Source organism: Dermacentor albipictus, chromosome 4, assembly GCF_038994185.2.
Source record: "Dermacentor albipictus isolate Rhodes 1998 colony chromosome 4, USDA_Dalb.pri_finalv2, whole genome shotgun sequence".
In the NCBI taxonomy this organism is placed as follows: Eukaryota; Metazoa; Arthropoda; class Arachnida; order Ixodida; family Ixodidae; genus Dermacentor; species Dermacentor albipictus.
Genome location: NC_091824.1, coordinates 42861522 through 42984516, shown reverse-complemented (window position 1 = coordinate 42984516; position 122995 = coordinate 42861522). Strand labels below are relative to the sequence as shown.

At 46.9% G+C, this 122995-nt stretch overlaps 2 protein-coding genes, 1 long non-coding RNA gene and 1 other non-coding gene across 5 annotated transcripts; 2 read left to right on the top strand and 2 right to left on the bottom strand.

Moving 5' to 3' along the window:
- The first annotated feature begins 7364 nt into the window (after positions 1-7364).
- LOC135907164 (uncharacterized) lies at positions 7365-31223 on the top strand. Of its 2 annotated transcripts, XM_065438831.1 has the most exons (9): positions 7365-7569; positions 11095-11278; positions 14327-14412; positions 17098-17245; positions 20843-21218; positions 23413-23705; positions 25849-26139; positions 29217-29482; positions 31005-31223. In XM_065438831.1, the coding sequence occupies exons 1-9, from the start codon at positions 7418-7420 to the stop codon at positions 31126-31128; spliced, it is 1920 nt and encodes a 639-aa protein (XP_065294903.1). In that variant the 5' UTR covers positions 7365-7417; the 3' UTR covers positions 31129-31223. The 2 variants fall into 2 exon arrangements, with proteins under 2 accessions (XP_065294903.1, XP_065294905.1); XM_065438833.1 differs by lacking the exon at positions 25849-26139.
- A 4316-nt stretch (positions 31224-35539) lies between these two features.
- On the bottom strand, positions 35540-35612 carry TRNAT-UGU (transfer RNA threonine (anticodon UGU)). The gene has a single exon. It is a non-coding gene; the product is annotated as a tRNA-Thr (tRNA).
- A 7464-nt stretch (positions 35613-43076) lies between these two features.
- LOC135907139 (uncharacterized) lies at positions 43077-47339 on the bottom strand. The gene is made up of 2 exons (XR_010565905.2): positions 46916-47339; positions 43077-45091 (listed from the first exon to the last, which is right to left on the bottom strand). It is a non-coding gene; the product is annotated as an uncharacterized lncRNA (long non-coding RNA).
- A 15398-nt stretch (positions 47340-62737) lies between these two features.
- On the top strand, positions 62738-117027 carry Cdc16 (cell division cycle protein 16). The gene is made up of 17 exons (XM_065438790.2): positions 62738-62896; positions 63461-63515; positions 63618-63715; positions 63799-63837; positions 63993-64097; positions 67540-67699; positions 71546-71640; positions 73091-73224; positions 83391-83470; positions 87617-87666; positions 99690-99760; positions 101129-101254; positions 103686-103838; positions 108372-108497; positions 114414-114549; positions 115281-115371; positions 116859-117027. The coding sequence occupies exons 1-17, from the start codon at positions 62777-62779 to the stop codon at positions 116978-116980; spliced, it is 1761 nt and encodes a 586-aa protein (XP_065294862.1). The 5' UTR covers positions 62738-62776; the 3' UTR covers positions 116981-117027.
- Positions 117028-122995: the final 5968 nt, after the last annotated feature.

Below are 122995 nucleotides of genomic sequence, written 5' to 3'. Positions count from 1 at the left end.
GGGGGGGGGTAGTGCGTAAAGAAGTGGTTGCGATAGCAATTATTAATCAACCGCACGAACGCTCATAGCTTTGTTGGTCGCAAGAATCGTAGTAAATGTTCGCTTACTGATTAAACCAACGAAAACATCGTGTCATGCGCGCAACAGCCAATATGAAAAGATCTTACTACATAACTGCGACCACTCGCTGCCACAGCGCTGGCGTAATGAAAAGCGCCGGGGACGGAAAGCGAACTCTCCGTTCTACCGCTCACTACAATGAGTCTGCGGAACTTGGAATTGCACGACGTCAGAGCACTAGTTACATCTTTGACGTAGAGTCGAAGCTTCCGTGACTCCTTACCAGCAGAGGGTATGCCAGAACGCACGCTATAGGCGCGCGGGAGGACAGGCACATGAAGCCATCAGCCATCTCGGCTCGCCCAAGCTAAGCACACGCCCCAGACGACCTCCAGGCTAGTCGCGCGGGCTGCGTATCCACTCGGCCGCGCCGTGCGCACCCACGGCTAGGGTGCAGGAGGCGAACTCGACATTATAGGAGAGTTTGACGATGTCCAGAATACAGGCGCTTGGTACCGTATTCAAGAAATAATGCCGTTTCGACCGCCGTTGCGTGGCGCTCAAAACGTATCCTGGCTAGAGAACACCGCGCACCGGGCCCGCTGCAGTGGTTGACTCCCCCCCCCCCTCTCCTCCCTCCACTAATCCGTGCCACCTGCCGAGAGAGGCGTAAACCACGACCAGGAAGGTCGTCGGCACGGCAGCATCATTCAGACGCGTGTGTCTGTTCTTATACGGTGTCGCCGACTGCATTCGTTGCTATCGTTGTGCTCGAGTGCTGCGCGTTTTACTGGGCACAAGTGGGCCCAATAAAGCGTCAAATTTGTAACTCACAGTTTTGTCGCTGCATCGTTCTTCACAGTCACTGCAACCTGACACTACTATAGGCAATGTCCTCGACGCGTTCAGAAGTAACGAGTTTTCGCCGAGATTATGGATGCTATTTGGCTTGAACAGGTAGAAATCGTGTGCCACGCGGCCCTCTTGGAAGGTCCTCCTGCAGTGTCCCTTGAAGGACATTCCACTAAAAGACAGCGCCACAACAGCAAATGAAAACATGTTCCACTGTATCTGATTTCTTGCATAAAAGACAGTTTTCTCCCCACGGCATTAACATATCTCGTCATTCGGGCCACATTCTGAATGGCAGAGTTTCCGTGTGAAATTAAAGAAACAAAAAACTTTTTAACCCCTGCAGGCACTAACACGCTTTAGACACATTTCAGAACATCGTTTCTTAATTTTGTCTGATAAATCAATCTGTAAACAGAGACTGGAAAGACTGTGTCTGCCAGATACCTTAAGAAGCGCTTCCTGGGCGCATTGCTTAAGTACTGAATAAGAACCTGCTGATTAGAAACTTATAGGAGGACACAATGGGGCCATAGGTAACGGGATATACTATACCAAACCATCTTCTAAGGTGTAGACTACAAATTATGGTACGGCTCCCATCAGCATTACTTGAATGTGTGAACGGATAAAAGGATCTTGCTGACCTCTTAAGAACAAAAAGCTGCTCGTTACCGGTTTTAAGAAGAAGCGACTGAATCCCAAATCCTCTTCCCTGACCTTACAGAAAGGTTATGCCACCAAGCTCGCTCTTACCTGGCATTCGAGACAAATGCTGCAAGAACGCTATGGAATCACTGGATATTGGTTCTTGTGCAGTGTAGCACTTGGAGGACGCACCATATTTTAGCTATCAAGAAAACGTTACATATGGTGGCGCGCGAACGTACTGATAAGTCCTGCCCCGTCCAGCCTAAAGTTTTCCTTCGCATTTCATCCGTTCTCTACGTCTAAAACTGCGCTCAACTGCATGTTCTCGGGTACCTTTGACGACTCATGCCATGCATCATGATGTCATAAACCGAAAATCTTGTCCCTGCTTAACCGGCTACCAATTTGGTCACAGAAACTTTGCGTGATCTGCAGTGCCGTGGTCCTAATTTTCCTGTCAGTGTATATGATTGCAGCAGCATCCGCGTACGCCAGGGCTTGTATGTCACAGGACTGCAGCCGAAACATTCTAATCTATCACTGGTAATTATATTATTTACATATATGGGGTTTATATAAGCAAAGCGAGCCACAATGATTATATGTAGGACAGCCGTAAGCACCACGGACGCATGCATCGACAAGCGGCCCAGACCACCCTACTGAATTTTTCGCGGCCAAACTAGCGCGTTGAGGCCCTTGGCGCGTTCAGATTTAGCCTTACTGAGGCGAAGCTAGAACGCAGGCGAGAGCTTTCGCGGGAAAGGTACGTGCGACAAACGCAAGCATTGAGAGTGTGCAACAACAGAGAGAAGCTTCAGATCTTTTTAACAAACATGTATGGACTGAAGGAGGTCAAATCCCACAGGCATGGAAGCATGCAGAGATAATTCTAATACCGAAACCAGGGAAACCGAGGGACATAAAAAACCTCCGACCCATATCCCTTACCTCATGTCTTGGTAAGCTTTTCGAAAAGGTTATACAGATGAGACTCACTTGGTACATAGAAAACAGCAACCTTTTTCCGGAAACTATGTTCGGCTTTAGACAGCATATGTCGGTACAGGACGTGTTTCTCCTACTGAAAGAAGAAGTATTAAACACAGAGAGAGGAAATGCAGACAGATTCATAGTGGCATTAGATATCAAAAAAGCTTTCGATACCATCTCAGACGAAAACATTTTAACAGAACTATCGAGCATGCACTGCGGACAGCGCACTTATGAACACATAAAATCCTTTCTAGACAACCGCACAGCCACGATAGGGCTAGGATCCACCCGCTGAGATGTTCTACAGATCCCCAAAAGAGGAACGCCTCAAGGTTCAATTCTTTCACCGCTACTCTTCAATATAGGGATGAAAGGACTAGCGGTGAAACTAGAAGGGATCCCAAACTTAGGACATGCGATTTACGCAGACGACGTAACTCTCTGGACCGCAAAGGGATCTTTAGGGGAACGTCAGGAAACCCTCCAGAAGGCAATTAGCGTTGTTGAGGATCATGTAACAAAAGCTGGCATGAATTGCGCCCCGGAGAAGTCCGAACAAATCCGAGTAAGAGCATCTTATACACGAAAGGACGATAGACTTCCGATAAAGCTTGCTCTGGGAGGTCAAACAATACAGGAGGTATCTAAAGCTCGGATACTCGGACTATGGATACAGGAAAATGGAGCAGTAGGGCACACGATCGCAAATCTCCGGAAAACGGTTAACAGCGTGTCTAGGATGATAAACAGAGTGGCAAGAAACAGAAAAGGCTTCAAGGAGGCAGAGACGATCAGGCTCGTACAGGCATTTATCATAAGCCGTGTAACCTTTGGCCTTCCTTTCCAAAAAGTATCAAACTCAGATGAAACTAAAATAAACGCCCTTATACGCACAGCTTATAAGGCGGCGCTTGGTCTACCGATTTGCACTAGCACGACCCTTTTTAATGCAATGGGTATTAGCAACACATTTGAAGAACTCGTGGCTGCAACACTGATTGCACAACGAGAAAGGCTCAATTCCAAGGAGCAAGGTCGAACACTTCTCCGTCGATTAGGGTATCCACTCAGACCGGCACATTGTAACGACCAAACAGAACTCCTTCCACCGAACATACGAGCTCAGATCTTTGTGTCCCCAATCCCTAAATACATGAGCGAGAAATACCACAGACAACGGCGCCTTGCACGGGCCAGGACACTCGAACACAGGTTCGGTAGCAATCCGGAGGTTTATTACACGGACGCGTGCAAACAGGATAGCAAAACTTTCACTGGTAGCCACAAACGCACAAACTACTATTTCCGCAGCAGTCAGAACAGAGTCGGTGGCCACAGCAGAGGCTACTGCGGTGGCTCTGGCTATACGTGACGCTGAAAATAGAGCACGTTCTGCGTTGATACTAACCGACTCGCAGTCGGCATGTCACCTTTTCATGGCAGGCACCCTGCCCAAATTGACCATGAAAATCCTAGGAAGAACTCTCACGGAACACCACGCTATTACGTGGTGTCCGGCGCAAGCCGGAGTGACGGGTAACAAGAGGGCGGACCGCCTCGCTCGAGAATATAGCATCCGAGCGACGGAACGCACTCTCGTAGAATCTCCGATCACTGCAGACGATATCTTGGAGGCACAGAGACGAGGAAGGCAACGGTATAGCTTTCCGGACACATCCTTGGACTCAGCGCAAATGCGGGACTGGCGCCGACTACAAACCCGTGCATACCCACACCTACTCCTACTACACCACATACACCCCACCCGGTATCCCAACACTTGCCCTTGGTGCGGAGGGCGGCCATCTCTTGACCATATCACATGGTCGTGCCAGAGTCGGCCACAAGAAATCCAATCACCTCTTATGGGGCAAAACTCCAACAGTAGGCAGTGGGAGGTGTGGCTCGCCAGCACGGTGCTGGAGGACGAATTGGCCCTTCTCGACCAAGCCCGGCGTGCCGCGATCGCCAGTGGGGCCCTGGACTGAGGGACCCACCCACTGGACCTGAATGTGATTTTTTTTTCTAATAAAAGTTTATACCACTACTTCTGGACGGGACGCGTTGGAACGCATGTGAGGGCGTCGGCGGGCAAATTATGCGAGAAGAAAGCGCAGCATTTCATTCATTTTGCAAAGACAAGATTGGTGGTCAATATGAGCTCACTTAGGGGTTCGTGATAATGTGCGTGGTATTCTGCGGAATCGCCTTATCTCTTAAAATACGACAGTCTTGGTTTCAAGTTCTTGGATTGCAGCACGAAGGGACGCGGACACAGACTAACAGACAGCCTTCTAGTCTGTGCCCATGTCCCTTCGCACTGAAACCCAAGATCATGTTAGCGTACCAACTCGCCCAACTTTCTATCCTTTTGGTTTCAAGTCTAGAGTATAAGCTTCATAGTTCACGATACTAAAGAATGCTACGCACTATATTACAATTACCCAGGGGGGAGTTACTGCTCGAATCTTCCCCATAAGCAAACTCACGGCTGGTGTGGTGTATACGCGCGCGTTTCCGTCGTTATGGCATGATCACGGTGAAGTGTTGCTGCCCGCCGCCCAGGGGCGCTGTGAGCCTTCCCTGCAGAAAGACAGAGCATTAAACAATAGGTTTATAACGCGGAAGGCAAAAATTGGATAAATTTATGGAAAAGAAGCATAGTGTTGAACTGTATCGATACTGGAAACAGCAGATCAGGAAGGAAGCGTTTTATGATGACTCAAGAGGCAGTGCCCTACTCTTCGAAGCTGGATCGGGATGTCTTAGAACGCGCAGCTACAGAAAGAAATTTAACGAAGAAGACACATGTACTGTGTGTGGTAAATCTGTAGAAACAATAGAACACCTCATACTAAAATGTGATGGTATCCATCCCGATGTCGATGCGGGCACAGTCACGCTTCCTGAGGCCCTATAGGGTTTAGAGATAACAACAGACGTGTAAATAAATATGCGCTGGAAATTAGCAAAAAGCGATTGGAAGATGGGTGGCTGAGAGGTGACATAAAGTTAAAAGTGTAGGACGACGCATTTAAAGAAAATGGTGAATTTTAATAACTTACAACACAGTTAAACAAAAATAGAAAGCTGAACATGGTAGCAACTGCCATCACCCCGTTTCAAAACGACGCTCCGTCCGTCCGTCCGTCCGTCCATCCATCCATCCATCCATCCATCCATCCATCCATCCATCCATCCTCTAAGCACCTTGAGGCCACAACATACGATGTGCTGCTTGGAATCTGGAAAGGAAGAATGGTGCTAGCGCTAGCTTTTGTAAATGCCATTCTGTGCGTAAAATTGGCTATATTTTCGGGGCTCGAAGTTAACAAAGATGTGTGTGGTTGGCTTTTGGGAGCCCGTGTTAAAACCGCAAATGAGGCAGTGCAAGGTGACATGGGTTGGGTCTCTTTTGAAGTCAGAGAAGTGCAGAGAAAAAATTAGTTTAAAGAAAGGCTCAGGAACATGGATAAAAATCAATGGACGGATAAAGTACACAAGAATCTCCACCTGAAAAGCATGGGCACAGCATGGCCGAAGAAGACATAACTACACCCTTCGGGGTGTATCTCTGCCACACGACAATAATCGTCATCTGCCTTGCTTGCGCTTCCTTTCTTGAAAATGCCGCGCCGGCTACTTTCCTGTCGGGAATGCTCTGTCAGGCTGATAATGCGCATGCCGTTCGTTGCTGGAAAGTACCGGACTCGCCGCGTTAAAGAAAGGAAATGCGGACAAGACAGATGACGATTATCGTTGTGTGGCAAAAGGATGTAATTTTGCTTAAGAGTGCAAGAATGTGCAGTCTTACACTCTAAAAAATGTTTACAACCTTTGGGGTGTATATTTGCCACGCAACGATAATCTTCGTCTGTCTTGCCCGCATTTCGTTTCTTGAAAACGCTGCGCTGGCTACTTTCCTGTCGACAGAGCATTCTCGACAGGAAAGTAATGAGCGCAGCGTTTTCAAGAAAGGAAACGCAAATAAGACAGATGACGATATCACTGTGTGGCAAATATACAGCCCAAAGGGTGCACATTTGTTTAAGAGAGTCTGGCGTCGTAGCAATGATCGAAAAGAAGCGGGAACAGCAAAAGGTGTCCTCTCAACGCCACCCTCCACGTGCGCGCGCTTAATCATCATGTGACAATCACCGCGCTGCCGCCTCAAAGATGTTGAAATGCGTGTGCATTTTCACAACCTTGCCATTCCACTTCGCAGACCCACCCAGACATGAAAAAAAAAATAATGCTGGCGTGAGTGATGCTCATCGTGGCCGTGGAGTGTTTCGTTTCTCAACGCACAATGCTGCCCACCTTTACGCCACCGACGGCATTATTAATTGCTTAATTAATTTGTTCATGCCTGAAATCTACCTAGAAACGGGACATTACATGATAGGTAGGCACAAGGAAATATGGCTGGTCACTTTAGGCAGTGGGACTTGAGAAATCTTCTTTCAATGTCAGTGTTGAAACGACAAACAGCGATAGTGAGGGTGATGTTAGAAAGTCGAGTAATTCATTCGCTTGTTGTGTGCGCAAAGAGGAACGATGATATGTAGTTGAACGGACAAGTGGTTGTTAAACAGCGTTAGGAAGCGTTAGGCGGGAGAAACGACGCGCTGGATGGACGACCTGGTCACCTGGAGGCAGTGAACGAAAGGACGAAACAACCCGAAAAATAATAAAGAAAAGTAAAAAAACATAAAGTAAAAGGCGCTCTCCCGACCGTTTGTCTTTCGCCCACAGTGGGTATAGGCCACGGTTACTGAGGTCACAGTCATCATCATCGTTTTCAGCGTTGTAAATCGGCACTGGACCTCTCTGATCCACACGACTGTTCTTTTAAGCCATGGATTCTGCGAAGAAACCTGGTGGCGAAACTTCGATGCCGGCGCAGGCGGAGGAGCACACGGAGACCAAAAGCCGGAAAAGCCCCAGGAGACACAAGCCGCGGGACGGCAAGCGTCGGGGCACGTCGTCCAGCGACGATGGAACGGGAAAGTGAGTCGCGATAGTCCTAAGCGGTTGTCCTGCCGAGCTAACATAACAGGTCACCATCGCACTCGCGCTCACAGACCCGACCACCACCCACGTATGCAGCGATTCACGCTCGGCCGTCAAAGCCTTCCAGAAAGGAGCAGTTGCAAGCCAAGCATTACAAATAATCAATAGATCCGCACCGCTGCAGCATCACACCATCTGCTGGTTCCCGGCACACCTCGGAGAGATCGAGGACGCCCCTCGCAATCTCAGTGAGATGGGTCACAGGGGCCCACGAGACCTAACCCTCCTACGCGGCCATGGAGGGAGTTACAGCTCCCGGTCCCAACGTGGCAGTAGCCCGCTCTATGGGACCTTGCGCCCTGTAGCTCGCAGGACCTATAATTAAAGTTATTCCATCCATCCATCCTGCTGAGCGCTCCGCTAGTTATTCATCCCGAGCGAACGAGCGACAGATTCGGAAGGTAAACATACGCAGGCACAGCCTGCATGTTCAATATGTCTCTTATTTTTCCTTTCGGGTGTATTTTGCGAAAATGGGGCCCTGTAACGCAATACTATTCCAATCTCTTTTTATGCCAATCTGCTGATGTGGAACTTCTGACGTCAAGCGTTATTTGAACCCCCCTATCAAACGCTCTCCTCGTTTATAGGCCCTTTTTTGTTTCATTTCAAAGTGAATAGCACTGCCTACGTTGACAAAATTTTTTCCTATCTAATTGGCTGACTAGAGGCTAGGAGAACGCAGAAGTGTAAAAGGTTTTGTTAGGGACGAGCTAGCGTAGTGAAAGTACACGTAACCGAGATGAGGAGGATAGACGGCGTCTGCGATTGCTCCCGAGTGCTCAGCTTGCAGTGGCTGGTCGAAAATCGCGGTGGCGTGGAATGGAAGCTTAAATAATGCCACTAAAACAGATCCTTGGCAAAGAAAAGTTGGCGGAGCAATGTCGTATACATGTTTAAAACACCTTAATAGCGTTATGCGGCCACGCAAAAAAAACGAAAAAAAAAACCGGGAACGAATTCTTTCTCTCCACCCGCTCGAGTAACCAGTGTCAGAGCAATCAATGGATAGACATCTATTCCTTTGGGAACGGAGTAGTCTCGGGCTATTCTGTGAAAAAAATTGGTTTGTTCTGCATATTATGCGTGTTCAAGGCCTAAACGTCACTTTGGCGTGGCGACTTCTTGAAGTTTGTGACGTCGCGTGACAGAAAGACGAAGTGGGGCAGCCCGAAATATTTTGACCAATAGCGGTGGTCTGATGGCGAAAAAGGTGTGCAATAGGAAATAATATTTTTCTTTTGTTCGGTCTAATTATACGTAATCAGTATGTACTCGTGATATACGGTTTTCGTGACGTCGCGTGAGAGATAGGTGAAGTTGGGATAGGCCGAACCATTTTTGACCAATCGTGGAGGACTAGCTGATTGCAGAAACGGAATGAAAAAAGTTTGGAATAGCTTTACTTTATAGCGCGCATGACATAGAAAGACACAATGTCCGTTCTGATTCTGTAGAGGATCAGGCGGAACAATTGCCGGCTATGTATGCCAGGCTAACCGCGCCTGCTTCAACATCACTACCACCACCACCACCACCTAGAATTGGTTAGCTGCGTCTTATGGGGATTCGGGAGGGAGAGAGGGAGGAGGGAATGGGGTCTCTTTTGACTATTTAATGATGCTTCAAAATGCGGGCTCTTCATCCTACTCCTTAGGGAAACAATTATACATCACCACATTGGATCTACTTAAAACAGACGAGGGACTATAACGATGCCCTCTGCAAAATTTGTAAGCAAAAAGGTACGCTAGACCATATAATAAGGGAGTGTGCTGGCTCCCCAGGGGCCAAGGAAAACGTTGACAGTAGAGAAGCCTGGGAGGCCTTGCTCCAGAGCGAGGCTGAAGACGACCAGCGTCGAGCAATCCGCCTGGCCGTTGAGACCGTGAAGAGTCACCGTCCTCAACGCGCGGGAACTGCTTCGTCCTACCCCCCCCCCCCCCCCCCCACCTACGAGTAGGTTAAGAGGCGGGCACCCCAGCTCGGTGGAACAATAAAGTTTTCAACCAATCAATCAATGAGTTGGTATGATAATTATGGGCAGAATACGCTTTTGTCGAAGCTTCGCGCTTCACTTGAAGCGTTCGTGCTGATTACATTATTGCGCGCTAAATTTATAAATTTCCACGCAATCATATATTCATAAACAGATGAATGATTCTCTGAGTGCATGCATAAACCGTGCAAACTGCTGCATTTGTAACGCAGTTTCCTGTTGCAAATATTCAACTTGCAATGTCACAAATTAGTTTTTACAAAGAATAAAATGCTTTAGCCGACTCCACGTAGCGGCCCTCATTTAAGTACTGGCAGAACGGGCGTGTTTGCGGCTTCCATTGAAGTGGCACCAGACTGCCCTTTGAAAATTTGTCGGTTGAAAATTTTCCGCACTCAACATTTCAAATGTTCGGAGTGAGCACTACTGGCGTCTGTATACTCTTGCCCAAACACATTGATACGATCGATAGGAAGACTATGGGCTGTATTTCATGGAGTCTATAGATATTCCAATGACAGCCTGCAGAATTGTGGGCGTACACTTTCCTCCACAGATGTCTATAGGCCGTTTGTAAACAAGGTGTTCGGGACACTGTATGAAACACATCAACAAAAAAAGCAGAAAAATGTTAAAGATGTCATCTATAGCTAACGTGCGGAGCTTTGTCTAATAAGTAGTGTATTAACAAACTAAAACTGTTTAACGTCTACTGACGATCAATACATTGTGCATACTTGCATTTCTAAAGTTATACAGCAAGACAAGTAAATCTTTACGCAGGGATCGAACCAAGGCATAACTGCGCCTGTTTTCTGCAAAGATTAAATGGCAGCGCTTGACGGACGTCACTTTCTCGATCCAGCCCGCCATTTTTGTACGTGGTATCCTCCGAGCTAACACGGAATCTTTTTGTTCACAAACGTTCCGGTATGTATGACTATGAGACTACTACAGTATGCGAGCCTGAATTCCGATCTGCGCATATATCGTGTTTCCTGTACAATTAGGGACAGTTCATTCATTAAGATTTGAAATATTCCTTTGTTTTGTCTAATACTTCGCGGAAAAAGTTATTTAAATTGGGATTGAAAATGCTGTCATGGAATTTGTATCTTGCATCGTAGGCAGGTGGTAGTGCGGTGCAAGCAATTCAATACGTTGCTTTCTATAAAAACATGGCAAGTTTCTCGCATAATCTCGTCAAAACAATTATTTTTCAAAGGTTACATAGTTAATCCTAACTAATCATAACTTTACAACAATACAAAATTTTGATAGTCGAAATAGCAAAAGCGAACTGTTAGCAACATGGCAACAGGCTTCTCCCTCTTCCTACATTGCATTCGTCTCTATACTATACGGTTTTGAAAAATTCGCTCTATGTATTCTAGCATACTATCTGTAGCGTTCGTTGCAAGCGATGCATTCTGACAGATGCCGCTTGCGTTTGCTTTTCCCAGGAGCGTCGACTCTGCCGCGTCGCAGACGCCGAGCTCCAGCAAGACTGGGACGCACTCGAGCAAAAGCTCAGACAAGGGGGCGCCAGAATCTCAAAAGCCTCCAGAAGCGGCCCCTGCTTCCACCGCGGCGCTGCCGTCCCACACCTCTACCACACAGGATGCACCGAAGCCTCCCGAGGCTAAAGTGAGCACCGTTTGCTGAGGTCTCGTATTGCGGTAGCAAATATATGGGCAATCCAGGCGCATTTTTGCCGTCGCCGTCACCGTCGTGTTCCGCATAAAGCTCAGGGGCGACAACATCGTCGCCGCGTACCGCATGCTGCATGTGCGAGTGAAAGCGTGCGAGGAAGCGCGCCGTCTTCCCTTGAGTGCAAGGAACCGGGGGGTGGGGAGGTAGGAGGAGGGATCGTTGTACTTCAACAGCAACGCATGGCCGTGCGTGGTCGCGCTGTCCTTATATGGAAAGATATATGCTTTGGAGACAGAGTCTGGGTGGGCCGACGGCTCGTAGATTTGCGTGCGCTGTGTTCTCGCCACTCAGTTTGCTCTGAAGCGATAGGCAGCACGAAGGTCACTTCGCTCACTGCTGCTGTGCGCGCTTCCTCACGCTATCGTTTCAGTGACAGCGCCTGTCCGCGCTCATCGAGGGTGACGTGTGCATGCTTGCATGTGCGTCCTGACGTTATGCTTGTTGATTTAGTTAGTAAGCGAGTGTTCACAATTTTACACTGCCGACAAAACTACTATCGTTACTTCGTGTGGCTGTCTACTAATTTGCCATCGCAGTCGATGCTTCGCCTCTTGGGCGAAACTGCGACTTTTCTTGTTTTTTTCGAAGTGTGCGAGCCTTCATAGAATTACCCGAGCCATTGGTAAAATTGTGCGGACGCAAATTCAAATTTGTGTCCGCTTCGTTATTTCTTACCTCATTCTACACTCCTGTGCAGCCTAATTGCAAATGAAGTGTTGACAACTTGTCTTTCTGCAGTAATTGTTGTTTTCTGTATAAGTCCTTTTTATGCCTGTAATTCATTCTCACAGGGTACTCTCTTTTCGCTTCCTCGTAATAGCTAAAATTATGTGCCCTGACTGTCCCATACCTGCAATGTGCATTATTGGGGATGTCGCAGTTACAAGCTCTGGATCAGTCTGAAGGCCTGCTGTTCTTTAACCTAATGCATCATAAGACAAGTTGTTTTCGCAACCAGTCTTATCCGGAATGCTGGTCTACGTGGTGGAAATCGAACTCACTGTGTCGCTTTCTGGATCAGAAAGCCAAAACTATACTGAACCACCACAGTGATTCTCATGGAGATTGGATATTATTCACCGCGGAGAACAAAACTGTATGGAAATATTCGAAAAAGCATTTCTCCAAAGGAGATAATTGCCACTATAGGTGTTCAGATGGCGTAGCGCTCAAAACTGTGGGCACGTGAAGTCGTGGCCGTCCGAGAGAAGTGGCTCAAAGTGCGACGACCTGCAGAAACTCTATAAATTACAGGTTGCATTATGTGGCGAGTGGTTACTGATCTTGATGACAACTGAGAAGGGTTACTTACGTCGCCATGCTTTGTGCTTACTGAAACAAAAATGATAGAGATGTGGTCAACTAAAAAGAATTGCGGTCATTGACTAAGTCAGAGGTTAAGAGATAGATGTTACTACACATGCGACTCCAGAGATTACATTCTTATTTACCGCGGCATCTATCATTTCGTTGTTATGATCAAGATGCGACATGCAACGCGTGCAGTAATGAGCGTGAATACATTAAGCCCCTCATATCGCACCTTGCACGGGCCTATTTCCGATTTATAGTACATTACGGTCTAGAATGTCGCAGGGATTCCGGAAGCATCATATGACTGATGATTTTTTCGGTGTTCGGTATTGCAGTGTTTTAACAGGCATGTAATTTAGTACATCCCATCTAAATAATTATTGATAATAACTATATGTGCAAGTAATTCTTCTCAGGTGTTAAGTTGCTGAATGATGGTGCTATTCTTAGCCTTGGATAGCTGAAACAAAGAATGGCTCGGCACTCACCATTTTCCCCAATAAGTTATTCGTGATGACTGTAAGTGGCGTTCTCTTATTTATTATATTCATCTATAAGAACACAGCTTACGGAAGGATAGCACGTTGCAGGCATACTTGATTCCAAATAAGTTTATTTGAGCCGTTTTTCCTACGTAGAACTTTGGCGTACCGTGACTGGTAACGCTCCTCAATTAAGCAAATCACACAAATTTTGGGCGACGAAATTTGATTACTGATTACTCCAAGCGTGTTTGCGACAAGTACATGATAAGCGCTGACACAACGCCTGCTCGCATTCTCTGTACACAATGTACAGTGCACTTTCCACAAAAAATGCATGGTGTGCAAGCAACATAAGTAATGCAATATCACGCTCGTTTTGCCAACTTTGAGTGGTCGTCTTTTGCCCGAAACACTGCAACACGCACTGTGCGGCTGCCCAGCATACATGCTGGAGCGAAGGACGTTAGACAGTTTCCTAGCCAGCGTTGGCAGACAACTACTGTCGGAGGAAGCTGTCCTCGGCCCATGGCCTGACACTGCAATTTCAATGCGTGCAACAAAAGTATTATTGAAGTTCCTACAGGACACCAAGCTCGACGAGCGGCTCTAGCGAGGCAACTGTCTCATGTACATAAGCACTCACCACTTCTCTTATCATCATCATCCATCCCAATACTTTGACTTCCCTTCCCTCTTCCCCAGTGCAGAGTAGCAGACTAGAGTGCACTAGCTCAGGTCGACCTCTCTGTCTTTCCTATCAATAAATTCTATTCATTCATTTCGCGAACAGAACTCGGTACGAGATTACATCTGGAAGTGAGTTACGGTTCGGATGTCGGTGACCCGGAAGCACGAAGCATATGTACTGAATGTCACGAGATAATACCAAATGGCGTAATTAGGTATTAGAAAGCGGTATGTTTGATGGCCGGGAGTCGGTAATAATGATCATAGCGAAGCCACGAGCGAATCGACGCGACGCCGAATCAGAGCGTCCCGCAAATTAACATACCTAAAACGAAGTTTGGGCAGACTTACTAATAACAAGAAAGTGAACGCTGAAATCTGTAGGTGAAGCTGCTCATGACTCCATAGTTCTGAACGCTGCGAAAGGCTTGAATATGTGTCACATTCGTTTACTGCTTCGACAATGCGTCTTATGCCTCGCACCCTTTTTTTTAAGATGCAGCGTCCTCCTCCAGCGAGAACTGGGCCATCGGCGACAAAAGTTCACGTTGCCCCGCCAACCGGCGAAAGAAAACACGATAGGTGAGTCGACCAGGAGAGGCACTCCAAGTCCAATCAGGGCCGGTCCGGAGCGTTGACAGACGCTGGACGCGCGCTACAGACAAGACGTGGTCCAATCATGCGATCAACCAGCACAGGTGTAAACGTGTGCTATTTCAGGATGACTGCAGCACGAATAGAATCTTAATGAAAATACTGGCTTCGCACAATAACGAAACTGCGGTATAACTAAGACGTGCATCGATCAGTACAGCATGCAAAAGAAACACAATACCAAGCTCAAAACACTAACGCGACCGACCTGTGCGTTCTCTCGGCAAGATGTATGCTCAAAGACCTCTAAAAAGCACTATGGTATGGTATGAAGAACTTTATTTAGGTCCTGAGGGATCAGTCTGGGACTGATGCGGGCCGCTCCCACGTCGGTAGAGAGAGGCCGAGCCCCTCTGCCGTCACATGGGCCCTCTGGACAGCCCTGAGTTGGTCCGCCAACACTTCACTGTGCAGCATCCGCTGCCACCACTGTTCACCTCGAGAACTATCACCGGCCAACGCCAAGCAGCGCCAAAGCATATGTTCTAAATCGAGCAAACCCCCACACTTACTACAATGTACTGAAACCCCGCAATCCGGATTAATTTTATTCATGATGACCCGGTTAGGGTACGTTCGTGTCTGCAGAAGCCTTAATGTAACCGCCTGTGGCATACTTAATTTAGAATGTGGCAGGGGGAATGCCCTGCGTCCTAAGTAATAGTACTTGGTGATTTCATTGCAGGTTAACAGTTGGTCCCTGTACTCAGGAGCAGGAGATCCAGCCCCTTCAGAGAGTACACGGCACACTAATCCCCGTGCCTCCTTGTGCGCCACCTCGTTGAGGTTCCGCGGGGTTCCCTCCACTGTCCCCATATGCGCCGGAAACTAAGTAACTGTGTGCGAATTGATATCCCTACCCTGCAGCAGTCTGTTAGCCGGTTCCGCAACAGGTCCTCTCGAGAAGGCTTTAATCGCAGATCGCGAGTCCCTAAACACCAAAACTCTTCTTGAATCAATTAGTGTTAGAGGAATAGCCACCTGTTCGGCAACCCCCGGATCTTTGGTATAAATTGAAGCGGCATTTTATGCGAAGCATATTACGAGAGCTCAACCCAGCTCCTCAGGCGCGGCGGTGTCGCCATGAAACCACGTGACACCGTGACGTCACGACAGAGGAGAAGTGGCTTTGGCTCAACTCTTGCAAGACGGGCTGGGTGGGAATCGAACCAGGGTCTCCGGAGTGTGGGACGGAGACGCTACCACTGAGCCACGAGTACGATGCTTCAAAGCGGTACAAAAGCGCCTCTAGTGAATGCGGTGTTGCCTTAGAAACGAGCTGTTTCTAAGGCGTGCGTCTCTTGCTCAGGCGCACATTTCGTTGCCGCGCCGAACGCTGCTTTGCTCGACGCTCACCGCGTCCAATGCGGGGCGCGTAGTAGCTGCCCTGTAGCCCATTGCCTTACACCCCTTGGCGGGTCGACGGGAACGCTGTCGCGTTCCACTCTTGAAGGCGAGGCAGTAATGCATGAGTTGTTTCTTCGTCTAGCCGAACCAAATATAGCCAAGCAACAGCAGTTCACCAGGCTAAACAGTGGTTCAACAACTAAAATAAAGGCTAGTATGCTTCGCATCCTGGGCTTAACCTTACCTAAGCCACAGCCATTTTTTTAACGCTCCCTTTGCCATCTACCACCACCACCGAATAAGCATTTTTACCATTAATCCATGCGGCGTCAACAAACGCAGACTCCTCCTCCTGATCCTTTGCCTCTCGCAACAAAGCCCTCGCTCTCGCCACACGCCTCCCTACATTATGCACGGGGTGCACATTTCGCGGAAACGGACGAACCATGATATTCGCTCTAAGGTTCACGTTCAACTAGTGTAGGGGAGTCCTGTCGTGCGACATAGCCACCGATTCTTCAATTCACTCTAAAATATACCTACTCGCTGGTGTGCCTAGCAACCGCTCCCTCTGTGCAGTACGCTGAGCCTCGGCAATTTAATCTAAAAGCAGTGTACTTTTCGATTTTCTTTTAGAGAGGAAAACACAAGCAAAGCAAGTAATGATTTATTTCAAAGAAATCGTTAAGTACCAGCCAAAACAGTGGCAGCTGGCTAGACAAAGTACGACGACAGTTGCCCGGATACTACGATCGTATACGTGACAAACATAACGAGTTCGGTACGAGGTCCTTAACTGGCACGAAGGCTCAGTGGTTATGGCATTCCGCTTCGGAGCAGGAGGTGGTAGGTTCGACCACAGACCGCGAATTGAGCATTTCTATAGGGTTCAACCTTATTCAAAAGCGGTAAAATTGCTTTTTATTTCTGAAAATTTGAAAGCCGTTTGGTCACTGCCCGGAAAACATCGTTTTTTTCTTTCGTTTGTCAATGCTATGCATGTACACGTATGTCATAGTTTTGCACCGAATGGTGACCAATGAGCTAAATATGCGGCTTTTATTTTTTTTTCGAATCTTGTCTGCACCACAGACATTTCGCGTACCCGACTGCAGCTCTGTCCCGAATATAGCCTATCCCATCCTTTTTTTTTTTTTTTGATAGATCGACTGCATTGTTTCTAGCGAAAATATGGTTGCTCAATGCTTGGAGTCACATTTCGTTGTCATTCATTCGCCGTGTGAATAATGTTCACTTCGGGTGCAGGGCATTCCTGGCGACTGTGGTGACCACCGCCTTGATCATGATTGGTGTCGCACTGGCGCTGGTGGGTATCATGCTCGGGGCGACACCGCCGGACGTCCAACACGTTTGCCCGCCACCCGACAAGCCTCTCGCTGAGGACACCGTTCTGGTGCGTTAAACTAGCCTCGAATGATGAAGCCTTCGCCTAATCAAGATTTCAGAGCGTAGGAAGATGGCACCAGACAGATGAACTTCATTTTTGACAAACAACAATGACAGTGTCCAAGTCAAGAAACGAAACTAAATGAAATGGAAGACCCCGCCATGTCTCTTGTTCAACGTTGCAGACGCTGTTGTTATTGAGGATGCAATTAAAGCGACAATCCAGGTGGACTATGCTCTAGGCGCATTCGCTTCGTCGCAGTCGTGCAATCGTTGGTGCATATGCGTCTAGCTCGTGGAAGGTTGGCAGGCTTCATGCGCCGTGCACTGGATTTTGCTTCAAAAACGACGAATCCAAATGAATGCACCGTCACGCTCTTATCAGTTAGCCCTGCCGAAGCCAGCGCAGGGTTTTGGCTGCGGCTGCTGGCGTCAATGTTGGGCGCACACCGCTCTAAGGACGTTAGCGTTTCTCTTGAGCTGCACTGTGCATGCACTGCTCCGGACGGAACGGGCAGTGAAACGTCAAGCTCACGTCATCCAACGGGCAGTCTTAGCAGAGTGTTGCTGGCGTTCGTCTACGCTCACATTTCAGGTGCACCGGTGGCTGCATGAAGTGCGTTGGTTTTGCATCTTTAAAGGACCCCTTGCCAGGCCTGGCCATATTGAGCCGACAAGTGCAGTGTATACAATGTACGCCAACGATCGTGTCTGCTAAGTATTACATGCCTGCGCGCCGCGAAACGAGCTTATATTACCAAACGCCGTTTGCTCTTCTCGTGGGCGCCGCGCTCCCAGTCGGAGAGTCGACGTCAGTCGTACAAAAGCGCCTACGTACATGGCAATGCTTTGACGTCACTCGCAGTGACACGTGATTTCGAGAATTATTCAAGGCAACCTAAGTTATTTAATATGTTGCTTACGTAGACCAATTGAAGTTTAGAGAAATAATAAAACATAGACACCGAACTTCTAAGTGTTCTTGTTTTGCTTTGCAGCGTAGCGAGATGTACTTCTGTTTCGTCTGCTTGCTCCCACGCTTGCGCGCAGAGAACGAAACTATGTAATTTCTTACCGGGTTGCAGCGCTGCGTTTATGCGGTTTCATCCTGTCTCGTCTGCCTGAGTGCCCATGACACTGGCATTGACTTATACCGCTCATCAGGTGTTCTCAGGCAGAGCCCGTGTTCCCGTGTTGTTTACGCGATGAGGAGTCCTGCATTGCGACAGTGGCTTGACGGCTGCCATCGACCCATATGCCGACGCACCATTGCGCAGATGCGCAAACGCGCAATGCGGGGATGCCGCTTTAGTGGTCCCAAATTTGTTCAGTGTTATAAATTCAATAACACGCTATAATGAAGTTCTTGTTCATGGCTGGTTGGCACATGCGCTGAACGTGCCCATGTGGCACGTGCTCTTCCCGCCGCCGACGACCCTGCCTGTGACTGTGCGCAGAATACACGCTGTGAACGACAAGCCTTAATTGCGCGCGCCCCTGCTACACGAGCCAATCAGTGACGACAAAAACTGGCTCTTCGACATTACAGACTCTGCATCCGCTACTGTGATCCCGTTTGGACGGAAGTTTACGCGGCCGTCGAAGTAAAGCGCGTCCTCCTCTTTAGTACCTTGGCAAAGGCACGTTTTGAGGCGCAAGAGAGGCCAGAATAGCCAGCAAAAAAGTTTTCACATTTTCTCCTAGGGAATTTTCGGGTTGGGCGAACGCTAGAAAAAAGGTCTTGTTCGCAGCGGCCAGCTTAGGATAAATTCCACGCCTGAATTTCAATAGCAACCTACCGATATGTACACCGATATTTTAACGCGACAGCGTTAAGGAGCTCGTGTCGCTGAACAGCCGGTGTCGTCGGTGTCGGCGGCGTTGGCCATGAGCGAAAAATCCCGGAGGGCAATTCATAAATAAAAACAACTTGCATGATGGGCTGGGTGGGAATCGAACCAGAGTCGCCGGAATGCGAGACGGAAACGCTACCACTCTGGTAGGGGTTCGATGGTTCAAAGCGAGACAAAAGCGCCTCTAGTGAATGCGGTGTTGCCTTAGAAACGTGCCGTAGAAAGTTATACTGCGATGTATATCGGTAATTATGAGCATATAAATTACAGAGGTCGCAGTTAAACGAGTAGCGGAGTACGTTTCCGCTACATTTCTTCTGCGCTTGGCGCACACGCAGAGCCATCTTGCGGGGAACACAGAAGACCGCCTCCTCACAATGTACGGCGCTGCCGCGACAGGTGGTGCGCCGCTCGCCTGCTTCTCCCCTTCGTCTCGTTTGAGCGCATTGGGACCGTGCGGGGACCGGTGCGAGGATGCCACAATAACATTGCGCTTAATAAGTTTTCTCGCTCTCTCCGCTTCCAACTTCCAGCATGCGTCACTCGAACCCTCGTGTTTAGGCGACGCGGCTCCTCTTTCCGCTCACAGCGCGATTCTTAGGTGCAGCGTCCGATGCGGGACGCCTCTGACGTGATCGCTGCGCCGTAGCGCGTCTGGTGGGAAAACGTCCCCTGCGATGTGTGCCGTGCTGCTGGCGAGGAGTCATGCGTCTGCGTGGTGCTCCTAAGCAAGATAGAGGACGATTCCATCGAGGCGTCAGCCCCATGATCGCGTCCGCCTTCATGGCGCGTCGCGAATGAGTAGGTGGTGCGAACGGGGTACGATAACGCTATCGCGTTCCACTCTTGAAGGAGAAGCTTAAGCGTCCTCCAATTTTTCATAAACATGCTTGGATTTACTTTATCGGCATGTATTACCTAAAAAAATTCGATCATCTTTCTGTCAATAAAATTGACAGCACGCTGACAACTTTTTTTTGTTTATTGCAATAAACCCGGGTTTATTGCATCGCTCTCGAAAACAAAGCGAGTATCGGCTGATTGTGGAGGGTGCCGAGTCACAATGTAACACAACCATGTAATAAAAAAGTATGGAAGCCAGTCGCGCTCGTGGCGACGATCCATTAAATGTCCATCCGCACCTTTCACCCCCTTAGTAGCCCGGCTCTCTCCCAGGAATTCACTGAGGCAGCCCTCTATTTGCCCATGGTTGGCGCACGTTTAAGAAAATAATTGCATTTTCTTGAGCCTACGCGCATGTGATCTTGTCTAACTACACGCAGTGATGCTATTCTGGTGTGTCGACACGTGGTCCATAATTCGTGGTCGCTCAACTCCATAATTTTCCCCAAAGTTTTTTTTTTTCATATGTACGCTTCTTTGCTCTTTTTACACTTTTGACGATGTAATAACTGAGTTCATATTTAACGTCAGCCTGCGTTCCAATAAATTTAGTTGAAAGTTAGCACTTCTGTCTGTCCCGTCTTTCTCTCGTCTTGTATTCCTCTTTGCGGTAGTCCCAACTATGGAATAATACCAACTAGCCAGTTTGCATTGCATGCTTTTGTTTCAATGGAATCTCCAAGACAGTGTGGCGAATGTGGTAGAGCTGCCTTTTTGACGATGCTAGATATTTAGTATCACTACTCATATACATTCCTTTCTCTAACTATCGTCTCAGGCTCATGCAAGCACCTAAACGAAGGTCGGTCCCTAATCACATCCGTGCAACGGCATCATCTTGCGTGCAGCTGGCTACGAAGGGAGGTCGTCTAGTCGGCCGCACGGTGACCGTGGACGGCGTGGCCCTTACGCGCTTCTTGGGCGTCCCGTTCGCCCACGGCACGGCGGGCCTTCGCCGATTCTTGGTGCCGCTGCCTATGGGTCCCCCTCAGGACCCGTGCGCGGTTCACGAACACCTCGAGCCGCGGCCTCCTTGCGTCCAGTGGAGCAACGGCAGCGTGATCGGCTCCGAGGACTGCCTGCACGTGAACGTATGGATGCCCGCGGCCACGACCGGAGGCAACGGCACTGGCGGAGGACGGGCCTTGGTGGTGGCGGTCTCCGGAAGCTGGTTCGAGACGGGCTCCAACGACGACCCCGATTGGCCACAACTGGCTGCCAAGGGTGAGCGTTCCGCGACGGCGCATCGTTGAGTACTGTGTGTAATGCGTTGTCACCATGTTCTTTTCATGTCCCTGTAAGGAAGTGGAAAACTCAGGATATAGACACTTTTCTAACCTTATGGGGACCGTTTCCTGGCAAGTTTTTGAACACTTTTGTGCCAAATGATGCCTCTACAAAAAGGGGAAAAATGTAGGAAGGCTACAAAAACAAATAAACACAACTATCTCGCGCTACGCTATCACGTTAGCAAGGAAGACAACATTCTGATACTTTGATACTTAATGTCCACCGAAACACGGGTTTAAGGAAGTGTTCATTGTAGTATATGACGCGTTTTCGTACGTCACCAACCGGCCCTGACTACCTGTTTGGCGCGGGTAAAAGCAAACCAGCCATATGACACCGAAACAGTAAGCTTATCCGCGCTGTACTGCTGAGCCTAAAACTAATTGTCCCGTTGTGCTGACGGTGAAGAACAACAAGGGAGTGTCATAATTGGGCGTCACAAATGTATTTGTTGGGCGAACGCAGTGAGTACGGAATGTCATTTACCGAGATGGCCCAAATGAAGGAACTAGTCAAGGAGGGCAGCTTACTTTTAGGATGGAAACTCATAAGAACATCACATGTAGGCCTCGTTCCGAGCGTGAGCCCACTGGTTCATCGCATTTGGGACGTGGCGGTAGGGGCCTTCCTGTAAACAGTGTTGTTGCGAAACAGAATTTTGTTCAAGCTTAACGTCGACGTAACCGATTAAAAAGTATTACTCATCTATTTGGAGTGAGTGACGTTTAAAGCTAGGCCCGGAACTTTCATTCCAATTTCGTCAGTGACTGTTTAGGAAACTGAGCTTCTAGCAGTAGAGCTGGTTTTAGGGGTAGTTATTTCATTGATTTACAATCACGGCACCCTCACACGTAATGCTTCACGTTCTCACTGTGACTTCCGCTGAGTAGTATATATACGGTTCTGAGGGCCGATGATTTAGTTTCGCTTGATTATGGCACGGTGGATAGGTCTCCGCCAACCAAGACATTTGGGACTACACGGAGGAGCTGTTTTGTACCTCCAGCTCTGCCAGACAATTCCTTGCTTTCAGTAGCTAGCTCATGCCCGTAGCCAGTCGGTAAAATTGTAATGCGCAGTATGCATAACAGGCATATATCTGTCGTTGTTACCTGGCTAAACGTAAACTTGCGGCAGCCTGCATTGTATCGCAGACATTGGTGTGGTCGGGTGTGGCAGTGTGGCACGTTTCTCTGCCGTGCTGGCTGATTTCTGCGCCATGTGCTTGCCGTCAAGTCCGCTGCGCGTCTCTTATCGGGATGTGTCATTGCGCCTTGCCTGTCCATCAAAGCTTCACTTGAACTAATTCCGCCAGTGCACTGAATCTGCATATTTTTTATGCGAAGCATACTAGCCTCACAACCACGCTCTTCCTTGCTGCGCCGCGCGCGGCCGCGTAGCTACCATATGACGTCATAACAGCTGCACAAGCGGAGGCTCAACTCGTGCGCTCGCTTGCGGCCGCGTAGCTACATAGCCGGGTCTCAGCTCGTGCGCTCGCCTGCATGAGTTGTTTCTTCGTCTAGCAGAACCAAATATAGCCAAGCAACAGCAGTGCACCAGGCTAAACAGTGGTTCAACAACTAAAATAAAGGCTAGTATGCTTCGCATCCTGGGCTTAACCTTAGCTGAGCAAGAGCCATTTTTTTACTGGCATCACCGACGATGTTTAAAGTTCATTGATGGCTGGACAACGTTATCGTAAATCGCTTTCGTCATTTTCATTCGGATTCCTTCGCTTCCTCTCCGAGCTGTATATAAGCTGTGGGTCCTGTACGACAAGACTCACCGTTTCTTATTTGATTACTCGATCAGTTCTTTTCAATGGCATTTGCGCCACCCTCGATGGCGAAGGAGCCGCAACCAAGTGACTTTCTTATGCCTTGTCATAATGCTATAGGCATTTATTTCTATATGGCACACTATATATGATTTCTATATGGCACATATAGGATTTCTATATGGCTGTCGCAAGCACAGTCATGTGCCCGTGTAGACTCATCATGACTCAAGAAAGAACGCGAACACAGAGCAACGATTCCCCTGTTGTTATGCTGTTCGTCCGTCTCTGCGTTGTTTAGATGCCGTGGTAATCCATAATAAACACGATGGGGGACATCGCGTGCAGGAAACGTGGTCGTCATGGCGCCCAACCATCGGCAAGGCGTGTTGGGATTTCTGCACCCGTCTCCGGTTGCCGGCGTGGTTCAAGACCCGGCCGTCGATGACGTCGTGTATGCCGTGCAGTGGGCGCTCGACAACGCCAAGTTCTTCGGCGCCGACTCAAAGCAACTGGTGCTGGTAGGGCGTGGGTCTGGTGCCTACCTGCTGTCGATGGCCTCCAGCTGCATGCCCAATGGTACGGCTCTCCGGGCATTCTACCATGGCATGGTCTATGGATCACCGCTCCCACTCAATCCGGTGAGTGGTGCACATTGTCATAGCGTTGGCGTACCTGACCATGATGTAGTATAGTCTTCGTTGTGAAAATCCTTGAAAAAAATTATACAGCTATGTAACACTTCGTGTGATACTCAGATTCAGATTACCGACTCAAGGGATCATTGATGATGCACTGGTACTTAAGTAAATGAATGAAGGTATGAACTGCTGAGCTGATATGTGCGCGAAATACCCAACAACTACCTCAAAATTGAAAAAAAAAATCTTGGCAACTTGAACTGGTCTAAGGATTGGCCAGATTAGCAACTATAGACTGACAACAAACAATCTGGTTAGCGGAGCGCTGTAATGTCGCATTAAACCCGCGGTCCTTTCACTGGCGTGTGGGGCTTTAAGTGCCGCACTTACCGTTGTAGTAAAAATAATTTTGCCGCCTTCAAGACTTTCCTGGCAGCTTTCTAACTTGCCAAGTCAGTAGCCTGCGTTCGGAATCGTCGCACCAGATGGCAATTCTCTCGCCGAAGTTTGCTCTCACTGTTCTCAGTTTTCCTTAGCGGTTACCATCTGCACAGATGAACCGCGATGCATCGGCCCAGTGCGTCTTGATGAGCTTTCCACCGTGAGAGTTGCCCAACGAGTATGAACGAGCCACTCGTGTCTGAACGATGCACTTCGCATCGCAGAAGTTTCGGGACGACGTAAGCACCCATCATCGCTGCCGGACGAGGGCATGACATGAGGCGTTCAAGCGCAAGAAATACGCTTGATTGTTTAAGCGCTAGAAACAGGCTTGATTTAAAAGATATTGGAATACTTTTACGTTATAGAGCCCCCTATAACGTAAAACTATTCCAATACGTGTTTATTCCAATCTCCTGACGTCAAATTTGCCTAACCGCCGACGTAAGCATCGAGCGGTTACCCGCAGGGTTGTCTGAACAGACCAATCAAACGCTCTCCACGTTCATAGCAGGTCACTTTTGTTTGCTTGCAAAACGAATAACATAGCCTACACTGCGTGGCTTGTCTTATATAATTGGCTGACAAGAGGCGAGGAATGCGCTCAAGTGGAGAGGGATTCGATGGGGCCGAGCCACTGCACTGAAACTTGATAAGCGGATGAAGAGGGTGGTGCCGGTGTCTGTGATTGGTCCGCTTCCCTTGCATAGCATGCGGTGGCTGGTCGAAAATCATGGCTGCATGCAAAGGAAGCTTAAGAATGATGCTAAAATGTATCCTCAGCAAAGAATAGTTGGCAGAACGAGGTCGTAAACGTGCCGAAAGTGCTCGAAAACCTTACACGGCCATGCAAGAAGCTTTCTTATACGCAAATAAACCCGTGCTCTCCGGCAGGTGGGAGTAGCCAGCGCCTGAGCGATCGGCGGCAGCCATCTTTCATTCCTTTCGGAACGGTGCAGCCTGCGGCTATTCAGAAGAAAATTCAGTTTCGTTCGGAATATTAATGCATCTTTAACGCGTACACGTCACTTTTACGAGGTGAGTTTTTGCGGTTTTGTGACGTCGCGTTACACGCAGGTGAAGTGGGCTCAGCCCGAAAACTTTTTACCAATAGCCGAGGGCTAATGGCGAAAAGGGGTCGAATCAGAAATAACTGTTTTTCTTTTTTCTTTCAAATCATGCGTAATCAGCGTGTACACATCATATCAGATGGGGAGGTATCACGGTTTTCGTGACATCGCGTGACAGGCAGGTGAAGTGGATGTGGTCGAAAAAGTTTTTGACCAATCGTGGAGGGCTGATAGCAGAATTGGAATAAACAAATTAGGAATAGTTTTACATTATAGAGCCGCATGTCTAGTATAGACTGGTCAAGCCGCCTGGGCACATTTGTAGCATAAAGGACACCAGTTTAAACACAATGTATTTCATGGGGTCGTAAATTCAGTTTTCATGCTCAATACAGTAAAAATATAAAGGGAGGGTGTTCAAGTATTTGTGTTTATGAGCCTTAATAAAGAATTCTGGTATATCCGAGTGAAAATACGGACCACGTGAAGGAGGCACGAACACGTCTGCCATGTCTATCTGCAGAGGAAAGCGATGACACAGCGGCTTTGACGCGGACGCGTCCCACTGTCCGCAGCTTTGACGCGACGGTTTAGAGCGACACCGCGTTCTGCCCACATGTATGCGCACGCAGTCGGACAAGAACGAGCCGTACCGCAGCCTGGCTTCGGCGCTTGGCTGCAACGGCACTGCGGACAAAGGCGCGAACGTGTCGGCGTGGCTGCCCTGCTTCCGCGCCGCGACCGCCGACCGCCTGGTGAGCGCTGCGCGAAGCTTTTCCGAATGGCCGCTGCGGTTCGCGCCACGCGTCGACGTCCGGTTGCTGCGGACGAAACCCGCTGCCCGGACACGCACGGTCATCGCGGGACTGGACGTGGCCTACCTGCGGGACTTCTTCGCGAAGCGCATCGTACCGCTCGCGGAGGTACTGCGTAGCTTTTTGTGGTAGTGGATGGAAGGGCGTGCTCATTCAAGCGTCGCTGGTGTCTTGGCCCCGGCCGCGAGAGCTGCGAAGCCGGCGGCTAAAGATGAACCAGGGGCCGAATTCACGAAAGCGTTTCTTTCGTTAACTGCCCGTTGCCATTGGTCAGCGGCTATCGCTAATAATATCACCAACATAAAATTGGCTGCAATTTTCTCTTGCGGACGATTCTAGCGTAGGATCCTTTTGCGAAGACGGGTCTAAAGCTTATTACGTGCTTTTGAGAAAGAAAACAACATCCATCATCTGGGCAAAACTATTCTAAAACATGTGACATGCACAGGGACAAGCGGATATTGAAGATCTGCTCTGAATGCTTAGAAGCCGTCGCGCGTCTTGAGCCAATAGTATAATCTGTTCAAGAATCGAGCATTGCGGAGAAATACCGGCTCCGATCCCCGGATAGCTCTTTCGGTGAACACTTGTGCCGGTCTACCGACGCTTCTTTCTTGCGATAAGAACGCATCGCTCGCGAATGGAGTGACAACAGTTCTCACAAGATATGACAAGAATTTTCGCCGATTTCTCCACAATTTTACGCTGATCTGCGACGGTAATTGGTCACGTCGTAACAGTTTTCGCAGGCGCAACCTGAAAGCCTGCTTCTTTGCAGAACTACTGATTATGGGGAGAAGCGATCTTATAAACACAATAGACCAGCCGGTGTATTAAAAACTTGCCTTTTTGCCCATGTGACTGGGAAAGTTATCATGGTCGATTAGAGGCGTGCACCAGCAGGTATCGAATCTAATTCCTCTTCATTCTGTAGTTTCAGCTCAGCCCATTGCATGAAGAGGACATTTCTAAACCTGCATGCGCTAATGATGGTATCGACATCTTAATACTGTACCATACAGCGTGTAATACGTTGATGACTCGCTCCAGCGCCATGACGATTATCCCAAAGCTGATATGAGAGCTGATATAGGTTATAGGAGTTGTTCCAGTGCTATGATGATTATCATTTGTTTGTGTGTAGTGGAATTGTCGCAGTGAACGTTAGTAAATTGTTAACACTAGTAAACTTATTAGAATGATAACAAGTAGAAGAAGCAGACTATGGCAGAAATGAGCAATCAGTAAAGCAATGTGGGAATAAATGTTTTGTGCCAGGAGAACCACATTAAACACAACTATTGGCTGCGTGATCGAGTGATAGGTGGCAGCACCGTAACCGCATTAGTGTGGATAGGCGGTCCTCAAAGCGCAGTGAAATGCACACGAGGGCGCTTCGTTGTGAGCGCTTTGAGCCGATTGTCTGCTAATGAAATGCGCTGACTGTAGTGAACTGATAGCGTATTTATTGACCTCCAGTGCCGCATTTCCGCACAAAACAGGCAGAACTTTCCCATTACACGCGATAGAAGCAGGAGCTGTTATTCAGCAGTATACGGCTGCTCAGCCACAAAGTTCCTTTTCCGGCGCCTCCTTGTTGAGTTTAACCCGTGTTCGGCTTGCATTTCGCCTACTCTTTTTGAGTTTATGCTGCATTGTCTAACTCATGCCCTATTTTCTGCTAATCTTGCACTAGCTACAAAAACACCGCTACATCTGCACAATAAAACTAAAGCGGCATTTAATAGAGACTCTACTTTGCTGCTGCCGAAATGTTTTAAATATCCGCTTTTTGTGGTTGTTTTTTAATTCTTTGTGAAACGCGAAATAGTTATTAGGTTATGGTATCATGTACTCATGAAGCTGTCTTCGAACGCTTGACTGCACAATACTATTTTGAGAGCAAATGTTGGTATGTTGCGTTCTTTATTCAGGCTATACGTAGGCTATAAATGACCGCTATTTGTTGTCAAAGTATGATAGCCGCCGGCAACCAATGTCATTAAGTCCTGCATCTAGCGATTGATATGCCACATTATCCTCATGTTATACTCTATTTCTGGCTTTCCTTATGTATCATAGAAGCAAAGCACAAATGTGACACAATTACTTGCGAGGCAGGATGATTTTCACGTATTGGGATCATAACAACGTAATAAAGGTCAACCTCAGGCTCAGCTAAGGGTGATCGCGTAACTGCTAAGCGATAGTCTCGCAACTATACGCCTACGATTAAATGTGGCTCCCGATATGATGGGGACAGATTCTTTTCAGCTGCTGAGTGATCATCATACCATCGCATTCACATTCCGCAGTATCACCAAGATTGCGGAACGATCAGCACACCACGACGAGGAGTCCCGAAAGCTCCGCATTCAAGTTACGCCGTGACCAGTTCATTTCTTTTATATTGACGCCAAATAATTTTGTGGTGTGCAGCAACGAAGTTGAAATGATTGCTGTAAACGGAGGGTGCGACGATCACACGTTTGCTGCTCGACACTTGCAGCCACGGATTATTGCAGCGCGAGGACAGTACCGCAAGGCCAAGTGTTTCTGTACGTTATCAAAGATGCCAGTATTTAAGACTAAGCCAATACCACGGAGTAAGTTTTCCTTCGAGAATGCGCACACCGTACACGCAGATGTAAACACGTTGTGGCTAGCCAATGACGCGACGCGCCATCCGCTCGTCGCGTCTTTTATATAAAAACGTGCGCCGTAATGTTTGTAACTAAGAAGTTAGGTAATTCATTTATTCAGGTATTGGATTGCTTTGGCTTTTCGAGCAAATATAGTTCGGTTTATAGTTAATCGTTAGTGACGTGATCCGTCTAACCTTTCAGGGCACTCAAAAAGTGTTTAAAGTAGCAAATTAAAAAAAAGAAAGAAACTGTATATGGCAAGTTTTCTCCCCCCCCCCCCCCCACTTTCTTTTACCAACAGCTATACTAATGGGAGACGTCGTGGCAACAGAGTTCCACCTCTATCGAAGTTCTGCAATCATACTGTCAGTCGAACCTCCAAGTTCATGGGCATCACGAATGAATTTCACGCTTACAACTGCTTCGGTAGGGGGACAAAGAGCACCTAACAATATGTTATCTGCGGTCATCCTTGCTTTATTTACGTTCGAAGAGACAAGGACAATGATTCTCCGTCTGTTTCCTTTTTCGAATGCCTAGCGCCACGGAAATGCTTCCACGTCGGAGGCACTTCTCGACTTCACGCTGAACGTGTTCAACGTGCCGAGCTTGGTGCAGTCGTTTCTCAAGAGCCAGTTCAACATTGCCAGCATGGAAAATTTCGTGCTCCTACTTCCGTGCTGGACGCTGCGCGCAGCCACAGCTGCGGTCGAGGGCTACCACTACCTCTTCGACTCGGCCACGGCCAGCGGGCTCCTGCATCCGCCCGTGGGTATCCCACAGTTGGCGCAGTTCGTCAGCCTCGGGTAAGCAGTGTGATTTCAGTGAAAAATATGTTTATGCACACTGATACGACGAAACACGCGGGAAAGCACTACACGTGGAGTACGACTTGTCGCATCGACAAGGTTGTCCAACGAGCTTCCCTGAAGTTACCAACAGCGGAGGTCTTTTCCGGAGCGCGCACTCTCCGGGATACGACCACTTTTGCGAGTTTGTAGCATGACTCACGGAGGACACGTGAAGGTTTACACTGGGGCGCTCACGCACTGTGCAAAGACGGCGAACTCGGCGCATCACCAGGAACGCTGTCGACCGTAAAAGCCGACGCATCCTACCGAGTCATGCGAAATCTCGCGGAAGTGATCGTAGCCCGGACAGTGATCTCTCGAAAATTAGGGCTGAGCGCCATATATTCTGCTATATACGTAGTCTCTTTCTACAAAATAAAACACTGCTTTAAGTCTGCACTCGTGTGTGTCAGCCTCTTCTTCGCCCTCGCCTTGTGCGCAAAAAGCTGAATTCATGTCCTACCAACATGCCCAAACAAACCGTCACCATATCGAAATTACCGTTTTGGGGGTCACTCCCTCCACTACGCCTAGTCACTTACCCTATAGTCTAAGAAGAAAAAAAAACCCGCAAAAACCGCAAGAAACGCAGAAATATCCCGAAAAACGAGCTGATGCATCATACCGCTACCGCAGTATAGAAGAGTCGCAGTTTCACCCGAAAGGCGAAGTGCTGATAGCGATAGCCAATTATTCGACAACTGCTCGAAATGACGTTCGTATTTGCATCGAGCGTAGAAATTGCAGTAAACATTCGCTCACTAATGCACTTGACAGACGTGATGGCACGCGTACACAGGCGAACATGGACACTCGATGATCACGGACTCTCGCTATCACAAGCTGGGGTGATGAGAGCGCAGCCAGAAGGGAGTGAACGCTTCGTGCTACCTCTCGCTTCAACGTGTTTGCGAAACCTAAATTACACGACCTTCAGCCATAGGCGTGCGGGAAGACAACGCCCATGAAGCCACTAGTAATCTCGGTTTGCCCAACATTTGGGTCTAGCGCCGACTGCTTCCAAGATAGGGTGCGCGGGTTGCGTAGCCGCTCTACGGCATGCGCGGCAAGGCTAGACGAGGAGACGCGCGCTCACCTGCTCCCCCACCTCCTTGCGTGTGCTTCGCAGCGTTGCCGCGCCCTCACCTTCCTTCCGTGAGTGCGCTTCCTTGCGCACTCACGATCACGTGACTTCCAACTAAGGCATGTTATAACGCAGGAATCAATGCGCATTTCTGTAAAAAAAAGTGTGACACCCGAGACCGTCGTACGTTAGCCGATTTCCAGGCCGAAGAACGTGTCACTGCTATTGACGTCTTCACGTCGCATTGAAACGGCCCAGCGTCTATTCAAATACATTGGGCAGTCATACCACGGTTTTCGGCGATGGGAATTATTTCGACAAATGATTGCAGTGTAAGTGGACTTGATGTGCCATTGACAGCGAATGCCATTGTTTTTCTCGGTGTGCATCAAGCACTGCGCCCCCGCTGGCCGACAACAGTCCATGGCTACCTCTGAGCGAGCTCCGCAAGACGCGCTTCATCGGCAAGGACGGTCACGAGAACTTGACCAACTTGGACAACGATTGCAAGATTTAATATATTAATGTTTGCGGTCTATGCCGCCGTCGCACTGACGAGCCTGTTTTGTGGATCTTCCTGTTCCTTTAATAAATGTTGAAAAAGTTCATAAAGATCCAGCACGGTATGCATTGCTGAGCACTTTTCGGGCAAAAATGTGTGTTAAAGCTTGAAAAACACGTCCAACCTGATCTGTCACCCACTGCGCGGGAATAAATCAAAACAAAATTATACTGATAATCAGGTTACTGAGCAGAAGACACATTGGTTCTTTTTATGGTTGATCATTCTATGTTGTTATTTCACTTATCGTAATGCAGTTTCTAGTACAATGTCTCACTGGATTAACGAGTGTGCTGTCAATGTGTTCGACAAACATTGCGACGTACACGTATTGGGAAAAGGAGGAGGGTGGGTGTCTAGTCTAATAGTATTCACGAAGGAAGTCAATAAGATTTGTAGCCACCCCTTACGTAACTTCTCTTGATTTCCTGATGAATCAGATGGGAAACAACAACTTCAAGCGTATCCACACTTATTGTGTTTCCTGCGCTAACAGTCCCGTAGAAAGGCCGGTGACATCAAAATGTTCTCAATTTTGTATTTTTGGCTATATCTTGACCAGTTTTGCTAAATAATTTGAATATCTGCAACCTCTACGAACAGCTTCAATTCGTAAATGTTAGGACTAAATTATAGAGAGTTACTTCGCGTGCGATACTAGGATCACTGTGTTTACGACTTGGTATGACATGATCTGCATCTTGCATTAACATGCATATTATTTACATGCAAGTTCAATTATAACATTCAAATATCAACTGAAGTTTCACTGGTGCTGCTGCCGCCGAAAAAAAAGTAGAAGCACTTCAGGCGAAGAATTTTAGGCACTTTAGTCTCATAAATGACTTCCTTTCTTCAGCCTCGTCGTACATAATTAGTGTGTACACGTCATATCAGATCAGAATTTTTCGCGCGTTTCGTTACGTCGCGTGACCGACAAATGAAGTGGGGGTGCTCCGAAAAATCTTTTACCAGTCGTGAATAGGGCTAGTGGCAACGATGGAGTACATACAGATTGAAATAGCAACAACTTACAAAAACAATGCGGCGACAATGAGCTGGAAGCTCACGCTGCGATGCCCGCTTCAGCGGAGTCAGTCGATTAAACAGAAATGCAACACGGAGCTTCGCGGAAGTTTTCGCTAGTTTTTTACAGCGAATGTGAATACGGCTAGCCGATCCGTCCATCCGTCTGTCGCCTGTACGCCAAAAACTCCTCCAGCGCTACTCCATGCCTATGCGCGAAAAAAAGAAGGAGGCGCGCTATTGGCTGCGCCAGTAGTGAAGTGGTTGCTCTGCGTGGCAGCCGAGCTTGCGCGCAGCAGTTTCTGCCCGGCTGCAAAACGGCTAGGCCACGCGTCATACGCACACCTGAGGAGCAGGCAGCTTTCGATCAGCAACGTCGCGAGCAGAACCGGGACCAAGCTCATCTACGCCGTGCCGATGCTGCAGACCGGGTACATGAACAGGCTCGTGCAGCCGAGCTGAATTAGCGACTGCGTGCTGAGGATCCGGCAGCGTATACTAATCCGTCGTTCAATGAACGATCGGGATTAATCCCCATCCAAATCGAAGTTTTTGCAATTATACACTGCCGCAAATATCTTGTTTCACAGTGGGAATGAAAGGTAATTAAATAAGTTGACGACATCCTAGCACGAAAGATTATACGACCTTCATCCAGTTCCTGGGCTTATCCTTCCATTAAATTAGTTATTATGGTTCCGTTCGCTTTCGCCTTGATTATTGAGCGCCTAATAAGACTACACGCAAGGATGTGTATCCTATTCCTCGAATTGGCGGCACCTTAGATCCACTAGAAGGAGTGGAATATATTTTCCAGCCTTGATCTGCGATAAAGATATTGGCAGACTCCCATGAACGAGGCTGACAAAGAGAAAATCACTTTCGCCATGCCGGACGGACTTTATGAATTTAATCTAATGCCACTTGGTCTCTACAACGCTCCAGCCACGTTTGAGCGTACGATTGATACTGTTTTCGGTGGCCTAAAATGGGAGACCTGCATCTGTTATCTGGATGACATTGTTGTTTTATTTCTTTTCCAGCTTCAGCCAACATCTACAAAGATTAGATGAAGTCCTCCAATGCCTTTCAAATGCAGGCCTCCGGATTAATACTAAAACGTGCACATTCGCCAGCAGAAGCATCAAAGTCCTGGGTCACGTAGTTTCAAAAGACGGCATCTAACCAGAACCTGAGAAGATTGCTGCTGTGCTTGAATTCCCTTGCCGATCGAATCTGAAAACATTGCGCAGCTTTCTCGGCCTGGCATCTTTCCTTTGCCGTTTTATACGCAATTTTGCTACAATAGCAGCTCCTCTACATAAGCTACTGGTCACCGGTGCCTATTTCACATGGTCTGAAGACTGTGAGTCGGCATTTCAAGCCCTTAATAAGCACGTCACCTCAGGACCGGTGCTTCGCCACTTTGATGAGAGAGCGCTCGCAGTACTGCGCACTGACGCAAGTGGACAAGGCGTCGGAGCAATGCTCCTGCAACGGGGTCCCGCATCTCAAGAACAGGTTGTGGCGTACGTCAGCCGGACCCTCTCGAAAACTGAGCGGAACTGCACCATGACACAGCATCAATGCCTGCCTATTGTTTGGTCCATTCAGAAGATTCGGCCGTAACTCTACGATCGCCACTTGACTATCGTCACCGACCATCATGCTGTGTTTTGGCTGTCATCTATGAAGAACATGTCAGGACACCTCGGACCATGGATACTAGCTGTGCTTACAAGAATATGAATTCACAGTAAGGTACAGGTGTGGCAAATGTAAACATAATGCAGAAGCACTGTCTCGATGCCAACTTTCGCCCTCCCTTGATCATGCCTGCTCCGCGTCTCCACCGCCCCGCTCTGACGCAACGCCTGCCTCACACCAGCTGTCGCTAACGTCACTGGATCAAGCTCAGCTTTCTTCCCGCTCCGATTTCACTTCCCTTCAGCGTGCAGACTCCTACTGCCGAACTCTCATTGATCGACTTCGCGGCTTAACTAAACCACCTAACAGCCGCTTGCGACGCCAGCTTCGCCAATTGCGCCTTCAAAATGGGGTGCTTCGCGGTTATGTTATCATCCAACGGGTAACAAGTGGGTCCAGTCCTACCTCGCTGCCTTCATCTTCGAGTTTTAGAAGCTTTTCAAGATGATGTTGCCACCGGCCACTTAAGCTTCCACAAGACCTACGACCGCATCAAGACCCGTTGCTTCTGGCCTGGATTTTCCGCAACGGCAGCCAAATACGTTGCCTCGTGAGCCTCGTGTCAGTATCGTAAACTCTCCACATCCCCTCCTGCCGAGTTTCTCCAGCCACTCCCATGTCTGACCGAGCCTTTCGAATTCGTTGGTATTGACTTATATGGTCCTTTGCCGATGACGCCCTCCGGTCACCTTTGAATCATTACTGCGCTAGACCAAATGACAAGATACGCCGAGACTGCGCCTCTTCCATTTGGTGCTGCTTCTGAGGTTCCTGATTTTTTCTTGCAATCCAGAGTTTTTCGCCATGGTGCCCCTCGCGTTCTTTTGACTGACCGTGGCAAGCCTTCATATCCCATGTTCTGGAGGAAGTCTTTCAGTCGACGAATTTGAAACAAAGCCAATTCTACATATCACCCGCAAACGAACGGCCTTACTGAGCACTTCCACCATGCGCTCTCTGACGTCATTTCTGTATACTTACGTCCTGACCACACAAACTGAGACACCATTCTTCCTTTTGTTAGATTTGCCTACAATACGGCGACACAACGGACTACCGGCTACAGTCCTTTCTTCCTGGTGCATCCTGGAGACCAAGTCCACCTATGGACGCCTATTCGAACCTCTGAACTTTGCGAGAAATTCCTCACCGGTACATTGGGCCTTACACCGTCCTACAACAAACTTTCGCAGTGAATATCCAGTCACTCCGCTTCGCGCGGTCGCAGACTGCCCTCGTCGTAGTGCAGAAATTGTTCACGTCTCCCGCATAAAGCACTTTATTCCCCGTTCAACAGATCTTTAGATTGCGGTCAGACTGGCCGCTTCCGTGATGAGGAGGGAGGAGTTAGTGTAAGCTCATTTAACGTACTTCATCGTTCTCATTTGTGTTCCCTTTCTCATTCCCTTTTCTTTTTCTTCGGGATGGAGCCTGGGCAGTGTCTGTGGTGTAAACGGGTGTGCTAGCGCTGCCTGTCCTGGTCGTCTTCCGTCTTGCAATATATAGGTAGCAAGGTCCTAAGAGGCCAACAAATAATGACACGAAGGACAACATAAAGGGAATTATCTGTATGTTTTAAATGCATTGATGAAATGATAAATTAATCGATGTGAAAGCGGAAGAAAAAAGAACAGGCCGCAGGTGGGATACGAGCCCACGTTTTCGCATTACACGTGCGATACTCTTACCAACTGAGCTACTGCGGCGCCATTTTCCCATTCGCTTCTTAAGCTGCTTATGCCTGTCTGCAAATTGATGTGAAAGCGGCAGAAAAAAGAACAGGCCACAGGTGGGATACGAACCCACGTTTTCGCATTACGCGTGCGATACTCTTACTGAATGAGTTACTGCGGCGCAATTTTCACATACACGTTGTGAACTACTTATGCCTATCTACTAAAAGTAACCCGGAGAGCGTTATCCAGCGCCAACTCTCACGGCAATAGCAGTGGTTGTGGAACAACCTGTCTAACCCAGGCGGCATGTAGTAGGTGAACTTTTTCGGTGAAGACCACTACTCAATAAACTCACACATGCTACCTATAGGAATCCAGCCTGCCAGATTCGAGACCGTTGCTATCTATTGAACGAGAAGACAGGGAACTGAGAACCCTTATTTTTATCAGTGAGATCATAAGCAGCCAAGAATCAATGACACAACAACATAGGGGAAGCTATTTATTCATCCGAATTGAAATAAAGAAATGTATATACATACAATGCAAATGAAGGTGACTTGCGCCGGACCACAGCCAGTTTCATTTCACTCCACGAAGTGCTGAACGCAGTTATACTCATGGATCCGGGGCCTGAAAGAGGTGCGACGTAATGCTAACGCATATCTCGCACATTTACCACTTATTCACCACTACATTCTTTTGTTGAGCGACTGCTGTGGTCTCACGCTCAGCTGCAACAGCAGTTAATGCCGCCAGCGCAGAGGGAGAGACGCTAGCAGCAGAGTAAGAGCACTGTACGGGACACTCAACGGTGGGGTGACCATCCTTGCCACGTCGAGAGGGGCGCTGGCATACTTCTTTTTCTTCATTATGAGTGTCACAGTGACCCTAGAACAGTGCGTTGCACTTTGTACGATAATGACCACTGGAGCCACACCGACCACACGCACGTTGTAAACCGCGGTAGACGAACGTCACTGGATGACCCGATATGCGCAGGTAATTGGGGTTGGGATTCGGGGCGCTAATGATTACCTTGCTAACAAAACATGTGCCCGTGAGAACCCCAAGCCATGCGGTCATAAGACCACTGTTAAAGAGGCAACAACTTGCCACTCATGACCAGGCAGGCAGCATCTTCGTTTATAGTCTAGGAAACCATGCTCTTGACGGTATCGTAGAATTTCAGGCCTCCCTTGTGCTGGACGCAGTAGACATCCAAGAGGACAACTATTGAGGCAATCGCGTCGACGACAGTCGCTGGACAACTCCCCACAGGGACGACAATATCGAAGGCTTCAGTTTTCGTTTCAAGCAGATGCTGGAGGCTCCAATGCGTGATGCGGCGGACGTCAACAGGAGCTCACTGTCGTCGGGCGCAGAGGAGAGACATGAGGTGACTTGCACCAACATTTAATAACGACAAAATAACGAAAAAAAACAACGATTTATATGACGTGTTAATAAACTTTCCCTATTATGCTCGAACTTCGTACCTAGGTCACATGGGCATGATCCCCCAACTTCACGCAGCTGTCTGAGCTCGGTGGCGCTTGGTAGACCAGTGGTGCGACGTATAACCAAAACCTCCTTTGCGGCATCTCTGCGAAAGTACAGGGTGAACGCGAGATACGCCAGCCTCCTCGGATTAAACCGGTGGCTTGCTCGCATTCATATTTCATAATGGGCACGTTTTAATACGGTGGTCGAGTGTATTACTTGCCTGCAGACGACCGCTTACTGCAGCGCCTTAGCAGAACGCGTAGAATCTGCTCGAAGAAACAGTGGCGCCGCCTGACATATTGGTGGTGATGACAAACTTTATTGAAAGGGGGAAGGGAAAGGGGGAGGTGGCTGGGGGATCTGGCTCAAGTAAGGCCCTGGGCCTGCTTGGCCTTCTCCGCTCAGTCCACCAGTTCCAACTGTCTGTCGACGTCCCCGGAACTGGGCCAGGCTGTCCAATCGGTCTCGCTGCTGACGGGGGGATGAGAAAACGGGAGCGAGGTGCATTCCAACATTATGTGTGTGAGTGTCCTTGTTTGTGAACAGAGCCTACATCGGTCGCTTTCCTTGCCCCGTGTGATTTTGTTAACGTACTTTGGGTGTGGGTATGTGTTTGTCTGGAGTCGTCTAAACGCGGCCGCTTGCGTTTTACCGAGTTGCTTGGCCGGTGGTGGGAGCGCACGATGCCTCAAGCGATGCCTATGGGCTATTTCGTGATAAGTCTCACAGGGCTCCTCGTCTCTCTCCTCCTCGTTCACGCCGTCTGCATCCGCGGACGTGGCTCGGTGCGCGAGATCTCGAGCCAAACTGTGAGCCGATGCGTTGCGGGCACAGCCGCGTGAGCGGGGGTCCACACGAGGGTTTTCAAGTCGCTCGGGGGGGGCCCGTGAGGACATGGTACACCTGTTTGGAAATTATACCGCAGACGAAATTGCCGATGGCCTGCTTGCTATCGCTGATGACGGTATTCGCTTCCGCATGCATGGCCATGACAATCGTGGTTTCCTCCGCTTCCACACTGTGAAGGTGAAACCATATATGCTCTGGGGGATACAAGGCATGCGCCATGATCTCCTGATATAAGAACATACGCCACTGTGATTCCGTTCCCGCAGTTTATACACTTTTCACTTTGCTAAGAAGTAGGCCACGTGTATGTAATCTGAACGAGACAAGCAATAGTGCATCCAAATGGGGCATGCAAATGCATGCTGCAAGATTTGCTTCGTTTGTTTGAAATTTGACCGCGAACGCATGAGCAGCTAAGCAGAAAGAGTGATATATACGAGGTACTCATTTAAACAACATAATGTGTGATCTTCACTATACTACCTTCATTTCGCAGCAAAAGACACAGGTAAGGATGTGGTGAATAAAGTTTTTTTTTATGTGGTAGTACGTGTAGGTATGGTTACGGCTAGGCAATTTTCTTAAGCGAACTTTACACACGTAAACAAAAAGTGTGTGAACGTGTAAGAAAGCTTTCAGACATCCAACACCTATGCAATACACCAGGCGGACATACTGATATGCGCCATGCTTACGCGAAAGTGATAGTTTCAGCAAGACGAGTTTCCGAGATTGAGCGGCAGTATATCAGCGATTAGCACATCCCAATGTGCGGTAGTCAATAATTCCTGAATTACCTTCGCTTGTACGGGCAGACTGCGTAGAAGGCATGCTGCTGGGTAAACATGTATGCTAGGTTAACCTACGACGATACCCACACACAGTGAACTCCGTCACATGAAATCTACACAGCCGCCACCGACGCTTTCAAGCAGCTGGCTGATTTAAGCACAAGTAGGCCTACCACTACCACCGAAACACTGGGACGTTTCGTCAAGCGCTTTTGAACTCAAACACTCAACACGTCACCGTCAGAGCAGTGCGACAAACGCATGCACATGGCACTGCAATTTCGAATTTCCGTACCGACAGGTCACAACACAACGGCACAATTACCACGTAGCGTGGTTGGAGCCGCAGACAGATATGCCGCATCTAGCGCACGTCCGCTGTGTTTACATTCGGCGATCCGACGACTGTGCTGCATGGAAAAGCTCCTTCGTTCCTAAATATCTCGTGTGACGCATTAGGTGGCGTACGAAATCGTTCCAGCGTCTTTGGTCATCAAAAGAAAGCCTTCCAGTTCGTGTGAGTGTGGCGAAAGGAAACTGATGCACAGAACAGATTGCGGCGATTGTAGGCGCCGTTAAAAGGGTCAACTGTTCCCTTTTCGAAAAGAACCCTACTGCTTGATTAGTAGAAAGAATGTCACACAGATGCATAACAGCATAAAGAAAAACATTTGTTTAATCACACAACTAGAGCACGCGCTGTGTCGTTGCTGTGTCGCTCCTGCTGCTTAGAAAAATTTGAATTTAGGCCACCCCCAGATTTAAGTTTGCTATATGTATTCTGTCTCTATCAGTATTCTTATTTTTTGTTTTCCATTGTTCATTATCGCTTATAAAGCTACCAATCATCTGCACTTGCACTATTATAATGATTAAATGTCTTAACTTGGCTAATTAGGCATTTTCTGCAGATACACTTCTCGCGCAATGGGGCGAGGTACTCGCGAAAGAATGCTTACGCCTTAAAAGATAACCATAGTTTTGCCAAAATGTTTTTTTTCTCGTGCAGGAAGACATGCTTTGCTTCTAAATTACCCCACGGCGATGTCACCAGTTTGCGCTAAGAAGCTTGACCCCTGAGTTCCTCAGTATTCTGCATTAAGAGATGACCCTACGAATATTAATGCGACAGCGTCAAGGGCCCCATGTCACCGAAAATACGGTGTCGGCGTCCCGCGCCAGGCGTACTGTGAGCAAAAATTGCCACATAAATTTAGGTATATGTATATCCAATGCCTTGCTATATGACGCGCGGTATATGCTGGTTATATTGCACACCATTCTATCACTAAAGTTGCTCATACCTTGGCTTACGTTCTTGACAAAGTTATTCCTCGGAATTTTGAGAATGACAGCCCACCAACAAATTTCAGAAACTACCAAAGCACATGCTTTTTTATGTTAAACATTCTTAGGATGAAACACCAAGAGTGCAGAACGATAACAGGAACCTCAAAACGAAGTAACAATTTGGCGCGGCTGTGCACAATCTCCAGGATCGGCCCACGCAAGAGGCCGCGAATCTACCAGAAAGCTTGGATCCGTGTAAGGCCTTCGCCGCAATCGTTTCTCCGTAAACATTATGGTCACATAAGCTTCAGTTGCCAGAAAACACGAGAAACATGTCACGCATATTTGAATGCTGTCGCGTTCCATTCCTCAAGACGAAGCTTGGTGGTGGTGGTAAAACTAATTCCCAAAGTAAGGGTCCCGAAGGACACTCGGCTCGGAGTGGAGCTGTTCTAGGTCTGGCCGTCGCCGTCCGTTTTCCGGTGTCACGCAGGGGGGCAGAGCGCGGGCCGGGATACGGGGGAGGAGAGGGGTATAGGAGCAGGTGTTTCGCCGGCGCGTGCGCTTTCATCCCATGGAAGGAAGGAAATCAACTTTATTCGAGGTCCTGCAGGCCACGAGAGCTTTGGGCTCTCACGGAGTGTGCGTCTTCCACGACGGAACCGGGGGGTTGAGTTTCCTGGCGGCGTCGTGGACATGCTGGACGGCCCAGTGTTGGGGAGATATAGTTCTTCGCTCCGGATTGCTTCCTCAAACTTGCGCTTGTCCTGTTCGCAGTTTATGTGAGCTTGCGAGCACGGCCAGAGACGTTAAGGGATGTAGTGCAATAAGACTTGTCGTAGAGCTCAGGCATGTAATGCTGTAGTCTGTTTTGCGTGGGGTATGTATCTGTTTGTAGCATTCTGAGCGTAACCACTTGAGCTCGAGTGAGCGTGTGGTGTGGCGTGCTATACTCTCTACGTTATAGGTAGTAGTGTTTCGTGATTTCATTGTATGTAGTGGGGGCGTCCTTGTTCCCATGCATTCCGCTCGGAGCGAGCGGCAGCGCCGACGTCGCGCAAATCCCGAGATTTGAGAGCGAGAAGCGCAAGCAAAGCGCCAGTGGAGGGAAGCCGCTACCGCCGAGGATCGAGAACGGGAAGCACAAGCCAAGCGGCGGTGGAGGCAAGCCAAACCACCCTTCCAAGAGAAGCCAACCAAGTTAAGCGCCAGCAGTGACAAGCTAACCCTCAACTTCGATAATAGGAGGCCGAGCACAGAAATCGACGCAGAGAGATTCCTCCCACGGAGGATGCCGATGGACGATTTAAGAGAGAATTCCTAGACCGTGAGTGCGGCCACAGCTGCAAGGTGTCTGATAGACTTTAGTTTGATCACAACTTCACGCAACTGAAGAGTGCGCGCAATCCGGAATCGAAGCTCGAATATAGCAAAACAACGACAACGAGACAAAAGACTCATGAAAATCGCGCTAAAAACGAGTTCAGACGTGACTAGCTTCGCTGTTTTGACAGGTTTCACTGCGCGGAACTGGCTTTACTTTTTTTTAGTGCGATAGAAATTATATGGACATTCCACGCGGATTTCTGCCGTCGCCGTCCACGCCACCGTGAGGTTCCGTATGAGTGAAAGCGTGTGAGCCGGCAAAACGCGGTTCAATATCGCGCGTGCGAGCGTGGAATGCGGCCCGGATGCATATTTCCACTTGCTAGTAGGCACAGCGGGGCGTGGCACTTGCGAAGACGACGGACGTCTGCGCGCATGCGTGAGTAAGTGTGGGGGTAAGAGGATATGTGGAGACTTTTGCTCCTTGAGTATACGACTCTGCTCAGGCACTACGGAGGAGTTTCTTAGCGCGTGTTGTATGCGCTTCTCCCTAGGCGTGCCGGCAGAAGTCGCGGGGTGCGGTAGTGCTGAACTGAGCATTTAAAGTTGACGGCTGGACGCAATTATATTTATTCAATCGTGTTTTACTAATTAAAACAACTTGTCCTTATTGCGCATTATTGGCGGTGCCTCCAGGACACCAAAGCGGCAACGGGGACATCAAAGTTAGAACCCGGACAGGTCCGTAGGTTGGGGCTCGCAGAGGCTTGGCGGCCCCAACCAACGGGCCACCCTGCTTCCAGCTTTGATCCCCCGCTACCCCTTGGTTGCCCCGGAGATCCTGCGCCGCCTGCTTTATTATAACCTCAAGCGCTCTCCTGAGGCCTCCGTTCGCCGGTTACATGTGCCCTCCTGGAGCAGTGCCTGTAAAAAATGGTATCTGTTGTCGCGACTGAAAAAGTCGCGGGTTTCTTTTTCAGTCGCGACAACAGATACCATTTTTTACAGGCACTGCTCCAGGAGGGCACATGTAACCGGCGAACGGAGGCCTCAGGAGAGCGCTTGAGGTTATAATAAAGCAGGCGGCGCAGGATCTCCGGGGCAACCAAGGGGTAGCGGGGGGATCAAAGCTGGAAGCAGGGTGGCCCGTTGGTTGGGGCCGCCAAGCCTCTGCGAGCCCCAACCTACGGACCTGTCCGGGTTCTAACTTTGATGTCCCCGTTGCCGCTTTGGTGTCCTGGAGGCACCGCCAATAATGCGCAATAAGGACAAGTTGTTTTAATTAGTAAAAACACGATTGAATAAATATAATTGCGTCCAGCCGTCAACTTTAAATGCTCCGTTCAGCACTACCGCACCCCGCGACTTCTGCCGGCACGCCTAGGGAGAAGCGCATACAACACGCGCTAAGAAACTCCTCCGTAGTGCCTGAGCAGAGTCGTATACTCAAGGAGCAAAAGTCTCCACATATCCTCTTACCCCCACACTTACTCACGCATGCGCGCAGACGTCCGTCGTCTTCGCAAGTGCCACGCCCCGCTGTGCCTACTAGCAAGTGGAAATATGCATCCGGGCCGCATTCCACGCTCGCACGCGCGATATTGAACCGCGTTTTGCCGGCTCACACGCTTTCACTCATACGGAACCTCACGGTGGCGTGGACGGCGACGGCAGAGCCGTATAATATGTGGTGTCTGGCTCAGACCAGACGCATGACACGGGACCACGCAAGCGCAGTCTGCAACTCTTTTTATTCGTCACAGTAAAGCAACTTATATAGGAAATCATATTGAATGACGATGACGATATGTACACTGAAGGAAATGAAACTGAAACAAGAAAGAAGGATACAACATCACCTCCCGCTTGAAATACAACATAGTAATTTGCAACAACCAAAATAACACGAACTAAACACTTATTGTTCAGGTAAAGAAAACCCAAATCTTTCGACAGGTCGGCGTACCCTAGTGCTGCGACGCAAAGGTTGCTCCGCCGAATCCTCTAAAGGAGCGACCACTTCTTCATTAACTTCAGCCCTTGTTTCCGGCGATCGCAACAGTTCACCATGTTCAGCGTCTGCGCGGCTTTCAGCCCCAGCGGTACCCGAGTAGTCGTGAGGCAATTCCCATGCCCATTGTTCTGTTGTCTGCGATTGATTGCAGGGAACCCGAACTAGTTTAGACGCGTTCCAGCAACGACCGTCGCTCATCAAAAAGCTATTTTTGCCTTTTCTGCCGACAATCTTGAAAGGGCCCATGTAGTTTACCGACGCTTTTTCACCGCCTGCTGGCTTGCGTACACGAACGAAGTCCCCTACACAAAAGGCTGGTCTTTTCGCACCTCGCCTCCTGTCCGTATACTGCTTTGCATACGTCTGCTTCGCCTTAACCCTAGCAGGAACATTCTTATTCGAACTGGCATGGACGCCCTCTCTTGTCGGCAAACCCACTGTATTGAGTCTTGTCCTTGGCTGGCGCCCGTGAAGCAACTTGGCTGGCGACACACCCGTTGTCGCATGCGGCGTCGACCTATATATGCCGAGATAGTCAACCACAGCAGCCTGGAGGGGCCGTTGTTCCAGTCGGGCAACCTGCATGAAATCTTTCAGCACGCGATTAAAGCGTTCAATCGCGCCGTTTCCTTGTGGATAGTACAGAGAAGAACAACGATGCACAATACCCCTCTCTCTCAAGAATGTTTCGAACATTTGCGATCTAAACTGAGGCCCATTATCTGTGACAATTTCTTCCGGATAGCCTTCTCGGCTGAACACAGTCTGCAAAAAATCGACCACGCTCTGTGACGTCACTGTAGATGAAAAGGCAACCTCAGGCCACTTGGAATGATAATCGATCAGCGATATCATGTACCTACAGTTTGAAGGGGCCCAGTCAATCGGTCCCACTATATCCATTGCTAACTTCTGCCATGGTAGCGCTGTAAACGTCACCGGCTGCAGCGGTGCAAACGACGGTTTAGCGGACTTGTCCGCGGCCTGGCAGATATGACAAAAATGGATTGCTTCTTCTACTTGTTTATTCAAACGCGGCCACCAGTAAAGATCACGTAGTCTCTGCTTCGTCCTCACAATTCCTGGGTGACCTTCGTGCGCAAAACCAACAAGGAGCGAGGTTAATTCACTCGGAACTACCTGCTCGCCGCGCATCAAAAGGCCATCAACGAAAGAAAGCTCTTCCCGCACGTTAAAGTACGGCATTATTTCTGCTGGCAAAGCTTTTCTAGGCGCCCAACCATGTACCACGTGTACAACAACCTGTTGCAGTGTGCTGTCTGCAGCAGTGGCCACCTGCAGCCGTTCCTTTGTTAGGCACTCTGATACAACGGACACAATTTCTTCCTGCATCGTCTGCAGCGAATCACAGTCAAGAGGTAGGCGTGAAAGCGCATCTGCCACGATATTTTGCGATCCCTTATGGTACTCTATGTCGAAGTTATAATACAAAAGTCGAGCTGACCATCTGGATATACGCAAAGGTCGGCGTCCTGTACCGGCAGCTGAAAGTAACGTCACTAGTGCCTGATGGTCCGTACGCAACAAAAATTTTCTACCCCACAAGTAGACGTGCCAGCGCTCGCACGCGAAGAGACAAGCAAGGGCCTCACGTTCCCCAGCGGAGTACTTCCGCTCAGCAGGAGTCAGGGCACGCGATGCGAAGGCCACCGTGCGTACGCTGTCACCATCGCGTTGCTGAAGAACGGCTCCCAGTCCCTTATCAGAAGCATCTGTCGTAACAATTACATCAAGGTCTGGGTTAAACATTTGTATGACTGGGCTTGAAGACAAAGCTGTCTTAACAAGCTGGAAGCTACGCTCAGCCTCATCATCCCACGTGAACTGCTGACCAGACCGCAGGAGCCTTCTAAGTGGCTCGACAAGATCAGCAAATTGCGGCACAAACCGAGCATAGTAATCAGCGAGACCCAAAAATGACCTCAAAGTGGCAACATCGTGAGGAGCAGGCACTTTGACAATAGCGTCAACCTTAGACTGCAATGGTGTAAGCCCTTTTGAGCTCACCGTATGCCCTAAAAAGGATAGTTCTGAAACAGCAAATGTGCATTTCTGGTTGAGCTTTAAACCTGAATCACTGATGCGTTTTAGCACCTGGTGTAGATTCTTGTGGTGCTCCTCACGTGTCTTGCCCCACACAATCACATCATCAATGTAACAAAGTACGCCTTTGCAATTTTTCAAAATATGCTGCATCATTCTCTGAAAGGCTGAAGGGGCAGATGCAAGGCCAAAACACACTCTCTTAAAACGAAACAATCCTTCGTGTGTGATAAAGGTGGTTAGTCCCCGACTTTCCGGAGTCAGTTCTAGCTGGTGGTATGCCGACGCTAAGTCGAGCTTTGAGAAGCACGTTCCTCCAGCTAGTTCATGAAGTAGTTCCTCTGTATGCGGAAGAGGAAAAGCATCGGCAATTACTGCCTTGTTCACTTCACGTAGGTCCACACACAACCTAATTGAACCGTCCTTCTTCCTAACGACGACGATCGGTGAAATCCACTCCGATACGTCGACAGGTTCAATTATATCTTCGGCCAGCAGTCGTATCTCTACCGATACCTGTTGCCGTAGCGTGAGTGGCAGGCGTAGGAGCTTCGCGACGACTGGTTTCACAGATGAACGGCATTTAACATGGTGAACAAAGCCTTTCACATGCCCTAACTGTTCCGTGAACAAGTGCGCAAACTCTTGCGTGAATTCTGAAGGCAGTGAATCAGGGCATGTCACCTGGCAGCAATTCAAGGTTGAGCCGTTGATAGTGATTCCCAGGCTCCGAACGGCATCAAGCCCCAGCAGCGAAGTGCCCTTGGTTGTGACATGAAAGAGCACACTGGCTCTGTTTCCCTTGTAAGATACGTCAGCAAGAAAGCAACCGCTTAACTTGATTTGTTCTCCGGAATAGTTACACAAATTGGCAGTCGGCGGTCGCAATGAGTAGGTGTTGGCTAGATATTTGTGGTAGTGCTCTTCACTGAGCAATGAAACCGTAGCGCCCGTGTCGACAATCAACGACAATCTTATCTTCCCGATAGAAATGTTGGCTCGAATATCTTTCGCCGACGCATTACGGTCACCGATCTGAAGTACCGTGACGGCGTTGGCTTTCCCGGGCTTTCGAACGGCATATTTCTTTTTCTTCGATTTGCACATGCTTGAAAAGTGACCAATTTTTCCACAAGAGTGGCAACGCTTGTTCCTCGCCGGACATGCAGTCGAGTTAGCCATATATGATGACGAGCCGCACCTGTAGCAACTTCCTTGCTCAGAGTCTGACCTTTTTCGCACATCTTGAATCTTGTTCACAGTGCTATGCGCGAATTCCCCGAGCTCTTGTTGCGTTTGCTCAATTTGCTTCCCGATGTCAACAGCACGCTGCAGTGTAAGCGAAGACCCTTCATAAAGCATGCGTTCACGGGTTGTTCGTGACGAAGTGCCTTCCAGTAATTGGTCTCGAATCATGCTATCGGTAGCACTGCCAAAATTGCAAGTAGACGCAAGGTCCCGAAGACTGTTTGTAAATGCTTGAAAGGTCTCACCAGGCAGTTGTCTTCTTTGGCGAAACCGGCGCCGCTCCACCAAATCATTCGTAGCGCTTGCGAAATGCGTATCCAGTGTAGCAAGCGCGTCCTTGAACTGGTCCGCCTTGTCCTCGGCCTTGGCGTCCGCGGTCACGTCTGCTCCTTGTGCAAGGATGCTGTAGAATATTCGCTGGCCTTCAACCCCGAGCGAGTTGAGCAGAATTGCCTTGCGACGCTTCGGCTGCAGTTCATCGCCGCCAATGGCCTCCAGGAAATTCAGGAATACGAGTTTCCACTGCTGCCAAGGTACAGCCGGGTCACCGGGTGCAGGCAAGAAAGGGGGCGGTGCTGGGAAACACCCGAGCGGCATGGCTCCGATACTGACCTTCGTCGCCAATATGTGGTGTCTGACTCAGACCAGACGCATGACACGGGACCACGCAAGCGCAGTCTGCAACTCTTTTTATTCGTCACAGTAAAGCAACTTATATAGGAAATCATATTGAATGACGATGACGATATGTACACTGAAAGAAATGAAACTGAAACAAGAAAGAAGGATACAACACAGTTTGCAGCGACCATGGTTAGTGGAATAACCGCAGTTAGGCTTTCCGTCTAACTGGGTGTAACTTCGGTTAGCCGGAACTGAGGTGCGTATTAACTGTGGTTAGCACGCCCGTGTAACTAGGGTATAAGACGCGCAGCCCCCCGCAACGCACAACTGCATGAGCCAAAGCGAGCGCGCATTCAAAACTCAGAGAAAACTTTTCGATAGTTATGATCACCAAGTCTGTCAAGTAATGCGCGGCGCTTACGAAGGAACGCAGTTTTATTGCAGGAGCCTCGGTGGAGCTCGTCAAGGCCAGATGTTCGAGACGGGGACTGGGGAAGCGTCTGAAATATTCCACCAGGAGCGATCCGTGCTGGCACTGCAGGCACGTAATGTCCATAGACAGCAACTTGAGACTGCGACACGCCTTCAGAGCCCTGAATAGCACTGCGGAATTCCTGAGCGGCTTCATGAAGCGCGATAGTCTGAGCTCCGTCAGTTCAGTGCACCGCTGCATGAAATTGTCGAACTCTTTTCCCGACAAATCTACGTGGCTCAGTTCTAACGTACGGAGCCAACAAGCGTGCCAAACTTACTTTAAGGGCCACTCTCCAGCACAGGGATGAGCTATCGGCAGTTTAACTCTGAGAATCCACGGGGTCTTTTCTTTGCTTAGGGACTCGAGCCAAAGCCCGGCGAACTCGCGGTACTTCCGACATTTGCTGTCATCCAAGTTCAGCTCGATGATGCACCGGTGCCTGAGCATCAACCAGCGCACCACGACCGCGGCGCGCTTCACCGCGGCTTCCTTTGCAGGCTGCGTGAAAAGCGTGTCCACTGAGCTAAGATCCAAGTGCCCGGACCAGTTTTTTCTTAGGCACATGCTCACGGCCAACAGGCAGGTGTTCACGTTGTCGACCATGTCCTCGAGGTAACAAGATCCCGTGTCGCTCTTTTCACACTGGCGACTCATGTCGACTCCCGGCTTGGCAAGGTGCACTTCCGCCTGGCGCAGCACATGGAACGCTTCGTCCACTGACAGGCCTTCAGGACTCATCAAGCTAAGAGCAAGTGCACGCACTCACACTGCTTCTTTCCGGGATGCAAACTGCAGCTGCAAAAAAGAGAGAGAGAAAGAATGATCATCAGATATGGCCAAAAACCCACAATCTAAGAGACATTCGAAAAGAAAAAAGGAATTATGGGAAGCGAGGTTGTTGTTGTTGTTGTTAAATGTAGCCAGCCAGGTTTTGCGATGTGCAAAGCGTAACACCACGCAGAGAAGCACCTTCGATCGAGCTATGTTAAATAAATCGATCCATTTTCTGGCCCACTTGTGCATAATGTCTTCATTTTCATATGGGTCTAGGTACCATCGTCATCATCATCATCAGCCTGGTTACGCCCACTGCAGGGCAAAGACCTCTCCCAAACTTCTCCAACAACCCCGGTCATGTACTAATTGTGGCCATGCCGTCCCTGCAAACTTCTTAATCTCATCCGTCCACCTAACTTTCTGCCACCCCCTGCTACGCTTCCCTTCCCTTGGGATCCAGTCCCTAACCCTTAATGACCATCGGTTATCTTCCCTCCTCATTACATGTCCTGCCCATGCCCATTTATTTTTCTTGATTTCAACTAAGATGTCATTAACTCGCGTTTGTTCCCTCACCCAATCTGCTCTTTTCTTATCCCTTAACGTTACACCTATCATTCTTCTTTCCATAGCTCGTTGTGTCGTCCTCAATTTGAGTAGAACCCTTTTCGTAAGCCACCAGGTTTCTCCAGGGTCTAGGTATGAAGGGAACTAAATTTATTAGTACAGTACACGGAATCTCGCTTGGCTTAAATTATTTTTCATCATCATTAGCAGCAGCGGTGGCGGTTTCACTAGAGGCCCTTTTCTCCCGCTTTGAACCATCGAACTCATGGCTGAGTGGTAGCGTCTCCCTCTCACACTCCGGAGACCCTGATTCGATTCCCACCCAGCCTATCTTGCAAGTTGTTTCTATTTATGAATTCCCTTCCGGGATTTTTCACTCATGGCCAACGTTGCCAACGACGACACCGGCTTTTCTGCGACACGAGCTCCTTAACGCAGTCGCGTTAAATATTTGGTTGATTACGGGTCTCCGGCTGCGTACTTAGCAAAATCGTAGCCTTTGAGATCTGTTTCTGTCGCCTTGAGAGAGTCGTCGCCGGGACGCGGATTTGGACAGTATGCACCTATATAAGGTTGCCAGTTGTCTATAGCTTTATACTGTGTAGCCATTACGTTACCGGCTTAGCTTAAGAGCTACGCACGATTGGTTTGTGACCTATATTGACGTCTTCCTTTCTGTTAGCGCTACGCCTGTCATAAGCTAGCACTGGCTTAGTGGTCCTTAGTGTCCTCTCAAGATTTCACGACGAACCTGCACATAGTATAACTGGAAATGCTCAAAAACGTTATATCCGCGTTAACACGGGGTCCGGTGGCAAGGTCAAATCCACCGAATTTACATTTAAAGAAGGGATGGGTGCGGGAAAGTATGTTAGGGGTGACGTGCAGGCAATTTCTGAACATTGACAATTGTTTTGTTTTTGTCTTGTCGCTTTTATCGCCGTTACATGAAACGGTTACAAACTTTCCATGGTGGAATGTAACCAAAATTGGAAGCTCTCTTATATTTAGATAGAATGGGGGCCGCGCTATGAGTAATTGTGTATCAAAATTTTGTAGCGGGCAGGTTGGGAGCTTCTAGAACAATCATTGTACACCCATTCTTCCCTATGTTTATGCGTTACACGAAGCGCATAATTTTTTTTTATTTTACTGTGTCCTCTGTGAAGCATGTTGTTTATGTTTGGTTGATATAGGAAGAGGGTTGTGGGTGATGTACGACAAAGCCCTCAACTCTATAAGTTAACCGTTGCGTTCGTAGTACATTACTTTAAAAGTGTTCCGGAACATTAAACGTGTGTTTTATGAACGGCGTGTAATATTCTACCTGTTCTGTGAGAACTGTAATTGCAGTCTGCCACAAAGACCAAATCTAGTGAAAAAAAAATGTGGAAAACCACAGCTGATGTGCAGGCGAATTATGTGCGACAAAGTACAGCGTTTGTAATAAAAAAAAAGAGAGATGTGGGAGTTTTGCCCGATGGGCAAAACATTGACAGCGAGACTAAAGCGTTGCTCTTGAACCCCTCGGACGGTGTTCTAAATGTGCGTGGGTGCGACACGTCAGCGCGATGCCGCACGCAAATCAACTTCTGCTGTGCAGAAAAAACAGCACCCCGGCAGCCACCAGGCATCTCACAACGCTCACGCGATGAGGAGCAAGCCAATGGCCTCGTAGGCATCGCACCGCAACGGTGTACCAGATGAGACCAAAGAGGTTTAAAAAAAAAAGAAAAAGACAATGCGCTACGGCACAGCAATCACTTACGATGCGCCCCGCATCGGACTTAGCGCCCACCTATCACGCGGTGAACGTCGAGCAACGCAGCGTTCGGCGCGACAACGAAACGTGCGCCTGAGCGAACGAAACGAACCAAAGAACTCGGTGTCTCGGAGGGGAAACGATCTACGCCAGCCAAACGTCGTGATCGGCAGGGGCAGAGAGATAGATAGTAATCTAAACCGGGAGCCCGGCGAAGCGTCGTCAGGGGAGAGGGAGTCCCGCGACGCGCCTGGCAGCGGTCCCAATGCGCGCGCGGCGCGCCTCCTGTCGGGGCAGCGCCGTACATTGAGAGGAGGGGGTCTTCTGTGTTTGCCGCAAGATGGCTCTGCGTGTGCGGAAAGCGCAAAAGAAATGCAGCGGAAACGCACTTCGCAACTCGTGTAATTGTGACTTCTGTACGTTACATGTTCATAATTACCGATATACACCGCAGTATAACTTTCCACGGCTGGTTTCGAAGGCAACACCGCATTCACTAGAGGCGCGTTTGCACCGCTTGGAAGCATCGAACTCGTGGCTGAGTGGTAGCGTCTCCGTCTCACACTCCGGAGACCTGGGTTCGATTCCCGCCGGGCCAATCTTGGAAGTTGCTTTTTATTTATGAAGCGCCTGCCGTGATTTATCGCTCACGGTCAACGCCGCCGACGCCGACACCCGACGCCGACGACACCGGCTTTTCTGCGACACGAGCTCCTTAACGCTATCGCGTTAAAATGCTGGAGCGACAGCCCCTGCAGTTTCTTAGCAGCACAGGTGAAAGCAACAACTTCTGGGGGTTTTACAGGCCACAGACGCGATATGATTGTGAGGCCCAGGAGGTCAAAATTAATCCTAATGGGAGACTCCCGGGTAATTTTGACCAGCTGGGGTTGTTTCAAGTGCACCCAATGCATGGTACAGGGGCGTTTTCTTTTTTTCTTTTAAGTTGCATTTCGCCCCTATGGAAAAGCGGCCTCCGTGGACGGGATTTCATGCTGCAACCGCGGGTTTAGCAGCGTAACTCCAAAGCCGCTAAGAAACCATGGCAGGTCCAGGCTTGCGCATGCGTCTGCTTACCCTGGAAGAGGGCCGCGACAGCTGAGATCTTCTCGCAGCTCACTTTCTATTTGTCAGCTATTGTAAATGCTAGGCTAAGTGGAAAATGAGTGCTCGTGGTTTCTGGCTGAAGCGTTGCCTTTGGCATTGTTGATACCACGATATGCCATAAAATTTGAGAGGACGTTTAAGCTTCCTTCTCAAATGAGGGACAGAAGGAAAGACTTTGAACAATATCTGTGCGGCAAAATTAACTATCTTAAATAGCACGGAGCGGAAATAAATCGATTTGTATGTTCCCGCTACTTGCTAACATTTTTTTCTTTTTTTCTTCGTGCCAATGATAAGATGGCGGTAGTCCGGCTCTAGCTTCGATGTGACATCCCCACTCAAGCGATTTTTTTCTCCCTCCTTCGATGACACAGATGGGGAAAACTTCGGCGCCCAGTGAATTTTTAAGTAAAATGAGCTTGACATTTACTGTCCGTTCATCTAAGACGCAAAACAGCTCATGATAAACAGGCACACAGCGCTCGTGCCAACAGTGGAAGCGTAAACGCTGCCCTACGGCTCCACCTAATGTCTAATGGACATTACGCGAAAAAAAAAATATAGTGCTGCTGGGCAGGCCATGTGATGCGTAAGATGGATAACCGGTGGACTATTAGAGTTACAGAGTGGGTGCCAAGAGAAGGGAAGCACAGTCGAGGACGGCAGAAAATAAGGAAGGGTGATGAAATTGGGAAATTTGCAGGCGCAAGTCGGAATCAGTTGGCGCAGACAGTGGTAATTGGAGATCGCAGGGAGAGGCCTTCGTCTTACACTGGCCATAAAAAAAAGGCTGATGATAATAGCTCCACCCCCGAGCTCATAAATCGTAGCGCTGACAATGCGTCCACCGCGCTTCGTCAGCAGCCAAGCACACTCTGCCTCTCTGCAGAGACCGACCCCCCAGCACTTGTTGCGTACGCCAGGGTAGCGTATCGTACTGCTGCCGAGTTGTAGCGACGCCTGTTTATCGACGCTCGACCGACGTTACTATTAGGTAGCCTGGCGTTGTCGGCGGGCTGCAGGCATCCAGTAGACCATGGCGACCAGGCAAGGACGAGACGATTTCTAGTGCGAAGCATGCACGGTTTATTCAAAGGTTGGTGAAAGATGATGAGACCAGAATGAACTGATCTAAATGTACATTTCGGAGCCCCTTATATAGGCTCTGTAAAATCGTGGAAGGGATTTTGCTCCCGTCGACGTCACATGAACGGCACAGACTCTGGTTTATGGATGGGCGTCCGTCCTCCGTACATACCAAGCCGCAGATCCGTAGACGTTTTTCCTTTCTTCTAGGCGACGTTGGCTCGCGGAAAGGGCGTCCCGCCTCCGTAGTTACCAAGCCTGCAGCAAGGAATGAGCGTCCCGCCTCCGGATATACCAAGCCGCAGGTCTGGGAACGTTGACGCTTTTTCGTTTTTTCTAGATGACGTCGGTTCGCGAAAAAGGCGTGTTGCTGAAGGGCGACCGATCCATTCTCCCAGTTGACGTATTCGTGAGCGCGCCTCTGCAGGCGGCAGTGTGCGGTTCTGGGAATAGTACACAGCTGAACCCTTCTCTTCCGCGCGTTGCTGGTACGCGGAAGTTTTCCTCCAGAGCTTGACAGTTCGAGGAAAGGGTCCCTCTAAAGTCGCACACACACAAAAGGGGCCTGTAAACACTGCGGAGCTTACGGCAGACCGGCATACACTCGAGACAACCATGGCGAATTAGGAAGTCATACTTCGTTTCCATGAGGCATGGTGGGCGAGAATCCTTTTTGCACAGGGTGATAGACGCCAACCGAACAGCATCTCCGGTGGGGGAGGAAGATCCCGACGCGTAGGGGCCAGCAGACGCTTTGCGAGGGATCGGTGTTTGAGTAGCAGAATTACCCTCAGAGGAGACGAAGCCTTGGTTCCTAGCTGGTAGATTCCTGGGCGTTGTTCATCAGTCCTCGTGGCGCTCTTGTGACTTTTCTCCCTGGTCTGGTCTGGTGAAACTGGACTTGCAAACACGTCTCGCAACTTTTCGTCTCCTGTTTGGGCAAGCAATCATCCAAGAACAGTGCCGGAACAGCAACCACAAAGCAGTGAGCACAAGGCCAGCCTCCTCCAAGACACACCAGGCTTTAAAGAAAAAAAAAAGAAAACCCGCCTCTCCTTTCCCATTCCTTTCACGCGTCCTCCCTCCTTGAACACTAAAAACAGCCATTTCTTGTGAGCGTTAAGCCATGGTTATTAAAATCAGCTAAATATCGACTACAACTTTGACAAAAGAAACGTATGAACAAAGGTAAGAATGCCACGGTAATCCTGGTGAGCATGAGGCTTTCGTTACTAGGGGCAGCGACTCAGACCGTCGGCATTGCCGTTAAGCTTACTCTTCTTGTAGCGAATATCAAAGGTGTACTGTTAAAGAGACAAGCTCCAGCGCAAAAGACGACTGTTTTTCGTAGACATGGGCTGCATCCATGTGAGGGGACAGTGATCAGTCTCTATGGTGAACCTTGAACCAGCGATATAGCAAGCTAGCTTCTGCACCGCCCATAATACGTAGGCGCATTCTTTTTCCCATGCACTGTAGGCTTCCTCACGAACTGAAACCTTTCTTCTGGCGTACAGTACAGGGTGTTCGTTCACGTCATCTCTCTTTTGACAAAGCACGTCCCCCATATCCCTATCGCTGGCATCAAACTGACGAATGGATGGCTTAGAGTAGTCGGGCGCGTTGAACACTGGCTGACGCGGTAGTGCTTTCTTCAGGGTATTATCAGAGAGTTATTAAAATCAGCTAAATATCGACTACAACTTCGACAAAAGAAATGTTTGAACAAAGGTAAGAATGCCACGGTAATCCTGGTGAGCATGAGGCTTTCGTTACTAGGGGCAGCGACTCTTCACTTCTTCACTTCTTCAGAGTACTAAAAGACTTTTCTTTTGCGTCATCCCACTTTACCGTTTGTGGTTCTGTTTTTCTGAGAGCATCCGTTAAAGAACTCGCAATCTCGGAACAGCCTCCGTCACTGCTGTTAACTCCGGAAAGTCGACAGGCATCTCCTCAGGTTGGTTAAGGGACATGTTCACAATGGCCTCCCTCTGCCGGTAGGGTTTAAGTAGATTGCTATGGTACACTTCTGGTGTCCTTCGTTTTCCCGGTACCGTGATTACGTAATTTGTTTCAGATAATTTCTGAATTATGCCAACTGGTCCTTCCCATTGAATCTCTAGTTTGTTTTTTGTGTGTGACTGACATTGGCACATACATTGAGACATTTACACAATGGTCCACTGTCGGAGGACCTCTTGCTAGGCGCGTGGCCACAGAGTTGGCAGACGACAGTGACAATGCGTGCACTTTCACGTTTCCTAGGTGACACGGGCCTGGACTCACGCCTGTGATACCAGTTGTGTAATGTGTCATTCACCTCGTTCTTCCCATTATCATCCCCCATTGTGACCCTTTTTCTTCCCCTCTTCCCCTTCCCTTACGTAGAGTAGCAGGCCAGATGCTCCATTATCCGGCCGACCTCTCTACATTTTCCATTCAATAAAATACTTCTTCTTCTTCTTCTTCTTCTTCTTCTTCTTCTTCTTCTTCTTCAGAGTACTAAAAGACTTTTCTTTTGCGTCATCCCACTTTACCGTTTGTGGTTCTGTTTTTCTGAGAGCATCCGTTAAAGAACTCGCAATCTCGGAATAACGCGGGATATATCTTTGGTAAAAACTCGCCAAGCCAAGGAATGACCTGGTGTTCCGCTCGGTGCGTGGTTGCGGGAAGTCGCCTATTGCGGTCAGTTTAACCTCGGAAGGCCGACGATGGCCTTGCCTTATTACATGACCCAGATAAGCTACCTCCGCGCGCCCCAATTGACATTTGGGAGTCTTGACAGTTAGGTTCGCCTTTTGTAGACGGCCCAAACATGTTGGTGCGTGAGGACTCGGACACTACTTACGTTGACAACGCGCTGTGTTTCGTTTCTTACATGTTATCGTCCGGGTGGAATTGTGCCGTGATTATGACTCAGTGTTCGTATCGTCTTTTGTCGAAATAAACTTTTTCTAAACACAACACGGTTCGCAGGTGTTAGATATGGTCCGCCCATGATGAAGGAAATATTGCTATGTCATCGAGATACGGAAGTGCAAAGTCGTCTATTTCTCGTAGCACCTGGTCCATAACGCTAGAGAAGCAACATGGCGCATTCTTCAATCCAAAGCTCAGAACTTTAGGCCGAAAGGTTCCCATCGGAGAAATAAACGCCGCAAGCATGCTTGCCCTCTCGGTTAACGGAACCTGCCAGCTTGCCCTCTGACTAAATCGAGCGTAGAGATGAAATTAGCACGGCTCACTTTCTCAAGCCTTTCCTTGATACGCGGTATTGGATAAGTCTGGTCCTTCGTGATTAAATTGAGCCTGCGGTAGTCGGCACATGGTCGCGGCTCCTTTCCTGGGACCTCAACCAAAATAAGAGGCGATGTATAATCCCTCTCTCCTGGCTCGATTACACCTAGCTCTAACATCTTGTTTATTTCAACGGCCATGTCTTGACGTTGACGAGGTGAAAGTCGATAAGCTTTCGAACGAACTGGCTCCGACGATGTCGTGAATGATCGCAGTGGTCCTGCCGGGTGTGTCCAAAAATATGTCTTTAAATTCAAACACGAGTTCCCTCAGTCCGGCCCTTTGATTGGGATTCAACTCCGCCTGCTCTACTAGCTTGTCAATGGTCTCGTGAATGTATTTTGCCTCCGTCACTGCTGGTAACTCCGGAAAGTCGACAGGCATCTCCTCAGGTTGGTTAAGGGACATGTTCACAATGGCCTCCCTCTGCCGGTAGGGTTTAAGTAGATTGCTATGGTACACTTCTGGTGTCCTTCGTTTTCCCGGTACCGTGATTACGTAATTTGTTTCAGATAATTTCTGAATTATGTCAACTGGCCCTTCCCATTGAATCTCAAGTTTTTTTTTTTTTCAATGAGGGTTTCAGGATCATTACCTTTTCCCCAACTTCAAAGTGTCGCGTCCGAGCCGTCCTGTCATAGTAATGCTTAGCATTGCTCTGTGCCTTACGCACTTCCTGCTCTTCTAATTCTTGAGAAGTGTGCAGTCGGTCCAACAGCGCTAGCACGTATGCCACAACCGAAGGATCGCCTTCCCGGCCTTCCCAGGCTTTTCGAACAATGCGAAGAGAGGAGCGAAGGCAGCGTCCGTGAACTAGCTCTGAAGTGAAAAACCTGTTGACTCGTGCGGTGCAGTTCCAAGCGCGAATATTTCTGCAGGCAGTCAACTCTCCCAATCGACTTTGTGCTCATAACAAAGAGCTCCCAAAGGTTGTTTCATGAATGAGTGGACTTCCTCTACCGCGTTTGACTGCGGGTGGTACACTGAGCTATGAATGATTTTATTACCGCACCTTTTCAGAAATGTCGAGGTCAGTGGGCTCGTAAAGACGGATCCTTGGTCTGACAGAATTTCTGCGGGAAACCCTACTCACGCGATGATAGACAAAAACGCATTAACGATCTCCACCGAGCTTAGTTCTTTGAGAGGCACTGCCTCTGGAAATTACGTTGCGGGGCATAGTACAGTAAGAATATGTCGATAGCCAGACTGCGTTGCAGGAAGTGGTCCCACTGTGTCTAGTATGAGCCTGTGAAATGGTTCCGTGATAATGGAAACAAGTCTCATTGGCGCTTTAGCCTTATCTCCGGGCTTGCCTATGCCTTGAAATGTGTCGCGGCTTCATACAAATGCTTCTACTTCTCGAAAGCAGCCGGGCCAGTAAAATTTCTGCAGTAAGCGGTCCTTTGTTTTACGACTGCCAAGATGCCCTGTCCAAAAGCCCCCGTGGACCAGGTGCAGGAACTGCTCTCAATAGGATGATGAAGCAACATTTACTGGGCCCGAAATAAATCAGTGGTGCACGCAGGCACCAGACGGGGTGGTTCCCTAGTTACGGGATCCATATGTTCCCAGCAGCTCCTGGCCCCTGTTCGTCAGTGCGAGCTGAATCGGTAGGACGGGGCTGGATAACAAGGTCTCCCATCGCTCAAGGGGTTGGGGGTTGGGGGTGTCGGTGGGAAGAGGAGGAGGGAGGGTCTTGAGTTCTTTGCACTCTGCCAAGACGTGCGGCAGTGTGCCCTTTTCTCTTCTACAAAAGGGACAGAGCAAATCGTATACCGCAGGGTACATGCGGTTGATCAGTACGGGATGCGCAAGCGATCCCGCCTGCGCTCGAAGCAGGATCGTCTGTCGTTGTCTGATGAGTTTGGGGTGCGATTCTGGCAATCTGCACCTTTCCTCTCAGTACATTCGGGTAATGTCCTGAAAGCTGGTAACCGGGTGCGGTAGCTCTTCCGGCTCGTGCTCGGCCCGGAGTGACATTTCTAGGGCATGGTAGTCGGCCATGGTGTTGCCTGCTACCTGCGAGTGAGCCGGGACCCACACGAGCTCTATGGCTCTTCCCGGAGGCTTGCGCTTGGATAGAATGGCTCGGGCCGTGGAGGAGATTATCCCCCTGCGGAAACTTCTGTAGGCTGCCTTTGAGTCGATGACTACGGAGTCCACGCTCGGCTGTGTGAGTGCGAGGGCCACGGCCGCTTCTTCGGCAACTGTGGGGTCTGTTGTCTTCTGCGACACGCTCACGATCAGCCTGTGTTTTAACGTAACCACAACCGCTGCACGGTCACTGTGTTTTCGGAGCGAGGCGTCCGCGTAGAGGGCCCTGGGGTTCTCTTCCAGCTTCCGGGCTATGGCTTTGGCACGCGCAGTACGCCTCTCGCTGTCTTTGCCCGGCATCATGTTCCGGGGAAGGGGTTTGGTCTGAATGGTCGTCTTCCAGTCTATCGGAAAGGCCGTCTTGATGGGTACTGGCTCGATCTGCCATTATATCTTGCGTAGGACGGCTCGCCCGTGTTCCGTGCGACTGAGCCGGATTCTCTAATTAGAGAGGTGGGCTTCGATGAGCTCCTCCGCCGTGTTGAGGGCGCCCATGTGTAGCAATCTTTGCGTGGACGAGTATATGGGCATGCCCACGAGTTGGTCGAATTGCACTCCCTTTCGACTGGTGTACTTCCTATAGAGGATGCCTGCCCTATTGAGGAACTTTACGTTTTGTTTGGCCACACCTTCTTTAGCGTCCGGCGTTAGGTTACGCAGGGTGAAATCTTTTTCATGCTCAGCAATCAATGTGCTAGGGCTTACATTCAAGAACTTTTGTCTGCATTCTGCCTCGCGAGACATATAAGGCTCCGCTACTTTCCTGACCCCTTCATTAGCTGGTGTACTTTCCGCATTATCCCTTATAGGGCTGTCCTGTTTGGTGCTGGTTGACGAATCCTCCGTCAAACCTGTTTCCTCCACCACAGGACATTCGTACACTGCCTTGGCCGCGAGCTCCCTTGCCTTGGAACGAGTTAAGGATTGCACTATTCCTTCACTAAACCCGATTCCCTTGCGTCGCAGCAAATCCTCAGATTTGTAGATTTGTTAGAAAAGAAATATGAATACTGTGGCGGGAGATGTGCCGACACGGCGGCTTCAGTGTCCAGTAGTCTAAAAGGACATTCGAAACGAATCTTGGCCACAGGGAGACAAACACTGGAGGATTCCAGAGCTTGCCTTATCCAAGCACATTCTCCGGTGAATTGGCCTTCCTCTACGTACGACGGATCCACCACGTCCATTTTGGCTGCCGAGTCGCGCAAGCACTCTGCACGGTTTGCCGTTTACCACGAGGTGTCGCATATATGGTTCTATCAATTTGATTTTCCTCGTTATACTAGTTAGTGAGATCAACACAAGTTTGGTATTTTTGCATCCCACGGAGATATGCCCTGTTTGCTGCTGCCGTGGTAGCTCCTGACGCCGAGAAAAAGGCAGGAGAGACAACTGACGGGCCACCTCCTCACGCACAAATTATTTCATTTGTGCGAGAAGGTATGACTGGTTAGGCATGATGTCCAGTGCAGCGAGTGGTTGGTTGTACGTCTGAGATGAACGTCGGGTGAGAGCCCTCTGCCTTTTGAATTCGTCATAGCTGTGGCACAGGGATACCACTTCAGACACAGTGCCAGGAGACTTCGCAAGAAGCATTTGGAAGACATCGTCGTTGACATCCTTCATAATATGCTGTATTTTGGCACTTCCGCTCATTGGGGCATCGGCGCGCCTGCAGAGATCGATCATGTCCTCAATAGAGGCGATAAAAGTTCCATTTTGTTCCTGTGCCCGTGTGCGCAGCCGTTGTTCGGCGCGTAACTTCCGCAAGGCAGGGCCACCGAAAACGGCATACATTGCCTCCTTGAAAGCGGACCAGTTATCAAATTCAGATTCGTGGTTCGTATAGCACAGCTTCGCCACGCCAGCCAGGTAAAAGTTCGCGGTACTCAACTTAGCAGCGTCATCCCACTTGTTGGGTCCACTAACTTTTTTGTAGGACGACAGCCAGTCCTCGACGGCCTGGTCTTCCGTACCCGAATATACCGGGGGGTCTCGCTGGCGAACCGGGCCGGGGCAAACGGCGGCCGGGAGAGGTGGCGGCTGTTGGGCAGCGTCAGCTTCTATGGCCGAGTGCAACGTTCCGTATCGGAGTTTCAGGGTGCCGGCGATGTGCGTACCCCACACGATTGACCAAATGTAAAGAGGTTTATTGGACGAGTCCAACAAACAGGTGGTAGCTCGGAACAGTACGCAGGGAGAACAAGATGGTGGTGTTCGAGCGCTGACCTCGTGCCCTCCGCTCTTGATGATGATCGTTGAGCCCGGGATGTCATTCTCTTCCTTTCTTCATTAGATTAATATGAAAATACAGCTTTGGCAGAACCCTTGTACACAACGCAACAAATACACGTAAGATATAGATTGACATATCGAATTTGTCCGCTTTGAATTATCTATATGGATGCCGTTTACAGAACCGCGATATCTGTTTTTGATGCAGAGCTTTTAATTTATAAACTTCGTGCGTGTATTTTTTTCGATCTTGCGAATTCTTTAAAATACTTTTAGCAAACTTCAGGCCCTAAATCGGAATTCCGCTTTCCAACAGTCACCAGAATTTGACTTTATCTCTCAAATGCAACAAATTTCATTAAAATCGGTCAAGGGGTTATATCAGAAAAGCGTTGTGCTCATCCCTTACTGCATCTCGTGATTCTCGCACAATGAGGGCATTTCGTTCATTGGTACCTTAATTGGTACTTGAGAAGCTTGCGTTTGATTTAGGTGCCTGGCCATTAAGGAATAATTATAAATGAAATTGCAGTTTCTCTAGCCAAGGCATCGATAAGTGGCCCGATTCTCCCTTATTGCGCTTTGACTTCTCATATCACTGCTGTTATATTTCGCACAAGTGTCATTATGCAGGCAATATCAAGCTCCGCAATTACCAACTCTGTGAATTACCGACATCTTCTATACTCTTGGCATAGAGGTTTTTGCCAAACACGAAAAACTGAAGTGTCCATCACGAGGCTGCGCCTGCCGCATACCTACGTTGAACTTCTATCTACACAGGTCTGGTCTGGTCCCCTCACCATTATGCTCATTCTGTGGCGAAGTGGAGACAACAGACCATTTCATGTTGTCTTGCGGGCGTTTTTCTGTTATAAGAAAACGACTACTCGAAATCCCGTTTCGCAGTATTGGCCTAAATTTATCACTGCCTGTGATCCCATAGCCTCCATTTTTTAGTTCAGCTACAGAAATGTTTGCTTGGCAATCCAAAATGACCTAATTTAAACCAGTCGATTATCATGTTAGGCTGATCGTCCTCCCTCCCCACCACAGCTTTCTTTTATTTATTTATGTATTTATTTATTATTAGATTTTGTTATGCACGGTTTCCTTCTGATTATTTTTTGCCGGCATACAATAATTTTACTTTTTAAGCTCCAATGTTCAAATCATTAACTCCCTTGTTTTTATACACCTAATTTAACCACCCGATTCATGGCGAATCCCCCACTGCGGGCATGCGCCAGAACGACTCAGGAGAACAACAACCCATATGTCAAACAAATTTAGACAGAGCCCAAATTCACTCATAATAATTAAATTCTGGGTCATTACGTGCCAAAATCACGATCTGATTATGGGGTACGCACTTGTATTACGAAACACAGATAGTTGAATTGCGAACTGAGAAATTGGCATGTAGTCTCTCGTGCAATGGGGGCATGTTAATGATCCTTACGTGGTCAGAATTAATCCAGAGTCCCCACTACACTAAGGCGTGCCTCATAATGAAATCGTGGTTTTGGTGCGTGAAACCCCATCAATCAATTCAATTCAACGCGAGATCCATGTGTTCGTCCAGGAACTGGATCGTCTGCGCAATAACCGCGGTTCTCCTGCACCGGAATGATTTAGAATAGTATGAAGAAACATGTTTTGTGTTATGTTCAAATTATAACCCAGAACTATCACATCTGAAGCGCATGCACACACCTAGAGCTTGTGATTTTCTTATAAGATTCACTCTAAAACTTGACTTATTTTCATATCCCGCTTGCATCAGGTGGAAGATCCAAAAGAAAGTAATAGTGCACAGTACAATCGTCGTCCGTATTCGAAGTATCGAAAACTCGCGCACCCCTAATGAATATTGAGAGCGGATGAAAACCGAAACTCAATAGCGCTCTATACTGCCCCTCAGTAACAAAAAAATTTGAATTTTAGTTCAGAAAAAAACAATAAAGTTTGGATTATATCTTCTTAAAGAAAACATTTTTTTTCTTGTGCTTATTTCGCGTCACCATCGCAGAACATCTACGAAGCTACCGTTGCGTATCGGTGACGCTGTGTTTAGAAATGGCGGACGAGGGCCATTTGAAATACGATTCATGTGGGGATAGCCCCATTATTCGTTCCTGCAACGAGCAAATCGATTTCGAAAGGTACAGAAAAATGGTCCAGTGGTACATCGACAAGGTAAGAATGGTTGTTTTGCGGCTAGCATTCTTCTGTACGCGCTGTTTGCATGTTTCATACCATTGCAATACATACTGTACGTTTCTTTTCACGTGGAATCTCTCGCATGAAACCAAGGCAGGTGTAATGTAGCGATTTCTTTCGCTAGATCCTATTCCTTTCATATGATCCACTGCTCAGGACCGACCGATCCTGCTGATGACGTATTGGGAGCACCCTTTGGACCGCTGACATAAATGGAAAGGAATTGGAGCAGAATCATATCATCCAAGCCCCCCCCCCCCCCCCCCCCCAGAAAAGTACAGGGACCAGGGATTCCGCGATAAAGCCGGTTTTCTTCTCCGCCTATGAATGCATAAATGTACTAGCCTTAAATTGAGGACTGCAGCCCAAACTCGGCAGTTCCAACTTTCCAGAGCAACCGTCAGTTTCAGTTTGTGTGCCTGATTTAAGAATACTTCCCTCGGCGTGCCTGTGCTCCGTACACTTTTGCTCACGGATTTCACGTCACTAACGACATCACACTCATACTGACAAAATTGATCGCAATGGCTTCTCTCGCAGCACCAGTACACGACCGCATTGTTCTGGGCTGACAAGCTCGCATCGCTGTCAAGAGGTTCGTTTCGTCTGTTACTGCAAATTTCGCACTCTTCTCTCTCTTTTCTCGCGCTGCTTCGATTTCATTGCGATCGCCGCTCATTTTTGCTTGCTTCCCCAGAAAACGCGGATGATATTTATACGATGGCCCATTGTCTATACCTGACGAAGCAGTACCACAGAGCAGCTCACTGCATCGAAAGTAGAAACCTGCACAAGGCGAGTATTATCACAGTTGCTCATGCGCGTGTTGCAAAACGCAGCGAGTTGAAGCAGTGGTGCGCTTCTTTTTCTTTCGACAGGCAAATCTCAATTTCAAGATATTAGCGGTGTCCAGCAGGGTGAGTTTTCACGTCTCTATGGCGTGGAATGGCGTGCGCTGTGCTCGTTTGCTGCGTGTGTGTGCATGTGTATTATAACACATGTCTTTATGAGAAGTTGTTTCTTAGACGGTGTCTGCTTGTTCTGCCCGCTGAGGTCAGTAATGCCTGTTCAGCTTGCAGGCAAGGAGTACAAAGAGGCAATTGAAATCTCGGAAGCACCACTCTTGGATGCCTGCCACGCAGAGAGTAGCGGTGCGGACTCCATCTCTCAACATCGGGTAAGTTAGCTTAATGCATTAGCTGCCTTTTTTTTTCTTCTCTCCGGCGCTTGGTGCATGGAGAACTGTATATGTAGTTGCACGCATGTTTTTCTCGTACTTGTGTACAAGCTGTATAAACCCTCTTAATGCGGGCAAGCCTCATGTTGGTACAGTTTCAATTTGTCAGAGAGAGGCCTTCCCATTCAAACTATGAGCGAGACTGAACAGCAAGTTAATGCACTGTTACATTTTTGTAATGACGTCGCACAGCTCAGAATGTTCCAATGTTTATGTACTCTGCTATGCTGATGGACGTCTTGCAGCAGGAGCATTGCGCTGCACTACATGCGGAAAAAGCGGAGCCATATCTTGAGGCCGCAATCAGCTTGAAGCCTACTTCAAGAAGAGTTCAAAGTAGTTTCACCAGAAACTTCGTCAGAGGCCGAGCTCGATGATCTGCAGTTTATAAAACATTACTCGGAGAGCTGTGAGCAGTGTACTGCACCTCACCAAATAACCACTTTCAGGGAGTCTAGTGGCTGGCACAGAGACACATTAACAGCAGCAGTTTTGAAGAACAAGATTGCATGTTATATGGATACAAGTATGGGACAAGAAGCTGTGATGCAAACATCTCTATGCACACCAAGAAGGTATTTTCAGGAAAACGCAGGAGATGTTTTTGCTGCACATCAAGAGGACACCAGAATAAAGATCCTCATGTCATTCGATTTCCACATTCTTAACTAGTCTCGCATGCGCAGTTTACATAATTCACCCATTATTGACAAGTGTTGCCTACAGGCAAAATAGCATGGATAGATGGATGCAAAACTTTAATGAAAGTGCTGAGGTACGCGACTCAGCGTGCTGCGGGCCGCTCCCACGTTGGGACAGTCAGGCCATGCCTGACCGCCGCATCGTGGGCCCGCTGGACAGCCCATAGTTGGGCCCCGGCATTGGGGCTCTTGATAGCGGAGAGCCACTTCTCCTCATTGATTTTTTGTGTGCCTCGTAATGAGGGGCAACACCAGAGCATATGGTCTAGGCTAGCGATGTCATTGCAGCGCCTGCAAGAACTAGTGGCATAGGTGTCGGGATAAATTTTGGGGAATAAAGCCGGGCTGGGATAGGAGCCTGTTTGCAATAATCTGAGGGTCAATGCCTGCGCTCTATTTAACTTCTTGTGTGGAAGGGGAAAGAAAACCTCTTCTGCCGAGATAAAAGTGCTGCGCAATTTCATTGTATATGGTCGGTTGATGTCTGTTCTCCACCACTACGGGTTGGCATTGGAGTTCTCCATGGTCGCGGAAAGCGAGACCTCGCGCCTTAGAGTGGGCCAGCTCGTTGAGGTTTGTGAGGCCTCCCATGATGGATCCCATGTGAGCGGGGAACCACGTGAGAGTGTGGGTGGCGATGCTTTTGCTGTCCAAGATGCGACAGGCTTCCTTACACACGGCGCCAACGCTGAAGGTGCGGATGGCTGCTCTGGAGTTGCTGAAGATATTGGCATGTTTGTCGTTCAGGAGGGCCAAGGCAATGGCCACTTGCTCGGCCACATGCGATGACGTGCTTCGTACCGAAGCGGCGTTAACGGTCGAACCCCTGTGGTTGATTGACTCTACCATGAAATTGTTGCTGTTGCCATACTGGGCTGCATTAACGAAGCAGCTGCCGCCATAGGAGCGGCATAGGAGCGCCACCGCTGTGGCCTTCCTTCTTTCTACGTTGTGCGGGGAATGCACATTACGCGGGACGGGTAATGTGATGATGTTATCTTTCTGCTCTTTCGGAAGCCCCTGGTAGGCGTCTTCGTCAGTGGCTGGGGGGACGCCCATCTCAGTTAGGAGTTGTCTACCTGCCCTGGTGCCGGAGAGCCTGAGAATCTGTGCCCTTTCTTGTGCTTCTGCAATCTCTTCCAGGGTATTGTGAATACCCAACTGCAGGAGTCTGTCGGTGCGTGTGTAGTTTGGCAGTCCGAGTGCGCTCTTGATCCCCCTCTTTATCATGGCATTTAGGGCAAAATAGCAAAATAATTTTTTTTCCTTGCCGGGTTTCAGTTTGAGTATGAAGTTTCTGGCTAAATTTTTTCGGCCAACACTGAATTACAGGCAGCAACCGTAATTTCTTGGTTTAGAGCAAGAACACAGGACGAGAAAGAAGAAGTTTGGCACGCGACTCTCTTTCTTTTGAGTGCATGGTCAGAGGAGATGGACGAGTACAAGATTTACAGCTGCACTGGTGTAAAACACGTGATGTAAAGCAAATGAAATGTACATCTTTGGTTCACATGTGACGAGAGCTGTCTGTAAAATTATAAAGTCATAGGTTACTTGGGGTGAAACCCGCTTCCAGCTTTCTGCTTGTTGTTGTCCTCTTAGTAGTGAAAAAGCTTCTGCAAGATATTTTTGTTATCGTTGATTATGCTTATTGTTTACGTGTATTGCACATTTAGATAGAAAATAAATGTTATTTTCTTGTGTTTATATGTGCCATCAATAAAGACCTAATACAGCTCTGAAGCGTAGCCCAGAATAATGTTGGCCAGATTACTTGGGCACACAGGTGTGAACCTGTCTGCACAATAGCAGCAATAAATTTCTAAGCTCAAAAGTGTTGGTTGGGCATGCTGAGGTTACAGTTTGCTTTACTTTTGTAGTAATAGTCAAGGTATCAGCTTTTTCGGCAAGTGAGGTAAGAGGCCTTTAAACAGTCGTGTGATTCAATAGCACAAAGGCGGTTTGAAGTGTAGACGACAGACACAGTGCTGTCGCACACATTTTGATCTGTATTTTGTGCTGTTTGATCTGTTTCAACTTGCACCAATGAGCCCTTGTCCAGCATGCTCAAACACTTTGCGGAATGGTGTCGGCACTTAGCTTTGCTCTTTGGCACTGCACCGTCACAGCGTTGCCTTGTATAGCACACTTATTGCTACAAATGATGTCTTATGGGTGAAAACGCTTCTCGCACACGTGAATGTTTTGAGAATTGCTAGAGAAGCTCGAGCTTTCTCTCCACAGTGTAACTCGTTTCCACTTCTCACTCCATTGAGTGCCACCTGGCAAAGCAGCGAGCAGCATCTTTTTGTCTATCCTGTAGGTGGAGTGACAGTTCAGTACACGATAGGTCTTCGGCATTGTTCATTGAGCATTTGAGCTTCTCTCCACACAGTAAAATGTAGAAAGCGATTAAATTCACATAAGAAATTTACGCCAACACACCACCAAGCTGTACCGCCACTTGCTGAGTGCCCCCTTATGACAGGTGGCGTTGCTGCATAGTCATGATTGGTAGCATACAAAGCTCTGCCATAGGGTGATGGAGAGTGTTTCTGACCTGCAAATATTAATGTACTCTGCTTAGACTGACTTTCCATAGTGGTAGGGGTCCGCATGCTATGTTCTTCAATTTCTATAAGCTTCTAATCATGTTTCCGCAACCTGCTCTCATTTCACAGTTGGAGGCATCATTACATCTGCTCAAAGGGAAGGCGAATGAGGCAATTGAAAACCGCACAGTCGCTGCAGAGTGCTACAAGAAAGCTCTGGCCCTCGACATTCACTGCTACGAAGCATTCGAAGCACTGGTGAAGCATCAGATGCTTTCCCGAGAAGAAGGTTAGTTATCTGATGTGTGCAAAAAGAAAAGTCATGAGTGACCGGGCTGTGGGATGCTGAGACATGCACGCCATTCCTGCATATTTTGTCAAGTGCAAAACGTTGAGGAAAGTCCACGCTAGATTGGTGGCGGTTTCAGAGCGCAGCTCCTGGCCGGCCGTTCCTGCGGCAAGCATCAGCGGTGTAGCCGAGCAAACGAGCACAGCGAAAGATGAAAGAGCGAACACAGAGTGGGAAATGAAAGACAAGCCACGAACGGCAGGGACCAATGAGAGCGGCCCCTTCAGTTACGTGCACTTGGGAAACTGGTGTCGTGCGGACCCGCCCGACTGCTCGATACGTACTCGTATCTGGTCTCAGCAGGACCACTCGTTTGATACTATCGTGTGCTCGCATCAGGTCTCGCTTGTGCTTGTTTGCTTTGCTTGGTTTGGTCTCGCTTGTGCTTGTTTCAATTGTCATGGTTTGCGAATGTTTTGTAATCTGATTGCTTGTGTGACAGGAATTGTATAGTACTTTCTGAAAGCCGCGCGGCACCAGTTATTACTCTGGAGCCTTTGACGAGTCATGTATAAAAAGCCTACGTGCTTGACCTGCAGATCAGATTTTCGACGATTGCCAACTCTGTTACATGTCTCTCTCAAATTCAGTTGCCTCAGTATACTGCGAAATGAAAACACCGTATAGAGTTGCGCTCAAATCTCACGTTAGGGAGTATCGTAATTGTCAGTGAACTTTTTTTATTGTCACAGAATTACACTCTTGAAGGCATGTTCAGTAATGTAGTTTTGAAATACATTTAGTTGGAGCTATGCAGTAGCATCCTCCAGGCCAAAGGCATCGTGCAGAGGAGTGGCTATATGTGTCTCAACATTTTGGTATGCAATATATGAACTTGTACAAAGCCGTAATACTGGTTCATTCAATAAATATTTCCTTGGTATACAATGCTAGCAAGAACAGACTGTAATAACTGTATGTTTAGTGATGGTTCTGGTGGAGTGATGTTCTGAGCTTGAGAGATTCACTGCAGACGTTGATTAGACATTTCACAAATCCTACGTTTTCCTGTAAGGCCACTTCTAAAGACATATGACGGTGAAGTAATGAGACTGCCGTCTAAAAAAGGAACGTAGTAGTACTGGATTTTGTGTAAGAGGCACAAGCAGGATACTTATAATGGGAAGCAAGAGATGGAGGCTGCAGCGAATTTTCTTGACACTGGCATGCAAAACAAGTAACATGCAAACAACTTCAGGTGCAAGAATCAGTACAAACAGGCGGTAGCAGAGGCAGGCACATCAATTAGGTATCTCCTTCAGTGATGAATTATGATTTATTGTACTTAACCGTTTCAGATGCCACTTTATCCTGTTGATTGAAAACTTACTTTCACCACATTTCTTGCATCTTTAGAATCATAGAAAGTGTACAGCTGTAGAAAAGAAAATAATTTTCGATTCATTAGTGATTTTTGTCAGGTTTACGAAATGTGGACTCCACGGGAACAACCACTTCAGAAACATCAAATATGAGAACATAAACTGTTTCCTGTTGTCAAAAGCTTAAAAAGCACTTGTCCAGCCACTTGAAAATTATGCCTGGTGCATGACATTGTGAGAAACTGTAAAAGAAGTGAACTCACTACGTACAACATATTGACACCAAGTAAGAACATCCAGCCATATACCACTCATTTTTCTGAAACATCTTGCCCTTGTTATGAAAAATTGCAGCACGGTTCCATTCATAAGGGTTTCAAGATGTGTGTGACACATCTAAAATGTCATTACATTCATCACTGCTTTTGTTGTTGATGCGCTATCTTGGTATACACAACTGTGTACACAGCGTCTATAAAGGGTTAAGGTGTCCAAATTTAAATATTTGTCAGGTAATATGGTTCGAACTTTTCTGAGAAAGTTTAGGACCTGTAGTATGACTTTGGGTCATTTTCCATTCTACAAAAATTAATTGATTATGAATATTGACAGGACAGGTGACCCAATATATCATAAAATAACTGAAATAGTTGTTACAAGCAGATGCCTTGGTTATTATTGACTTGACGGCCTTTTCATGCAAGAAAAAACTAAAATTACAACAGCACTAATATGGAGCACTTTATCAAACTTCTTGTCAAAGCTGGTAGTGTACTTCTTAAAATGCTATCATTGTTTTGCATTATCATCAGTACAGAGGTAGAGAGCTACGTTTACATTCAGCGCCGTGTTCAATATTTTTTATCTAGTCATCGCTAGTCTTGACATTCACAGCTATGTTGCTTCTCCATGTGGAGACATTATGGCTGAAAGGGCTTATATGACCATCTAAGATATGGAAATATGATAATCAAAGGTGGGACTAACAATATAGAATCTGTGCTGCAGTGAAGCATGCAATGGGAAAAGGTGCCCTTTGCTTCTTCGCAAATGATATTATGTCAGTACGTAAGATTTTCCAAATTGAAAGACGCGTGCAATGGGAGTCCTTGTTGTAAAGAATTTCATCATCATCACTTCAGCCTATTTATGTCCACTGCAGGACAAAGGCCTTTCCCAGCGATCTCAAATTACACATTCCTTGTGCAGCCTGGCCCTATATAGGCAGACCCTATATTATGGCTGCAAATAGCCTTATTTTGTCATGCCACCCAATTTCTGCCATCCTCGATTGCGCTTCCCTTCGCTTAAGACCCGTTCTGTTGCTTTAATAGACGGCAGATTATCTGCTCCGTGAATTAAGTCTTCTGCCAACTCCATTTTGGTTTGTTGATTGTCATCTCGAATATTGGGTACCCTTGTCTGTTCTCTAATCGACACCACTGTCTTTGTGTCTCTTAACGTTGTGCCTTTAATTTTTTGTTGCATTGCTTGTTGCCTGGTCCTCAACTTCTCAAGTTTCTGCCCCAATATGTTAGTACCAGTAGAATGCAACGATTGTACACTTTTACCATGAATAATTTCAAAGTGCAGTTAAATTCTTTTAAAGCCAGTGATCACCCCTCGTAAGCTGAAGAGCAGGTGAAATTCAAAGGTTAAGGTAGCAAGCTGTGGGTGGGTCATTCAAGGTCATTACCATCTGATGTGTTGGCCTAGCACGAGGAGCTGTTTGGAACGAATTGAAGTTGTTGAGAGTGGTTGGTCTTGCGCTGAAAAAGTTCTTGCATTTTAAGGAGACTTTGAATAGGTGATCATATTGAAAGTGGTAGGTTGCACTTCGGATATTGCAATTACGTGCCATCCTCAAAAGAGCAGTAGCTTTGAGCTACAGATAGCCAGCCAAAATTGGGAAAGTGGGAGGGAGTATGCAAATAAATTGTATTGTATCGTGTGGCATTTAGCATTTCTTTCCATGCTGTTGTGACTACAGAGGTGGGTTACTGTGACAACAGAGGTGAACTAGAATGGTTACTAAGGGCGTACTCATCAGTACTGCTTCAAGGCCCCACAGCTTGCCAGATTCGGAGAGGGACGGGCAAGCAAAGGAATCCTGTGACATCTTTAATAATGGCATTTAATATGTCTTTTTATCAATTTGTTTTGGGCTTGCTAATGGCTGTGAATTATTTTTGACAAAAGGCTAACGTCATAGGTGAGCTACTTTTACAAATGCCGTAACTATGTAGGTTATGTTGATATCGCTTCCAACGCCAAATAGCCGGCCAGATTTCTGAAAGTGAAGTGGAGTGTGCGTGTAATAAACAGTGTGACCAGTTGTATATTATTTCGCCTTATAGCAGTTATGTCGTTATTGCTCCCAGAAAACATTGATTACTTGAGTCTTATTTTGTGTGGTTCGCAGAAGCCTATAAGCATGGCACCTTTTTGATGTGAAAATTTGCAGAGGAGAGTGTCCTTAACCTGCTGACCATGGCCATGGGTGCATCTTGCGAAGACAGCGAGTTTGTCCGACTGCTTTATGGGACAAAAGTTAAGAAGGTACGTCTCTTACATTGCTCGGTTACGTGACCCATTTATGTGGCGCTCAAGCATGTCACTGTATTTTGGCTCATATAATCTGCGGAAAGCGTTTCATAACTTTAAGCCAGAATGACCTGTTCTGCTTTAACATAAGAAAATTTTGACCTGTTGCATTTGCTGACTTCATTGTAAAATCTTTCTACCGCTCGTCAGTGCTTTTGACATCTTTCTAATCAAAAGTCTGGCGAATGTTGTCTGGTCGAAGATAATCATGGTAAAATAATAAACACCGCGATGACTGAGGCAAGATTTGCTTAAAAGTCGTTTCTTACCTTATTGGCATTTGGAGCACAATTCAAAAAATAATAAATGAATGCACAATTTTCATTAACAAATCTTTTTGCATATAGTAAACTTCCAGTTGGCCCCTGCTAAAGAAAGCATTCAGTTTCACAGATGGCACTTGTTGAAAGCTAGAGGAAGATTCTAAAAACTATCTACGGCATTTTTTAATACGACATAACATTAATGGCAACCATTCTCTCTTAACACTTTAACAATTGTAAATTTTAATAAATGCCGCAGCCTTCTAAGACAGGCAGGAAAATATACTAATGTACAATGTAAATTTTAATTGAAGTGTACTAAATATATTAAGTACATTCTGTAGGTTAAATGTTGTTCGCTATTGTTATTTTTGCATGGGCCATGCCTCCTGTTTGGGCTTGTTTAGAAGAAGTTATAATGTTTTGTCCCAAGTTCATCTGGTCATTGGGAAAATGCAAGGTGAATTTAGGTACTTTACCCTTAGGCACCATTTCACAGCAATAAATTGCGTATTGCCCTGAAGCCGCACCAGAAGTAAAAAGTCGCTTCTAAATGCATAATGGCTGAACACACGAAACAAAATAAATTCTGGAGCCTCGCTTTGTGTCGCCGATGTGCAAAACAGTCTGATAAAGAGAGGACATCAGGACAAATGATGACAACATGTCACGCTGTTTCAGCTGGCTGAAACAGCCTCAAAAGCAATCAACGTCGGTTCACACAAACATGCATAACAAAACTAGTACATGTATACAGAGCTGCTCTTGCCTACTGGTACATTAAATGTGCCGCTGTAAGGTGGCGCATGTTCTACTAAAACTTAGTTATCTATCTGTTGAACAACTAAAACAGTTAGCAAGCTTTCCAGACAGATTTCATCTGCGAAGGTGCTGAATCCTCTTGTTCTTGTGTGTCAGCAGTTCTGATGGACTGCTTCCGAAACTATGCTACTGTGCGAAGCCTGTACGGTTTATGCATACATATAACTCTTTTTAGTATCATGATTATATGTGCTGTCACAGGTTTTACTAGCAAAAATATGGTATATCTGTGTATTCTTGGTGTTATCTAGTATGAACCTATTGTTGAGCTGAATGTCCTTGGAGCTTTTTTTTTGTTATCTTTCCCTCCCTATTTGCAGTATGACAAGCCAGACCCGTCTGAGCTTCCAGGCGAGCTGTCGCAGCTGAGCGATAACCTAGATATTGCCACAGCCGTGGCTGAAAAGTGCTACTATAATTGTGACTACAAGCGCTGCTATGCCATCACTTCTTTGTGAGTACCTGTTGTGTTGTTTTTATTTTTTCAAGCAATTTTCATGGGCTGCGAAGAAAATGAGAGCAGACATTATGTTGCACAGAGCTTAAGCACTTGTTAACAAAGAACTCTTTTAAGGCAGCTAAGCAAAATATAATTAAGAACCGTAATGATTTAGGGTGTGCGAATACCGAATCGTAAATTTCAATATGAACACCGAATCGAATCACAAAAAAAATTTCAAATATTGAGATGAATATTGAATATCGGAAAATTGTTTCACAATATATTTAATGCTTCCAAATTTTGGACGAGAATATATTGTTCTGCACATGCTTGGGAGTCTCCTAGCATTTCATGACAAGAATGTAGCAAGCCGTCATTAATGTAAGTACATAAGGTATACAGTACGGTCTACTCATATTAATTAAAGGCAATAAAAAATTAGAATGCCAGCACTGATTTCAGATCAGTTCTAGTATATGAAGGTGGGGAAAATAATTTTTTTTTATCAATTGAATTTCTGGTAAATAGAATCAAGGGCTTTTTTCCTCAGAAACTAATGTATTAGTGACATTGTGTTGTACTGAATACCAATGAGGTTCTCAGTTTAATTGTGGACTTGTGTATATATTTAGGGCATAGAAATTTTTGTTTTGCTGTTTTTGTTTTTGTTTCCAAAAGGCAGGTGGGCTGTCCCAACTTTATGGCAGGCGGGTTATTGTAAGGCCAATTTGTGGAACAGACGAAAGGACCTAGCATTACACGACTCAATCACTGCACCACGCGTAGCCGGCACTGTCGGTGAAGAGCAGGCAGTGTTTCATTAGAAAGCTTTAGCGTTTTCGGTATTCGGGTAAACACAAGTGGATTGGGCGTTTTTTTTCCAAATGAGCAGAGGCGTGAACGTGAAAGGCCTGCATGGTGCAGGAACCTGGTGTCACAGAGCTCACTCAGACAAACACACAGCTAGTATTTCAGTAACCAAATGCATATTACTTTGCTGCTGGTGTAAATTTTTGTCATCAACACGATTACGCTGCTGCCAAACATATATGCCAGCAGTGAAGTAGAATGCTTGGTTACTTCAACATTAGCTCTGTGCCACCAGGTGGCTGCACCATGCAGGCCGTTCACGTCTGCACCTCCGCTCACCTGGAAAAACACCAAGTCTGCTTGCATTTACCCGAATACCCAAAACACCAAAGTCCTCCAATGTCAGGTTTGGTGGGATTTCCCACCTGCCAAATATTTTAAACCCGGAGGATCATGGCAAGTCGGTGCGACGCTTACTAATGCCGTGAGGCTGTTGCACACAGATCTGCGTCTATTTGGCTCCAAACTGTAAATTTACATTAGTAAGATCTTGATGAGGGCTAGTTGGTTCATACTTAGAACTGAGGTGAAACCGCTACATTTAGTTCCCGCTGCCCGATGAAGCAGAAGCAGTGCTATTAAGCCTAATAGCCTAAGCAGTGTATGTACTCGGGATGAAAATGCACCGCTAGCTGGTGTGGTAACAGTCTGCAAGCCATCATTGAATGGTTTGGCAGGTGGCTTATCAGTGATCGGCGCCAAGGTCACATATGCAAGTTAGACTAACGGCTGTTAAAGTGTGTGTTAAAGTGTTCGTCATGTGAGTGGTAGGAGGTACTGCTGGCCGGTGACACCCTGGCGGGCTAAGATGCGCTCGTCCAGAAAATTTGTCGGGCAGCCATGGCCAGTGGAGTAGTGGAATGACACACCCACTAGACCTCAAGAGCAACGACCTCGATGGTTGAAATAAATGTTTTCTCTCTTTCTCGTCACCGCATGTCTAACACGGTGTGCGTGCGTAACCATTGACAGCGTGGTATTCGCACATGCTTTCACACTTCACACAGCGCTTCTTTTGTTGCCGTTCCCTCTGTCCGGCGTGACATTATCATTTTGATCGGTCCCATCAACCCGGACAAATCTTGTATCGGTGAATCAGCCCTAGCTGACACAGCGTTCTGCGAATTGCACCGTTCTACCACTCTGTGTATGATTGCCGCAACGGGCCGACGTCGGGAAGGGGGGGGGGGGGGGGCGCTCATAGCAAGTCTGCTGCCGCGTCAGCCGGGGTGGCCTGTCCGCAGTGCACTTGGCTCTCCTGCTCCCCGAAACAAAGTGCAACACTCATTTGGGTGGCATCGAGCACAAGGGGCTCCGCGGAGCACATATGGCGCTGCGTGTCTAAACCGAATATATTAAACAGTAGATATTCGATTCACAAATAGAATTATATAAACATTCGCTATACGATTCGGTGATATTTGAGTATTTGCACACCCCTAGTAAACATGCAGTCAACATCTGTTAATTCGACCTTGATTGGACTGAGGAAATTGATCTAATTATCGAAAGGTCAAAATGAACAGGAGGTAGCAAAAAAAAAAAGATGTCTACACGCACCGCTACTTTATTCAGTAGAAATAATATTTGCTTGGTTCTAACGGGCCCAGAATGTAAAGTACACAAGTTGAAATCTAATGTGTACATGACTTTTTTCACAAGGAAAATTTAGCATGCCTTTGATTCTGGCAGTCAGAAAATGGTAAAATCTGGGAAGTTTAGTCTCACAGAATGCAAATTTAGTTACGCTTGTGCATCGTTGTCACTCTCAAAGGGCACTTTATCACTGTCTATGGACCACAACACGTCACCCTTCGTATGGTTCATTGTACGCTTGACATTCTGCTGTTATCGAACGAGTCTGAAACAGTCGCAAGCGGGATGGTGGCCCATGCCAGGATTAGCCACTTCACTCATTCTTCCTGTAATGCATGCAATTTTCGGGAGGGCTGAAATCACCTGGAACAACATTGTTGTTGCCAGCTTATTTTTTGAAAGAGCTCTTAAAATCGAAGACTAAAAGTAGCATGTTATCTTTCCTACGACATATGCCACATGTGCATTTGCCTAGCAGTCCTTTATAGCTAATATTCACACCTTGGAGAAGTTGCTTTAGGTTTTGCTTTTACTAAGGTGAAAATTGTAGAACCTCAGAAGCTGTAATTGTCTGTGAGATAATGTTTTTGGGATTGCAATGGCAAAACAGATTAAGTTCTGCATGCAGGTAGCAAAACTGTAGGCCCACACAAGTGTCATCATCATCATCCTATTTTATGTCCACTGCGGCACGAACGCCTCTCCTAGTGATCTCCAATTACCCCTGTGCTGCGCCAACCGATTCCAACTTGCACTCTGTGCATACATCTTGGTTTGTCCTATGCCAAGTTTCCTTCTCACTGATTTCAGGCTGCGTCCATTTTTTTACGGCTTCATCAGTCTTTCTCACGTTATAATTTCGAATATCACTTATTTTCATTTTGTCGATCAGTTTTGACATTTCCACGAATTTTATCTTATCTCTTGAGTTGGACACTTTCATCCTTTGTTGTTTCTTTATTAGGTCCTTTGTTACTTAGGAGAGCTTGCCTACTGGTTACCTTGGTGCCTTGCCTCCCACTTCGATTGCTGCCTCTGAAGCCAGCCTCGTTACGGTTTCATTCATTACCTTTATGTCATCATCATCATCTCTCTGTTCTAAGGCTGCATATTTGTTTGCAAGTACCAGCCTAAATTTGTCTGCTTTTACCCTTACTCCCTCTAAGCCGACATGTTTTTTTTTTTTTTTACCAATTTTACTTTTGCTCTGTTCAAATTGAGGTGAATCCTAGCCCTCACTAACCTATTATCACTGCACTTTACTCTACCTATCACTTCTACATCCTGCACTATGCTGGGATTGGCAGAAAGTACGAAATCAATTTCATTTCTTGTTTCACCGTTAGGGCTTTTCCAGGTTCACTTTCTGTTGCTACGTTTCCTGAAGGAGGTGTTCATTATTCTGAGCTTATTCCTTTCTGCGACTTCTACCAGCATCTCTCCTCCAGCGTTTCTAGAATCGACGCCGCAGTTGCCAATTGCCTGTTCACCCACCTGCTTTTTCCCCACTTTTGCATTAAAGTCACCCATTACTACTGTATACCGAGTTTACACTTTTCTCATCGCTAATTCAACATCTTCATAAAACTGATCCACTTCCTCATCGTCGTGACTGGATGTGGGAGCATAGGCTTGTAGTACCCTTAATTTATACCTCTTATTAAGTATGATTACGACTACTGCTATCGTCTCGTTAATGCTGTAAAATTCGTCAATGTTGCCTGCTATGTCCTTATAGATTAGGAATCCTACCCCGTATTGCTTCTTATCAGAGAGACCTCTATAGCAGAGGACATGGCTTTTATTTAGCAATGTGTAAGCCTCACTAAGGCTGATAATATCCCAAACAATGTCTGATAGTTCCTCAAAGAGTCCTGCTAAGCTAGCCTCACTCGAGAGGGTTCGAATGTAACAATGTAATTTGCACACAGTAATGAACAGATCATGAAAATAGAAATACTTGTTCACTTGTGACGAGCATGTGACACCCCCAAACTTTGCCAAAATTCAAGTTTCTGTATCTAGTATTTCCTTTTAATCTATTTCTAGGGGAGACATAGATCAAAAGGTTGCGGTTTCCTCACACCATTGGACCCAGTTCTAGCCAGTTACGAAGATGACAGTTAGGTTTACAACTCTGAATCTATCCAATTTTTTTTTTTGTTTGGAATTACTTGTGCTGAAGAACATTTATTCAGTCGCAGACTTGGAGTGTGATGAAGAATATGACCTTCGCCAACGTAGAGATTTTTCTAAACTGTTGCAAGGCTGGGTGTATCTCTCCGATTTACCCCTTTGATTTCTGCCGAAAATGATGTGGTTGCCTTTGTTTACAGGGTGGCTTTTGCATTGATAGTAAAATAAAAACGCAGCATTCTCCACGTCTGTTTTATCTCGTCTGGTTGGGGAACAAGTCATCATGGTGCTCTATAGTTGCAGGCTGCTCCAGCAGCTCCATTATGGCCTCCAAACTAAGAGCAGTTGCTGGGGCTAGGGGCCTGATTTTATCAATAATGAGTCCAGAAGCCTGCAATCTTTTCTTAACCTTGACATCAACTGTCTGATAAAATTACATGCACCGATCGCGGAGGTTGTGTGTGTCAGCTTGCTTGCCGACTTCAGTATATGTGGTTGAATCACACGTGCAAATTTTGCATGTGCAAATGTCTCCCAACATCAAACAACACTACTGTCTGCATAGGATCCGCATCATCAATTTCTGTGGTACTTGGATGGACGAGCATCTGCAAACAAGCCATCAGCTCCCATATTTTCACGAAAATTATTGAGCTTCCGCGAGCGAACTGTGGTAGAAACTGGAGCGCTCTCGTTTTTATAAGGAGTGCTGAAGGAACTGGTTATGATGCCCAAATATGGGGACAAAGGTTCGTGTACTCAAAGATTCTGACGGTTCTCTTAGGCGGAGCCTCCGAGAACCCAATTGAGGACAAAGCAGTTGGTTTCGAGAACACACACACTCCTAATGTAACTAAAAAGAGGATTAAAATAAGTAGAAGAAAATAGAAAGCATAAAAGAAATGCTCAAATAGACATTATGGCAGTAAAAAAACACTTGGGGCTAGTATGAAGTTAACTAGTGCGTGAGTCCGGGCTTGCCACGACGGCAAGGGCACATAACAGCCTCCATGCGGCGACGCGGCGACAAGCTGATGAAAGGAGTTGCGCCGGTCTCACCAAAGTTCATGGTTTAAGTTGGTTGACCGGCGACAGGACAGACGGCGGCGGCATTCTGGCCGGGCAGCTGGGCGTAGAACTCGGGCCCGTAGCCTGATTGCTCTCGTCCTGCCCACGGGCACAGAAGCTCGAAAGCCGGCCTCGGGCAGCAGGCGGCACGAGTAGATGGCGGCGGCGTTCTGGCCTGGCAGCTGGGCGCAGAACTCGGGCCTGTAGCCCAACTGCTCTCGTCCTGCCCACGGGCGCAGAAGCTCGCCGGCCTTGAGCAGCTGGCGGCACGCTCGGGTAGACTGACGGCACACAGTAACGGGTTGGCAGGAGGCCCCGGTCGAGTGAAGTCCTGTTGGCTCGGGTCCGGAACCCAACGGCCTGTCTTCAACTCCCGGTCCGGTGGCCGACCTTCTCCTGGCGTCGCTTCCTGGAACTCTCCCGGCGTCTCCACTGCGTCTCCCCACTTCTGCCAGTGCACCACGCTTTATCTTCTGCTCTGGCCGAATAGGCATTCTCCGATTAGCTGCCTGACGCCCTGTGGACTTTCCTAATTGGTCGGCTTTTCTTCCTTTAGTTGCTTTTCTTGCGCTGTGCGTTCACATGCCGGACGCTTTTCGGCATTGTTGTTTTTCTCCTTCCAGCACAGAATTCGCCTCGGCGCGCGCACTCCTTGTCGTCTGCTCCTGTCTGTCCCGATCACCGCACCATGTCGTGCACCACACATCACACTGGTTGCTATGCAATGGCGTGCGCACAGACACGATAGTCTGTGGCTGATCGAAACTGGCACAGGCTAATGTTGTTGGACGCACTTGCTCTAGCTTGTGGTATGTGACGTAATGCAGATGCCAATCGTTGCCACTGGCAGGAGAAAAGTATGTGTGCAATGGTGCCCTAGTGGTTTGAGCATTGGGCTGTTATGCTGAAGGGCCATGGTTCGATCCCACTATGGGATACTTCCATTTTTAGTTTTTGAAGATGCCTGAAACAGTGTGACACAGGAACCAATGCCACAAAATGCCTGGCATGAGCCAAAATAAAATGCTTCGCTATATATATACATATATGTGTGTGTGTGTGTGTGTGTGTTTGTGTGTGTGTGTGTGTGTGTGGTAAAGAAAATGGTATTGTGGGACCATAATCGTTGCAGAAGAGAAGTTTTAGTGAGTGTGTATGCAAGTGTCTAAATAAAGTCTGTGCTGGCATTGTTCAGTTTCTCACTATGATCCTTAAAATTCATGGAACTTTCCTTTAATTTTGAATCATGATATTCAGTATGAGCTCGGGAGATCATGTGCAGGCACGTACCCAGGGGGGGGCCCGGGGGGGCCCGGGCCCCCCCCGAAATCATGTGGCATACCCCCCCCCCCCCCCTTCCTCACCCACGCCACCACTCCTCACACATTCCTAAAGCGCCGCCAGATCAATGTTGAGACTTGGCAGCTCTTCATCGGTCAGCATTATGCTGCCTTTTTCACTCCTTTAAGATGGCGGTAGTTATCGGCATCTCTTGTAATGTGAAGGACAGTTGTCTCATAGATTCCGCACCCGCGCGATTAACTCGAGATGCATTCAGTTGTCACCATCTATTCAACCGTCACGCGCATAGCTGGTTGCTTTTGTTAGTTCAACCTTCTTTGTTTAGGCTGATCCTGGGCCCATGAGAGGGATGCGGCTGTTACTCAGCTGGTCTGTACTCTCATGGAACAAGTTATGGCCGGAGAAAACGCCAATTGCGTTTAACTTTTCCCTTTGCTTCATTCTTTCCTTGAGTTACGGCTCGCCGCGACGCTGGCAGATGCCCGGAACCATATACACGTGATATGGGTTAGATAAGGTGGAAAATAAAATAATGTGAAAGAGCATCCATCATGAAGCCCTGCAATAACCCTTAAACCCATAAGCAAGATGACTGTCGCCCGTTACCTCGTCTGTTTTTCCCTAATTCTATAGCACTTTTCGTGCCAAATTGGGAACTGGAAGCGAAAATCGCAAGGAGTTGAGAAATTAAGCGATCTACTAAGGCAGAGAGCCAAGGCAAAAACCAAACTGCAAGCAAAAGCGAATAATAAAAAAGTTCACCGTTGTTTATGAGAATATTTATGGATCAACATCTTTTTATTAAGAAAGGAAGTAGAGAAAACGCCGCCGGAAGTGGAGAACGATTACTTGTTTTGAATGACGCTTCTACAGTTATCGGTCGAACCGCCTCACGTAGCCACTTCTCTGCTGTGCTTATGTGGGTGTTTTTCTAACCTTTCTTTCTGAGCGCAGAACGTCTAGAATCGCAGAGTCCTGCGCTCTACGCGGTTGTATGGGACTGGCGGCCGCACAGCGTTACGCAATTCGCGGAACTGTCAAAACTGATCAACAAGGCGAAAATAACTGATATTCGAAACTATTACATGAGAAAGACTGAAGAAGGCGTAAAAAATGAACGCAGCCTGAATTCAGTAAAAAAGAAACCTGGCATAGGACAAACTATGATGTATGCACTAAAAGATAAGAAGGATAATACCATCAGCAATCTCGAAGATATAGTAAACGCAGCGGAAAAATTCTAAGCTGACGTGTATATAGTACCCACAGGAGTCACGATACCTCACTTAGAAACAGTGATCAAAAGGATACAGAAACTCTCCTATAACTAGCGATGAGGTCAGAAGGGCTCTGCAAGACATGAAACGATGAAGAGCGGGAGGAGAAGGTGTAATAACAGTCTATTTAATCAAAGATGGAGGCGACATAATGCTTGGAAAATGGCGGCTCTTTATACGAAGTGTCTATCGACTGCAAGGGTCCCAGAAAACTGGAAGAATGCAGGCATTATACTAATCCACAAAAAAGGAAACGTTAAAGAATTGAAAAATTATAGGACCATTAGCTTGCTCCCAGTATTATATAAAATATTTACCAAAACAATCTCCAATATTAATAAGGGCAACACTCGATTTTGTCAACCAATGGAACAGGCTGGCTTCAGAAAGAGATACTTTACAATCGATCACATCCATGTCATCAATCAGGTTGTCGTGAAATCTGCAGAGTACAATAAGCCTATCTATGTGGCTTATATAGATTACGAAACTGCATTTGATTCAGTAGAGATACCAGCAGTCATAGAGGCACTACGTATTCAAGGAGTACAGAACGCTTACGTAAAAAGCTTGGAAAATATTGCTACATGCGTGTGGTATTTGTTTCTTTGAACGAGGTGCGTGGGCGCCATCACTCCAGAAAAGAGGAGGACGAACGAACTGGGCTCGCGCTGTGAATCTGACCGGTCTTCGCTGCTACCGTTGTTGTAAATATAATATGTAAATAGTTTCTCGTCTTACTGACTCGTCCTTCGCGTAAGAATATCTACAGAGGTTCTACAGCTACCTTAATTCTACACAAGAAAAGCAGGGAGATACCTATAGAGAAAGGGGTCAAACGGGAGACACAATTTCTCCAAAGCTATTCACTGCGTGCTTAGAAGAATTCAAGCTATTAAACTGGGAAGGCTTAGGAGTAAAGATCGACGGCAAATATCTCAGCAACCTTCAGTTTGCCGATGACATTGTTCTATTCAAAAACAATGCAGACGAGTTACAACAAATGATTGGAGACCTTAACAGTGAAAGTGTAAGAGTGGGGTTGAATATTAATATGCAGAAGATGAAGATAATGATAAATAGCCAGGCAAAGGAACAAGAGATCAGGATCGTTAGTCGGCCACTAGAGACTGTGAAGGAGTACGTTTACCTAGGTCAATTAATCACAGGGAACGCTGATCATGAGGAGGAAATTCACAAAAGAATAAAAATAAGTTGGATCGCATACGGCAGACATTGCCAGCTCCTGACTGGAAGCTTACCATTATTATTGAAAAGTAAGGTGTGCATGCAGTCAGTGCATTTTGCCTGTGCTGACATATGGGGCAGAGACTTGAGAGCAAGTTAAGGTCCGCGCAAAGAGCGATCGAACGAAGATTGCTAGGCATAACGTTGAGAGAGAGAAATTGAGCGGTTTGCATCAGAGAGCGAACGGGTATAGACTATATTCTAATTGACATCAAGAGGAAAAAATGTAGCTGGGCAGGTCATGTAATGCGCCGGTTAGATAACCGTTGGACCATTAGGGTTACAGAATAGGCACCAAGATAAGGAAGTCGCATCGAGGGCGACAAAACACTAGGTGGAGCGATGAAATTAGGAAATTCGCGGGCGCTCGTTGGAATCGGTTGGCGCAGGACAGAGGTAATTGGAGATCGTAGGGGGAGGCCTTCGTCCTGCAGTGGACATAAAACAGGCTGCTGCTGCTGCTGCTGCTGCTGCTGCTGCTGCTGCTGCTGCTGCTGCTGCTGATGATGATGATGATGATGATGATGGAGGTGGTGAGCCCCCCCCGAAAAAAAATCCTGGGTACGTGCCTGATCATGTGTCATGCTTGTTATTATCAGACGGCATTACCTGGACCAGATGAAAATTACTCCTGCGTAATATTAGCATGTGCCAATATTTGCCATGTTGTCTTTATTGCAGGGTGCTTAGTAGAGACCCTTACCTCATGGAATGTCTGCCTGTCCACATATCTTGCCTGATGGAGCTTGGAAAGTCTAACGGTAAGCCACAGCATCAGCCTAATTTGTCCCACTGCAAGACAGAAGCCTCCCCCAGCAACCTGTTTTGTATATAAACATCCTATAAACAGGCATACCGGGAATCTCCATCAGACGCCTGGAGGAGCTTGGCATACACAGCACAATATGCGAACTGATAGAGGTGCAGTGGGCAAGTGAGGGGGAGCGGTCAGCGTTCACAGAGCTGAGAAGACCTGTCCTAAGACACTTAGGCCACCCTGCGCCACTGAACGAAAAGGCGCGAAAGGAACGCATACCCTCGGTCATTCGTGAGCGTCTCTGCGTTGCGCCAGCGTCCAGAAACGTGCATCCCGAACACAATAGAGGCTGCCGACCATTACAAAAAGTGTATGCCAACTCTCGTGGTATATGGTACACGGACTTGGCCAGGTACAAGGACGGAGTAGCCCACGACGTCAGCGCCATGGACTACGCCCTCCAGGAGATCACCGCGGCAACAATACAGTAGCATAGACACCTCAGGAGCTAAAGAGGTGGCCATATCCATGCTCACGGACCCTCAAAGAAAGCACATCACGATAATCATCGACTCGCACGAAGCGTGACGTAACTATGCTGCTGGTAGAATTTTGTGAAGAATGATCTCTATATGAAAGACCTCTTTCTGAAACGGCCACAACAGCATGGACACCCGGACGGGGGTTTCTTGATAGGAGCCTGACGGCCCACATGTCGGCTCGAGAGCACACTCGCCGAGCTTCACAGCAACACAACCGTAATGAGGAGAATTCGGAAGCTATCCCGAAGCAATTTCACGCCATACTTCAGCGCTACAGACTGCCGTGAAGAAAATATCCCCCACCACGCGACTCCCTCACACACGCCGAAGCAGTTTCGGGGAGGCAGGTACAGGCAAACACATGCCCGCATCCCACACTATGTCACGCCATGTAACCCACACAATACCCGAAAATGCCCTGGTTGCAATGCTTCGGCCACACTCTACGGCACCAATTGGGTGTGCCAGCTCATGAGCGCCAACTTTACAATTGCACATCTCGTCACACAAGAGTGGGAAACCTCGCGTCAAGTCCCAGGACCAGCTCGATCTAGTCGTGAGAGCATGCCGGGCAGCCACGGCTCATGGGTTCCTGGACTGAGGACTCAAACCATACCCTGGGCCCGTCAAAGGACCCTGTAGTTTCCCTTTATTTTGATAAATGTTTTCTCCTCATCAGTCTTGCATCAGCTACCGAAATCCTACACCTGCAAGTTTACTAACTTCTTCACACCACCTACTTCTCTGCCCTCTTCGGCTGCGCTTCCCTTCCCTTGGCACCTGTTTCTCTCATAGGCCATCTCCTCTATACATCACGTGACATGCTCAACTCCTTCCTCGTAATATCAGCTAGAATATATTGGTCACCCCTGTTTGTTCTCTAATCCATGCCACTGTCTTCCTGTTGCGTAATGTTACGCCTAGCATTGTTTGTTCCATCACTGTGTGGCCCCTAACTTCTTCATTCATTCATTCACAAAAACTTTATTAGTGTCCTGAAGCCCGGTCTTTTCAGACCGAGGCGGGCCGCGTCCACGTCGGCACCGCCCGGCCGAGCCTTATGGCGCCATCGTGGACCCTCTGGACAGCCCGTAGCTGATCTTGATATGAAGAGCTTGTTATCAACTTGTGCCAGTAAAGCCATTTTTCTTCGGGGTCGGCGAGAGTCGCGGGACAGCCCGCCAGCATGTGTCTGATGTCAATGATGCCATCGCACACGTTACATTCTTTCCTAATTTCTCTTTCTGGGTGAATTTTATTTATGAAATACGGAGTGGGGTACGTCCCGGTTTGGAGTAAACGTAGCGTCACTGCCTGAGCCCTGTTCAATTTTACGTGTGGCAGAGGGAATTGCCTATGCCCCAAGTAGTAATATTTAGTGATGTCGCTGTAAGTTAGTAACTGATCTTTATGTTCCCCGGAATGGTAGTGGGCGTCGGTTCGGTTCTGACCGGCACGGCAAGCAAGTCCTCGTGCCAGGTTGTTCCTAACTTCTTCTCAAGCTTTTTTGTTAACCTCCAAGCTTCTGCCCCATATGTTCATACCAGTAGAATGCAATGATTGGGCATGCAGTTGAACCCACTTTTAATGATAACGATTTTAACAATATATCGGATATAACAATGAGAAGCTGCTCTACTGTCAACTTTTGTATGTTTTACTTGGTGACATAACCCGCTTACTACAATGCCCCGATGCCACATTATCGGTTATAACGATGAAGTCTGGCTGCTGGGTGTCTGAGCCGAAAGGTAGTGAAATGCGAAATCCTTGAATAAAAAAAAAATAAAAACAAGAAGGTCGAGCCGCTGCACGATGGGCTGCTGCTGCAACAGCCACCGCGCACTCACTTTCCATCCATCTCGGCGCATCTCTCTCCCGTTTCCCTTCTACGCCTTCGAACATGAACGGGCTGCACCCATACCTCTACACCACCCCACCCTCCATAACCTGAATGGACTGCGCCAAAGGTCGGTGCTGCTCGCAAATTGCTCGCTGGCTCCTCATTCAGCGCATTTCAGCAAACAGCTTAACCACTCGCGTTCGTCTTTGTTGGTTGCGTCAAAATCGTTCTTGGCCGCGCTGTTTCTGAGCCTCATTTGATTTTCCGCCGAAATGTAAGATGGCTGATCCGCCCGCTGATCATCGGCAGTGCAAAGCGTTGCCAGTGAAAAGAAAGCATACGGCTATAGATTTGGAAACTAAGTGCTTTTAACCGATGAGGCGGTCGTTGCGAATGTGCTTGCGTCAGCGAGGATGCAATACGGCAGGCTGCCTCAACGTTGTCCTCACAGGAGGGCTGGCAGGTCAATTCAGTCCCTCCGGGGCTTCGTTTTCGTGAGCAACATTCCGCTGCACTACGTGGAGCACCTGGATGCCTTGGAGAAAGATGTCGGCAAGCTTCACCTAGAGCATGGAAGGCTGACGGACATAGGGTTTTCTCGTGCATGCCAGAGAGAAGTACGTGGCGAGATGCTTGTGGAAATCTTGCCTCAGCGTTTCTTCTGGATTTCTCAAACTGACAGGCGGCCACGGCAGCCTTCTTGCAGTTTTTAAAAGGCCCCTTTTGCAGCCACCAAAGTGATGCCTCGGTGGTGCTCGCATATCGCTTGCCACCCGTGACCCTTCTTTGCAGTTGTCATAGCAGTGCCATTCTTTAACGCCGACAGCCGTGGCTTGTTACACACGATCGGAGCGCCCAGGAAGCAGTTAAACGAGTGAACAGAATGAGCAGCCGGATGGAGGAAGGTGGTGGGGAAGGACACTGTCCTCCCAGCCATAATAGTTTTCTCACAGCAGCTCTGCCGTCCCCCTATTTTGATTTTTTCAAGCAACCCGGTTATAACAATTATCGGTTATAACAATGGAATTTTTGTGGCACTTGAATATTGTTATAAGTGGATTCGACTGTATTTCTTTTCCAGGACAGCAGTAAGGTGCCGGTCATGACACTCAGAATGCCTGCCGTATATGCTCTAACCTGTTCCTATTCTTCTGGAAGTTTCTTTCGTATGCTCTGTGTCTGGTTGTCAGCCTCTGGAAGGTGTTCAAGAGTACATATATCTAGACCAATTATTTAAAGCAATCACAATTTCTTGTCCTCTTGCCAGATTATTAACTTTACCTTACACTTTACAAAAAAGAAGTTTGTACCCTTTGGAATGCATCCTGTGCCCGTACAGTAAATTTAAATTGTCTTGCTTGCGTTTTCTTTTTTGAAAGCTCGCTACTTTTCTGTGAAGAATGCCATGTCATACTGATAACATGCATGTTCTTGACCTAGGAGTACAGAGCATACACCATTACAGAAAGGAATGGCATTTAATATTGATGACAGTTATTGCTTGGGGACGTGTTAAGCCCCAAAGGTACAAGCTTTTTTTTAGACTGTAGGGTTCCACATATTGATCTTCAAACCTACTCTTAGAGTTTGTCAATCAAGGACTTCAGTCATTGCTTGCTAGTGATGTTAAGCCTTCAATTTTTTTTTTTCATTAGTCATTGTGCGGTCCTTGGTAATGGTAAGCCTTGCAGCCAACATTTAATCGTGATCTCACTGTTTGCAGTACTTCTTTAGTGGCTAACCTTCTGTGGTTTGTATTTGACAGATCTGTTCCACCTGGCTCACAAGCTTGTGGATATGTATCCCGAAAATGCTGTAAGTGCGCTTTCTTTTTCTTATTGCGATAGCAATTATACGGACTCTCCAGGCACATTTTCACCGCCGTCGTCGTCATTAGCATTGTCATGGTGTTCCGTATAAAGTCCAAGTGCTATAACAAGGTGGCCATGCACCGTATGCTATAGGTGTGAGTGAAAGCGTGCAAGCGTGAGGCGACTATGGTGGCTTGATCTCACGCGTGCAACGGAGGAAGGTGGGGAGGAAGCATGCTGCCTCCGATTGCACGCGCAAAGCAAGGGGGGGTGGGGAGGAGAGAGTGTTTCTACTCCGACGGTGGCTGCATGTGGCGCGAGTGAGTGCGGCTGCGCGGGCCCAGTGTTGAATGCAATCTGTGATGAGTCCAGAGCCTAAGTGCACTGATGGCTGATAGTTTCGTGTGCACTGTGTTCTCACTGCTTAGTTTGCATTGTAGCAAGAGGCAGCAGGAAGGTCAATTCACTTGCTGCTGCTGCTGCACTTCCGTGCGGCAGTGTTTTGACAGGGAGTGTCCCTGCTCATCGAGTGGGGTGTTTTTATGTTTGCCTGTGCCTGCATGCCACCATGCTCGTTAATTTAGTTACTAAGTGAATGTTTACAAGTTTATAAGGCTGATAAAACTACTATCTTTATCTTGTATAGCCGTCTACTGCATTGCTATTGCAATCGATGCTTTACCTTTTCGGCAAAACTGTGGCTTTTTTTGTACCACTGTATATGTATTTATGAGGAGCCAGCTTTTGTTGCTGCTATGAGATTTGTTACGGATACTGGAGATGCGACAACCTTAGCTTGTTTCGAAATTTTTTTCAAGCACATATAGTAGTTGCTTGCACGTTGTCACAGCAGAACACAGCCTCAATTTTGTTTGGTATTGGCATTATCTTCTGTCTACTTTGTCAAGTTGTGTACTCAGTACGAGACAGAACAACAATAAAGTGTTGTTGTAGTACACGAAAACAAAGTACAAGAAAACTGACGCATTATTAAAGTGAAGCTTTCTTAGCCTAGTCTCTACATTTTGGTGTCCGTTTCTGAGTGCTCTCGACTTGCTGCGAGCACGTGTACTTATCGATGGCGAGTGGAAGCTGTCACTGAATAATAAGAGAAATTACATTTCTGATGGTTGGTTTCAAACCTGGATTTTCCAGCACAGAAGCCCCAATGTTCTAACCACAAATGCATACTTACAGATGCATGCCTAAAGAGGAGAATAAAACATCTTTATGCATTTCCCTCAAGCAAGTCCAGCCTCTCTCTTGTAATGCACCACTTTGTCTGCTTGTTCATGAATGCTTTGCATGCACCGATTCCCTTATTGCATGAGATCTGCATAATTTTTGTGCATACCATCAGCTTCCGTTAATTTTAGCTAACAAGACCGGCAAAGCTGATCGAAATATCCAGCAGGTCAAATTAAAAGAGTGGCAGGAAAAACACTCAAACACACCTCTGCTTCATTTGGCAGCATAGTCAATGAGTGCTTATTTGGACATTATTCGGAGAGCCCCCTGGCACCACGGATTTAATGTATAACGATGACCAAAATTTCAGACACCTTATAGCATGTTATGCGATGATTTGGGCTCCGACTGCATGACCACGGGCTAATATGGCCACCAAGTCAAGCAGAAATAGTGATATTTTCATTTTGAGACGTTTACCTTCATGATCATGTAGGAAACCGAAACTAGCGAAGCCTAGTCGATCTAGTAGTCGCCAATGAGAATTCAGTAAATGCATTGACTACTTTTGTCTATCTGTAGCGATACCTTCCACTTAATTTTATGTCATTCTTATCGTACACTGTTCATGGCCAACTTGTTCTATTGATAACATGTGCAGAGTGTCCCTCTGATCATTGATGTGGGACGAAACATGGGGAAAGGAATAGCATAAAATGTATTGCTAGAAAATGGGGACCTTGGCCAAGGGCAGTTGTATCTGCATTCAGGGGGGCGGAGTGGCGGTGGGGAGGCAGTCGTATGTGCACAAGCCTTTCCGAACGAGATGGAACTGACACTGAAGCGCCGCCTAAGGCTGAGGCGTTGGATGTTAGGAAGGTGCATTGGCAGAGATTTTTGCTCAAAGGGCAAATCCTCAGAGTGGTGAGATGGGCCACCAGAACAATATGGTCCTGAGCCGCGCGTAAAATAGGCGACCTTGGAAGCGGCCTTGCTCTGTGGTTGGAAAGCGCTCATACGATGCCTCCTTTTTGCTACAGTGAATGCATCTGCGATCAGTTAGAAATTGTTTGTATACTTTGCACAGGAAAGCTATTGACGGCGCTTTTGCCGCTGCACTTGCAATATTTGCAGCTTAGCAGTTGCGAATACATGCTCATGATATATGGGAGTGCAAACGGAAACATGCAAAAACAAATCTAAGTGCAAATATAGAATAAATAAATGGATGCAAACTACAACCTTTTTTACTTCATGAAAATCTGTATGTGAACTTCGCAACTGCTGTTGCTACGTTATACTTTTTTTCTCTCATTGTTTGCATGATACTGCAAACCTTCTCATCACTTTTCTCTCTTCCGTATGTGTGACAATTCGTTTTTTTTTTTTTTTTTTTTTTGAGGGGGAGGGGTTGTCACTAAAAAGTCAGTGCAAGGCATGTCAGTAGAGTCAGTCTAAGCCAATTTCGTATATCTCAAATGCCTGAAAACATGCTTGCATTATCTGAGGTATACGTGTTCTGCTGATCGCGGCAGATGGCACGACATAGCATTTCTCAATGGTTCTGAAATAGTGGTTTCGGAGTCTCCCATACGCATGCGGCCATGAACGCAGCTAGATTGCTTTTGAAAGATACTTTCGTTTCGTAACATTTCACGTTACTAGCACTGGGTGCATCAATAGGGGCAGCGTTTCTGCACAGTGATAAGATGGCATGCTTGGCACTTTGCCAAGTGTGCCATTGTTGGTCGGCATTGAAGTGTCTTGTGCTAGGCAAGCGAAAAGTAGCGTATTTGGCACTATGTCAAGAATGCTCCTAACACCAATGCATTTTGCGCTATCGTAACGCGAAATTGAATGTGTCTCCGAAATTGACAATCCGAGAAGATGGCGCCCCTTTTTTTGACAGTTGTGTAATAATTTCACTAACCTTTGGACAAATTCTGTACTATTTCAGACTCCCGATTATTGGGACGTTCTTGCGGTCCCCGTTGAGTTCGAATTGTCGGTCGGCGACTGTATTTGCCAGACACGAGTGTGACCTTCAATCCTTTGGCACCCACTTTTTATGTGCTTGAAGTAGAAAACTAAGGTAGAAGTGACATTGGAGCTTCTAAAACAGTAGAGGTCTAATGCATAGCCACATTATTTTGGCCATCGAAGAAAGATTAAACGAGTGAACCTTCACAGACCAGAAATCGTTTTCTATTCATTTACACTGAGCAGGCAATTTTCAAACCAGTTTGCATCAAAAAAAATTTTTCTACATTAGTGAGGGGTAAATGTGCTAGTCATTCATTGTTAGCTACCATCTTCAATTAAAAATGTTCCCTAAGAGGGCTAAACATTTGCATTTTCAGTGAAAGGTGACATATCTTCAATGCATTCACTGGTCTCTAGTGCTGCCAGTTAAGATAGACACTGCAGCCTTGGGGTGACAATTTGGATCAAGTGTGGTCATGCTGTCCGGTTAGTTTCATATTATTGTGCAAGGGCTAATTCCAGGATTGAAATAACAGAAGTGTTGGTCCATGGAAATGTCCATGTGCTTGCCGGGACCTTTTGTCAGGACCAAATTAAGCAAAAAATCAAGTTAGCTGCAGTCAAACTAAAAGAAAGTTTACGATACATTACTATTGACATTGTTTCGCCAATTCTGAGCAGTGAATAAAAGGTCAGCCATTTAGTAATGACAGCTGACAGTGCGTTTCAAGAAAAAGTGGACAGCTCATCCATTGTGCAATTGAACCTTCTGTCACGCTTCCATTCACTCAATGTCACATGGAAGGCAACCAGCAGCAAACTCTGCTGGAACATTTCTACTTCTCTTTGCTAATAGGCTGATAGGACCATTAGCTTTCGTTGCATTTTACGGGGCTGGCATGATAGGGTATAATTGTGGGCTTGCTTACCGCTGCTGGACCGACGCTTCATTGAACGACTATTTGTATTGTGATAGCAATTGTATGAACACTCAAGGCAAATTTTTGCCGCCGCCATGATGTTCCGTACAAAGGCCAAGGGCCAGAACATCCCGGCATGCTGTATGCTGCAGGTGTGAGGGAAAGTGTGAGAGGGCAAACCGAGAAGGGTCATGGATTGATGTGTACCATCCTGCATGCCCATTGTTGAAGAACAGCATGCGGAGGGGGGGGGGGTTGTCACCTGAACTAGTGCGTGTTGGGGGGGACACAGGTGAGCACACACCTCCTCATACGGCCTGGCTGTGGCCTGCACACAAGCAGTCAGCACATTCTATATTGGAGATAGTGCAGTGGTCCCAAAGGCTAAGGACGAGCTGCGATGGCTGGTGGTTTCATGCGTGCTGTGTTCCTGCATGCCTTGTGGCTGCATGATCTCAAGTTTCGGAGACATGTTGAAGTGAAAGGCTGCACAAAGCATTTGCTCCCATTTTCCTGCGCTCCTCATTACGCCAGCATTGTGACAGCAAGTGTTCGTGGTCATCAAATGAGATCTGTTCACATTTTCCTGTGTGTGCCTGACACCGTGCTTGTTCTTTTAATTAGTGAGCAAATGTTTACTGCAACATATGCAGGCAATAAAACTATGAACCTTACTTAGTGTAGGTTTCTACATCTCTATCTATGCTATCGTCTTTGATAGCGATATCACAGAGCAGAGTGGCACAGTGAAGCATGAGTAATGGATGAGATTTTCTCAGCTGTAGATCAGGATGTGAAGACATACAGGAGCCATCCGAGAAGTAGGACAGTGGTTTCGGGGAGCTTACATGCAAATGTTATGCACGGCTGACTTAGTTTCTTGTTCAGTTTTTATGCTTAGTTCTGTTCTCGTTTTCCATGTATTTGCTGTTAAGTAGGTCCTGAGACCAGGATATTTATGTTATCAGTCTGGTGAACTTACGCTGGCTACTTTAGTTATTTGTATGACTATACACAAAAATATTTTGCAAGTGCATAAGCTTGATTTGATCGCTTGATATTTACAACCTGACTGTGGCAGCTGTTGCGTACGTATTGTGTTGATAATTGATTGAGTCAGAATCATGCATGTGATCTACGAGGAATGAATACGTGCTGGTGTCCCCTGGCAATGGTGTCACACACCTTTTAACGAGTGCTTTTGCTGAAGTTGAAGGTATAGATAAACAAAACTGTGTGAGAATAGATTTGTAACTGTAAAATCTTTTTCCAAGAACTGAGCTACCAAAGTGCCTTCTCTACTGAGGCGTAGACCACTTGAAGGAGGGCGAAACATGCAAGAAAACATATAATTCCCTGACGAGGAAACTCAAAGACAAAGTTCCTTGGAGGACAAATATTTACGTGTATGCCAAAAAAGGTCCACATGCAATATCCTTGCAACATCCATAGTAGAATATCTGAAACATGTCCATGTGTGATATTCTAGGGGCATCTACGGTAGGATGAATGTCCAGTGGATGTCCCATTTCTACCCGAAACGGTGCACGGGCATTGGGACGGGATCTGGATGCCCTACAGATGATGTGTGTTCGCTTGGGAGCCGTCAGCTATGGACGGCGGTGGTCCGCTTGTGGGGTCGACGTAAAAACTCTCTGCAGCAGTATGTTGTGCAGCATGCCATTGTGAGAAGCTTGTCGCTAGTGTGTTCGCCCCTTAAAAAAAGGAGAGCATTTTTTCAAATTCCGCAAGCGGCCAGAAATAGTTGTGTGCAGCATACTGCCGCATGCACACATCGCCGCAGCAAGGTACATTGTGTATACACTGTCCAGACAAAATATGTAGCAAAATAGGTTTGGTGCAGCCAATCGTCTGTAATAGCCAGCTCTGTTAAAAGCGGAATTGGTTGCATTAATAAAAATGGCTGTGGCTTAGCTAAGGTTAAGCACAGGATGCGAAGCATACTAGCCTTTATTTTAGTTGTTGAACCACTGTTTAGCCTGGTGAACTGCTGTTGCTTGGCTATAGTATTTGGTTCGGCTAGACGAAGAAACAACTCATGCGTTACTCTGCTTCACCTTCAAGAGTGGAACGCGACAGCGTTCCCGTCGACCCGCCAAGGGGTGTAAGACAATGGGCTACAGCGCAGTGACTACGCGCCCCGCATTGGACGCGGTGAGCGTCGAGCAATGCAGCGTTCGGCGCGGCAACGAAATGTGCGCCTGAGCAAGCGATGCACGCCTGAGCCTTAGAAACAGCTTGTTTCTAAGGCAACACCGCATTCACTAGAGGCACTTTTGTACCGCTTTGAAGCATCGTACTCGTGGCTCAGTGGTAGCGTCTCCGTCTCACACTCTGGAGACCCTGGTTCGATCCCCACCCAGCCCATCTTGCAAGAGTTGAGCCAAAGCCACCTAGAAACAAGCGCAGCTGCTTATTTACCGCCGCGACGCCGCAAGCGACGGCGCGAGTTGGAGCACCGTTTCTCCTCTGTCGTGACGTCACGGTGTCATGTGGTCAGCCTTGAAGGCGACACCGCCGCGCCTGAGGAGCTGGGTTGAGCTCTCGTAATATGCTTCGCATAATATATGCAGACTAAACGAAGTCAGAACTATAACCTGTTATATTTGAAAGTGTGTTGTATGCGAATCCGTTGTAACGGCTGTGGACTTGTCCCCTGGTTTCTAGATTCATAAAAGCACTTCTTTCTCTACCCCGCGGCAGCGCTGACCTAGAATGGGGCTTCAGTAAAAGTAAGCACCTTCTAAATGCATGGAGCTCGCTGAGAATTGCTAGCATTAATTGAATGAGCCATGTTAAGAATCTCTTCCAGCGCTGTGATGGTGATGCAACTAATGTGCCTTTCAGCCTTGACATTTTGAGGAGTGTGAAGCAGTCTCGTGCGAAGTGTGCACAGGGCGTGAGTGCTGAAAAAAGCACAAGCAAGCGGAAGGTAATAGAAGAGCCTGCCCCAGAGCACCCCACTCTTGAAGTGGAGAAGAGAGCTTTAGAGGATCAAGTGCTGGCCATCAAGGCATTGCTCACTTGTGCTGAGAAAATTGTCAGCCTAGGTTTGAAGCCAAGACATGAACAAGGTAGAAAGTGGCTCTTAACGAAAGGAAATGCAAGCCTTTAGCACACACTTAAAAAAACTTTGGGAACTTGAAAAAAAATTTTTGAAAAAGTCAAAGCATTGGTGTCATGTCACTGACATCTGCACTAGTCATGTAGTATAAGCTGCTAGTTAGCTTATAAGAGCAAGAAGAAAGGGGATTAACCAGGGGCCAGATTTTTATTAATCGTATCATGAGAAGTCAACAAACAAAGACACCAAGAACAACATAGGGGAAATTGCTTGTGCTATATTGAATTAAAGAAACGATACATTAATGGCAGTGAAAGTGGATGAAAAAATAACTTGCCACAGGCGGAGAACGATCCGACATCTTCACATTACGCGGGTGATGTTACACATGTGAATTGTTTTTCATCCACTTTCATTGCCATTAATTTATTTCTTTAATTCAACTAGTAAGTACAAGTAATTTCCCCTGTGTTGTTTTTGGTGTCTTTGTTTGTCGGCTTCTAATGACATAGTTAGCTTACAGTCATATGCATGAGCAGTTAAGTCTGGTCTTATATATATCTAGTGTAGCCACATGTTGCTCAGGTGGAAGAGCTGTTTGGTATACAAGTTTGGGCTAGTCATGTGTAAGAGTATTTTGGAGTACAAATAAAAATGTGTTTGCAGTTTTTATACCAATTTATTTTTCTGTGCTTTGTTTCTTTGCTTGGTCCTATAAATATTTCAAGCATTTAGATCCACCTGCTCTGCAGGTTGGTACAAGTTCACCACACCTCAAGGGTTTCTGAAGAATTTATTGGTCACTTTTGCAGTATCTTGTTGACTGAAGCTAAGGCACGATTGTGCTGAAAATTAATCATTTGTGGCTTTGTTACATTGCTCAGGTTAATCCTAAATACTTGCTCTAAAAGTTCACATCTTTTTGTTTGCTGTTAAAGAAAGAAAGCTTTCTTTTATGGCATATTGCTCCGAATTTGGATTTTCGTGCTGGAAAACTAAGTTTTTCTTGCTCCAGAATTTGCTGATCCTATTTCAGCTGTTGCAACCCTGCATTCAGAAAGGGGGGGGGGGGGGGGGGGAGTGCACAGAAAAACTTTGCAAGTTTTCAGTGGGAAGAGGTGATGAAATATTTGACAAGTCATGTCACATGTTTTCGGTATTCTGGAAAATTGCATTCATCGCGGGACAAACTAGTGAAGTGGTTAGCCTAGGTGTGTTCCGCCATCCTCTTCGCAATATAGTTGCAAAGTAGATGACAAATGCGGAACGTCAGACACGCTATTGACCATACAGAGAATGAAATGTTGTTCTTCATAGACAGCGATAAAGTGTTGTCTGAAAGTGCTGATGATGGTCGTAAGGTGTAAATAAGTTTTCCTTCTGTGAAGGTAAAGTTGGCTGTTTTCATCTTATTCCTAAAATCAAAGACACTACATTTTCAGGGGTGGGACTCCTGCGCCAGTTGTGCCGTTTTGATAAAAATGCAAATTTGCACCAAACGGCCAAACACAGAAAATTGACCGAAATTTCGCCATGATGCGCCAGAATGGCTTCGGCATGTGTGCTCTGGCAGTGGCCGCGTACAGCGAGCTGACTTGTTTGCAAAGGTGTGCAGCCATTCCCATTCCACACACCGTGCGATGGCGCTTCCAGCAGTATCCCATAATTTTCTCGCTAGTAAAACTGAACTTTTATGCGAAGCATATTACTGGAGCTCAACCCAGCTCCTCAGGCGCGGCGGTGTTGCCTTCAATACCACGTGACACCGTGACGTCACGACAGAGAAGAAACGGGGCTCCAACTCGTGCCGTCGCTCGAGAGCTCAACCCAGGTCCTCAGGCGCGGTGGTGTCGCCTTCAATACCACGTGACACCGTGACGTCACGACAGAGGAGAAACGGGGCTCCAACTCGCGCCGTCGCTCGAGAGCTCAACCCAGCTCCTCAGGCGCGGTGGTGTCGCCTTCAATACCACGTGACACCGTGACGTCACGACAGAGGAGAAACGGGGCTCCAACTCGTGCCGTCGCTCGCGGCGTCGCCCCCCGCATCGGACGCGGTGAGCGTCGAGCAACGCAGCATTCGGCGCGACAACGAAATGTGCGCCTGAGCAAGCGCCGCACGCCTGAGCCGACGCCGACGACACAGGCTTTTCTGCGACACGAGCTCCTTAACGCTGTCGCGGTAAAATAAAGGCTAGTATGCTTCGCATCCTGGGCTTAACCTTAGCTAAGCCACAGCCATTTTTTGATGCTTCCTGCAAGTGGCCGACCCGCACGCAGCCACTGCTGTCGTCAATGCTGTCAGGACCGACCAGGGCATGCCAGGGCGGCTGTATTTAGAGTGTTCTAGAATATGGTTGAGTCGGCTGAGCGGCGCGGCACACCCTAGCTGAGGCAGAAAACGAGAAAAAGTCGCAGTTTCGCCTGAAAGGCAAAGGATCGATTGCGATAACAAATTATTAGACAGCTATACTAAGTGAGGATAGTAGCTTTATTGGCCATATAACCTTGCAAATATTCGCTTACTAACTAAATTAACAAGCGTGGCGTCACGCGCACTCAAGCAAAGATAAACACATCTCACTCGATGACTGCGGAAACTCGCTGTCAAAATGCTGGATTGAAGAAGCGCAGCGGCAGCGAGTAAATTGATCTTCGTGCTGCCTCTTGCATCAACGTGAAATAAGGGTTGAAAACAGCACGCACGAAGCTCGCTGTGCACTCCGTCCTACTGCAGATCGCTTTCTAAGATAGGGCCCAGACGGTCGCGCCATATGCTGCAGCCACCGGAGTAGAACCCGGTGCCCGGTCACCCAGCCACACAGTGCCTTATGTGCAATGAAAGACGGTGTGCTATGTCTCCCAATTTTATGCGAAGCATATTACAAGAGCTCAACCCAGCTCCTCAGGCGCGGCAGTGTCGCCTTCAATGACCTTTGACCCCATGCCATACCACGTGACACCGTGACGTCACGACATAGGAGAAACGGGGCTCCAACTCGCGCCGTCGCTCTCGGCGTCACGGCGGTATATAAGCAGCTGCGCTTGTTTCTAGGCGGCTTTGGCTCAACTCTTACAAGATGGGCTGGGTGGGAATCGAACCAGGGTCTCCGGTGTGTGAGACGGAGACGCTACCACTGAGCCACGAGTACGATGCTTCAAAGCGGTACAAAAGCGTCTCTAGTGAATGCGGTGTTGCCTTAGAAAGGAGCTGTTTCTAGGCGTGCGTCGCTTGCTCAGGCGCACATTTCGTTGCCGCGCCGAACGCTGCGTTGCTGGACGCTCACCGCGTCCAATGCGGGGCGCGTAGTCGCTGCGCCGTAGCCCATTTTCTTACACCCCTTGGCGGGTCGACGGGAACGCTGTCGCGTTCCACTCTTGAAGGTGAAGCAGAGTAACGCATGAGCTGTTTCTTCGTCTAGCCGAACCAAATATAGCCAAGCAACAGCAGTTCACCAGGCTAAACAGTGGTTCAACAACTAAAATAAAGGCTAGTATGCTTCGCATCCTGGGCTTAACCTTAGCTAAGCCACAGCCAATTTTCTTCCTTGCAGGCGTGAGATTGAGCCACCATTGTTGGCTCACCTTCGCACATTTTCACTCGCACATAGAGCATGTTGCACGTGGTGACGATGTTATCGCCCTTGGACTTTATACGGAACATCATGGCGACGGCAGAAATGTGCCTGAAGTGTCCACGTAATTGCAATCACAATAGAAGTAGCCTGAGAGCACTGTGAGCGAACTAGATATTATGGACACGCACTTCAACGGGCTCAGCGGGCGCGCATCTCTGTCCCCGGGGCCAGTATGACATAAAACTATTCCAATCTGTTTTTATGCCCGTATGGGCGAGGCTTGGTCCATCTTGATTTAACACAAAGTCCTTATGGTGGATTTGGAATGAAAACAGATTGGAAGAGTTTTATGTTATACCAAAAAGTTTAGCATTAGGTGCTTTGAATTGGCCCTGATCTATTATGTAGAAATGGCTTTCCATAAACCATAGTATTTCATAAGTCTGGGTTCCCTGTACAGTCTGTTGATGAAGTGCATTTCCAGGCACTTCATGAACACTGTTGAGACGTTAAAGAAAAACATATTTATAAAAAATGTCTTGGGCTACTTTTTGAAATTTCGGACTCACTGCTGCAGAAAGCATGTTTTTTCATTGCTGCAATTCATTAAAAATCTACAGGCACTATTACTCAAATTTGCATACACTAGACAGTTTCAGGTTCATGATAATCGTCAAATTTCGCTTAAGACAGTTGCAGTAGACCAGTCGTGTCAGATTATTTTGTGTTTTGTCATGGTTTCGAAATGCGCTGCCATATTCCATATTCCATTATTCCACGAAAATTCATATTGGCCGTCTCCAAACTGCTTCAAAATGAGATTTTGTCTGCTACAAATGACTCCGAAACGAAGTTTAGTCTGCTCCAAGCTGCCCTGAAATGCAATTTTGTCTGCTCCAGACTGCCCCAATACGTTATTTTACTTGCTCCAAAAATTGCTCCAAGATGACTTTGGGTGGTCCCACAGCTGCATATTTCTTGCTAAAAAATTTAGGTGCGTGTTAGACTTCTACTTTGTTTGGAAGCTCTAATGTCATTTCTATGTTAGTTTTGTTCTTTGAACCGATAAAAAGGTCTTTATTGACAAGGCGTATTTTATCTGACGCTAAGCAAGGCATAAGTTGCTGCTAAAGCAGGTTCTGCCATGTGTTCAGAAAACCTGTTGTGTTTTATTTTTGTTACTTATTTTTTTTGTGTGTCTATGAAGCTGCGACCATCTGTCTCTGTAATGAGCTTCAGTGTTGAGTATGTGTGATTATCTTCTTCACACCAGATATCGTGGTTTGCTGTCGGCTGCTACTATTATCTAATAGGCAAGGCAGGTTCCGCAAGACGTTACCTTAGGTGAGTACGCACTTTGCCTTTGTCCGTCGAATAATAGAAGTTTCAGTGAAAGAGCTCCTTCAGTGCCGCATGAATCCACAGTAGAGTTACAGGTATAACTTAAACACCTCATTATATCCTCAACTAATTACTAGTAAACTTGTAATGACATTGAAGTGACGGCCATTGGTGGTGCCACGTGGAGTGCATAGTCATTGCTGCATGGAGGGGGATGAACAGAGTGCCCAACTGAAAGTTTTTCGTTCCAGTTCAACGAAAACGGTTCAGTACAGTTTCAACTGTGGAGCAAAAAAAATTAGAATTCATGCAAGTTGGACTGGTTTGTGTTCATTTGCGTAACCTAAAATAATTACAGGAAAACAGCATAAAGTAATTTTGTACAAAGACTCAACAGTGGTCCTGAGCTGCACAGAGAGTCTACAAGAAAGGGTAGCTCTTGCTGAGGTAGCAGATAAGTAGAGCCTAGTTCCTATGTTTTGGAGAAAAATGTATGAAAAATGTATGACCCAAAGTCATGAAAAATTTGGCAATCTCAACTGTAACTGACATCAACGTAATGTGAAGCGTTGCACGAATCGTTGCAGCATGAGATGCCGACGCACACCGATGTGGTGGGACCCAAGCGGCCTGAGAGACACATTGTTGTTTTTGCGGCTACGGCAAGCTTGCGTTTGCACTCCTCGAATTCTGCCTTGGTCAGCAGTTTCTATGGGCAGAGCATTTTGGTGGGAAGCTTTGATGTGCCCACTCAGCAAGAATTGTTGCAGCATGCGACGCTGACGTGTGTCAAGCTCGTAGGGTCCGAGCGACACATGTTGTTGCTTTAAGATAGCAGTGGGAAACCAAAACAAAATCAAGCTAGTCTGTGACACTGGAATACGATGCTGTGAGAATAAAACATGATGCTAACTTTGCACTGCCTGTTGCAGGGAATGATGGTGTGTTTGGGTTATCACCTATTAAAAGCACGTAGTACACTTCTTATGCCACATGCACTTCACCTTCACCTTTTGTTAAAGCTAATGTTCAAAACGTGGTGGCTGTGATGGTTTTCCTGCACCACTGACACAAGAACATGGCTTTTGAGGTTAGTCCCGTTACTATGAGGGAGCCGTCTCAAAGGGTGGAGGGGAAGGGTGGGGGGTGTGTGCTTTGTGGGCATTACCTACTGCAGCAGTGTAATTTAATAAATAACACATAATGTAATATTTCTCTTTATTGTCTCTTTACGGTGACAGTGCAATGGGGGGGAGAGTCTTTTACTTTTCTTTGCATAGGCATAGCAGCTGTTCTTTGCTTAAGAAATTTTTCCCACCTTTTATGCATTTGCACAGTCTTTGCCATGCATTCTCGTATGCTTTCAAACAGCAAGGCCACTGTGCTGGACCAAGTGTTTGGGCCTGCCTGGCTTATGTACGGTCACTCCTTTGCCATGGAAAGCGAGCACGACCAGGCCATGGCAGCTTACTTCAAGGCACTTCAGCTGATAAAAGGGTAAGAGCTGTCATTATATTGCTTAGCATCATTGTGATCTGCAGACACCTTTTGCTTGCCGAGCTTCAAAATCTCCATCCAGGCCCCCTCTCTGTCCCTACCTTTGATTTTCTGTGAGAATTTCTATGAGAACCATACCATGCTGTGTGTCTAAAATATTGGAATGAAGGCTTTTTACTTAAACTGTTTCTTTTAGATCAGACTGTGCACATCAAAGCATTCGCATGCAAACCTTGTTGCTAAGCAATGTACTTTAAACAAGTTAGAATACTTTCCGTAGCTTAAATTTTTTATCATGTATGACTATGCAGTCTCTGGAGGCTCATTACCTTTTTGTGTGTGTGCGTGCGTGTGTGCGTGTGCGTGTGTGTGTGTGTAACCTGCCAGGTTAGAATTCGTCGTGCTTGTCTGAGGGGCCGTGGCATTCTGCATCCCCAAGGACAGTCTGGTTTGAATGCTGGTGGCAGTGGCTGCATTCCAGTGGGACCAGACGGCAAAATTGCTTGTGTGCTTAGATTTAGGTACACATTAAAAAGACTTACCTAAAATAACCTGGAAGCTTTTCTGTTAATTCAGCTTGGGTAATTCAGTTTAATTCAATCCCCTTTGAAAGGTCCCAGTCAGTGCCCATACATTTTTATCGGCTGAGACTTTTGTTATTGCGATCGTGAAATTGGCCCTCGCTTTATAATTAGAATGCAACTGGAGGACACACATGCGTCTGATCCGAATTATCACCACAATAGCTTCGGTTGGCAGCACTGAGGTACAATGAATACATCAAAGGCCACCGAAAATGATAATTTTTCAGCCTGCCCTTGGCAGTTTTATGTGAACACTGGGGGTGTGCGAATATCAAATATTCAATTTCAAAGTGATTTTGAAAGACTAATACCAGGTGCAAATCGAATCGACTTGAATATTATAAAAATATTTTTCAAGTACGAATACTATTGGTTTTACAAAAATGCAATTTTTTTCTCCAGCCAAAGGTAAAAAAAAATGTGCAAGTTTATTGCACAGCAAATACGTACCTAATGTATAGGAAAATTATGCTTTGAGGTAAACGAAATTCTCTACTGCAACACTCTCGCTTGACAGTGTTGAAACTGCAGTTATTTAGTGTTGTCAAGAAGGAAGGGTAGCTGCTTGACATGTTCGGGATGCAATGACACCCTCCTGCGTGTCATTATTCATCCAGATATTGAAAAGAGCACCTCACTGGACACATTAGTGTCCGGCATAGGCAGGTATCTCTTCGCAAGTCAAGCCAACAAGAGCACCATGCTTGCACCACCAATCACGTGGTTCTTCTCTTTGTCCGAAAATTTCATCATTCGCATATCTTCAACCTGTCCTTGTGGCAGTGAAAATTGCTGCCACAAGCAAATCACAATTGCTGCTGCTTGATGTTCTTATCAAGATCTTTCCACAGTGTTGACATGGAAGAAACCTCTTCAAGAGTTTTCGTTGTTGGGCACATATCTGGGTTTCTTGTTGGTGTTGAAATTTTCTTTGCTCCTTCTAAAGCCTGGTTTTTAGCCCAGTTTTTCATTGAAGCTTCCTGGTCATACTCAACTACGTTAGAGTGAGGGTCTAAATACATTGCCAAGTTTGCTACATGGCCAAACTTATAGTTTGGAAATCATGTTTTTAGGCACTTAGCTGGATTAGCTGTATGTAGAGGCACTATACAGTGTGGGTTCTTAAGCTGACAGTGTTGGGTAGCCATAAGCTCCAGCAGTGGCCCTATGACAGTGCCCCCGTTTTACTTTTTATATACTTCACCGCAATATGATCTCTATGCTTCGCCGCATAACATGGCTGTGCTGCAGCGAAACTGACTTAAAATTGTAGCAACTAATAAGTCTTAGGTGAAGCAGTACCGTATTTTTGTATATGTAACCGGCACCAAGAATTTGAAAAATTTAACATTGAAGTTAGATTGCAGGTTTTATGCGAATTTCACCTTGAGATGGGACTTCACGTAAGTGAAAGTATCACCTCAAAATGTGTTTTCACGGCTGCACGGCCACACTACAAAGCCACATTGAGAGCGAGAGTTATGCTGCCATGAAGTCGCACCTCAAGGCAAAATTTGCGTATAACCCGTAACGATTATTCCACTTATTCAGGGTTATTTCAGGCGATTCCCGCTGAGTTTGAGTAATTCGTCGGTTGTTGTTGTTTATATTGTTTAAGTTTTTTCTTTTTGTGACCACCTTACATTTGAATGCAGTAAATGTGGCTCCCCTTTAACATTGTTATAGGGAGTTCTTACTTTATTCATAATGTATAGCCCACTCATAAATGGCCTCTATAGCAGGCTTGTAGTCTCTACTTTTTGCAATATATTTTCAATAGAAATTGGGAAATTGTGTGATTAATAGTGCATGGTGTGTAATTTTCGTGTACACTTCTCCACCACCAGGTGTCACCTCCCGTTCCTGTACATTGGGCTCGAGTATGGCCTGACCAACAACACGAAGCTGGCGGAGCGCTTTTTTAGCCAGGCACTGGCTATCGCACCCAACGACCCATTTGTGCTCCATGAAATGGGTGTGGTGGCCTTTCAGAATCAAGAGTATGTATTGCATTCCTCTTATATTCAGATACTCCTCAAGTTCTGCTGTATAACTCTCACAACAATGGCATGTGAAAACCATATTTACTTGGTTCTAATGTGCTCTCAATTTTCACAGCCACAAATGAGAACTGCAGTGTCTTTAGTTGTAACAGTTTGATTTTCACACTTCGAGAAATTAAATTGGTGAGTGAACAAATACATTTGTTCACTCACCAGTTTTTCATAACAAGGGAGAGTAATGGTGATATTTCTCTGACCTTCAGAAAGAAAATTAGTCATGTTCAAGCTACAGTACAACGAGCAGTACTCATTGTCGCTATCGAAGGTCTTTTTATCACTATCAGCAGCCCTGAGAAACTTCTCTTTTGTTCCTTCTATGGCATCTGAGATACTGCACTTGTTAAGCACTTTGCTGACCTTGAATACTAACCACAGTGTCCAAAATTACTATAGCCTAACGAATTTAAGGAGTGTGCAGAAAGCTACTTTAGCTTCTACAGTTCTACAGCTACAGTGATGTGTGGCTTGGATTGCATTACAGAAATTTTTATGCAAGTGATATTAGCTTGTCACTACTGTTAATTTGGTTTTGTACTCAAATCTAACATGCATGTCATTTCTCAGTAAATTTTTCTGGCAAAAAGTGGGTGTCGAAATTGAGTAAATCTAGCATGTACTGCACTCGATGCTGAATATATCGAACTCGAAGGGGATTCCAAAATAGTATGATATATCAGTAATTTGAAATATACTAATGTATGCCTGTCTGAAGCTTATCCAAGATCTCTGCACATCTCAAGCAGTTTCCCGAGATCATGAGAAGCGGGAATTTGCCGATTTGCTTCTTCAAGGCAAATTGTATCGTTGAACGTACACATGTTTACTTGCTTTTTGCACATAAATTTAAGCTACTTTCACTGCAGAATGATTTTTGATATAATGCTAACCCTAAAAGCGCGCATCATCGAGATGGGAGAACGCTCTGTGCCTCGCCCATGTCGATTACTCAAGATAAGGTAGAAATGGGCACACTGTGAAATCAAATCAGCCTGTATATATGCGTGCAGTGCCGTCTGCAGCACATTTGTACTGTAAATTGCGCGTGAACATGCCCAGCAGCAGGTTCGTTACAATACCAACAATACATTGTTATGGTCGATCGTCATGTGCGGGCAACAAGCCAGGCAGACTGTTGTTTTGGGTTTCGGAACAGACTTACTCTTGGAACCAGTCTTCCTCGCTTCTTGAACGCCGCAAAAAGTCCATGCGTCTCTTCTTGTGTGCTGCTCAGTACTTCAGTGACTCGTGGTACCTTCGTTCTCAGCCCTTCCCCTTCTAGCTGCTGGATTAGCGAGATGTGGTGTGTGGTGATTTCATTAACTTCAAACTGCATTGTAAAGATCACTGTCCAAGTGGATGTTCGGACTGAATTCATTCTGGCCCCTAACAAAACCATAAAATGCCGTTTGCAGAAGTCCCTTGTCTAAAAGAAGACAAACTCGACAGTGCAGACACCTCCAGTTTGGCATACCATGCCCGGCGGCACTTGGTGAAAAGCTCGAGTGTTTCCTACGCCCTCTTGTGGAATGTGTATTGGACTGAATAGCTTTTATTGTTCTTGAAGCAGAGTGGTAATTTGCCGATAACGAATGGTTGAAGTTTGCACGAGCCATCCACATGCACAGCTAGTAAAGCTGAGAGTAGTACCCTGCTCATTTTCCCTCCAGCCACTGGGGAGCATTTCATTGACTCTGCACCAAGCTGCAACTTTGGACGTCGACTCCTGACGAGATGGCGCTGGTTAGGCCTGGCCAGCAGAGGTGTTGGGCGGCATCCTGCACATGGGAAGCTTGCCTTTGATACTATACGTTAGTCCTCTAGACAGATACAGAGAGATCTGGCACGAGATCGCTTGCGCAGGCTGAACTAAGGGCAACTACCGCAAATGCGTACAGCAAAAGTTTTTTATGTGCGCATACTGGTAATAACAGGGAAAGCTGGCATGTGGACTGTGTTTCAAACCGATAAATTTGTGGAACACAGTTTAAACTGACAGCGTCGTGGAGTCGAGGGAATGTTTTCTCGGATGGTCACTTGCAGCAATATCACCTTCAGTCCGCCGAAGGTGATTGTCCAAATATACCTTCCAAGGTTGTGCACACGATATCTGCACTTTGCAGCGACATGCATTGTGACAGGTGATCGCGAAATGCACTTGCGGCCTCGACTAATTTTTTTCGCAGTGCTGAAGTTGTAAAAACACAATGAATTGATTTTACCGTCGAGATTGGTTTTTCTGGCCTGCCCGATAACACAGACATATTAAAGGGGTCCTGAACCTACCCTCGGGCTTGGTCAAGTAACATAGTACGCGGGGAGCGTATGCTGTTGTGAAAATCACAGCCAAGTTCTGCTGTCGTACGCGATCCGTAGAGCTCGCAAGCGGAGCGCGAAGTCACCTTTCTCTCAAGTGCTCTCGTTTCAAAAACCTCATGATCCTCGCTCTTTTCTGTGTGCTTTATTTCGTCATAAAGCACACTCAAATATGCAGCTACTATTGGTCGCTGCGCTCGGCTACACCGCGGCCGCCGCGAGGTGCCGCCATGAGTCCAGTGGCTAAGCACACTGCGGCTCTCTGAGGACAGCTGCATTTGGCTTACGTTTAGTGCGGCATAGGCACCAAATCGGAAATTTGAACTGCACGCCGCGGTTATGTCTCCGCCGTAGCCTTCGCAGTGCAAGGCATTGGAGGAGGAAGGGGAGCACAGCTGAGGCCGTGTTTGATTGCCGATAATTCCGCTTCTGCTGAACGCATTGAAGTACATTTTGCGGCAAAGTGGTTCTGAAATAGCCTATCTTCACTTCAAATGTCTTTCTCCACTTCGATAAAAAGTGGTTCAGGGCCCCTTTAATACGTAAGCATTCTTAGGCAACTCACTCAGGAAATCTGTCTGTCAGTCCATCCGTAATGCATAACACAATGCGCTCACTAAAGAAGAGCAGAATAAATTTGAAAGGAAAGATTAAAAGACAAACAGCGACAGTGAGTTTCGAACCTACAACCCCATGCTCAGAAGCCAAGTGTCTTACCCACTGGGCTAAACAGCTACGCTTGCAGATGGAGGATTTGCCTGAACGTTATGAACGTGTTGTACCACATTGTCTGTGTTGGCACCCAGCACATACAGATAAGCAGTCACTGAGTTGATAAGTCATCAGGGGTTCTATGGGCCTGATTGCAGTTAATAATGGTTTGGCGCAGTGCTAAAGAACCATAAGGGTTTATAATTGTTGGAGCAATTCTGATAAGGTTGATAAGGACTGAAATGGTTGATAAGGGTCGGATGTAATCTGATAAGGTTGATAATGACTGATAAGGGTCCGATCATGTCTGATAAGGTTGATAAGGGTTGAAACAATTCTGATAAGGTTGACAACGACTGATAAGGGTTGATAAGGGTTGAAATGAGTACAGTAACGTTCACAGTGACCGCTAAGGGCTGATAAGCATTTGTACTGGTCAGATCAAGAGCCAAACAGATTGCAAGGTCAACAAAGCATACATTTAATGAACCATCTACTGCTTCGTCAGTTGCGGCAAACAACATATGTCGCATCGTATACGTAGACATGACAAGTGGCACAATGCTTACGTATAACCTTAGACAAATCCAGTGGCGTTTCCACATGATCTTATGTGACCCCTTCCACGTACTGTAATATCAGTCGGCAACACAATTTATTTCCTGCACACAAACTGAAGAGCCAAAGAGTGACAATGCGCACATATTCGGTACGGGCCGTGCGCCACTGACCAGATGCCGGAGCAAAAGGCTTCTCCGTTGCCTAGACAACCCCTGCATGCTCACGGGGCCAGCACACTGCCGCCACATTTTTTTCTTTTTTTTCCATATGTTCCTAGTTCGTTAGCTTGCTCCGTGTCTCCTCCTCCTCCGTCTTTGTTGCTCTCCCCTTGACAGGTGTGCCCCATTGAGAGGCGTGCTCTCTGCCTCGCTTGCCTGTGGGATTTTTTGGCAACCTCATTGCAAACAGTGTTTCGTCTTGTCCAGCTCCACTAGAAGTGGTAGGCGTATACATTGAGTTCTATGGGAAGTTGAGTTCTATGGGAAGATAAGCGTAAGTCAGAAGTAACCTTAATATATCTGGTCCTGCACTATAAGAGGTTACGTTGTTAATTACGGGTGGTCTGAGCTAATCAGTCATTTACTGGAAACGTCATATTATGGACATGCTCCGAGTTTCTCTGAGACATTGCATGCAATCAGTTAAATAAAGCAGTTCATCTGTTCTCTGTTCATTTGAGATGTTAAACCTAGTCAGTCAGTCAATCAACAAATTAATCAATCAATCAATCACTCACTCACTCACTCATTTACTGGAAACCTCAAATTATGGACACAGTCTGCGTCACTTTGAGACACAAATTGATCAATCAATTGCTGGGAACATCGCCTTGTGGCAGTCTTCACCTGTTCTTACAAGCAGCCTGTTGGCGTTCACTTTGTGCAGGTACCCGACTGCCAGGCGACATTTTGAGAATGCACTGAGTTTGCTTCAAGCGAATGACCATGGTGTCCTTCCTGAGAAATGGGAGCCCCTTCTGAACAACCTTGGTCACACCTGCCGAAAGTTGAGGTATGCTGTCAACATTTTTCTATCCGTATCCTCTTCGGGTGCCAAATATTTTGGTCCCTTGTAAATTTAGTTTCATTACATTCGTCACAATCATGAAAAGCATGCTGCTGCAGCGCCTATATTCTCTCCAGTGAGTTTTGTCAAGTTTGCAGAATAAGAACTCCATGTGGGAACTGTACAGGAACGTCAGATATGAGAACATCAACTATTTCATGTGCAGCATACATGAGAAGCATCTATCCAGCCACTAGAAAAATACGCCTGATGTGACACATAGAGAAAAATTCAGTGGCAAGTTAGGGATAAATGCGAGAGAGATGCATTAGGGGCATTACATCACACCTCTCTGAGGTCCTGGATGCATGATTTGAACCATGTTTACCACATCGCAGAGCCGCTGTTCAAGAGCTCACTCGACACGCATCTTTGAGGAGCACAGTACAACCGACGGTGGTCTGGTAAAAACCACTGTCAGTTGCACTATATATATATATATATATATATATATATATATATATATATATATATACTCACACTCAGTTAAACCTCAGTATAACAAAGTATTTAACTTTTTATAGCTTCATGTCCATAGAACACCACATATTTACAACCTGAATACAATAAAGTGTGTTTATGCATGATTTCAATATAAAAGAAGTTTACTTCAGCCGCGAAGGAACATAGAAACAATAAATGGAAGCTTCCATAGACGCAGATGGTCAAATGGTTTAATTACAAGCTGCTGCTCGCGTACGCACCTCTCAAATCGCGTCCCATGTGACCATGAGTGGTCGCTGAAGCATAGGAGGGTCTTGTTCCGTTGGGGTCACCATAGGGGTCAGGAGTGCGCATGCTGACTGGTTACGTTGGAATTATCCAATGAATTTGGTGCCTATAGAAATGCATGAATGCCAGCCAGGACCTTCGGTTGTGATTGAATTAACCCAAGTCAAATTAACGGAAGTCTACTGTACAATGTTCCCATTCCCCATTATTGGTTACAACAATTTAATCTGTCTACTGGGTTTCCATGCCGAAAGGAAATGGAACGCTAAACTGTGGAAAAGAATAACACATTGTGAGCCGCATCCTGCCTGCGTGCTGTGCACACTGTGCAACTCGACTGTGTAGCCAGCCTTGTGCACTTCTCTTCCGTCTCCCTTTCACCTCTCGAAAACATGAGTCGACTGTGTCAGCAGCTTCTCTCGCACAACGTTCTTAGACGTACTTGAGTTTCACAGCTCCCCAAGTGCGGCCAATGGCCGGCATAGCTGCAGTAGCTGCCGCTGGAACCGATGCTGCTACAGTCAAGTCTTCCGTCGCATGCCGCGAATCGTCTGCTCCTGCTACGCTGGGTTGCTTGCACGAGCCGGCTTCTACCACTTGTTTGCTCGTTATTGTAGTTTAGCTGTGCACTTACAGCTTTATAACAAACCAGCTATGGTTTGGTAACAAGGATTTCACTCTGTCTATGTATTTATTGGCGCTGCAGTATCGTATCTCTTCAGGCACCGTGCATCGTCTACTCCTGCGATAAGATCGCTGTGGTGGGTCATTTTCCCCAAGTGGCTGGGACCATTTGCTCTTTGGTGACTGTATTTTGGCTGCCCACGCACCATTGTATGCCAAGGACTTCTCTGTATCTGTGTTTCCCATAGCACCACCCTCAAGAGCGCAAAGGCACGGCTAGCTAGTTATTTGGGGTGAAACTAGGACCCAAGTGTGTGGTCGTGTGCTATTATTCTGCTTTCCAACCAACTCACTCACGAAAATTAGAAGTACCAGAGTGCTCTGTTCAGTGTTTTTTAGGGCTGCTTGTCAAAGAACAATCACCTATGCGGAAGCAGCGGTATTAAGTATGCATCATGCACAACACATGCTCACACTTGTAAGATGCACTAATACTATAGTGGGAACCCGCGATAACGAAATTGTTTCTACAACGAAATATTTTCGTATCCCCGACGAACACCTGTAGGATTCAATGCATTTCGTATCTCTCGACAACGAAATGTAACTGTACTACAATCCCGCATCAACGAAATTTGCCGGAGCATAACCCCGCATATTACCTACTCATGCAAGGCCAGCAGGCTCCAAATGTGCTCATATGCGATTGCTTTGCACTAAAATTCCGTAAAACACTACCGCATTACATTTATGGTGGCACCAACATTTTTGTTTACAAAAACAACAAAGCATGGGAAACGATCACGCCGGAAATACGCCATGGCCGCACATCTTGTTTGTCGATTGCCCGTTTGAAGCGGCAGCATATTGCTACCGACATGTGACGACGGTTCTTGCACATCTAGTGCAGTGCGTAATGTGTGCCTCTGCGAGGAAAATGCAGCAAAACCAAGGAAATACACATCCCAACAACTTGGAATTGTTTATGACGTTTAAGATGGCAGTCGCAGCATAGAGTGCCATGCATCGGGCTGTGATTGAGCGATCTTCCAGGAATACTACGCATTCCTCACTTCAAGAGCATTGGTTTCGGTGCCACCCGACAGGCATTGCATGCAGATTGGGTGCTGGACGTAGATTTACCCGAAGGCGCCGTAATATCGATAGACTGCCGTCAGATGTTCGAGATACGATCACTTTCGCACTTGGCACCGGATGCATCGACGCCTCCGGGTGACAGCATGCGCTGGAGAAATGCTGCTGCATGCGTGGAGCATCCGGTGCCAAGTTATGCAATACCTCACAAAAGTGATCGTATCTCTGAAAGCAATTGGCCAAGAATACTGCTCCACGGTAGCGCCGCCACTGCTGATCAACCCATGCGGCGAACTTTTTGCTGTCGGCCATGCGGTTCTGTATCCTCGCATGCTTGCCAAAAATAGGCCAACAGAATTTTGACAGTGAAGTTTCTTTCTGCAATGTGTGCTGTCTCATTTTGCAACAACGAAATTCTCGGGAAAGTGAATTTTTTCGCATTCTCTGCCAATTTCGTTATTGTGAGGTACAATTGTATAGTACTGCCCTGCTAGTAAGCTAACCATCCCACATTCTTTTTGTGACAAATATTATCTCGCTATCTTATACATATGCCACTGTGTTACCTTGGCCTTCTTATCTATGCTTGTTTTCAAGCTGTCTGCTTTTCCAAGGATGATCTCAATGCTTGTGACGGTAGTACAACCACTTGAAATAGTTTTTTGTGGATATTATGAAGCCCTTCATGCAGCAAGTTCATGCAAAAAAAAGTCATATTTTATTAGCTTGGTTCTTCCCAACACAACTGCATGCTTTGAACTTGATCAATTGCATTCACTACAATTAAGCTTTTGCCTGAGTGCTTGCTGACACTAAAAAAACACGTTCTTTTGGGAATGTTGCCTTCACATCACATCTCTTGCTTTCAGATGGGCTTGCGAAAACCAAAACAAAGTCATGGAATTAATTGCACCAAGAACCAACGTCCATTTTCTGCAAAGAATGAATGCTTCTTTGTTATCAACAATGACATTCTAGTCTATTTCAAAATATAGTGCTACTCTAAATGATGGTCACATAATTTGAACTTGAACTGAAATTTGAACTGAAGTATGTGAGGCATTTGTCCTTTCGACGTTGCATGCGTTCCCATTTTTAAAGCTCTCTGGTGAGGTGGCGACATACCGTATTTACACGATTGTAAGTCGACCCCTTTTTTTAAATTTGAAAGTCTGAAGTTGGGGGGTCGACTTACAATCGAAACCGAAACATGGCCCCGCCAAAAAAAAAAGCGATACCAACGGGAGCTACAACGTAGTTAGAATTTTATGTTTGCTCTCTGGCCCTACCCGTATCTTTTCGCTATCCCGCGTGTTTGTTCGCTTTTCAGAAGGGTTTTTCAACATTTTTGAGAGTTTTACAGTACCACATGCAACACTCATGGGGAGGGGGTGTCGATAGTTGATGGAAGCGCCGCTGTTCCCATTTGCGGCGGCACCCTCAGAACGGCGGCGCTTGCGGGGAGTATCGGTAGTTCATGGAAGAGCAGACACCGCTCGCTTGTTTCTCTTTCTCTGTGTGAAGGCATTGGTATTGACATGGTATTGGTTTGACGCGTTCTACTTGACTGCCGGCTACGTGCTACTTCTATGCTTCCCCAGTCATCATGAGTGCTCCAGGCCCACTAATCGTTCAGCACTCGTTCACAGCAGCGTTCAAGAGGGCTGCCATCCTTTACGCCGAAGAAACAAATCACTGCACAGCGGGCCGCAATTTCGATGTTTCTGAACGGGTGGTGCGAGAGTGGCGATGCAGCGAAGCGAAATTTTCACCTGAGATGACAAGTGAGAAATTTCCGACGTGCCAAAGTCTGGGCGCTTTCCGGAGCTGTAGGCTAAGCTTGCGGCGTACGTCGCTGAAATGCGTGATCGGTCCCTGCCAGTGAAGTGCGGAGTGGTCATGAAACAAGCCCGGACCTTCGCCTTAATTTTAAGGTTCTGCTCCACCGTGAGTACAACGAGTGGCTGGCGGCAGAAGACTGCGAAATTACGCCAACCGGACCTGTCAAAAGAGCCTCCCTGACGGCTGCGTGTGGTAGAGTGCATTTGGCGTGGGCGGCTGTCCTGCAAGATGTCCTGGTGCGGTAGTTTGCCAAATTTGAAATTTCGCTGGACCACGACGCGCTGTGGCACCGCAGCAACGATGACGATGGCAGCACTAGTGAAGACGAGTAGTCCAGTGGCCATGTCAGCTACTAATAAATTTTCGTTATTGAATGCGCCCTCGGGTACGCTCTCTTATTATTTTTTTTCCGGTCACGCGATATGGGGGGCTCGACTTACATTCGAGTCGACTTACAATCGTGTAAATACGGTACTACCGTCATCACTATTATGGTAGGGAGAAAAGCAGGACTGCATAAAAAACTTCTTGCTGTTGTGACATGCAGAAATGCTTCTGTGTGAAGCTTTACACCTGAAAAAACCACCACACATCACACGACGCCTACAACATGACAACAGTAGCGGTGGATGAAACGCCACCGCTAAAATGAATCCTGAAGCAAAAGCAGAAGTGCCATCGCTGAAGAAATACGCGATTGCGGTGCCACTAGTTAATGTGACTGCCACTTTGATCACCTCTCGTGCAGAGCTGTGAAACTGAAGTATGTCTAAGAACATTGGCTCTTGCAGACGCCTGTCGGCAGTTGACTATTGTTTCAGAGGTGTGGAAGGGAGACAAGAGGGAAGTGTGCAAGGTTGGCGATGTGGAGAAAACTCACAATCCTTTTTTCTTTTCCACGATTTAGGGTTCCTTTTCCTTTCAGCACAGACTCTGTTGGAATAAGGGGTGTTTCAACAGCGCTGCGCCTCAGCACACCGCGTGCCACGGTTGGCGCCCATCAACCGTGGTCCGATACAAGCTCAAAGAAACAATGGACAGCAACCACATGTACACTCGGAAAGCATTTGTTACACTTGCAATTAACACTTCAAGCAGGCCAGTTAGCTGTAGTCTACATCACTGGGGGTCCCCTCGAAGAGAATACAGTATAATCTCATTAATTGAACTCCAAGGGGACCACAAATTTATTTGAATAAAAAGGGGTTCAATCTAAGGAGAGCGTCTTTAAGTGCCCGATCAATTGTGTGGTGCGGCCTGCAAAACCAAAGCCGCCACTAGGCCCATATTGAAGATGTCTTATCGTTCCTCCATCAGCACGCGACAACGTGTGCTGGATGAATCTTAGGTTTCATATAAAGTACAAGTGCGATAAGATTGCGCACCGTTTTCTCTGGGCGCGAGAGAAAATGTGCAAGAGTGAGCCAGGAAGGATAGCGGCCTGATGCGTGCCAATAGCAGCAGTCCTGCGATTTGATCAACGCTTTCATTTGGGGTGTGTTTTGATCTTGCTTTTCTCTTTTTTTTTTTCATGGTGTTTGAAATTAGGGATGTTTTAATTAAACGCAGGAAGTACAACAGAGCCCTGGAGTATCACCAGCAGGCCCTGGTCCTGTATCCAAAGAATGCCTCAACGCTTTCTGCCATTGGGTTTGTCCACAGCCTAATGCGTCACTGGTCTCATGCAGTCGACTACTTTCACAAGGTACGGCATTGTGTTGACACATGCGAAAATGTTGCACGTTACTATGACCGGAGCATATGGAACATAAGGGGCAGAGGTTAAACAAGTTCGAGCAGAATTTGAGAACTGCGCAAATAACAATGAACAAAAAGATGATAGGTGTTATGTCAAAAGATGGCAATACAGCAGAATAAATCAGAGAGAAAATGGGGGTAGCCGATATTCTAGTTGAGATTGAGAGGAAAAAATAGAGCCAGGCAAGCTATGTAATGCGTAGGGCAGATGGCCGGTGGACCATTAGATTTACAGAACGACTGCCAAGAGAGAGGAAGTCTAGTTGAAGACGCCAGAGAATTAGGTGGCATGATAAAATTAGAAAATTTGCAAGCATAACTTATAATCAGCTGGCGTGAGTGGGGGGGTAATGAAGATCGCTGGAAAAGGCTTTTGTCCTGCAGGAGACATAAGTTAGGCTCACGTGATCATTTTTATTGTAATTACTTAAATAATTATTGTACATACTTTACAGGCTTTTGTAGGGCATTGAGTAATGAAAGTGCAATCTCAGATTAAAGGAGCACGATATACAGAATGAAATACACAATGTGCTTGATAAATACGAACACATGCTGTAATAAAATTGCATCCTGTATAATGGAAATTAGCAGCATCATTAGGCAATGAGCAAGGGATTCAAGTGGGAGAAAAGCAATAAAGCAAGAATTTTCTTTTTTTAATTTTTTCATTTTCAGGCCTTAGGTCTGCAGAGGGATGATGCATTTTCAACCACGATGCTCTCTCAAGCGATCGAGCAGCAGATGAGCGATCTACAGCCTTGCAAAGGTATGCAAATGAAGCGTGCTCGTGCTTTCTTCCAGTTCATGTAGAAGTGGTCTGCCCAGCGCCCACCATTTTCATTGAGGACGTAAGGAAAGCGAGTGTGTCAGGTGGTGCGCAGCCGCCGTGCCACCATACCTGGCGACTCCCCAGCAAGTGAGCTCAGTACACAGCCTACATTCAGTCGTTAAAGTGGCCCGAAGGCCTTTTCTTGAAACCTGAGCATCGCGCTGTTCGAGCGGAATGCCTTGGCAGAAATCTAATACAAACGAAAATATTAAGCTTAGAATGACAGAAAGTTGAGGTAGTTGGTCCTCATTAGAAAAATTTTTAGTGTGCACTCACGAATACAAAAAGAAGGAAGCTGCGTTTGTGTTGTCTTTTTACCTCTTCTTGTATTGGTGTTTGCATGCCTAACCTTTTTCTAACATACGAGCGCAATCATTAGATTTCCCAGTACCCCTTTTACTCATCTGTTCCTCTAAGTGGAGGCGATAAAAGTGCACTCCTTTTTTATTAGTTTCGGTGGTGCACTTTTTGTAGCCCTTCAAGGTCGACACCTGGCACAGCTCAATGGCAGTAGATTGGAGGGGGGTGTGCATGGAACAAGAGCGATTCATGGTCGTAAACAATCAGTCACCTAACGGTGGCAAAAGGAAACGAGCCTCGAAAGTCGCAGGAGAGGGCAAGCAGTCTACTCTATAGTGCGAAATTGGGGCTTTCTGGTGCGTGGCAGCAGAATAATATTTGACAGTGTTCTTACTGTGCTCAAGAAGTGCTGCAGTGCCCCATCAACGTAACGGGAGCTAGTTTTTAAAGACCCTCTGTGATCATCTTGCGGTGTACCATGAGTGAAAACATTTGCATGCGGGCTTTATACTTGGCCAATGTAATAAGTGTCTGTAATAATGGCACTAGCAATCTCTCTGATGGTACGTTTGGCTGGTCATTTTTGAACACTCCAGAGCATTTAGACAGCATGCATTATAAGTCAAGCGCTCGTAACACGTTCAGCTTATTATTTCATAGCACCATGCTCGAAGATTAGCACTCGATAGGGCTCTCACCTTCAACCTTCCAAGCACGACCAAGATCTGACACAGTTCCGGTCACATGGCTCTTGCAGTTTCTGTTGTTGTTGTGGTGTCTGCCTTGACAGTAGGTGGTGGGTGCCTGAGCGCACCTTGTTTGTTTAGAACAAAAGCGCTGACTTGTTCCCTGTTTTGGCCTCTGATTGCTCTGGTGAGTGGCTGCATGTTTAGCTTGACCGCACTTTCTCTGACTCTGTGTTACAGCGGGTCTGCATGGTTGCACTCAGTCGGAGGGCAGTAGGGACCAACCAAATGTACCATGAATTAGGCACCATATGGCAGTCATTTCAGGGCAGAGGGAGAAGGTGTGTGTAGTATCTGAAAGTCTTAGGGGATGTCCTTTGTCACAAATGCATTTACAGATTTTTTTTTTATGCATGATGTGTAATTTTGATGCCACAGGTGTGCCTGAAGTACTGCCCGAGTACTCCTCAAGCGACAGCCCACGAAGCTCTGCACTGGACATGGACGTGACAAATACTTCGTGTCAGTCTCAGGAATACGACATTGACAGCATAAATTAGGATGAGTGGTTGTTGACATCTGTACATAAAGCTAATTTAGTCAAGTTGTCATTGTTCTTTTTCCTGTCCACCGACAAAGTGTCATAGGCCTCTATTGGTGGACTTTTGTTCCAAAACGGCAATCATCATGTGTCAAAGTACATTTTTAGCATCGCGAATGCATAACACATTGAAATGTGGAGTGTACTTACTCTGTATATATTTAAAACCTAGTTGGCTTTCTACAATTCTGCATTGACAAAAAGGTTTCGATTCCTGAACGGTAGCAGCTGCTGCATTCAGGTGTGGACAGAATGCAAAAGCACTCATGTGCCATGCTTTTGGGACACATAAGGAAACTCAAGGCAGCCAGACTGAACTGGGAGACCTTCATTACGGCATCCCTGATAATCTACTCTATAGGTTTGAGAGAAAAAAAAAACACACAATGTTTAATCCGGAGCATTCCTGTCTGAGTCAAACTGGTTTTTGTGGGTTGTCTGGCCGTTCTTGTTTGCCAGTTTCGAAGATAGTGCTGTCCTAAATAAGCAGCCAGTGAATAGAAAGAAACCATGGTTTGGATAGTCATTGTATCTGACATCTGCACAAATTGAGAGCTATGTGCCTTAATACAATGGGTAGAACTACATAATTAGCCATGAAATCATTGCTCGGCTCTTGAGACTCTGCTGTGGTTCAAAGGCCGGGTTCCTCTTGCAATTTGAGGTCGCACTTAGGTATATATTGTGAAGGTCAGCTCAAGTGTGGTCCTGCTCTCTCAGGTTGCTTACAAAACATTCTAGCAATGCACGTTGTGCTTGCCTTGCCACAGGCACCTATGGATTATTAGACTCGCACATACCCATTGTCACTGGGTATGTGCCCATACATATACAGTTGAACCCATTTATAACGATACCGGTTTTAACGATATATAGGTTATAACAGTGAGAAGCTGCTGCACCGTCGACTTTTGTATGTTTTCCATGGTAAAGTAGCCCGCTTACTACAATGCGCCGATGCTGCATTATCGGTTATAATGATGAAGTCTGGCTGCTAGGTTTCTGAGCCGAAAGGTAGTGAAATGCAAAATCCTTGAAAAGAAAAAAAGAAAACGAGAAATTCAAGCCGCTAAATGGTGCGCCGCTGCTCCAACAGCCGCCAAGCGCACATTTTCCAGCCATCTCCACATGGCTCTCTCCTGTCGCCCTTCCACCCCTCCGAGCATGTATGGGCTGCGACCATACCATAGCTCTACGCTGGCGCACCCTCCGAAACATGAACGGACCGTGCCAGCTGCGCCGCAAGCAGATTGCTCGCATGTTGCTCGCTGGCTCCTCATTCAGCGCAGTTCTGCGAACAGCTTAATCACTCGTGTTTGTTTTTGTTAGTTGTGTAGAAGTCGTCCCTGGCCACACGGTTTCTCAACTTCTCTTGACTTGCCGCCGAAACGGAAGATGGCTGATCTGCCCGCTGATCATCAGCAATGTACGACGTTGTCGGTGAAAAGAAAGCACACGGCTATAGATTTGGAAACTAAGTGCTTCTAACCGATGAGACGATTGTCGCGAACGTGCTTGCATGAGATAGCGACAGTGACGACGGCAGCAATGATGTGGTAGGGCAGGCTGCCTTAACGTTGTCTTCACAAGACCCCCGCTATGCTTCAGCCCCTCCGGGACTTTGTTTACGCGAGGAACCTTTTGCTGCATAGCACTTGGATGCCTTGGAGAAGGATGTCAGCAAACTTTGCATAAAGCTTGCATGGCTGACGGACATTGGCATTTCTCGTGCAAATGAGTGAGAAGTACGTTGTAAGATGCTTGTGGCAATCTCTCTTCAGCATTTCTTCTGGATTTCTCAAGCTTACAGGCTGCTGTGGCAGCCCTCTCGCAATTTTTAAAAGGCCCCTTTTGGGGCCACCAGAGTGATGCCTCGGCGGTGCTCGCATATCGCTTGCCACCCGTGACACCTCCTTGCAGTTATAGCAGTGCCATTCTTTAACGCCAACAGCCGCGGCTTGTTACACGATCGGAGCACCCAGGAAGCAGTTAAACAGGTGAACACAATCAGCAGCTGGGCGGAGATAGGTGGCAGGGCATAGGAAAGAGGGGCACTGGGCCTCCCTGCCTATATAGTTTTCTCGTATCAGCTCTACCTTCCCTCTATTTTTATTTATTCATGCAACCCGGTTATAACAATTATCGGTTACAACAATGGAATTTTCATGGCACTTGAATATTGTTATAAGTTGGTTAGACTGTACACATATTGTTACGTGCCATTTTCTTGCACTAACGAATTAACATACTTATGCAAAATACATTGAAAGAGAGACCTATAGGATACACACATCGGAAGAGCAAGAAGGGTTTGCTGCAGAACACTTCAAGGATCCATAACCATTCTCTACCAAACCAAGAATGGTTCACATTATGTTGATGTTAACTGGAGTTTAGTCCATGAGATTTTTTTTCTTTAGTAAGGGGAAGCAGTTCATGCTTTAGGAAAATAGCATGACAGGAACACCAACCCATGTCATGAATGACTCGGAATGTGTTTAAAACTGGACTGCTTACCTTATGAAATAATTTCACTTTTGAAAATCTGGCATAACTGTTTTAAATGCAATGGTTTCAGCATTACTTTGCAGCATTCAGTGCTGTTGTTTTCTAGAACAAATTTGTATAAGCACAGTTTTCCCCCACAAACAGTATCAGAATAGAATTGTTTTCCCCAAAGCATTTCTCTGTCCCCAGATTTCGCGAAAGAACTAGATCATTTTGTTTTCCATTCATAGTCCTTGCATTCAGATGATCACATTCTTTTACTTGAACCTTTCTTTTTGTGTGTGCAATCACTGCCCTGCTTGGATTCCCTTATGTTGTACTGTAGCTCCTCCTGCATGGCCCTGCTTGGCCTGCAGTATTCTCTAAATAAATACATTAATAAATTATGACCTCCTCTGCCAATTTCAGACTTGCATGGTGGCAGGTAGTGCAATATTAACGGAGACACAGGAACAGGGAAATGCAAAACACAAGCAGCAACTTCACCTGAACTTTAATGCAAAAAATCCAATGCAAAAATTCAATGCATGCAAAATGCAAAAATCATTTCGATGGTCTCTACAATCAAGCAACAAGACTGCATTAGGTTACAGTAAGTTAAGTATACAGGAGTTGTAAAAAAAAAAACTAGTGCCATTTAGGCTTGTATATGTGCATTTCTGTGAATACACAAACTTATGTACTCCTACTGTCACCTACTTGTGGGTGCATGAACCTCCGACACGATATTTTGTCAGAAAGCTGCCAGGTCCCCTCGCACATCGGCCCAAACCATAAAGTTTCGTACGAAATCCGAGAACACCTAAGCACTTCTCGTGAGTTGTGAATGCGAAAACAATTATCTCCAAATTATTGGTGCGGAGCAATCCTTCGAGTTTTGCACTGCGAGTAATGTACCGTAACGGTAGGTGCTGCCCGAGTCGGCAAGGAGCAACAGCCTGTGGCGTTAGCACCGCATGCCACCAATGCGGCGATGCCCTCTCGTCTCATACAACACCTGGCGCACAAGCGAAACGGCAGGTGTTTCCTTTTGCCCGCTCTGCAAAGAGCACAGGGCCTGTGCACTTCGATCCAGGATGTCATGCTACCTTGTCCAACTGCCATGGAATCTAATGGGGATGTTCCCGAGTGAGCTGTGGTGATTTTGACATCGCCGCTTTCGTCACGCCGGGCTTGACAGTGGAAATATTGCTCCAAGTAGCTTGACGTCGTAAAGCAGAGTGCACATGGCTCTGCTTCGTAGAGGAGCGTTGGTGCCAAGAGCAAGGGTCAAGAGTGAACCCACAACACAACAAGCTCTAAACATGGTGCTCGCAAAAGGAAAGCTCGTGTCCAACACGGTCCACTGTCTACGTCGCCGTGAGGTTCAGTATTAAGAGGAAGCTTTAGGCTCGGGTGCTCCTATCTAAATACATGTAAAAGGAGAATTTGTTTTGCTTCGAAAGGGGGGGGCACTGCACCAAATTTGACGAGGTCTGTTGCATTTAAAGGAAAAACTAAATTTAGTGACTGTCGGCTTCGAATTTTTCATTTATATCGTCATTTTCTTAAATTTAAAATGGGTAAAAATCGAAAATTTTCTTAGAACAAAACTATCAAGTTTACAACTCTAACTCAGCAAGGAAAAAAATTATATCACAATTCTTTGAATTACATCTGATAGTAGATCTAACACAGACAAAATTGGTATGTTACACATGAATCTAAAAAAAATATATCAGTAATATGGAAATACAGCTTCTGCAGAACCCTTGTACACAACGTACAAATTCACGTAAGATATAAGTTGGCATATAAAATTTGTCCGCTTTGTCATGACCTAATGGCATGACCTAATGGACTCCGTTTACAGAACGGCGATATCTGTTCTTGATGCAGAGCTATTTATAAAGTTACTGCGTATATTTATTTTTGACCTTTTGAATTTTTGAAAATTCTTTCAGTAAAATTCAGGCCCTAACTACAAGGTCCGCTGCCAACAGTCGCCTGAATTTAACTTTTTATCAACAACTTTTTAACAATAAATTTCATTAAAATTGGTCCAGGGGCTAGCTCAGAAAAATGTTTCTGCGTTTTACATGTATTTGAATAGGCCACGTCGGAGTTGGGCCCTAGCTATTAAAGGGACACTAAAGACAAATACAAAGTCGACGTGTACTGTTTAAATACCAATCCAGAAACCTCGAAACGCTTGTTTCGTGCTAAGAAAATGCTTAGTTTACGAGAAAATTGCATCTGAAGGGTCCGAATACGCTTATTGCAATTCAAATCTCCCGCCACTCAACTGGGGGAGTGGTGACGTTGCATACGCCATCATCCCCCTTTGCTGCCGTCGGTGAGTAAAGCGGCACCCGACAGACGGCGGCGCCGAGCCAAGACATTGGCGGATTCGCCGCTGCAGATGCTCTTTGGTCAAGTGGCGTAGACCGTTCGGGTATCCCGCGACATCACATGGAAGTTGAATTCTGTGATACTTGGGGTTCGTGCGAGTTTCGTGAGCCAGCAAAACCAGCGCAGCACTGCGTGATAACTACTGAAACGCGAAAGCGTGGGCGGCGCGAAGTCGAGCGAAAACGAAACCTTTCGACCGCCCGCGTCGTTGTCAGGGTTATTTCAAAGCTCCTTTTTCTAAACGTGAAATAGAACTGGACAAGTACCATTTTATTGCATCTTACAATACAATACAAGGATGTTTTGTGGAACGAGTGGTTGAGCACTTGTGACATAATTTAACTGAGGAGTGCTTTCGTCATCGCACAAGTACTTGAATGTCCCGAAGGAATCTCTAATCATGTCCTGCATTTACCTCAATTTCTCAATAATTAAGGCTCTGTTCGCGATAATATTGACGCTTTAGAGATTCTCGAGGACTAATCTATCACTTTAGCTTGACTTAATATTTACCTTTAGTGTCCGTTTGAAGGGGTGGAGACATGAAAATTTTCGTTGATGCGTTTGTTGATTCAAACGTTGCGTCATGCTTCAGGGAGCACGATACACACATCGGGATTCATATATATCCGATAAATAATTTAATAATAGTGGTATTATACCGAGCGGTTTCGGTTTCTGGGCTCCGGGGGATGCTATGACGTCACAGAGGAGGAAGCGCAACATGGCTTGGTCACGTGGGCCACAAAAAATAGTGACGTAAAACTATGCTGCGTCGTCTGCTCGTGCACACGCGTGCTCTGCCAGCAGAGGTCAACAACTGGCGATTCGAAGTGCATGTCGCGATTATTGTAATTATTGCGAAGAGCGACAACGGTAAGAAAATATTGCGGCTTGTGAGTGTCAGTGATTCATTCCGAAGCGCCGTAAGCTTTAGCTTTGAAGTGAACCGGAAAAGGCCTAGCGACGATATCGGCGGCGCCGAACGATCAGAGGCGGTGAAGCTGCCGTCGGTGCCAGAGTGACCACTTCTCGGTCGCTGATTGGTCGCTTCGCCGTACGGCCGCCGCACAAA

Excerpts from the sequence above, each read along its gene's own strand:
- LOC135907164 (XM_065438831.1), top strand. The coding sequence starts at position 7,418 with ATGGATTCTGCGAAGAAACCTGGTGGCGAAACTTCGATGCCGGCGCAG. Across the intron at positions 7,570-11,094 it reads AGCGACGATGGAACGGGAAA|GAGCGTCGACTCTGCCGCGT; the intron begins GTGAGTCGCGAT and ends TGCTTTTCCCAG. Across the intron at positions 29,483-31,004 it reads GCGCAGTTCGTCAGCCTCGG|CACTGCGCCCCCGCTGGCCG; the intron begins GTAAGCAGTGTG and ends GTGTGCATCAAG.
- Cdc16 (XM_065438790.2), top strand. The coding sequence starts at position 62,777 with ATGGCGGACGAGGGCCATTTGAAATACGATTCATGTGGGGATAGCCCC. Across the intron at positions 71,641-73,090 it reads ATGGGACAAAAGTTAAGAAG|TATGACAAGCCAGACCCGTC; the intron begins GTACGTCTCTTA and ends CCCTATTTGCAG. Across the intron at positions 73,225-83,390 it reads TGCTATGCCATCACTTCTTT|GGTGCTTAGTAGAGACCCTT; the intron begins GTGAGTACCTGT and ends TCTTTATTGCAG.